Raw genomic sequence first — 144,179 nt, 5'->3', positions numbered from 1 at the left:
CAGCAATATTTGCATATATAACAAGTTTCTATTCATATCGTTTTGTTTTTTTTAAACTTTAATAGTTTTGTAAAACCAACAGTAAGGTCATATTAGGTTTATCTTTTTTATAACTTACACCTGTACAAACCTTTATTAGGCATTGTGTATTCCATCAAATTAAGGTGGCATTTCTTAAATGTGTATATGTTTTAGAACAAGATAAATATGTTAAGGTGTGAGTTCTTTTTCATGCATAGTAGATTCTATCTAATAAGGTGATTTTTAATCATGTTATTTACTTTTTCATTAATGTAATGTAATCTCATAGCATTTATTGTCGTTGTAGTTGTCAATATAAGTGTCTTACTTTTTCTTGGCGCTTATCTTGACACTTAATCATTTTAGTATATATAATTGCTAATTTTTTTGCAATATGTCTTTTCTTAGAGATGACAATCTCTAAGAGCAGTGTTCATTGAATTCATAAGTAACAACCACAAGTTTGAAAAAAATGTAGAAAGTCGTGTACACATACTCTTTGCTTTATCTCCTAACAGCGTTGGCAGCGTTTGATAATTTAACTGAGTTGCTTACCTAATTTGCATGTTTGTTTTTTTTCATTTTGTTCTTTTTGTACGACATATTTCAAACACAATGACAGAGACGAAAAATAAAAAAAGAATCATTTACCTAGTTAACCTGTTTTTGTCTTTACATACCTTTATCGAAATATCGGTTACAACTAAAGTGTATACTTCTTTTCTTATAATGATAAACTACATTATTTCATATCCTTATTGATAGTTTCCAACAAGCTATTCTTATTAGTAGAATTGCGAGTAAAGATAACCGGTTGCGTATCTCACTGTTAAATGGTCTGACTTGTGGTAGGTTTAAACGTAATGCTAAATTTTTTTAGTGTCAAACAAACAATGTGGTGAAACATATATAATAAATCATAAGCTTTTTATTGGTGTAATGAATTTTAAAATCGGAAATAAAATCGCCCTAAACTCGTGCACTGTTTTAGCATTAGAGATGTCTATTACACACGACGATAAGGGAAACAACCCGTATTTTAACACTCGATATACCTCGGTTGTTTACGTAGTTCATATAGCGTCTGTCAATGGGTGTATTAAGTCCAAAAATATAAGTATATAGTTAGTAAAAGTGTGGTGAATCAAATGCATTTACTTCCTTGTTCATTGTTCATTTAAATCATCTGTAATCTTATAAAAGGACTGCACAACATATTCAGTTAATTCTAAATATATCATATTATCTCACGAACTTTTTTATACTTCCTATTACTCAGGTTAAATAGAAACGTAGCTTACATTCAGATATTCTCCTGGTGATTTTGTCATACGAAAGGTAATCTTGTTTTATATTTTTTATAATTTTCTAAGTGAATTCGATAAGAAAACATATGAACAAAATAGACAAAAGACATTTTAAATTGATTAATATAAGGCATTACATTAAGATAAACACTGTGTACAAGTACAACTTTTCCATTTCAAACAAGCATAAAAGTGGTCGTGATAAAGCAGCCTATGACTGTATGTCAAGACGAACAAGGTTCAGTAAAATTATGTAATCTTATGTATCTTTTTTATTTTCTATAATCCGATTTTAACACAGTGTAAGACAAATATCGGTGGTCCATACACCTTACCAATTTTACAAATTGGGATGACGTATCCGATGCTCCGACCTACTTAGCTCAGGTAGTAAATATAAATTTATTGATATGATTATTGAAAACTAATCAGATGAACATAAATATTAACAAATTGATAATTCGGATATGATATCAGGTATCAGTCATAATCGGTGTGATATCGAACGTAACCATTAAGAGCACCCATAGTCATCCATAAACCATATCCAAAAAAATACAAAATTGATTTGTTCTCCTCTATGATTGTTATCAAGCTTTAACAGTTATTTTCACTACAGTGCTAATGCAAGCAAGTAAAGCAAAATTGAATGAATCATTTAGCGCGTATCGGATCTTTTCTGTTATAATGCTATTTCTATAGGTTAATTTAAAATTCGGGCCCTGTTCACCTTATTTTTATGTAAAACATCTGCTGTAATAACAGAGAACATATAAACGGATGTACACATATAATGAAAAATAATTTATTAAACAAAAACTGACACGTATGAAAAACAAAGTGAAAATTTGCTTGTATATACTAAATGTTACTTCTTTGTATTATGTCTTTTGCAATTATTGATAAATTGAGTAGCAGTCATTTAATAAACATTGCGTTTATAACATGAAACAACAGTATGTACGTTAGCCTATCGGAAAAATGTGAACTTGTACTGTTGGAAATATATTACATAAGACTCTATTTATATAAAATATCATCGGAAAATTGATGGAAAGATGTGTTCTTAAGTATCTGTATAATCATCTAGTCACTTATAATTTGCTAACTCCTCACCAATCAGGTTTTATAAGAGGTGACTCAAAAGTAAATCAATTAGTTTACCTATACAATGATATTTGTCAAGCTCTCCATCAGGGTAAAGAGTTGATGTTGTGACATCTCCAAGGCCTTTGATCGAGTATGGCATCAAGGTCCTCTCTACATGCTATCTTCATTGGATGTAAATGGACCGCTTATTCAATTGGTTTCCTCCTATATGTCTTCCTGGCGACAAAGAGTCCAGTACAGAAATGTATCCTAAGCATGGGTTTCTATTTCCGCTTGTGTACCTCAAGGTTCAATTTTTGTTCCCCTTTTGTTTCTTGTCTACATCAACGACATTGTATATGACATATCTTCTAACATAAAACATTTTGCGGATGACACGAGTTTGTATATAATCGTAGATAACCCACTTACAGCAGCAACCGGTCTTAACTAAGACTTAGATCGGATACACTTTTGGGCTTATACTTGACTTGTTTCTTTTATTCCAGAAAAAAACAAAAACAATTACTTTTTCAAGGAAATTATCTAAACCGTCTCATCCTACACTTAGTTATAACTCTATTCAATATCCCAGGTCACATCAAATAAACATCTTGGTGTTACTTTATCTCATTATGCACGATGGAAAACCCATATTCATCTATTACTTTATAAGGCCTGGAAAAAGAATCGGACTTCTCAGAAGTTTTAAATTTCTTTTATCACGAATAAGTTAAGAACGCATGCATTATTCATCCGTCCGCCCACTTTTTGAATATGCTGATGTAGTCTGGGATAACTTAACTGACGAACTAAATAAGGAAATAGAACCCGTTCTAAATGAAGCAGCTAGAATAGTCGCAGGTGCTACCAAACTGTGTAATATTAACAAACTCATCAGTGAACTTGGGTGGGAATCGTTAGAAAATAGAAGAAATAAACACAAATTAATCGTATTGTATAAAATGAAAAACCATATATCACCTTATCTTTCAAATCTTCTAACCCCCACCCAACAAAGAACATATAACCTTAGACATATTGACTATTTAACTCCAGTTCCAACCAGAACACATTTATACTCAAATATATTTCTACCTTCTACTATTCGCACCTGGAATTCTCTTCCTGAAACTCTTCAATCTAGTCAAACTTTAAACTCATTCAAGTCCAACATAACCCCGAATATCAAAAGACCACCGTCTTACTATGATACAGGCACACGTAAAGATCAAATCCTTCACACAAGATTAAGATTAGGATGTAGTTCATTGAATGAGGATCTGTTCAGAAGGTCTTCTGTGGAAAGTCCAACATGCACATGCGGAATGAGAGAAACTGTATCTCATTTCTTATTGCAATGTACCAAATACAGAAATATACGCGAAAAATTTCTCACTAATTTAAATTGTCCGTCTACATTAAATAATCTTCTTTACGGCAACGAACATCTCTCTTCTGATGAAAACAAAACCCTCTTTCAGAATGTCCAAAAATTCATTACACAATCGAAGCGCTTTTTGTAAGAATTACTATCAGTGTGAATAGACTTGGTCCTTCCGTACGCTCATATTTCCTAACATGTTAATCTTAATTATTAAACTCCGATATATTCAATCATACCTTTCCTTACATTCTTCCTTTCTTTTAGCATTTCACCATAATTTACCTTAGGTTCTCTATAGTGATAATTCAACAATCAATTATTCTCTTATTCTTTGTTGTACATCAAAGAGCTTACATCTAACTGCAACATTTGAATCTTTATCTTGAAAATTACTTTTACTGGAGAGGAATTGATATAAGTATTGTTTTACCAGTCTGAATTACATTGTTGTGCAATGTTTGTAAATGTTATATATGTACAATTTATTGAATAAATAAAGTTGTAAACTAAAATATCATGCAATAAATAATTTTTCAATAGCAAAGTCATTGACATATTATCGAAGATAATTTTAAAGAACAAAAATACATACTGTAATAATTTTGAAGGGTCATTATTGAAAAACGGCATGAGCAACAAATGAGGACATTTTGCTAATTATTGTACATATATTACAGTACAAAAACATCAAGATAAATTCTGTTGCAATTATGTCTAGGCTAGTCATATATTTTTGTCCGGTTAATTAGCCTATTAACAATCAGTGACAGGTAATTAAGACTATAATCGACAAGGTATACCATACCATATGTAATACGATAATCGCTATTGTGTTTTAAAATGTTTTGTAGTTTGTGAGCTCAATCAAGAATGGAGGAAAGGAACATAAGTGAAAAGACGGAAGAAAATACATGCAACTCTAAGGTAATATCATTATAATAATAATTTTGAAATTGTTTGTGAACCGATGCATGTTCGTTTATATATTTTACATATATGAAAGTAGCTAAAATTTGTTTCCATAAACAAAACACACCGCATGATTTGTCGTTACTAATATGCAGATAAAAGAGTTGTAATTAAATACGGTTACGTGAAATAAAATAATAACGATTTGTGTTGAAAAAAAGTTTTTGTTTCTTGTTAATTCGCTTGTTAGATTAAAACTATATACAATGGTGATCTGTTTTATTCTGTGGAAAACGTCGATAATCCACGGCATACTACAATCTGCCATGGCAAATAAGAACTTTGTATGCATATTTACAAACCTTTAGTGAAGTTATAAAAAACGAAACACATTAAGTTTTAAACTAATTAAATAATATAGCAATTAGGAATAGTTTTCATTTCTTAAAAGGCGTAAAAATACGGGTTGACTTTGCCTGGCAAAAAGAAACCGGCAGCCATTTATTGTTTACTTGAATTTTCTTACACAATTCTAGAAAATAAGAAAATAGTTATAGTTAGGTTAGTTTATATAAAGTTATTTTAATTCGACGTTTTGTAAGCTATAAGCATATCGTTCCGTTCCTGGAACCAAACAGTACTAAGCAATGACTGTAAAGGTTTTAGCTCCCAAAAACTACGGCTTGAATCGAAGCGGTCAACAATCCTCGTCCATGCCGCTATATCTAAATATAGTTGAATGGTTCGCCTTTTCAAAGCCCTTTTGTATACTGCCTTAATGAGTTTCTTGAAGTAAATAATGTATGAAAATAAAACAAAACGGTTAATACAGGTGTTCTCTTATCAAGCATACATGAAGTTGCAATAAAAACTTAATCGATGTAGCTAAAAATAAGTTTTATCGGATTAAAAGATATTTACATTGACATTAAAAGAAATTTTAAGGGTTTATCTAGAAACGTTGAAATACGGAAGGAAGATAATAGCGTTTAAATTCACTATTGGAATATCAAAACATTACATGCAGGATAAACTGGGTGTTATTCGTTATTGCAAGTACTCACGACTATTAAATTGTATGACTGCTTCATTAAACATGTCTTTCTTCAATCAAGTGCATTAGTAATTGATCATTATGTAACGTTCAGTTTTAATTTTGTACACATACCTTTAGTATGCATAATTTATCGTAATATTTGAATCTTTTTACTATTATATCATGTGCAATCTTTATCAAGTTTATGCATTCCTTTTTATGTCATGTATATTTTATGAAAGTATGTGCATTATCTGTTATGTTAGGCGCATTATTCTATATACCAAGCACATACTTCATCTTATTAGTGCACCCTGTGTGCACTCTCATTTAAGTGTGCATACCTCCATTTATTTACATGAAATGTGAATGCGGTAATATCTTTACAAATAATGCGTTTTTGAACTCACACTATTGATAAATCTTCATTTGAGCATCAGATTTATGAAATAAACCATATACAAATTTGAGTTACATGATCTTGAATGGTACATACTGTTTTGTTTCGGGTATTCTATTATTGTAACCCTGGTTTCACTACATATTAATAGATGTTTCAAATTAAATAATGACAATCTTCTTCATAACTTTGTCGGTAATTGGGGGGGGGGGGGGGGTGTATGCCCTTATTAATCATTTCTTCATAATAAGTTAAGCCGAATTAACAAGAAAGGTTTGGAAATAAGGAAAGAAAGTCAGGACAAAAGATAATACATTTACACATTATATAAACAAGTATGCAAATAATGTTGTTAGACCATATTACGATAAAATTTGCACAATATATTTACTCCTTTTATTTATTATTAATAATAATACATCAGTATTCCTGCCTATAACATTTAAGATCTAGATTACAACGCCTTTATTTTCCATGTAGTTACAATATCTGCATAATGTATGCACATTATACACATTGTCTTTAAAAGCGTCTTGTCACATTTATTCCCCTTCCTCGTATGCGCAGACCACCATATTTTTAAATCCTAAGGTCAAATGTGTTGTCTGGTTTATCTTCCCTTGCCCGTTCGAGCAAGTGCAGTACCGCAAAGAACAAACCTTCAGGACCCAAGGATTCCGCCTATATGACACTCTGCTGATTCTGATTTTATATATTCTGTTCATAATGACATGAATCTGAGGTCGCTTGTCTTTATTATCAAGCTATTTTGAATAAATTTTAAATTTAGATTGTGAATATCTTTTTTAACAATGCTAGTTTAAGTAGTAGAAGAAAAAATAGAATCTTTGCATTTCAATAATACCATTTACTTTTACAGAAATTAAAATGTACTCTAACGACATTGGTTGTCATAGCAGTTGTCAGCATGAGTGTCTTAATTCCTTTGGTAGCTCACTGTCGCCTATTAAGACAGCACACGGTCGAATCAGAATGGTGCTCTCCCTTAGACATAACAAGTCAAGGCAACCCAGACCTTCTGGGCCAACTAATAGTAAAGACTGACAAAAATACTGATCGCAACAAAATATGTGGCAAACTGAGTACCATGTTGAAGACAGTTGTTGATCTGGTAATGATTTTCAATTTTTTATCTCGTCACATAATTTTTAATTTAACAAATACCAGCATTTTTGTTTTGGCCCTTGATGTGACTGTAAGACATGTCGGAAAAATAATTTTTATCTATAATAAAACTTAATAATTGCATGTTAAGTGTTATATAAATGATGTAAATAGAAATTTAAATTATGTTACGATCATTCAAGTAAAATGTATAGTAATAAATATATAATTGACACTGTTTTTTATGTTTTACTATCATTCAATATTTTAGAATATACATGACAGCTACGACAGTGACGCTTGTCCAGGTATGTTTTTTCCCTTCAACCACCATATTTCCGAAATAAAGACAAACAAATAAAATAATTTACTAAACTTGTAATTTGTATGTAGCACCTGGACAACCGGCTGAACCGGTACAATATATTCAAATTAACGTAATTCATAATCAATGAATACATTATTATATTTGACTATAAGATTAATATACCGTTTATGAGACAATATCTTATAAGAAAATTCACTGAATTCTCTTATGAAATACAATAACATATTACCCTAAAGAAATACGTTTGAGTTTAGCCGGCTGCCCAAAGCTGAATGAGCGAAATACACTTACTTATTCAAGCACGTAAACTTCGTGCATCATAATACTTGCGACACCTATCGGAGATATATATCGGACAAAGGGAAATTAATTTTCTACTAATTCATTGCATTCAAACTTAGAAATTTACATATCATCTATGAAAATCAACAAAACACCCCAAAGGTCGCGTGTTCTCCTTTCTTCAACGAATATCATATTTAAGGTAGACCATGGGTAATGCATTACCTCCACTTTGAAGAGTATTCAAATAGGCTAAAATCACTTGTCAGCTACATTGAAATTGAGGGGCGTGGGTTCAAGCCCCAGAAGGGGCAACTTATTTTTCTTTCTTTTTTTTCTTTTTCACATTATTTATGTATCTCTCAGATCCCTTATGGAAGAAAAAAAGTGTTTGATTTAAATTATATAATTATTGTAGGTATTTATTTGCTAAATAATGTCAAATTTAATAGCAAATATGATACCAGATATTTTCAAAGTTTAATAAAATTAAAACTACACACGTAAAAGTATTTTATATTTCGCATGATCAACCAATATACTTTAAAAAAATTTTAGGCAAACTTTGAAAACAGTCCCTCATTGTGGTAAATTTTAGGGATATTTTGAAAAAGGCTTTTATATAGGGAAATGGTCAAATAAGTGTTTATAGTGGATGGGGTAGGGTAACATTTTTATACATATGAAGAACATTTTGTTTAGAAACAATCATTTTGCTCGTATAATTTGTTACCTGAATGTTATTGTTTGTTTCTTAACAAAGAGCAATAGGAAAACATTTTCCATAATGATGATATTGTAGATTTTAAAGAGTCCTCATTTCTGAAAAAAAACTTCTAATAGCAAAGTTTTAGGTCAGAAATATATCCAGAACTCATAAACCACACGGTAAATTTCCTTCAAATTGTGCATACAGGTGACATTTAAGGTATATAACTGTCCTATGTTGTCAATTTTACAGTGCCTTATAGTGCCCAATACCCATGGTTTACCTTAAGTGAAAAATATGAACCAGAGTTAGTAACGTCACTCGCCGCCATCGGAACATCTTCGGTTATTATACATAATAACCTCGGTCTTAATACGGATTGAAAGTAGTTTTAAATGTAAACAAAAATAGAGCTCAGGGTGTAAAGAATTGTATATATTTGACATCTTAAGGAAAATATAGTGTATTTTGGTGAACTTAAGATTGAACATATGTCTCACAATCATAATCAATTTATGCTCACTGACGTACACTTATAACAAAATCAGAATAAATGTAAACAGGTAGATATTTTGTACTTTCGTTTTCTACAACCTCAATAATAAGTATATAAATAATGTACTGTTTACTGTTATATATGTGAGTTAACTTCATTTAGATGGACTTTTACTCGATATATTGGTATAAATTTAGTCTTCAACTTCTAGCATTAAATTAATATGTGTTTGCATGTTTAGTTTCATTGCAAAATCATGATAAATGATATATAATACATTCAACAAAGACATATAACTTGCTCCTTAGTATATGTCATGTGTAACACTTTTGACTGAAAAAGAAAATACATGATTGTGTACATGTTTGTGGTATTTTCTAGTTTCTTCAATTTCAATTTGATATGGTAACAGTATAGTATAATCATCCTAAGAATATGGAACATGCTGCTTTTGACGTCTTGACTTTGAAATGCAGGTTTCATTACATCAGACCCATTTTCAAAATTTAATTTTGTTTAGTCCCGCCCATTGTTTTCTCGTTATTGGCACACACTTTCTTTTACCTGGGGACCATACGCCAATTTTCAGAGAATGGTACGAAAGTGTCACACTAAATGTCTAAAACATGACCACCGTATAAATACATTCGCGGTTGTTTCAAAATAATAAACGTCATTATTTTCGTTTCCTAAAGGTTGAATTGTTCAATTCCGATGGTAACTTTCCCTCCATGAACAGCCTGGAACATTTACAATGTTTGTCGATTTTGGCGTTTTTTAGCGATTACGTTGTTCTCTGTTTTGTTAATCAATAAATTTGGAGGTACAATAATGTATGTCAATCAGGAATAATGTATGTCAATCAGGGAAACATTTAAATTACAGAGCCGGAGATGCTTGGTTTATGTATCAAAGCATTCAACTGTACAACTTCAAAGAAAGTTGAATCTACCTTACATCTTGATGACGTATCCTCACATGCTAAACCAGGTATGTTATTACAGTACTATCATCACATACATGCACGTGCATTTACTAAATACACATTATCCTGTTGTTTTTTCCAACAAGTTTGCAAACGGTAAAACAGTTTTACACAGCATTCAATGGTAAGGTATTTTGTCTGTACCTTATGTTACATTCAAATGGAATATTCTGATACAAAACAGGAATAGTCGGCAGTTTCAGGATTTTTTACAAATATAATCGCTTAAAATAGCAAATGTTAAATGTTTTAACCAACATTAAATAGAATTTTTAGGCCTGATACCATACATCAATAACCGAATGTTTAGGCAACTGACATCAATAATCATTATACATCTAAATATTATTATAAGTATTACCAATATCTTTGCATTGATAAAAAAATCTGGAAGAACGGTGATAGCTCGGAGGCATTTATCGCAACAAAATTACATGAAAATTCCAGACTCGCTTCGATTGAATATGTGCATGAGGGATCATGAAAGTGTGCAACATGCGCCCTAGCACGGGCTTGGTCGCTACTCAGCGTTCAACACTTGAAAGTGCTGAAATGCTTGAATTATTTCGACGGAAACAATTCCAAAGCAAGCCACAAATGAAAAATAATAATTTCATCACTTTTCTAAAAAATAACATCTATGCTTGTCTTAATACCAATACCTGGAACATACACGTACATGTTTGTATCACAATTGTTACTCATGAAATATATTTTTTCAGTTCCTGGGAAAAATACAAAAGTATACTGGAGCTCTTTTACAGATATGATTACACATCATATGGAATTCATCCAGGAGGAAGGAGTTATCTATATCAAACAATCTGGCTATTACTTTGTGTCGTCTTTGCTTACAGTAAGAGCTAACAACATGACCACGACTGATACAGTCAATAACTCCGAGGATGCAATCCGTCACGTTGTTAACGTAATACACCACAAGGATGGGGCTGAACAAGTTCTTCTTGAACACGTCAAATTCATGTGTGAATTATCTTTCGGTCATGCAGAATGGTCAAGTAATATAGGAGCACCTTTTTACTTAAATGAGCAGGACAGAGTATACTTGGCCACATCACATCCATATAATCTTGTCAGTGGTCACAGTTATAATTATCTAAGCATTCATACCATTCTGTAAGACCAAAAAAAAGAGACAAAAACAAAACAAAAACAAAAAACAAAAATAAAAAAACAAGCTAAAAACAAAAATTAATCAAACAACAAACAATAATAAAGACAAACAAAAAGAAAGTATACAATTTGTTATATACTGGACATTACTGTTTTAAATTTTATATATATTTTTTTTTTTTGACATTATATGAGCCACGTCACGACAAAACCAACATAGTGCGACACTGCGTTTGCTACCAGCATGGATCCAGACCAGCCTGCGCATCCGCGATCAGGATCCATGCTGTTCACTTACTAACTCTATTAAAAGTAAAGAAACTGATAGCGAACAGCATGGATCCTGATCAGACTGCACGGATGCGCAGGCTGGTCTGGATCCATGCTGATCAAAAACGCACTATGTTGGTTTTGTCATGACGCGGCTCATATGTGTGATATCTAGTTAATCCTCTTTCAAAATTTTATTTCAATTAGTTTCTCTAATCGTTTTCTCGTTCAGGGCACACGCACTAATGTGTCGTGTAGCATATGCCGCTCTTCATGGAATGGTTCTAACATGACACATTGAAAGTTCCGTGATAACTGCCATATGGACACATCTGCGTATGTTTCAAAATCAAAAATTTTACCTATTCAATTTAAATGTTGAATTCTGCTTATGCCCAGGCTAGGAGGCGTAGACGATAGTTTTGTAATTACCACTACCGTCAATGTACTACATGTACGAGCTGCAACATTTTCAATTTTCTGTGTTTTGCTTTCTTTATGAATTATGTTTTTATCTATTTCTTTACCATTTTGTTTTCTTTATTTGTAATTTGTTAATGATCAAACATCATTTTTTATTAAAAGTTACTCAGAATACACTCGCTATTTGTTGGATATGCTCAACACTTAAAACAGTATCACAGCATCTTCGTAACAATGTCAAGCAAATAATTTGATGCATGTAAAATTGTGATGTTATAAACATATTTACCAAATCAAAGTTTAATTTCCATAGACATTTCTAAGACATGTGTCTCATTTAAAAGAATTATATTTATAATGGAACATACTACCGTGACGGTGAATTATATAGACACAAATCCTATGTAAAATGTAGACGTTTTCTCGAAAAAAAGGTGATTTCTGAATTACAAATGGTTATAATTAATCAACCTTGTAGATATGGTTGACATCTAATAGTCAAATTTCTATCGATGTATGTACATTACGCCAATGTTTATAAAAATCACCAAGACATCTCGATTCTTTACACTTAAATCACTACATCTGTCTGGGCAAAACCCAATTTGATAAGTTTTTTTGTTTTATTTTTTATGCTTTTTTTATGTTACTTCGAGCAAAATAAGGATTTCATATTGACCCTTTTAATTTAAATGGACAACAAAAGTTGTTTGATCTGAAATTTTGTTTAGACCTGTAAAATGAAGAACGAGGCTACATGAAGTACAACTATAGTGTTGAGATATGGAATTTGGACTAGCAAAATAAACAAAAAGATCAAATTGATGAGATTGGACCCAAAACTTGTTAATACAAGATCACCTACCATCATTGGTAATATTCTACTAGGTTTGAAATAAATATTATTTATGTAAAAGTATGTGAGCATAGAATATAAGGCAGAAATGATAAAATGACTACACAAAAATGCTCGTTAAATGTAGCAACTTGTAACATATAGTTTGCCAATCTTAAATCATGTTTGTAATCACAAGTAGATACTATCTTTTCAGGACAAAAACAACATTTAGTGATACGTTTTTAAAATATGATAAACAAGATCAACAAGGAAAGGCGGCGTTCAATGAACGCAGCCCCACACGATGAAGCAACAAGAGCCAATGGCAAGGATCCCAGGAGGACCCCAAACAAGCCTTTAAATGACTTTTAGATACTTATCCTTTTCACCCTGCAAATTTGTTTTAAATGTCGTTGTAATTGAAAATATATTTTGATGTATTGTTTAAATGCTTTAATTTTACTAAATTAAATGTAAAATCATATGTAATTTATGATTTACATTTTCGTGAAAATAAGATAAGAGTTGTATACGCTATAATAGATAATGCATACCAAATGAGAATCTTATAACCCTTTCCTTTTATGTTATAAATTATTACATTTATATATAAATGTAAACGAGACTTAAGCTTTTTTAAAAGAATTTTGTGGTTGAAATAATACCTTGTCCAATTGTAAAAGTCTTTGTCACATTAACTATTCTAATGTCAACGGCCTGTCATTAAATACGACCCCGTCTTATCAGAGTAATGTGTAGGAATTCAAAACAAATAATAATTCAGCCATTAATAATGTAAGTGTTCAATGAATCAGCGATAATTCCTTTAAATTTGTCGCTCGGCTGAGATACACCGGAGACATTTGGTTTCAAAAATACTGACCTATACCGAATGGCATGTGTTTTGTCGAAACATGTTTCGTCGAAAACAAGCCGTCAGACTTATTTAAAAAACAAACAAACAACCAAAAACATGATTGCTTGCCTGCTTGATTGATTGATTTAATGGCTGGTTTAATAACGGACTGAATGATTTGTTGCTCTTTCACGTGTAAGATTTTACTTCGGGCTCAAATATTCTATTCAAAAGATATGACCCATATACGAATTTTGGTAACATTGGTGAGCCTCATTTACTGTTTACATATAAAAGGTTTATGTACATATATCAATAATCAATTCCATTTGAATGTGGCCAATCAGCTCTTAAACGCTAGGATTGATCGATGGTAGATATTTGCTGCTATATTGTTAAAGGAAATAACAGCAGGGTTTAGCTGAGGATTGACCATACTTTCGAAAAAAATGACAGTAATATAAAAGTTAAGGTAATTATTTATTATTTTTCAAACTATATATGTCAGTTGTATATCAGTTGTTCAATACATTCACAGTGTCATATTTCCCCTACGATTATCAAATTTTAAAACATATCATCGAACTGGAACATATCAACGATTATTTATATATTCAGATACTTAATATATTACATTTTTAAATGTAATGTACATGTAAGTAAGGTCTAACTTACATTGAAGCAAAAGGTGTATCAAATTATGATTTAATTTATAGATCTAATGAGGTAACTGAATAAAAGCGTGTGCGAATTCTTTCAAATTGCACCCAAAGGTTGATCAGGTCTTCAAACAATGTGATCAGAGAAACATTCTGTGACTGTGTACGACGTTTATAAAAAAAATAAAAGGAGGTTTATTAAGGACATTCAGTACGACCAACTTGTAATTACGTATCATAGCACTGACTTGTTATTTCAACAAAACATTTTTATTCTCCTCAGTTCTAAATAAAATCTTTTTTTGAATGCATTTAAAGAATAAATCAAATGTTGCTTTCAAGGCTTATACAACATTAACTTCTATACATTTTCAATACTTTTATAATTAATGTTTGAGCAATTCCATTTTATAACATTCAACAAACAATTTGCCTTTTCAGATTTAAAATTGATAAACGTAATTGTTTTATTTTGACCAGGGTCATTCTTGTAGGAATATTTATGTGTGTGTGTGAAACTAAGATACTAATTTAATGATTGATTTAATACTAAAACCAGATTCTTTATCCGAAAAATAAATAAATATATAAAACAAATAAAATAAAAAATGGAAAATTTAACTGGACCTATATCTTTAGGTAGGAATAACGCTATATAACTCTTTGTTCGTGCATCACTATCTCCAATAGTTTCCGGACTTTTTAAATTTATTGCTCGGACTTTTATAGATGAGAATTAAGCCATTGTCTCTTGATTTGTTTTAGTAATTAATTTGGATTTTACTTGAGGCTTATTCATGCTCAAATCAATATCAAATATTATCAACCGATATTTCATTATATATACAAATGTACAGTACGTATTTCTGTTTCATACATGGCCATTCTTGCAGAAATTTAATTTAAATTGGCTTGTATCGTTTTTTCAAGGGGAATAACTGGTGTATTATTTTGACGGCCCTATACAAACGTTTGTTTTGAAGCGGCTCGGGTTATATTGCAACCGTTTACATAGTTACGTCAAATCAATTGTTAAGAATATACATAACGAATTTATAATACTGAATTTTTTTTTATAGAAAAAGTAAGATTTCTACATAAAATGACAGCCCTGTATATTTAAGAAATAATATCGGTCTTAGCGTTGTCTTAGCGTTGTTTATCGGCTTTTTAACAACGGTTTGGAGTTTTGATGCGTATGAATTGGCCACGAAAGTCGTAGGCCTAGGTGGTTAATTTTTTCGCTTCAAAATGACAAAACCGGTGTTAATTAGCCGATAAACACCACTAAGACCGATATTATTTCGATTCTAGCACGATAAAATAAGGAAGATCACTAATGTTATTTTTTCAAGCGAATTAACTTCCGGTGCCGATTTTCGTATAACGCTGTTCGATTTTCGCACCCTACTGTTGCGAAGATATAGAAATTATTAAACAAAAGAAATAATAAGAAAAAAACAAACAAACGTTATTTTATCAAGTTTTCAACAATTAAAAACTTACTTCTTAGAATGGATTGTATTGTGTTTACATCATTGCCCCATTTATCATTCTTGTATGTATGAAATAACTTCAGCTTGTTTATGAATGAGTTGTATACTTAGGATGACGTCATTACCATGCTTATGGATTGGCGCCGTTTTATCAAAATATTTATTAACTGATATGGAGCAAATATGTGGCGTTAGTGAACTATTATTTCGGTATTGTATGAGAAAAAAACATTTTAAGAACTGAAAATATAAATAAAAATGTTTTTTATTGTTGCTTTTAAAGGCTTTGTAAACTAAATAATCGAGGGTGAAAACATAACAGCCGCATAAACAAGTAGTCCCTAACCAGTGTACATTGGCAGTTTAACATCAGATTTGTATTTCTTCTTTGTCTATAGTTACAAATCAAGTGGAGTGTTAGAATAAAAATTATCAAATTGAGGGGCTGTTTTCAAAGTTTACCTACATATTTTTCAAAAATATACCGGTTGACCTTGTGAAATATTAAATACTTTTGCCATGTAGTTTTCATTTGATTAGACTTTGAAAATATCAGGTACTATATTTTTATTCGATTTAACATTATTTAGCCAAATCATATACGTTTTCCCTTCAAAAGGGATATAAGAGAAACAAAACTATTGTTAAAAGAAAAAAGGGAAGAAGTTGACCCCAGTGAACCCACGACCCACAGTTTCAATGCAGTTGACAGTACTTCTTGTCTATGTTAACACTCTTTAATGTGGAGGTAATGCATGAGAGGGATAAAAACTTAGGTAAAATAATAAAAACTATGGAATAACTTTTCAATATGGCTCCAACTTATTAAACAACGAATCTTCTTAAGAACAAAAAGCATTATTAATGTTATAATTGTTATTATAAAAATATCTTATATAACCGTTAATTTAAATGTAAGTTGCCTTTCTAACCTTACATTTATTTATAAAATAGTATTTAATTGTATCATGTTCCTTTCAGAAGATACACCTACGTGGTACGTTTTAAAATGTTGTTATTTGTTATTCCAGAATACCTATAATTAGATATCACGCAATTTGGTTGCAACATTACACAGAGTAAACAACCACCTATATTACATCTTTATAATATTAGCTCAAAGGCATTAACAGGTATGTTATTTTCATCATTTTTTTTGTTTACAAATAGTTCATCCTAAAATTAAGGCAGTTTTTATGAATGAAAACATGTGTGATTTCTTTTACATTTTAACATCAAGTACATGTAATTTTGAATGCTGGCATTAGATTTTCTATTTCCATGTTAAATACACGTTTTGTTATTATATGTTCATGAAAAAAAGTTTGTTATCCTCTTTATACATGTGGACGATGGGAGCAACATCTACATCAAGCAATCTGGCTTTTTTTGCTTACCTTAAGAGTTCAACATATAAAATCGACCTGCCATGTTAAACACTTTGTTTACGTAAGTCATCAAAGAGACGTGACCGAACGCGTTCTTGATCAACCCGTAAATTGGCATACCGCCATGCAGCCAAATGGTCGAGTAACATAGAAGCAGCCTTTTATTTGGAGGAGCATATAAGAGTATATGTTTCTACGTCACACTCGTACAATATTGATACTGCTCACATCAGTAATAATCTTAGCATGCATACTATAATGTGAAACACTGCATTCAATGAATTCGGTGTTTCTGTTAAGAACGTTATTGAAATAAACAACCTATATCAACATTTATTCAACCTTGTATTCACTTGCTTACATCCTTATATCTTGTTTATGTTTGCATAAGTTACTGCTCGACTGGAGCGTTCCTTTTTTATAGATATGATAGTATTATATCATACGTTAAACAGAGCAACCGTTTTACAGTCATCAAAGCAAACTCAAGAAATACAAATTATTTTTTTTACTGACAAACATACGTTTTAATACATACATATATGTTTGTTACTTAACCTTAAAAGTGGAAATGGTAGTAAATTACTTGTTTGTTGACATAATATGAGATGTCTGCTTCTGTTATACATTCATGATTTTAACATCTTTCTTAAATAGAGAAAAACAGAAGCCCTAAAGAAAGTTCAACACAACAGAATTGAAAATGTTGCAGGCTCAGTTTGATTGAGCCTGTTGAAGGACGGTACTGGAAAGTGCAAGTTACCGTCCACGCCCTAGAACCGACTTAATCAGAATTCAACATTAAACACGAAAATGGTGAAACTTTGAATTTAGAAACATCCGCAGATGTGTTCATACGGCGGTTATCATGGGACTTTCAATGTGACACAGTAGTGCCATTCCAAGAAAAGCGGTGTATGGTCCCCAAGTAAAAAAATGCTTTTGCCCTAAACGAGAAAACAATGGGCGGAACTAAATAAAACACTGAATTGCAATCTCACTAGATAGGCTTTCTTTTTCTTTTTCTTCTTTCTTCTTTATATATATATAATATACATATATATATACACACGTATATTTTGCCTGAAGACATTTGCTGTGTCAAATTGCATCCGATCTTTACCAGGGGACCAATTTTTATCGGAATAACGTTTCATCAAAATCAAGGAGATTGGGAGTATATGGCTACTTCTCACCCTGTTGATATTTTATTTGTTATTTTCAAGTATGTACATCTACATTTGTGGCGGGATGGCCGAGTGGTTAACGCGTCGGACTAGTTATCTAATGATCGCTAACCACATGAGTTCAAACCCCGTCAGGGACTAGTCGTTGTTTCCTTGAGCAAGAAACTTTACATACATTGCTCAGTACTGGTTGGTTCCAGGAACTGATTCGAAAGTGTGTCTATAAGCTTAACGCTTCCTACACAATCGACCTAAAATAAATTCTGTATAAACCAAGCATGTGCAAGTTGCAGATACCTTTTCAAAACATTGAGTGTTCAAATCTTAAAGTTGTTTTCATTGATGATACCATCTGCAATACTATAAAAACTAGAACTGTGTCCAAAGGACACGAATGCCCCCAATAACAACATATATATGGTATATTGTGAAAAAATCAACAAAGGACCATAATTCTGTTAAATGTGGTCGCAGCAAACATTTCTTCCTTTACTTCAATCCACACATTAAGGTTGTCCATCCCTGGATGTTTAAGCAAAATCTGCCATCCGGTTTAAGAGGAGTTGCGTTCACAAAATCTCTACACAGTATATAGTGAAAAAATCAACAAAGGACCATAATTCTGTTAAATTTGGTCGCAGCAAAAATTCCTTCCTTTACTTCCATCTACACATTAAGGTTGTTCATCCCTGGAAGTTTAAGCAAAATCTGCAATCCGGTTTAAGAGGAGTTGCGTTCAAAAAATTTCTACATAGTATATAGTGAAAAAAATCAACAAAGGGCCATAATTCTGTTAAATTTTGTCGCAGCTAAAAATTCCTTTCTTTACTACCATCTACACATTAAGGTTGTTCATTACTGGAAGTTTAAGCAAAATCTGCCTACCGGTATAAGAGGAGTTGCGTTCACAAGATTTTGTGACGTACGGATAGACGTACGGACGGACGGACAAGTGCAACGCTATATGCTCCCCACTTTGTATGTGATAGAATGTTCTTTCAAACGGGACAACAATACGATCAATATTGATCAATGTAATACACATAATCCGTTGTAATATATCTACATATCGCAGATAATTAATTGGTCTAGAGCAAAATAGTATAAAAAATATTATTTTGTTATAAACCAGAACAGACATTTTTTTAGACTTATACATAAGTATATCATCGTAATACATAAACATCAATGATAAACAGGTCACATATCTAGAACACATTACAGAAGTTTAATGATATGTACTTTAACATATATTTATATATCATACATATATGTTTAAAGTAAAGTAAAGTTATAAGTACTCTGCATCAGGTCGTTTAATTTATAAATGAATTTTGAATAACAAATGCCTCTTTCATATATTTTCACAATTTGAAAATATCGATTTTATTTTAAGAAGTCATTAAACGCTCATTAGTTGACATAAAAATGTTTAATACATTTGTATATTTCTTATTTCTTTTTAATTTGAGAATTCAATGACATATAAAAATAAAGTGGAATTAATCTTCAATATCTCTGTTGTTACAACATGAACAATAGATTTGTAAGTTGTTTTTTTTTAAATTTGTTTTTAATTATTACGGGTACCTCTGTTTGTAATCTCAAAGCATGCAATGAAATATAACAAAATAAGTGCATATTTTTTATATTTTTTTTGTAATTGGTCTTAATATTTTTCATATTCAAAGGATATTTCACATATTCAAAACAGAGTTTGTGTCAATATTTCTATATCATTCTTGTTTAAAATGGTGTATGAATCTGTATTAAAATTAACTTCACAAATAAATGCGTCAACATTTACAGAACTAGTAATCCGCAATTATCTAGAAACATATTCTAAATGTGTAGGAACTCAATTTGTATGACCGTTATTAGAGTCATTTACGCTAATTATATAAACATATATTATGATATTGTTATCACGCGATCTTCTTTAAAAAATATTTTAATACACTAACACTAACAAAAGATAGCTGCCCAACTCTCCACAAACGCCAAAATTACTAGAACTTTATTATAACCTAACTTTTGCAAAAATTCAAATTAACTCGTTCCAATTCTTCGGATTTGAATTTTTCTGGAGATTTACCTAAAATAGCCAAATCATCTGCAAACAGAAGTTATATAAGTACAAAAAACAATGTCTTCTTTATTCAACCCAGATTCAATAAAATTCTGTAAATTTAGCTCTTAATCTTCTACAAACAAAGTAAACAGTATCGGGGACATTACCTTCACTTAACGTTAACCCACAGGATTAATAGAATCTATCATTGGGTTAGATAGAGGATAGGGAAATCCCAACCCGAGGGTGATCGGTTCCATCGGGAACGAGCCTTGGCGAGTTCCCGATGAACCGATTGCCAGAGGGTCGGGATTTCCCTATCCTCTATGTAACCCAATAATTGATTATTTTTCTCACTTACCTGGGCTAAAAATATAAGAAAAAAACAATTTAAAGCGGTAACTACTTTTTATGCGCAATCACATTATTGGCCGTTTTACAGCCTCGTTTCAATACACAAAAATTCAACACGAAGAGTGCATGCAACTGTGCGTGAAAATGATTAAATATACCATTCAGATGGATTTAATTTACGATAAATCAATCACAAAGCAATATTAAAATGATTGCTGGAACATGAAAATCTACAATGAAAAGTATGAGTCCTGGATTTGTTCTATGAAAATGCGATGAAATGTGATAAATTCGAAAGTGCTATTTTTAGTAACTAAAAAATATAAAAAGATAGAAAGGACTTTCATTGCTCTTCATAGTTGAAGGACTTTTTTCACCATATTTTTTGTACACTTTAATTGGGCAGCGGCCAACAATATTTGTAGCATACATTCTTGGATGTGTCTTTCGAATACTGTGAATGTCTTCACCAGTGCGAGTTTTCGTCTGTCTTTCATTAAATTGTAAATACTAAATTATTTTGTTATATGATTAGCTACATGCTAATGCAAATCTTTATGGTATCCAATATAGATATAATAGTATTTTTTATCATTATTATTCAATTACATGATATTTTACTCTTTATAAGAGTGATTAAAATATCAGGATGTTATTAAATAAAATGCTGTTACTAGCAATGGCTTAATCCATGATTAACCTGGTAATAACTTTAAACTGTAATCTATATTTGATGTTATACATATATGTTCGTCAATAGCTAGGTACATAGCGAATATTTATCAAACATTTTCTATTCTATTATGATATATAAATATATTCCTGCTTAAAGGGATATAATATGTATATATATGAATTTTTATGATATTCTATCAATAAATAAAATATTGACTTGACCTACCAAGATCACTGTCAAAGCAAAGGGTAATATCACCTCAACATAGCCCAAAATGTAGAGTGTTGTTCAGCCATAGAGTGTTGATAAGTGCAGCTGGGGAAGAAGTACCCAACTGTCCTGAGGTGTACAGAAGTTCTATTTCGTCATCATTGATTGTGTCTGTTGCTTTTGATTTGTTTTTAAGTCTTTTTGTTTACACTTTAATATTTCACGAAGCTTTCCAAATTCATACCCATTAACTAAACTTATTCCATAATTGTGTCTTTTCAGATATCTTTCAAAACTGCTGATCATACTACGTAGCGTGACTGGTTCATATCCATCCCCATTCTTCTGGCGCACACTGACAAGGAACTGACAAAGGTACAGATTGAGCTCATTAGCAGGGATTTCATGGATTTTGCGATTTTCATTTTCACCAACAAGGTACGATTCAAGGAGATTTGATGTGATATTGTTTTTCTTCTTGTTTGTTCATTTTCATTCTCTTTAATGTAGTCCTCAATTTCAAGAGGAGGTGCAAACCTGTTACCTTGAAGGTTTTGGAAATAATTGGCAATTTAGATCCTGTTTCCTCAGTAGTAGGAGAAGTTGTTCTTGAAATCTGGTTAGGTAAAGCAGTTTTATTTATTTTTTCAGGGAGAGGTGAAGAAATGTCAGACAAAAGGTTGTTGAGTTCCGAGCTGTAAAGTGTGTCTAGGATTGAAGTTTCAAACAAGCTATCAATGTATGATTGCATTTGAAATGCCATTTTTTAATAATAAATTGACTGTACATGTCAGAATTAATCATCATTAAATCAGCAGGAAGACCTTTTACCAGTTCATGTTTTGCCAGTGTCAAAATTTTCCCATCATTGAATAGTTGTACCTTATACATAGCATAGGAACCAAGTGGATGTATTATATTAACTATTTTACCATTTCCACCATTTAAACCGCACTTTACTGTGTCACCAACACAAAAATTTACTTTTTCCATCCAATTTGTTTGGCGTTCTTTCTATCATGACAAGGGAAGTAACTCTTATTTGTTTACAGTATTAAGTTGTGCTGTATTACTTCCCTTGTGTTGGTGCGTAGGAATACGAAAAGAAGTTCTCACGTGGAGTGTGAGAGATAAGATTTTCCAACACCGCTATTTTAAGTAACGTTTACGGATTTTCCTATCTGGTTAGTGAGAAAATGAATGTAATCATTGAAAGAATCCGATAAGATGAACATGACTTAACACATGATTTGACATTGTCATACATATCACTAACAACTCTACCTGTTTTTTCCACTAACACCTGAGTTACAATTTTAACCACAACGCATTTCTATAAATACGATCAAAATCATAAAAGGTCGTATTACATCCTTAAGAAATCTTAACTAAACCCTTTTTGAATAAAGTGTATTCAATTAAAAAGTAAGATCTTAAATGTGTATTTATTTCATAACATGATTAAACCTGTTATATTTGAGGTATTTTTTCATGCAAATTGGGTGCATATTAGTTTCAAGTTGGTTTATTTACTTTAGCAGACACTGAATGTTAAAATGTTTGTAACTTTCACTTACAATAACGTTGCAGAACATATACCCGCTTAGCAAGTTTTTCATTATATGCATAGTTTTGTAACAAAAGTTTTTAAGTAGTTCCCTTCAGGAAATGATGTATCTTTCCCCTGCAGGCAGCCATAGAGCTTTCTGAATTTTTTTTAATTGATTTTGATATTTCTTTAGTAAGTTTTACTTGTCACAATTTTAAAGTTTGACAAGCTCGCGTGATATATTACCTCCTGGCTACTTGGTATTACCTATGTCCCTGTGCTTATCGTATGTCACAGGGTCATTTGTCATTATATATACATGTATATACTTTATCATTATTATATCCTATATGATATATATAGTGCATTTCTTATAAATATATTCTTCCTTATCCATCCACCCTTCATCTCATATTTACTCCCATAACCTCATAATATCATTCATCATATATCATACACTAACTATATAGTAACTGGTGACGGGCCTCATTTTTCCGCTCATGATTTACCGCCACGCATGCGCACGGCAGATTTGAATTACAGTTGTAGACGTGAGAACGAAACTTCTGACTTTCTTGTTTATTTATTTATTTTGCTGTCTCTGTGTGTTTTACAGGTAATTTACTTATATATGTGTATTGATATATATTCATTCTTCATTTTCTCATTCATCGTTTGTTTCATGATTTTGACGGTTTTGTATATTTATGAAATGCACTGAAGATTTGAATTACAGTTGTAGACGTGAGAACGAAACTTCTGACTTTCTTGTTTATTTATTTATTTTGCTGTCTCTGTGTGTTTTACAGTCTCAATCACAAGAGAGAACTATAAAAACCCTTCGACGATTATAGAAGGTAACACGTATATAAAATTTCTTTAGACGATAACTAAATGATTCAAGTATTTGATCAATATTTTAAATAATATATTATGCAACGCACTTAAATTATATTTCCCTATTTATTAGGTTAAATAGAAACGCAGTTTACATTTAAATATCCTGCTGATGATTATTCATACAAAAGGTAATCTTGTTTTATATTTTTATCATTTTATTTTGAATTAAGTATGGAAACATTTGATAAAGTGAAACATATAGGTTGTAAATACAAATAAAATAAAATGACTTTTTTTAAGAAAAAAAAATCAGTTTACTTGCGTTTACTTTTATTCGGTTTACACATAATTTATTTAAGTTTAATTGTGTAGGGAGCTATAATCTTATAAACGCACTTTCGAATTTGTTTTTAGAACCAACCAGTACTGCGAAACTACTACTTGCCCTTGACAAGAATTAAACACATGCGGCCAGCAATCATTTTTTCCGCCTTTGGGCTTGTAGACGCAACTTTTCATAAAAATTAAGTACTTTTAAGTATCCGCTCTTAGCCGAAACTAACTCTTTGGACCTTATATTCATTTTTATTTTTACAACTGATAAAAAATCTTTAAATGTTTAAGATATCGCGAATTATTGTTTTTATAATAAAAAAATAAACAAAAAAACTCTTTACAGGAAACAAATAAAGAAATACAGGTATCATGTTTCATTTAAAGCAATTTGGCACAGAAGAAAGAAGAGTGGAGTTCTTTGATTAAGTTAATTTGAACTTCAAGGGTGTTCTTACCTGTAGTTTTTGTTCATTCATTGGTACAATATTTATTTGCCTATTATATATAGAGATCATTACTGTTATTCTATCTAAATTGTTTCTGTCACAATTTTATAAAGAGTTTTAGAACCTATAGACCAAATTAAAAGAAGGTTAAAATTAAATTAAAAAGACGTTTTAGTATCTGTTATATTCACTGTTGCCAAAGGATAAACAGGAAAACTTGTCAGATGTTCCAACCTACTTAGGTATCCTTTTTGCAATATAAGTAAAAGTTTTATCTTTTCGCATCCACTGCTAATTATCAGATATCCATATCTTTGACTCAAACATTAGCACTCATGTTTTGTTTTCTGATATGAACGCAACGCTTAAAGGATTCTGCCGATATTAAGTTTTTTAAAGGGATATGCAGGCGAATTAATGACAAACATATTATAATGATCTTATGAACTCAAATCTCCTTATAATGGCATTTTTTAAAATCTTGAATTAATCCTATATATTTTGGGTTAAAAGCGTAAATATATTCTATATATGTTGAACGAAATTTAGAACCCGACAGAATCACCGAATATTTGTGTCTTGAACAAACCCTGAGAGTTACAATAACAGATATTAGTACTGTGGATATTGTATGATTGAAACAATTTTAAGTCATTTATTTGACATGTTCTTTAACGTTACCAAAGTTCATTGTGACATCTTTTGTGAAATTTTAACGCTCTAGTTAGAAAAACCATCATTTAATACTTTAAAATGAGAAAAGATTTGTTCCTGTGACTGACTATTATATTCATTTTGAGGGCATTACACATTATTGACGTAACATCGCACATAAAAGTAAACCGCAAAACTATCTTCATTGTGTATTAATATGGTAATACTGATGTATATCAATCTGAATTATTATAACATTTAGATTAAGCTGCATCCCTCTGCATCATAGTTTGTTTATAGACGTATCACTGTTAGTCATTCTTTACATTTCACCATTAAGCCATAAACAATACCCCCATATGAAATTGATATATGTGCTCATCTAGATAATAGTAATCCAGTTTCCCTTCATATGTACAATTCTTATGCAACTGAAACAAAATTGAATGAATCATTTGACGCATATCAGGGCCTATCTGTTTACAATAAGTGACACGTAATTCAGAAAATAATCGACCGGTATCTAGGTGTTTCTATGTACTGTGTTCTTAAATGTTTTGTAGGGTAAAGTGTGTGTGAAACATCAACAAGAATGGAGGAAAGGGACGTACGTGAAAAGTCAGAAGGAAATACAAACAATTATAAGGTAATATAGTTTTAATAACAATGTTGGTATTGTTGTAAACCGATTCATCTACGCTTATTTGATACACACAGGAAAGTAGGGATACATTTATTTTCATAAGAAAAATAATTGTCGTTACAAATATGCAGTTAAAGGAGTCGTAATTTAATAGGGTAATTTAAAAAGGTCATAATAAAATTATAACAAGCTATTTTTTGTTGAAAATATGAATTTGTTTCTTCTTAATTCGCTTGTTAGATTTAATTGAGAACAAATAAGATTTCACTTGATAACAAATGTTTGCTATGGTCAAAATAGTCATATACAGACTTAAAAAGACATAACTAAATACTGTTTTTACATTTTTTTTAATGTTATATTACTGTTGTTTTCTCATTTTTGTCTAGATATTTTTCTATTAATCTTACCAATGGCAATCTCTTCAGACAAAATGAAAAAAATAAGTTCAATTTGTATAATATCTATGGATTTATAAAAGGCGCATGGAAAAACGAGGCTATCTTATTTGTACGAGGTATGTGTATAAAGGCAAACATAGAGACAAATTTGTTGTCTTCACAAAATATATAAAAAAAACAAACGTAACCATGGACGTGCATCTGAATACGAATGCTCTAGTTATTACTTTCTCTGTCGCCACAATAAGTACACCTCGGATGAAATGAACCAATGAATGCACGGTGCATATCCATATCGGTACCCTCTTTGCGAAATCTGCTCAAACGGTACCCTCTTAGCACCTCTGCTAAAAACAAACCAGCGATGGATAACAATCCAGTAAAATTTCATTGTAATAAGGAAAGGAGGTATGACACGTAGAAAAGATGTATACCACGGAACACTAGAATGTTTTATTTCAGTGCTGATTCGTCATGTGCCCGTTTTTCATGTACTGCAACTTCAGAATAAGCTACAAAAAATCGACATGTATTACTTCGCCCAACACCTCGACATACTTTTCGGGCTGCAATGAACCTGTGGCTTGATTATTTATGCATCGTACATATTTAATATGTTCGTTTACATATCATCTTCGGACAAATGGCAGTATATTGTCAAAAATAAATGTAAAATTTATAAAAACACCCTACTTTCGGTTTTGCAGCGGCACGGGCTACCTCTCATCATTTAAATTTTTATATCACAGGTACCCTCTCATTTTCTAACACATAGGTACTCTCAAGGCACGACATATGCTTTTATTTGCGTAAGTCGTTAAGTATGTAGTATTTCTTACTTTTATGTAAATATCACATGCTTAACGACTATGTAAAAATGTAAGACCACAATATTATGGAGCAGAATTTGGGTATTTATTCGCAGTTTATCCTTCAATTTCTATTCATTAAATTATTGTCTATAATTATACTTTAAATTGATTTAAACAAGTTTGATTGCTACTGTTTAATTGACAGTTAAACATTTTGATACTGCAGAATGTAAGGATCAATTGTTTCTACTTCTTGTTTAAACTACGTGATTAGATATTATGTTGCATACTTCTTCCTTTTCAATTGAATAATTTAGTTTTAACTTATGATCTTGAACGTCCTTTCTTTTAAGAATACAAAGTGGGTTAACTTACATAATACTGAAATAAAATCTATACGAATGAACCTAGACGAATACGAACTGCAATTAAACGAATACGAAATTACATTTGAAATTTAAATTTATACATCTAGCCGGGAACCAATATTTCCGTACAAGTCTGACTGTGTAACCGTTGAAATATTCTCTTCAAAAAAATCCACACAATCCAGGGCAGCACTCCACAGTTAATTTCAAATTCCTGCCGTCAATGTCCTACAAGCAATACGTCTAATAATTCTGATACCAAACTACACAACCTGGAAAAAGAAAACACATTTTGTTGAGAACATATATGACATAAGATTGCAAATCTGCAAAGAAATCATCCCATCTGCAATAGGCAGGCAGTCAAAAAAGTTGCAATTCATTCCGTTGAAGCCCAAAACCTACAGTGGCCCGAGACCCAAAACAACACATTTCGTCCCTCTGGCAAAAAATACCTGCAAATATACAGGCTAAAGGAACACCGTCTCTGCTTTAGCAACTCCCTATACATGCAAATATCACAAAAGAAACTGGTGCTCAACCTTGTAGATTTTTTGCTACTGCTAAAAGTTTGTACCCCCCCCCCCCCCCCGAAAAATGACTTGTTTTTACCGTTTAAAAGCAATGTTTACAAAAACTGGCGGCATTGGCATCTATAATCAACAGCATGTGATTTCTGGCCATGTTTTCAAATTTACCAGTGATCATATTAGATGTCACAAAAACAAATTTCATGCTAAAATGCACTTTAAAGACAACCAGTCATTTAACCTTTCCCTTTTATAGACGTGTTTTTGGTGGCTTTTTGCCCCCCCCCCCCTTTGAGGCCTCAAACAGTGAAAAAAATGCCCTATTTAGGACCCCAAACACTGTTTTTCATTTGAGAAATGTTGTTAAAAAAGTGACCACTTTTCGGCGCGGCCCCCATCAAAATAGTACATCAGGGGGTTGCCAGAAGGGGGATGTGCTCCCTTTTGTTTGGGGGGTTTGAAGGGGGCGGTAGTTCCCCTGATTGCCAAGAAAATTTTGAACATTTGACAGGCTAAAAATGGCCTCAGGTCGATCTCAGGGTAACTAGTAACTAACGCTGAAAAGCCTTTTACTCTGTCTTAATTCATTGAGAAGTTGCAGCACTTTGAAATCAGTTTTGATGGAAACAAACAGCGATTTTTCGCAATTTTGAGACGTCCCCCGTTGCCATGGTAACAGAAAATTAACGATTGAGCATGCTGTTACAGAGGTTATGGTCCAGTCAACATTTGTGCCAAGTTTCATCAGTATTGAAGCATTTTTCATAGTTTCAAAGCAGTTTGAACTTGTAACAGTTGGCTTTTCAATGAAAACGGCCATTTTTCACAATATGCTCATGGGGTAAAAGGTTAAATCAAGAATATTCACTATATCTCAAAAATTCCTCCCTAGCCATTCGAAGCTGTGGATTACATTACTGTGGTGTGCTACCTATAAACTTGGATTAAATCGCCGCGTAGCATTGTATCCTAACACCTTGTGCTTACGGAAAATACCGAAGCGATACATGAGTTACCTCCCATCACTAAGATTTTCCGCTAGAATTTTAGGTCTGGTACCCAGCTAGGACACAAAAAGCAAATATTAATCAAGTGGTTTCTAGTTTTTATTTGTTCTGCTGTTCTTCTTATTGAAATGAGTCAGTATCATTTCGCTTATGGTTGTTTAAGGTTAATAATTTCATAATAAATCTCTATAACAACAATTCTTATAGCCTCTACATACAAATTTATTTTCAGTGTGAATCGAATGGGAATAAGAGTTGCACAAATACATTTGTAAGAAACAAGTTCGAGAAAACACACTTTCTTTTAAATAAGTAGAAATAGCACATGTTTAAAACAAAAAGTAATTTATTGGTATCTAATACTAAATCAAACGAATTAAGATGAAGCACTGGCTTTAGAATATTACAATTTACTATAAACATAGTAAGAAAGAATAAATAAATATTTAAGTAAAGAACTTTGATTTACTCACAGATGAATCAAATTTGTAGGAATATGATTTAAACCTAAGCAAATGAAAACAACAAGTAGTCAAATGAATAAATACCCAAATTCTGTTCCATACAATATAGTAAAACGTGCACACAATATTGTTCTTAAATATGCTCCTTTTATTTATTATCCACAATGACGTTATATCAGTATTCCATTTTCTATAAAATAAGATCTAGATGAAGACGTCTTTAAAAAGCGTTGCGTTTTTTTCCATGTAGTTACAATATCAGCATCATTTATGCACATTATACACATTGTCTTTAAAGGCGTTTTGTCACATTTATTACACTTACACGTATGGGCTGACCCCCATATTGGTAAATCCTTTGGTCAAATGTTTTGTCCGGTTAATCTTACCTTGCCCTTCCGAGCAAGTGCAGTACCGCAAAGATCAAATCTCCGGGACTCAAGGATTCCGCCTCCGTGTCGGTCCGATTTTATATATTCTGTTTATAATGACATGAACCTGAGGTCGCTTGTCTTTTTGTCGAAATATTGTGTATGAATTTTAAACTTATCTTGTACCTTTTTTTTTCACAACGCTAGTGTATGTACTAGAAAAAAAGAAGTGTTTGAACTAGAATATTGGCATATTCATAATACCATTTACTTTTACAGAAATTAAAATGTACTCTAACGATATTGGTTGCCGTAGCAATCGTCAACATGAGTGTCTTACTTCCTTTGGTCGTGCACTTGCATCTCTCACGACAAAACCGAGTCGAATCAGAATGGTGCTCTGTCTTAGACGTAACAAGTCAAGGGAACCCAGACCTTTTAGGCCAGCTTATAGTTAAGACTGACAAAAATACTGATCGTAACAAAACATGTGGCAAACTGAGTACCATGTTGAAGACAGTTGTTAATCTGGTAGTAATGATTTTCTGATTATTCTATTTCTTATCTCGTCAAATAAGATTGAATTAAACAAATACAAGCATGTTTGTTTTGGCCCTTGATGTGAATGTAAGTTTTGTCGGAAAATAAATGTTATATATAATAAAATTTAATAATTGCAGATCTAGGTGTTATATAAATGATTATGTTATGATCATACAAGTAAAAAGTATTGATATAAATATATAATTGACACTGTTATTTATGCTTAATTATTATTCAATGTTTTAGAATATACATGATAGCTACGACAGTGACGCTTGTCCAGGTATGTTCTTATCATCTATTAACATCATCAAAATTTGTTCTCCTTTCTTCAACGTATATCCTATTTAAATGAACAACAATTTGAAACAGAGTTAGCAACGTCACCCGCCTCAATCAGAACATCCTCGGCTAGTATTCATAATAAGCTCAGACTTAATACGCATTGTCAAGTAGTTCACAACCTGATTTAAGATTTACACAAAAAACAGAGCTCAGGGTGTAATGTATAGCAATTGTATTTGACAGCAAAAGAAAATATAGTCTATTTTGATCAAATATATAGTCTATTTTAGTAAACTTAACATTGAGATTATGTCTCAAAATCATAATCAATTTAAAAATGCTCAAAGATGCACAATTATAACCAAATCCGAATAAATGTAAACAGTTAGACATTTTGTACTTTCGGTTTCTACAACCATAATAAGAAGTATTACATAATGTACTATATGCAGTTATGTCTGTAAATTTACAGTGGACTTTTTAGGTGGATTTTTTGATATATTGTTATAATTTTAGTCTTCATCTCCTTGCATTAAATTAATATTTGTTAACATTTTAGTTTCTTATTAGCGTAGGTTAGACCGAAATACCGTATCCGTTCTGTGTATTCTTACTTCTTTGTTCAAGGTCTTTATCCGAAGACTGACGGAAAGGGCCGAAAATTTGCAATAGCTCCCGCCTAATGCAAGCTTTACATAAAACAAAGAACAGTATTATTTCAAACGTTTGATGTATAGGTTTGAACATGCATTGCAAAGTCATGATAAATGCTATATAATACATTCAACAAAGACATATAACACGCTCCTTAGTATGTGTCATGTGTAACACATTTGACAGAAAAAGAAAATACATGTGTACATGTTTGTTGTATTTTCTAGTTTCTTCAATTTCAATTGATGTGGTTACAGTATAGTATAATCATCCTAAGAATATGGTACATGCTGCTTGACTGTGAAATGCAGGTTTCATTACATCACCCATTTTCAAAATTTAATTTTGTTTAGTCCCGCCAATTGTTTTCTTGTTTTTGGCAAACACTTTCGTTTACCTTGAGACCATGCGCCAATGTTCATAGAATGGCACGAAAGTGTCACACTAAATGTCCAAGAATGACCACCGTATGAATACATTTGCGGTTGTTCCAAATAAAAAACTTAATTATTTTTCGTTTTCTAATTTTGAACTGTTAAATTCTACTTGGAAACATTTACATTCCAGAGCCGGAGATGCTTGCTTTAGGTATCAAAGCTTTCAACTGCACAGCTTCAAAGAAAGTTGAATCTACGTTACATCTTGATGACATATCATCACACGCTAAACCAGGTATGTTATTACTATCAACACATACATGCATTTGCATTTTACAAAAAAAACCACATTATTCTGCATTTTTTGCCATCAAGTATGTAAACGAACGGTAAAACAGTTTTACATGTACACAGCCTTCAATGGCAACATTTTTTTTGTCTGTACCTTATGTTACAATCAAATGGAATATTCTGATACAAAACAGGAATAGTCGGCATTTTCAGGATTTTTTACAAAAAAATTCGCTTAAAAATAGCAAATGTTAAATGTTTTAACCAACATAAAATAGGATTTTTAGGCCTGATACCATACAAGAATAATCGAATGTTTAGGCAACTGACATCAATAATCATTAAACATGAACAATATGATTATAAGTATTACCAATACTTTGCATTAGTAAAAAAAATCTGGAAGAACGGTGATACCTCGGAAGCATTAATCGCAACAAAATGACATGAAAATTGCAGACTCGCTTCGATTGAGTCTGTACATGAGGGATAATGAAAATGTGCAACATGCGCCCTAGCCCGGGTTTGAGCGCTATTCAGCGTTCAAGACTTGAAAGTGCTGAAATGCTGGAATTATCTCGCCGTTAACAATTCCAAAGCAAGCCAAAAATAATTAATAATAATTTGATCACTTTTCTAACAAATAACAACTATGCTTGTCTTAATACCAATACCTGGAGCATACACTTACATGTTTGTATCAACAATTGTTACTCATGAAATACATTTTTTTCAGTTCCTGGGAAAAATACAAAAGTATACTGGAGCCGTTTTACAGATATGATTATACATCATATGAAATACATCCAGGAGGAAGGAGTTATCTACATCAAACAATCTGGCTATTACTTTGTGTCGTCTTTGCTTACAGTAAGAGCTAACAGCATGACATCGACTGATACCGTCAATAACTCCGAAGTTGCAATCCGTCACGTTGTTAATGTATTACACCACAAAGATGGGGCCAAACAAGTTCTTCTTGAACACGTCAACTCCATGTGTGAATTATCCTTCGGTTATGCAGAATGGTCAAGTAATATAGGAGCACCTTTTTACTTAAATAAGCAGGACAGAGTATACGTGGCCACATCACATCCCTATAATATTGTCAGTGGTCACAGTAAAAATTATCTAAGTATTCATACCATTTTGTAAGATCAAAGACACAAAAACAACAACAAAGCAACAACAAATAACACAATAAAAACGCTAAAAAAACAACAATGTAAACAAACTAATAAACAATAAAAAAGACAAACAAACGAAAGTATACAATTTGTTATATAGGTAAAATTCCGTCTGGACATTACTGCTTTAAATTTTGATTCTTTATATTTTTTTACATTATATCTGTGATATCAAGTTAATTCCCTTTCGAAATTTTATTTCATTAAGTTTCTATAATCGTTTTCTCGTTCAGGGCACACGCACTTTTGTGTCTGTGTAGCATATGCCGCTCTTCAGGGAATGACTCTAACATGACACATTGAAAGTTCCATGATAACCGCCATATGGACACATCTGCGTATGTTTCAAAATCAAACTTTTACCTTTTCATTTCGAAGGGTTGAATTCTGCTTATGTCCAGGCTAGGAGGCGTAGACGATAGTTTGTAATTATCACTACCGTCCATGTACTACATGTACGAGCTGCAATATTTTCAATTTTCTGTGTTTTGCTTTTTTTATGAATTATGTTTTTATCTATTTCTTTACCATTTTGTTTTCTTTATTTGTAATTTGTTAATGATCAAACATCATTTTTTATTAAATGTTACTCAGAATACACTCACTATTTGTTGGATATGTTCAACACTTACAACAGTATCACATCATCTCTGTAACAATGTCAAGCAAATAATTTGATGCATGTAAAAATTGTGATGTTATAAACATATTTGCCAAATCAAAGTTTAATTTCCATAGACATTTCTAAGACATGTGTCTCATTAAAAAGAATTTTATTTATAATTGAACATACTACCGTGACGGTGAATTATATAGACACAAATCCTATATAAAATGTAGACGTTTTCTCGAAAAAAAGTGATTTCTGAATTACCAATTGTTATAATTAATAAACCTTGTAGATATGGTTGACATCTAATAGTCAAATTTCTATCGATGTATGTACATTACGCCAATGTTTATAAAATCACCAAGACATCTCGATTCTTTACACTTAAATCACTACATCTGTCTGGGCAAAACCCAATTTGATAAGTTTTTTTGTTTTATTTTTATGCTCTTTTTATGTTTCTGCAACCGGGCACAAGTCCAAAAGAAAATGTATTGTATACAACAATGCATAATGACATCATTATTTCGTATCACCAAATCTGTGTTACTTCGAGCAAAATAAGGATTTCATATTGACCCTTTTAATTTAAATGGACAACAAAAGTTGTTTAATCTTAAATTTTGTTTAGACTCGTAAAATGAAGAACGAGGCTACATGAAGTACAACTATAGTGTTGAGATATGGAATTTGGACTAGCAAAATAAACAAAAAGATCAAATTGATGAGATTGGATCCACAACTGGTTTATACAAGGAGATAACCTACCATCATTGGTAATATTCTACTAGGGGTTTGAAATAAATATCATTTATGTAAAAGTATGTGAGCATAGAATATAAGGCAGAAATGATAAATTGACTACACAAAAAAACTCTTTAAATGTAGCAGCTTGTAACATATATTTTGCCAATCTGAAATCCTGTGAGTTATCACAGGAAGATAGTTTCTTTTTAGGACAAAAACAACATTAAGTGACAGGTTTTATGCCTAAAATTACTTTTAAATATTGATCTTTTTCGCCCTGCAAATTTGATGATAATGTGGTTGTTATTCAAAAAATATTTTGATGGATTGTTTAAATGCTTTTACTAAATTAAATGAAAAGTTATAAGAAATCTATGATATAAATTTTCTTGAAAATGAGATAATAGTTGTAAACGCTATAGATAAAACATACTTATTAAGAATCTTATAACCCTTTCCTTTTATGTTAAAATTATTACATTTATATATAAATGTAAACGAGACTTAAGCATTTTGAAAAAGATTTCGTTGTTGACATAATACCATGTCTAATTGTAAAATTCTTTGGCACATTTTACTATTCTAATGTCAATGTCATTAATTACGACCCCGTTTAATCAGAGTATTGTGTAGAAATTCAAAAAATAAATTCAGCCATTAATCATGTTAGTGTTTAATGAATCAGCGATAATTCCTTTAAATTTGTCTCACGACTGAGATACACGAGAGACATTTGGTTTCAAAAATACTGACTTACTGCCAAACAGTAACCTATACCGAAAGAAATGTGCTTTGTCGAAACATGTTTCGTCGAAAACACGCCGTCAGACTTATTAAAAAAACACAAAACATGATTACTTGCTTGCTTGCTTGATTGATTGATTAATTAATTGATTGATTGATTGATTGATTTAATGGCTGGTTTGATAAAGGACTGAATGATCATGATGATTGGTTGATCCATATATTGTTTATAAAGTAATTATTAATAGTAAATACTTTTTATATGATCAAGTAGTCCTTCATGCAAGTATGAACTACACTTATTTCATTTATTAAAACACGTATACATTTATGTTCATCAAAATGTAACACACGGATTAATAAAATGAATAAGTCTTTATTTATTGAACTTGTATTAAAATTGAATTGTAAATGTTAATTTTATGTAAATTATATGCAACAGGAAATCATAACTCCCCAATACTGCAGGTTCTGTGCTGCACCTTATCACAATAACCTCACATAAAATTGCATTTTGTAAACGACATATAATGTCTTAACATTCAATACACAAATAATACGTTTAAAGTAGCAGAAAATTTTCATCAATTGCTTCCGAAAAGAAGGAATCGAAGAATCAAGGGGTTAAAAAGTCTTGGGACGATTCAAACAGTTATCGACTACAAGTGTTTTACTTGCTCTTTCACATGTAAGATTTTACTTCGGGCGCGAATATTCCTTTCAAAAGATTTCAACCATATACGAATTTTGATAACATTGTTGAGCCTCATTTACTGTTTAAATTTAAAAGGTATATGTACATATATCAGTAATCAATTCCATTTTAATGTGGCCAATAAGGTCTTAGACGCTAGGATTGATCGATAGTAGATATTTGCTGCTATATTGTTAAAGATATAACAGCAGGGTTTAGCTGAGGATTGAGCATACTTTCGAAAAAAATGACAGTAATATGAAAGTATATATATGTATCTGTATATATAAATAATCGTTGATATGTTCCAGTTCGATGATATGCTTTAAAATTTGATAATCGTCGGGGGAAATATGACACTGTGAATGTATTCAACAACTGATATACCACTAACATTAATAAATAAATACCTTGTTTGAAGTGAAAATTAAAAGAATATATATATAGATCTAATGACGTGTACTTATTGCTTTTGTGCAAATTCTTTCAATTTGCACCCAAAGGTTGATCAGGTCTTCAAACAATGTGATCAGCGAAACATACTGCGATTATGTACGACATATATAAAAAAAATGAACGGAGGTTTTTTAAGGACGTTCAGTACAACCAACTGGTAATTACGTATCATAGCGCTGACTTGTTATTTCAACAATACATCTTCATTCTTCTCAGTCCTAAATAAAATCTTTTTTTTATGCATTTAAAGAATAAATCAAATGTTGTTTTCAAGACTTATACAATATTAACTTCTATACATTTACAATACTGTTATAATTAATGTATGAACAATTCCATTTTATAACATTCAACAAACAACTTGCCGTTTCAGACAATAAAAATTGATACACGTAATTGTTTTATTTTGATTAGGGCCATTATTGTAGGAATACTTATTTGTGTGTGAAATTAGATAATAATTTAATGATTGATTTAAAACAGAAAGTAAAAATAAATTAATATATAAAATAAATAATAGAAACTGGAAAATTTAACTGGACCTATATCTTTAGGTAGGAGTAACGCTAAATACATCTTTCTTCGTGCATCACTATCTACAATAGTTTCCTGACTTTTTAAATTGATCGCTCTGTGGACTACGACTTTAAATGTGTTCTCGAACTTTTATAGATGTGCATTAAGCCATTTTTTCTTTATTTGTTTTAGTTCTTAAAATACAAAAATCAATTTGGATTTTATTTCAGGCTTATTCATGCTGAAATCAATATTAAATATTATCAACCGATATTTCATTATATATACAAATATACAGTACGTATTTTTGTTTCATACAGTGCCATACTTGCAGAAATTCAATTTAAATTGGCTTGTATCAGCTCGTGAGAGTCATTTTTATTACAAATTAAGGAAGCAATTATAGAATAATTATCCTTGTTTTGTTTTGAAAAAAAATCAAATTTTTTACCGTTTAAGTTTACAATGACCACACCCTTATCATGATATTGTTTTTCTGACATAATTAATAAAACGTAAAAAGGAGATCAAATGCAAAGCCTAAAAACATATTAACCTTTTCTCTGCTAAAATACAAAATATATAGTAATTAATATGTATGAATGATTTATTAACGGCATTATTTTATTTTATGCCTCATACCGTTTTTAATACTTGAAGTGGTACAATTAATTTGTTTTATCAGTCAAAAAGACATCTATAATATTATAGACACTTAGGACATTAAAACTTTCCTTTTGAACAAATGAAGCTGGAATATTTTTAAGTGTTATGCTTTATAAAGATCTTTTAAAGCATGAAAAGTTATTTAACTGTACTGAAAGATGTGTTACCATGTCATAACATTATCTAAGTGTAATGTCGCTCCTTTGCAACTAAACAATTATTTCAAGGATAATAACTAGTGTATTATTTTGACAAGTTATACGGCCCTATACGGTTTTGAAGCGGCTCTGGTTATATTGCAACCGTTTACGAACGGTCATATTAATTAATTGTCAATAATATACATAACGAATTTATAATACAGCAAAATTTCTTTTTGTATTTATAAAAGATAAGATTTCTACATAAAATGACAGTCCTGTACATTAAACTATATAAACACCACGATTACCCAATTAAAAGCGATGTTACAATCGTGCAGTATCTTACAAACGTGCAATCTTGCATTGTATATGTTGTGGAATAAAATATGGGGAGCCTAAAGCTTCATTTTGGATTGACATGACATTCATATTCTTAGACATTTTGTTTTTCAAGACCCCAAATATCCAATAGGGTACGTTAATATAAACATTTTTTGTAAATACTGACGTAAATAAAAATAGAAACAGAACATGTGGAAGATTGAGTATCATGTTGGACACACTTGTTGCACAGGTTATCTCATTTATTATTGTAACAAAAATAACATTTCGATAAGTGACTTTACATATTACATGTCTTGCAATATTGTATTGTATTGTCGGCGAATTTTGCTCATATGTATGACGGCAAAGTATACGGATTTTAGCGTCACTTTTGGGTACGTCCCTTTCCATGTTTAGTAGTATGAAACGTTAGAAGTTTTGGAAAGACGTATAAAGTAGACAAAACATGTTGTACATTCTTTTCCGTAGCATAGTACCATTACCGAAATGTATGTGTAATTTTATTGGTTTCCTTTACTTTTGTTGTTATACTCGGTAAGAAAGTAACGGTATAACCTTTACAACATGAATATAACTGTAGTAGTAGAACATATCATTTTCATTATTTGTCTGTCCATAAAATATTGTTTTTCTGCTATTTCAGAAAACACATAAAAGTTACGACAGTGATATGAACTCAGGTATAAATATTTCCTTGACAATTAATATAATAATGCTAGATTAGTTTGATCTTCACAATTGGTACTATAACGAACTGTAAAATTTACAACAAAAGTTAATTATATGCCTTAAAGGACACTTGTATGCATATTTAAGCACAGTTAACCGTGTGGTTTACCAGTGATGTACATTTTTTAAGAACTAAAGCTTTGTTATTGGAAGGGCTCTTTTTCAGATATGAACAAAAAAACTCTAAAGAATCTAAAATATCATCCGTATAAAAAGTTTTCCCAATTTATTATTATTATCAGCTAACAATCAACAATAGCAAAACGATTGTTTCCAGTCAAGATTAATGACATATGCACAAAAGTGTTACCCTACCCCACCCATATTAAAACATGAAGTTAGACCATTTTCGTTCTACATGGATAGCCTAATTAAAACAAATACTAAATATTATCAAATTGCGGGGCTGTTTTTAAAGTTACCCTATTTTTCAAAAGTATAATGGTTGACCTTGTGAAGTATTAAATACTTTTTCCATGTAGTTTTGATTTAAATATCAAGTACTTTATTTTTATTCGATTTAACATTATGTAGCCAATAAATACCCATATTAATGATATAATTAAAATAAGACACTTTCCCTTTCAAAAGGGATATAAGAGAAACAGAAATAATGTTAAAAGAAAAAAAGGCAGACATGAAAGGTTGACATCTCCGGGGGTTGAACCCACGACCCACAGTTTAAATGCATTTGACAGTTGTTTTAGTCTATTTGAACACTCTTTAATGCGGGGTAATGCATAAGAGTGATTTGACCTTAGGTAAAATAATATAAACTATGGAATAACTTTTCAATATGGCTCCAACTTATTAAACAACTAAACTTCTTTAGAACAAAAAGCATTATTAATGTTATACTTGTTTTTATAAAAATGTCTTATGTAACCGTTAATTTAAATGTAAGTTACCCTTCTAGCCTTACATTTATTTATAAAAAAAGTCTTTATTTGTATCATGTTCCTTTCAGAAGATACACCTACCTGGTACATTTTTTATTGTTGTTGTTTTTATTCCAGAATATCTATCATTGGAAATCACGCAATTTGGTTGCAACATTACCCAGAGTAAAGCATCTATATTACATCTTTATAATATTAGCTTAGAAGTATTTACAGGTGTGTTAATTTCATAATTATTTTGTGTTCGGAAAAAGATCATCCTTAAATTTAAGCAGTGCAAATGAAAGAAAAATGTGTGATTACTTTTTTTATGTTTTAACATCAAGATAATGAGCATACATGTTGTTTTGAATGCTGGCATTAGATTTTCTATTTCCAACGTAAATACATGTAGTTTTGTTAAATGCTGGTCATGAATAGAAATGTTATCTTCACTTTATACATTCGTTTGCTTCTTTTAGTTCCTGGAAAACAAAAATAATTCATTGGCAATCTAAACAAGGAAAAGAAAACGAGGTTTTATCTGTGGACGAAGGAAGCAACATCTACATAAAGCAATCTGGCTTTTACGATGTGTCGTCTTTGCTTAAGAGTTCAACATATAAAATTAACCTGCAATGTAAAACACTTTGTTTACGTAAGTCATCAAATAGACGGGACCGAACGCGTTCTTCTAGAAAACGTTAAGATCAACCTGTGAATTGGCATACCGAAATGCAGATGAATGATCTAGTAACAGAATTTGCTTTTAATTTGAAGAAGCATGACAACGTCACATCCGTACAATTTTGACACTGCTCACAGCAGAAATCATCGTAGCATACAAGCTATAATGTGAAACACTGCATTCATAAATTCACGTGTTTCTGCTCAAAACATTTTTGAAATATCCAACCTCTGTCAACATTTATTCAACCTTGTATTCACTTGCTTAACATTCTTATATCTTGTTTATGTTTGCATAAACTACTGCTCGATTGATGCGTTTCTTGTATAGATATAATAATATTATATCATACATTAAACAGAAAAAACGTTTGAACAGTCATCAAAGCAAACTAAAAAAACACATATTAAATTTTTACTGACAAACAAACGTTTTAATACATACATATATGTTCCTTTAAAGTGGAAATGGAAGTAAGTTGCTTGTTTGTTGACAAAATATGAGATGTCTGCTTCTGTTATACATTCATGTCTTTTATATCTTTCTAACATTAAATTGCCATCTCACTAGGCTTCCTTTTTTCTTTTTTTTTTCTTTTTTTTTATATACACATATATATTCTAACTGTGTTTCTTACACCCAATACCTAAATTACAATGTCTTTTCATAGCAGAGACACATTTACAATATTGCTTTTGCTCACTAAATTTATGCTCAAGATATCTTAAAAAATAAAACTTAGTGTTTGAAAAATATTAAACCAAAGTGATCTTATTGTATACACACATATTGTAAAAGTGACGACAACTCTTCACACCGTTTAAATTGTTTGATAAACTGAGTTGTCTACCTCAGTGGTGTAGTCAATATTATCAAAACCTTTAGAGTTCAAGTCACATCATCATACAAATTATTCCTTTATACGCTCTTGTTGAAATTAAATACCTTTATTAGTGCAGAAAGCATATCAAATTACCAATAGAATTATTTTTATACCAATCATTTGTTCATATTAAATTTAAAAATTCGTTAGTTTTTTGAATTGATTACGAAGGCAAATTAGCAATTTTTATGAAATAGTCATTCAATATCGTTCATGCATTTCTTGTATGATCCTTAAAGATTTATTTGCCCATTATTCTTAAGTTTACATTATCTTTAAAAATATAAACATTTAAGTGCAATATGTTAGTTTATGTTTCATAAGCAAGAATGGGCTTAGTTGGGTGACAAGAGGCGCTTAAATGAACATTCGGTGGCAACAAAATATAACAAAGGTTGCAATATATCAAAGTTTCAGTTTCGCTTGTAGTTTAAGCAAATATTTCTTTCTGATGTTGGTGCAGGCTATGAAATAAAAGATAGCGATTAAGACGGCCGCCGCTAATTGGATTGACCAATATCATTTTAACAAACTATATTTTTAAACAAAAGGGAAGCACAGCTCTTTAAACAGTACTGAATTGCATTTTTTGTATTTTTTTATTTTGATATACACCTAATACAAATTGCCTTGGATGAGTGTTCAGAAAGATATTAAGAAAAGGAAAAACTGTAAAAAGACGTTCTGATTGAGGAAGCGGGGTCTTTCTACAGTTTGTCCCAGCTGAAAATAAATGTTGACAAGACATCGGAAATTCTTTAGAATAATTATCAGATAGCAGTACGACATACACGTAAATTTTACTTGAACACATTTTTGCTTTGTCAAATTGCATCCGATCTTCACCAGAGGGCCAAGTGTTGTCGGAGCAACGTTTCATGAGAATCAAGGAGATATGGCTACTTCTCACCCTGTTGATATTTCATTTGATTTGTTAAGGAACTTTTATAACAAGCATGTGTAAGTTGTACATTTGAGGGAAATATTATAAAACAGTAAATATAAAAACTATGTTGATAGAATTTAATGTCAAACGTGAAAACAAACTACGAAAGAAGTATATATACATTCAAGTGTTTCTTGTCGGACAATGTAATATACATTTTAGTTCTGATCACTTTATTGATAACATGTCTCTCCGTTCTCTGAACATTCTGTGAACGTCGCCTACCTTGTTGATCTTTTTTCTTAATTCCTTTGAAATAGTTTTTCAATATTAATTTACAAAGAAATTATACAACAAACTTATTATTTATTTCTGATAATTATGAAATCGATTGTAGAATGTTAAACAAAACATTAACATCCTTTTCATTTAATTTTTGTTTCTTAGTTTGAATGCAAATGGCACACTTAATTTTCTAGGTTTCAATCAAAGTTTGCATGAATATTAAGAAGGGCATGGTGGATATTTTCGCCCATAATGTTGTTATTATCTTAAGTAATGGTATTTTGTTAATTTGTAAAGACAGTCTATACAGGATCTTTATAAAGAAATACAGCAAATTACCTTCCATTCCTGATTTGCTCTACAGAATTATTGTTTTGAAAATGTTTGACTTTAATAGTGATAACATGAACATTACATTTAATAAGGTCTTTGATCACCATTTACTTGTAAATCTTGACAATTTGAGGAAAGATTTATATTCTTTCATACATACACTTGATTCCTAAATATAATTTTTAAAGTAAAACACTTTGAATGAATTACTTAAAAGCATGACATTAAGCCATGACACTGTCATTTGTATCTCCTAAAGTTATTATTTTGCTCTACCTTAAACAATTGTATATGATTTGTATAATGATAATAATGTTCTTAGACAGATAGACCTAAGAAGTATCAATCAAGTGATTTGTGTCATACCTCTGCGGGGGATATCAGTTCTAATAGCATACCAGAGTTGATTTGCACTCTGGTAAAAATATTTGTGTTTTTATCAAATCATATTTCAATAATTTTTAAACTTCCTGTTTGATACACTTCTTATAGTATCTTAAAATCAATAAAAAGACGAGCATAGGTTTAATCCATATTCTCACTTAAAACATGTTTTCAAACATTCATTGTTGTTTGTGCAAAATGTTTGAAAAAATATAATTAAATTAAACCTTTATTAATAAAGTGAATTCCATAAAAGTTAGGTCTAAAATTTGTATATTTTATAACATAATCAAACTGGCTATATTTGAAGTTTTCATGCAAAATTGGGTACATATAATTTTCAAGTTGGTTGATTTACTTTAAAAGAAATTGAATGTACTGTGATGTAATTGAATATGATTGCCTTACTTCCTTTTCTTTGCGCTAATTTTTACAATTTTAATAGTATCAGTCTTGAACTGAGGTACTTACGTGATATTTATGGTACATGTATATTGTACTAAACATTCAAACACAATTACAAAGACGCTTATAAAATGGAACAGAAACATCTGTTTTCAGTTAGTCCGTATAATTATGTTTTGATCCGTCATGCCTTTATTGATATATCAGGTACCATAGACTGCTATATCTTGAGAAAAAAGGGTCACTATAAAACTACATTTTCCCAAATCAAAGACATAGATAACAGAGATCAGCAGTTCCAATATATTCAATTGAAATATCACAAATGTCTATCAAAAAGTGACAAATTAGGCATACTGTAGCAATTAAAACTAAATATATTAAGATTTGATCCTTTTATAGTATACACGATTTGAAGTTACCTTTTTAATCTATTGCTGAATGTTAAAATGTTTGTAACTTTCTATGCATTTCACTTAAAATAAGGTTGCAAAACATACCAACTTATCCAGTTTTTCATTATGTGTATAGTTGCGTAACAAAAGTTAAGAAGTTCTCTGAAAAAAATGATGTATCATTTCTGTAACTGTTTTTACCTGCTGCCATAGACAAATGTATAAGCTTTTTGAAAATGTATCATTTTAATGATTTTGATATCTCTTTAGTTTTACTTGTCATTTTTAATAAGTTTTACTTGTCACAAGTTTGAAGTTCAGCAAACACGCGCGATATCTTAACTGGATCGGTATTTTATCATGTCATAACATTGATTTCTGTTGATTAAGGGCATGCATGATAAATTTAGCTTTAGTCACCCCAAGCTTTATCAGACACATCATAAATACACATTTAGACCTTGAGGGAACTACTTTTTTCGGGTCATTTCCAGTCTACTGTTTACATTGGATACTACAAATACTACATATTTTGATAGGATGAAAATAATACATATTAAGAACACAACAAATTTTTGTTGCTGTTTTATTTTTATTTTGTTGTATTGCTTAACACTTTTTAATAGATTAAAACAAATTTTTTGTCTTTTTATAAAAATAAGATAAATGATAAGAGAGAATTTATAAGCTTGTCTTTGTGTAGTACAGTCATTAAAAAATGTCTGATTATTTGAGTCAGACCAAATTTGACTTAATTTGGGATCAGCTGAAAATACATGTTGAAGAAATTGATCAAGATGAATTCCTGAACAAATACAGCATAAACAATCACTGACTTTTATGATGAAATGGAACCAACACCACCCAGCCTTGTTGAAAGCAGCCTTTCTGAGAGTGCCCCTGTGTTGACAGTCTCTGGTGCTGCAAATTAACTTGTATTGCCAACTTTAAATGAACAACCTCCTGAAACAAGATCAGACTTTTGAATTTATCTGCAGGTGATATTAATAAATTTATAGAGGAGCATGATAACAAAAATACCATGAGAAAAACTTTAACTGACATAAATAAGTTCAGAAGATTTCTTGAAACAAAAGGTGAAAAAATAGAGATTCATGAGATGACTGTTGATCAACTTGATTCATATTGAGCAAACTTTATTTTGTTTATTAAGAAAGCAGATGGTACTGAATATGAACCGAGTTCTTAACGTTACATTAAAGGTAGTTTTGACCGAACAATGCAGAGAAATAATTACCCATTTTTATAATGAGAGAAAATGGCTCACACTTTTCTCTGACAATAGATAGATGCCTTAAAGGCCAAACAATACTGTCTAAAAAAGTTAGGAAAAGGTAATAAACTACGGGTTGCATCGTCACTCTCCGACAAGGAAGTCAATCAAATGTATATCAAAGGTGTACTTGGTGCCATGACACCAGCAGCATTACTCAACAATGTTTGGTGGAACAATTGCCTTCATTTTGGAATTAGAGGAACAACAGAGCAATATATAATCTCTTATTATATGAATTTACAACTTCATTCATGAAGGCAAAATGATGTCATCCTATGCGCACAGTTTCATACTTAAGAGGTCAAAATTCCTATGAATGTCTAAACACTAATAATTTGACTGTTTCCGATCAAAAAGTCCAATGGATGACCAGAGTCTATCCAAAAATTATATAAAAAAATTCCAGCAGCATTACATGTTTTAATGTTATTATTAAATTTCTTCCCGTCCATTTGTTTCTTATCTTGATTTAACATACTAATCAATTTCTCATTTAAACAAGGCAGCTAAGATTAATTCTGATTATAATAAAAAATTTCAATTTCTAAAACAATACTTAAATTAAAATATAACTCTTTCCATTTCAAATTATTTTCAGATGGGGATATATCAAACTTGGCAAAACATCAGAGGGTCTAGAATATTTTAGAATTCAATGAACGCCAAACTAAAACCAGGATTACGAAAATGCATGTGATGTAAGGAAAGTCAGACCCCGAATGTATTCAATTCCAGGTGATGATAGGGACCCCATTGAAATTTACAAAAGATATTCTGAAAATCGTCCAGCAGCATGCCTTTCTGATGAATCTCCATTTTACATTTTCCGGCAATAATCCCTATCAATAGTGACGCTAATGGTCAATGCCAGTGGCTTCTCAAAGTTGTTCTCACTTCAGTGTTGTTATATTTTCTGGTCCTTCGGGATCATTGATGCCAACACTATAAAGTGTTGAGAATTGTGTACCGCTCAAGCCGGTGCTAGGGGGCGTGAGGGATGTTGCACTTATTCATTATCCCTCATGTACAGACTCAATCAAACCGAGTCTGCAATTCTTATGTTATTTTGTTGTGATTAATGCTTCCGAGGGATCACTTTGTTTCCAGAATTTTGTACTTCACAACAGCAGGTGTCAAGTGCCGTGTGGCAGCCGTAAAAAGTTGCCCCGTACTTCACTTCAGTGTTGTTATATTTTCTGGTCCTTCGGGATCATTGATGCCAACACTATAAAGTGTTGAGAATTGTGTACCGCTCAAGCCGGTGCTAGGGGGCGTGAGGGATGTTGCACTTATTCATTATCCCTCATGTACAGACTCAATCAAACCGAGTCTGCAATTCTTATGTTATTTTGTTGTGATTAATGCTTCCGAGGGATCACTTTGTTTCCAGAATTTTGTACTTCACAACAGCAGGTGTCAAGTGCCGTGTGGCAGCCGTAAAAAGTTGCCCCGTACTTCACTTCAGTGTTGTTATATTTTCTGGTCCTTCGGGATCATTGATGCCAACACTATAAAGTGTTGAGAATTGTGTACCGCTCAAGCCGGTGCTAGGGGGCGTGAGGGATGTTGCACTTATTCATTATCCCTCATGTACAGACTCAATCAAACCGAGTCTGCAATTCTTATGTTATTTTGTTGTGATTAATGCTTCCGAGGGATCACTTTGTTTCCAGAATTTTGGTGTGAAAAAAATGGAGGCCTTCTTAAAAAAATGGCTAAAGATGCTGAATTTAACCCCGATAAGGATTAACAAACCACTCTGCAAGAAAACATCTCGTCCAAAAGTTCCAATATTGCACCAACAGATAAAATGGCAATAAGTGGGCAAAAATGTTCAATCTATTATTAATTATAGTGAAATTTCAGAAGAAAGGCAAATGATTGCTCTAACCTTTTGGCATTGGTCCGCAATCCATCCATCCACTGGACCATCAGCTACAGTTACAGTCAGATTCTCCATCGCGTTTTAAAGACCAAACTGGCACTATTACAAACAAATCATTAGAGACAATGTCAATATCTCATTCTGCAGCTTCAACGGAGACACAAATTGGCCAAATGAATCCTGGCCAAATCAGTTACCTCACCCACTCATCACAGCAGATTGCTTTATCCAGCAACAACTTAAAGTCCATAATTTATGGCGCAGTATTGCATGTCAACAACCTGAATGTTTTATTCAAGTCTGTAAATTTAAAAAATATAAACACTTGACAATGAACTGGTAGGCCTAAACTTTCAATTTCTTTTTTTCCGTATAATCAGCTGTTCAACGACATTTTCAAATCTTGTTTACTTGTGTTTTCTCATATTTTGTTCATTAATGTAACACTGATATGTCTCATGAAAATCTTGATATTGAATAAAAACACGTAATCTTATTGAGTGAGTAAATAAATCTATTTTACAAGCAAGACATTAGCCAATTTTAAGCTCGTATATATCGATTAAGCACGTTGAACGTCCGTAATTCATGCATTGGTTAATTCAAGATGACGATATTAATACCAAAATATCAAAAATATGCGAAATGAAATAAAATGAACGAAATATTTTTTTCTTGTTACTAGTTTGGAAATATTTAACTGATAAACTTTGAATCGGATATAAATTTTAAATATAAACGCCTCACTTACAATTAACTAAAACATTTGGGACTATTTCTGACCCTTGACAATAAATTCGGATATTATTGCACGCGGCCTGCACACGAGAGGTTCTGATAGGTTTTTGTATCAATTAAAATTTAAAAAATCAAACAACAATTGAAATTGAAAAAATGATAAAGAGAATACCAAGCAAGTGTCTAATATTATAAAAGTTATCAGGCTCTGCTCGAACAAAAATAGGAAAGGCTCGATAGAGCCTCTCTCTTCAATTTTTTCTTAGCCTTGTCTGATAAATTTTATAATATCAGACACTAGCATGGTATTCTCTACATCTAGTATGTCATATCGCAGATAACTATTTTACACGATAAATCAACTGATTCAAGTGCTTGATAAAGACAGTTTCAAAATCTTAATTATATATTTAAATCATCTTTATCATTATTAAAGGACTGCACAAAATATGGACTTTTTGGTGTGTTCTAAAAAATATCCAACGAACTGAAAATTATACTTCCTTATTTTACTTTGATTTAATACTTATTTATTAGGTTAAACAGAAACGAAGTTTACATTCAAATATCCTGCTGGTGATTATTTTATACAAAAAGTAATATTGCTTTCTATTTTTATCAGTTTATATTGAATTAAAAGGTAATATTTAAAAAAGTGAAACATAAAGAGTTAAACATTTCGTTTGTAGAGCGTAAAAAAAATGCCTCAACTTTATTTTTAGAAATAAATCAATTTCAGTTTACTTTACTTTGGTTTACTTTTTAATCCGTTTATAAAGAATTTATTTTTGTTTGATTGTGTAGGAAGCTATAATTATATAAAGGCACTTTCGAATTTGTTTCTGGAACCAACCAACTATTTGCCCTTGACAAGAATTAAACCCATTCGGCGAGCAATCATTTTTTCTGTCTTTGAGCTTGTAAACGCTACCTTTCATCAAAATTAAGTGCTTTAAAGTATCCGCTCTTAGCCGAAACTAACTCTTGGAACCTCATATTCTTTTTTATTTTCAAAGTAAAATAAAATCTTTTTACATGTACAACTGATAAAAAATCTTTAAATGTTAAAGATATCGGGAATTATTGTTTCTATTATCAAAAATAAACAAAAAACTTTTTTACAGGAAACAAATAAAGAAATACGGGTATCAGGTTTCATTTAAAGTAATTTGGCACATATGAATGAAGATTGGAGTTCTTTGGTTAAGTTATTTTGGACTTCCAGGGTGTTATTACCTGTAATTTTTGTTCATTCATTGGTACAATATTTATCTAATGCCTACAAATATTTACCTATATGGAGATCATTACTGTTATTTTATCTAAATTGTTTCTGTTACAAAACATTTAAAAAGTTTAAAACCTATAGACCAAATTATAAGAAAAATTAAATTAAAAGACGTTTAAGTATCTGTTATATTCACTTATCAATAATAACAGAATTGCCAAATAATAATCAGGATAACTTGTCAGATGTTCCACCCTACTTAGGTACCCTTTTTGCAATATAAGGAAATCCTTTATCTTTTGGCATCCACTGCTAATTATCAGATAATCATATCTTTGACTCAAACATAGGCACTCATGTTTTGTTTTCTGATATGAACGCTACGCTTAAAGGATTCAGCCGACAACAAGTTTTTTTAACCCTTTCCCTCATGAGCATATTGTGAAAAATGGCCGTTTTCATTGAAAAGCCTCCTGTTACAAGTTCAAACTGCTATGAAACTATGAACAATGCTTCAAAACTAATCAAACTTGGCACAAATGTTAACTGGACCATTACCTTTGTAACAACATGCTCAGTCTTAAATTTCCTGTTACCATGGCAACGAGGGGACATCTCAAAATTGCCAAAAATCACTATTTTGCCTGGATTTTTCCATCAAAATTTATTTCAAAGTGCTGCAACTTCACAAGGGATTGAGATAGAGTCAAAGGCTTTTCAGCGTTGGTTACACGTTACCTTATGATCGACCTGGGGTCATTTTGAGCCTCTCACAAGTCCAAGATTTTCTGGGCGATGAAGGGGACTACCGCCCCCTTCAAACCCCCTAAACAGAGGGGGCACGTCCCCCTTCTGGCAAGCCCCTGATGTATCTTTTGGATTGGGGACAGCGCCGAAAAAGTGCTCATTTTTTAACAACAATTCTCAAACAAAAACATGTGTTTGGGGCCCAAATATGACCATTTTTTCACTATTTGAGGCCTAAAAGAGGGGTGGGGGTCGAAAGTGCGTTGTTTCGCGTATATATGAGGTAAAGGGTTAAAGGATACTCAGGCGAATTAATGATAAACATATTAAATTGTCTTATGAACACAAATCACGCTAAAATGGCACTTTTTAAAAATCCCTGCATGAATGTCTGTATTAAATTCTTTATATTTTGGGTTTTAAGCGTAAATATACTTGTATCTATATATGTTGCACGAAATTCAGAAGTCGACAGAATCACCGAATATTTGTGTCTTGAACAAACCCTTAAAGTTACAATGACAGATACTAGAACTGTGGATATTGTATGATTGAAACAAGTCTAAGTCATTTATTTGACAGGTTGTTTAACGTATCCAAAGTTCACTGTGACAACTATTGTGAAATCTTAACGATCTTGTCTGACCAACGTTGGTCAGGTTAGAAAACCTATCATTTAATGCCTTATAATGAGAAAAAGATTTGTTCCTGTGACTGCCTAGTATAGTATTCATTTTGAGGGCATTTACATAATAATGAATGTAAAATTCAAAACGAAGATATTAAATTCTGCCTGTGTCTCCCTTTAAGGGAATAAACAATTACTAGTATGTTGATAAAAAGTAAATGTTTCATTTGTTTTTTTCATGTTCTTATTCCGTAAAATTGTAAAAAAAATACACATATAATTGAACTAGTCTTTAGTCAGGCGTGTCCTGTCAAGGAAACCTGGCACATACCAATAATTGCAATTCCCTCAAGGTTGTTTGAAGTATAGCCCCTTTTTAATTAAGTTGATCATTTGTGTTAAGATTTTTCTAGACAGTAAATTTAATTACATTGATATTGATATTTTGATAAATAATCAAAAAGAATATTTATTCAAATTACGCATGCAAATTGGTAATTCGGATATGTGATCACATTCATTATTGACGTAACATCGCACATAAAAGTAAACCGCAAAACTATCTACATTGTACATTCATTCACATGATAATATTGATGTATATCAATCTGATTAACTTTTAGATTAAGCTGCATCCCTCTGCATCATAGTTTGTTAACAGACGTTTCACTGTCAGTCATTCTTTACGTTTCACCATTAGGCCATAAAACATTACACCAGTATGAAATTGATATTATGTTCTCATATAAATAATAGTAGTCCAGTTTCAGAAGAAAAAAATCAAAACCTTTATATGTACAATACTTATGCAACTAAAACAAAATTGATTGAATCATTTAACGCATATCAGGGCCAATCTGTTTACAATAAGTGACACGTAATTCAGAAAATAATCGACCGGTATCTAGGTGTTTCTATTTACTGTGTGTTTAAATGTTTTGTAGGGTTTATTGTGTGTGTGAACACGAACAAGTATGGAGGAAAGGGGCGTACGTGAAATGTCAGAAGGAAATACATACAATTTTAAGGTAATATAGTTTAAATAATAAATAAATGTTGATATTGTTATAAACCGATATATGAACGCTTATATGATACACACGAAAAAGTAGGGTTATATTTATTTTCATTAACAAAATTAACAGCATGTTTAGTCGTTCCCAATATGCAGTTAAAAGAGCCATTATTTTATAGGGCAATTTAAATAAGATCATAGGAAAAATATAACAAGCTATTTTTGTTGAAACTATGATTTTTGTTCTTTGTAAATTCGCTTGTGAGCAAAGTCACACAAATAAGATTTCACTTCATTTCAATTGTTTGCGATGTCAAAGTATTCATATATAGACTTAAAAATGCAAAACTAAATATTGTATTTACATGTTCATGTAGTGTTATATTACTTGTTTTTCTTATTTTCTTGTCTAGATAATTTTCTTTTAATCGTACTAATGGAAGCTCTTCAGACAATATAAAAAGAGTATAATTATTTCAATTTGTATAATTTTAAACATGTTATAAAAAGCGCATCGAAAAAATCTGGCTACCGCAAAACGTACGCACGTGGACGTTTTGCGTCGCATATCGTACACATGTTGACGTTTTGCGGTGCATATCGTACTTGGTACGTTTTGCGGCGAGAGTGTGTCTTTGCGTCGCATATCGTCCATATTTTCTGTATTAAAATATATTCATTATAAACGTTACTTTTATTGGTTCTGTCACTTTCATATTGTTTCAGGTAAAGATATGACGAAATAAACATTAAAGTGCAATATTTTTGTGATCCTATATAATTCTGACTTTTTTTATTAAAAAAAGAAATATGCTTAAGCCGAGGATGTTTTTCGAATAGATTTTTTATGGAATGGAACCAAGCAGCAGCAGCAGCAGCAGCAGCAGCAGCAGCAGCAGCAGCAGCAGAGATATAAAAACGATGATATTGAAATAAATGTAATCTTATAGACATACAGAAAAGGACGGCTATACTGCGTCCGCTTTGCTGCTCTATATTTCTTTCTGTCTTATACATGAAAATATTTTCCATCAACGCCGTTTATCTTTTTTAAAGATATTTCTTGTTACTTGCTGTATTAACATATTGTCACGTGGTATGGTCTCCCTGGTTATGCTAAATTACGATGAGGAAGGTTTTCGGCGTGATAGAATCGTTAAAGGGTTAGATACCGTAATATACGGTTCTCTGGGTTGAGTCCCGTTATGGTTTCCTACACAACCGTGTATCCTCGTATCGGGTCAGTAACTAACCCTGTAACTTTTAATATATTTTCTCAAAGATGAGATTGTAATGTTTGAACATCATCAATATGTGGAAACAAATGACGATAGTATGCATTTCTGCTTGACGCGGCTCAAATATTTTGAACTACAAATCTAGTAAATGCAAGTTTCAAATTGTCATAAAATATAACTTTGAAAAATGATTTAATCTACAGGTTAGTCGGAAAGTCCGTCCCTTTACTAAAACCGCATTGTTTTATCGCCTGAAGAACAAAACATTTCGCCTATAGGTTACATAGATAATGTGTAATAGAGTATATTATAACAAACATTCTTCCGCAAAGGAAATTATGAAAAATAAGTTCAATGTGTTCTATTGATAAAAACTAAAGCATATTTTAAAATATCGTTATGTTAGCGTTTTGTTTGAATGTCATAATGTAATTTTATAATTGAACAATGTAATTTTATAATTGAACAAAGCAAAAAGGTCATGGTGGCCTTATATCGCCCACCTGCATATAAAGGCTGTGCATGACAAGGATAGATAGCATTGAATATTACAAATAAAAAGCAAGTACATTTCATGTACTTGGTCAGAATCTGGGTAACTGATATCAGTACTCAATTCTACGTCTGAAATTGTCATCAATATCCCAATATCTGTAAATGACAAATATATGGTAATTTAAGCAAAATTCAATAGTGACCTTGAGGTCAATGTCATTTCAAGGTCAATATCATAGTTGAACTATTCAAGATGTCTGTCCTGTCATAAATATAGAAATGACATCTGATCATTGATAACAAAGAAATGGCAGTTTTATCACAATTCAATAATATGACTTTAAAATATGTCTTTATTGCCCATTTGTTTTGGAAAAGTTGTTCCGGTTAGGTGGTTTCCTGCTTACATTTGTTAGTGCATGATTGAACGGGAAACCAGCTGCAATCGTGCCAATCGCAACTTTTTGGCCCTTTCCGTCACTCTTCGGTTTAATGATAATAGCCGATGTAGTTCCGATTGCAATCATGACAATTCGGGCGATTTCGTCATACTGCGGAATCAGACGAAGTAATATTACGGAAATCTAAGCTATTTTAGTTACTTCGGTAATCCCAGTTTGTTTATATAAATAGGATTTCTATTTTTACTTGATTTATCGGTTTAAACCGTAATAAATTATAAACGAAATTGTTCCGTTTCAATTCTTTTTCAAGACACAAAAGTTAGTTTCTTTTATAATTGTTTTTGTCTGTATTAGTTTTATACAATCAGGTACGTATATTAACATATATACCTGATACAATAGAGGATGGTTACGTCTCCAAAGGGTGGTCTTGCTTACCAAATCAGCATGATCGAGTTATATTTAGATCTAATGAACGCAGTGAGGTAATCTAAAAATAGCCCATGCATATCATTAACCTTACCACGTGCTGAACTACAAATAGCGCATCGTATCTGTGGTCGTGTAACATAGTTGATACATGCTATATTAATTGGTACCACGTAACGAAGTATTTTAGTGCATTTACTTGTCCATAAAGATGCTATATAAATGAAATTAGCAACTGCCAAAACGAATAATTTCTCTTGAAATGAAATGTGCACACTTGTTTCCTTTTCAGTATGATAGAATAGTTAGTATTTTTATGATTGATTGTTTTCTTTATAAGTTTTATACAATAGAGAATAGATTTCAAATCGTTTTGACCAAAAAATATTCGTTTTTACAAAAGAAACAACTAAATAAACCCTTTATGATATTCAAATACCGTAATTAAAAAAAATTGTGATAATAAATTGAAACAAAAAAAAAACAATTTTAAAGGGTTGGGATGAAGGCACAACTGTGCAAGCCTTTCCTTTTAAAAGGCAACTTTATTTTTATTATTCAAAGGCAAATAACTCTTTACATATTCAGTCGTTTTAACTCATAAATGAACTTTATCGAGACCTTATTGTTATACATATTCTGTATAAAAAAATTTAAGAATTGAGAAGAAACGAAAGCACTAACAATGTGAAATATAGTGCGTTTTTTTATGTTGTTGTTTGTTTTTTTGTTTGTTTGTTTTTTTTTTTTTTTTTTTTTTTTTTTGTTAGATTTAGCCCATAATCTAACTTTGTTGAGATTTTATGGTCATAGATATTTTGTTGAAAATTGTCAATATTGAAGAAGAAATGAAAGCGTTGGAGTGGTAACAATGTGAAATATAACAGATATTGTAATTCAAGGGCAGATAACTCTGGACATATCGCTTAGGGTATGTGGATGCTAGAGTTTGGACGGACAGACAGACAGGCGCATACTTAGGTGAGCTAAAATTAACACACAATAACACCTGATAATAACAGGTCAAAATTAACGAAAATTACATAAACTTTAAAATATGGACGTTATTCGGCAGGACCATGCCTTTTTGCCGCAAAATGTACGTCAGAACAATGTGAATGATATGCGCCGCAAAACGTCCATATACGAACGTTTTGCGGTACGGACGTTTTGCGGTGTTACAAGGCATTTGTATAAAATGCAAACATAAACACATGTTTCTTGAAACATTGGACGTGCATTTGAATACGACTCTCTATAGTTATCACTTTCTCTGTTGCCACAATATGTACACCTCAGAAAAAATATGAGCCAATGAATGAGCGTGCTCTTTTAAATCCCGACAGATAGTGTAGTTGGAGTTATTTTTAACTTCACTCCAGTTAAAACACTGTGCATGTATGACTCACACATTTTCAATAGAATTGTCTCCAAACTATGATTCAATCAAAACTTAATGAGTTGTATTTAATTTCGTCTGCCTATTTTTATACCCGATATAAGTAGATAATAAAGAAGATTTAAAAGTTAAAAGAAACTATTTGTGTTATATATAATTCTGTGCCTCTTCAAAGCTGCCAAAATAAGATTGTTTGAACATAATTATAATTTAATGTAGTTCACTGGAACGTTTTAACACGAAAGATAAAGGCGTTTAAATACAAATACATCAGCCTGAAGGAAAAACTGAATTTAATTCGTTTATGCAAGTACTCACGACTTTGAACTATATTATTGCTTCATTATGCATGTCTTTCTTCAATGAAATGTCACGATTCAAAACTTTTCATTATTAAGGTTAGCGGCCGGATAGCTTAGTCGGTAAATCAACGGTACGGTATTTCGAGGGTCCCGGGTTCGAGTCCCGGTCAGGCTGCACATTTTTCTCACCCTGTGCAATTTGTACAGCGGCTCTACCGACTGAACTATCCGACCTTCTATTGTGGTGTATTAAGATCTGGAAGAGAGATCTTAAAGGCGTGTGATGCCTCGAAAGCATTAATCACAACAATATAACATGGACATTTCAGAGACGTTATGATTGAGTCTGTGCATGATGATAAAGGAATAGTGCAACATTCTTCACGCCTCCTTCCACCGTATTGGAGCGGTATTCAATTTTCACCACTACAAGGTGTTAATCAATGGTTCCGAAGAACCAGAACAAATATAACAACACTGAAGTATAAGTACGGGGCAGTTTTTACAGCTGCCTCACGGTACTTCAAAACTGCTGTTGTGATGTTTAAAATAATTCACTAAAGTAATAAGTCGTGTTGTGTTGATTGTATAGTTAAAGGCACAACGATGAGTACCGCTCGGAACCGTAGGGAATGTTGTGCTCTTTTAGTATTCACAATGTAAAAACTCAATCTAACCGAGTTTGCGATTTTCGTGAAAATTAGCATGAGTCTAGATGCGTAATACGTGCTCTTGCCGATACTCTGTATCGCGATAAATGTTGTTTTGAGCACGTACCATCTTACATGATAAAAGTTTGAAAAGGGATATTGTGGATACAAATATGATGTAAGAAATCCAGTGTCTGATAGTCATCAAAATATATTTGTTATTCATGTATGAAAATACACGTGTAATCTTATTAAAAGTATTTAAAGAATCAATAAGCCTTAGACATCCTGATGTTAGAAGTTCGATATAATGATAATGTAATGTAATTATGATAAGCAAATAACGGCTTATTATAAAGGCTTGTATTCTGCCTAAATGAGTTTCTTGAAGTAAATAATGTATGTAAATAAAACAAAACGGTTTATACAGGTGTTCTCTTTTCAAGCATACATGAAGTTGCAATAAAAACTTAATCGATGTAGCTAGAAATAAGTTTTAACGGATTAAAAGATATCTACATTGACATTAAAAGTAATTTAAAGGCTTTATCACAGGAACGTTTCAATACGGAAGATAATAGAGTTTAAATCCACTATTGGAATATCAAAACATTACATGCAGGTTAAACTGGGTGTTATTCGTTTATGCGTGTAGTAGCAATTGATTATTTTGTAACGTTCAGTTTTAATGTCGTACACATACTGACGTTTGCCTATTTGACTACAACTCACTTTCACATACATGATTTCAAATATATCGATATTTAACGGTACATAATGTTTTCGTCTCGGGTATACTGTTTCTTTAACGCTGGTTTCCCATTACTGAATCTTTATAATAAATTAAGCCGAATTAACAAGAAAATGTTAAAAATGACAAAAGAAAGTCATGACCAAAGATGATAAATCTACTAACAATATAAACAAGTATGCACATAATGTTACAAAGATAGGCCATAATGCAATAAACGGTGATATAATATTGTTCTTAAATTTACTCCTTTCATTTATTATCAATAATGATGTTACATCAGTATTCCTTTCCTATAACATAAGATCAAGATGAAAACGCCTAAATAAAGCGTTGCAGTTTTCTTCCCATGTACACAGTTACAATTTCTGCATAGTGTATGCACAGTATACACATTGTCTTTTAAAGCGTCTTGTTATATTTATTCCCCTTCAACGTATGCGCAGAACACTATATTGGTAAATATTTCAATCAAATGTTTGGTCCGGTTTATCTTCCCTTGCCCTATCAAGGAAGTGCAGTACCGCAAAGAACAAATCAACGGGAACCGAGGAATCAACCTCCGTGCCACTCTGCTGATTCCGTTTATATATTTTTGTTAATATTAACATGAACCCGAAATCGCTTGTCTTTAATCGATAAATTTGGAATGAATTTTGAATAAGCATGCGAATGTATTTTTTTCGCAATGCTAGTATAGTAGAATAAAAAAGAAATGTTTGAACTAGATTCTTTGCATTTCTATAATACCATTTACTTTTACAGAAATTAAAATGTACTCTAACGACATTGGTTGCCATAGCAATCGTCAACATAAGTGTCTTACTTCCATTGGTCGTGCACTGGCGCCTGTTAAGACAGCACAAGGTCGAATCAGAATGGTGCTCTACCTTAGACATAACAAGTCAAGGGAACCCAGACCTTTTAGGCCAGTTTATAGTTGAGACTGACAAAACTACTGATCGTAACAAAACATGTGGCAAACTGAGTACCATGTTGCAGGCAGTTGTTAATCTGGTAATGATTTCCTAATTATTCTTTTTCTTATATCGTCAAATAAGTTTAAATTAAACAAATACAAGCATTTTTGTTTTGGCCTTTGATGTGACTGTAAGTTTTGCGGAAAAATAAATGTTATATATAATAAAATCTAATAATTGCAGATCTAGTTGTTATATAAATGATATAAATAAAAAGTTCGATTATGTTATGATCATACAAGTAAACAGTATTGATATAAATATATAATTGACACTGTTATTTATATTTTATTATCATTCACTGTTTTAGACTATACATGACAGCTACGACAGTGACGCTTGTCCAGGTATGTTCTTGTCATCTATTAACATCATCAAAACTCCACAAAGGTGACTTATTCTCCTTTCCTCAACGTATATCCTAATTAAATGATCACAAATTTGAAACAGACTTAACAACGTCACCCGCCTCAATCGGGACGTCCTCGGCTATTATTCATAATAACATTGGACTTAATAATGATTTAAAGTATTTCCACTACGTGGTTTTAGATGTAAATAAATATAGAGCTCAGGCTTTTGTATAAATTTGACATCCAAAGAAAAATATAGTTTTTTTCGGTCAAGTAAAGATTGAGCATATGTCTCACAATCATAATCAATTTAAAAATGCTCACCGATGTACAATTATTACCAAGTCCGAATAAATGTAAACAGGTAGACATTTTGTACTTTCGGTTTCAACATAATAAGAGAAGTATATAAATAATGTACTGTTCACTGTTATATCTGTAAGTTTACTTAATTAAGGTGGACTTTTACTTGATATATTGCTATAAATTCAGTCTTTAACTCCTAGCATTAAATTGATATTTGTTTGCATATTGAGGTTCTTAGCGTTAGTAAGACCGAACTACCGTATCCGTTCTGTGAATTCTTACTACTTCGTTCGAGGTACTTATCCGAAGACTGGCGGAAAGGGCCGAAAAGTTGCGCACCGCCTAATGCAAGCTTTACATGAAACAAAGAACAGTATTATTTCAAACGTTTGATGTGTAAATTTGAACTTTTATTGCCAAAATCATGATAAATGCTAAATAATACATTCAACACAGACATATAACTTGCTCCTAAGTATGTGTCATGTGTAACACATTTGACGGAAAAACAAAATATATGTGTTCATGTTTGTGGTATTTGCTAGTTTCTTCAATTTCAATTGATGTGGTAACAGTATGCTATAATCATCCTAAGAATATTGTACATGCTGTTTTTGACGTCTTGGCTGTGAAATGCAGGTTTCGTTACATCAGACCCATTTTCAAAATTTAATTATGTATAGTCACGCCCATTGTTTTCTCGTTATTGTCACACATTTTTTTATACCTGGGGACCATACGCCAATTTTCAGAGAATGGCAACAAAGTGTGACACTAAATGTCTAAAACATGACCACCGTATAAATACATTTGCGGTTGTTTCAAAATTATAAACTTTATTATATTCGTTTTCTAAATGTTGAATTGTTAAATTCTGATGGTAACTTTCCCCCCATGAACAGCCTGCATTATTTTCAATGTTTTTTTCGATTTTGGCGTTATTTAGAGATTCCGTTTTTCTCTATTGTGTTAATCAATAAAATGGAGTTTTAATAATGTATTTCAATAAGGAATAATGTATGTCAATCTGGGAAACATTTACATTCCAGAGTTCTTACTGAAACTTGCTTTAGGTATGACAGCATTCAACTGCACAGCTTCAAAGAAAGTTGAATCTTCCTTACACCTTAATGACATATTCTCACATGCTAAACCAGGTATGTTATTACAATCATTACATACATGCATTTGTATTTGATAAAACCCCATTCTTCTGTATTTTGGCCAGCAAGTATGTAAACGGTAAAACAGTTTTACACAGCATTCAATGGCAACACTTTTTGTCTGTACCTTATGTTACATTCAAATGAAATATTCTGATACAAAACAGGAATAGTCGGCAGTTTCAGGATTTTTTAAAAGCAAAAATCGCTTAAAAAGCAATTGTTTAATGTTTTAACCAACATCTAATAGGATTTTAGGCCTGATACCACACAGCAATAACCGAATGTTTAGAAAACAGACATCAATAATCATTAAACATGAAAATATGATTATAAGTATTACCAATATCTTTGCATAAATAAAAAATCTGGAAGAACGGTGATACCTCGGAAGCATTAATCGCAACAAAATGACATGAAAATTGCAGACTTGTTTCGTTTTGTCCTCATGGCAAAAATAAAAAATGTAAAATCGCCCTACCCCGGGGTTTGAGCGCTTTTTCGCTTTTAAAAGACTTTAAAGGGGCTGAAAAACTGGAAAATTTTCTCGCCCCTTAACAATTCCAAAGCAAGCCAAAATAATTTTTAAAAATTTGATACTTTTCTAAAAATTACAAAATAAGCTTGTCTTAATACAAAGCCCTTTGCTAACCCTTTCATGTTTTTTTCAACAATTGTTACTTTATGAATAATTTTTTTCAGTTTTGGGAAAAAAACAAAAATTATGGGGTGTTTTACAGATTGTTAAACATATTGAAATACATCCAAGGGAAGGGGTTATTTCATCAAAAAAATTGGCTATTACTTTGTGTCGTCTTTACTTACAGTAAGGCTAACAGCATGAATCGACTGATACCGTCAAAAACTCCGAAATTGCAAACCGTCACTTGTTAATTGTTTACACCCCAAAAAATGGGCCAAAAAACCCTTTAAAAGTCTCCATGTGTGAATTATCCCTTCCCCGGTTAAAGCGAATGGTCAAATAATTAGGAATTTTTACTTAAATAAGCAGGACAGAGTATACGTGGCCACATCACATCCCTATAATTTTGTCAGTGGTCACAGTAAAAATTATCTAAGTATTCATACCATTTTGTAAGATCAAAGGCACAAAAACAACAAGAAAACAACAACAAAAAAACACACACAACAAAAACAAACGCTAAACAATCCCAAAGAACCAAACAAATAAACAATCAAAAAGACAAACAAACGAAAGTATACAATTTGTTATATAGGTAAAATTCCGTCTGGACATTACCGTTTTTAATTTTTATTCTTTATACTTTTTTAATATTATATGTGTGGTATCAAGTTAATTTCTTTTCAAAATTTTATTCCTTTTAGTTTCTTTAATCGTTTTCTCGTTCAGGGCACAAGCACTAATGTGTCCGTGTAGCATATAACGCTCTTCATGGAAGTTCCATGATAACCGCCATATGGACACATCTGCGTATGTTTCAAAATCAAATTTTCACAAATTCATTTAAGATGTTGAATCTGCTTATGCCGAGGCTAGGGGCGTAGAAGATAGCTTGTAACTACCACTTCTGTCCATGTACTAAAAGTTCGAGCCTGTAACATTTTCATTTTTCTGCGTTTTGGTTTCTTTATGAAAATTGTTTTTCTCTGTTTTGTAACCATTTTGTGTATCTTTATTTTTTTTCTTGTTTATGCTCAATCATTTAGAATACACTCACTATGAATCGGATATGTTCAGCACATACAAGAGTTAATTATTTTTAATGTATCAGTACATCTTTGTAACAATGTCAAGCAAATAATTGGATGCACGTAAAACAATTTATGATAGATATATACATACATGTATTTACCAAGTCATAAATATTTCTAAGAAATAGCTTATTTACAAAACATATTTATCATTGAACATACCATCGTGACGGTGAATTATATAGACACGTATCATGTAACATTTCCTAGGAAAGATGCTGGCGTTGTCTTGAATAAAGGTGGTTTCTGAATTACAAATGACTATAGTCAATCAACCTTGTAGATGATAATTATTACATTCTTATCGATATACGCATCACGCCAATGTCTATATAATCACCAAGACATCTGTATTTTTACACTGATATTCCTACGACTGTCAGGAATGTTTATCTGTGATATTGACATTTTTACTTTGAAATTTGCACGAGGTTAGATGAACAAAAAAATTGTTTGATCTGATTTTCTTTTTGGACTCTTAATATGAAAACGTGGTTTAATAGTACAATTATAGTGTTGTGATATTGAAAGATTGACAAGCAAAAAAAGTAACAAACCTAAAATTGATGAGATAAGATCAAGGAATGGTTCATGCATTTGTACTTCTCATCACATAGAAATCACATTGTGCAAATGCTGGAAGTTCATTTGTTACATGCTATTAGATTTGAAATAAATATTATTCAAATGAAGTTATGTGAACTTAAAATAAAATATAAGGCAGAAATAAAAAAATGACCTTGAAAGCAATATAAAGATTGTAATTTGTCTGTAAATATTGAAGAAGAAATTAAAATTGTTAAAACCAACCGATGTGAAATAAGTTTTAACTATGTTTATCAAACTATAAATGTCAGTTGCTTACCAATTTTTCAAAACATTTGTAGTATCATATTTCTCAAGTTTTCAAATAACTTATCGAACCGAAACATATCACTGTTCAATAATATATATATTTACTTACTTAAAAATGAAAGGTTAGAAAGGTTAGAAAGGTATAAACATTTATAGTGTCATATTTCTCAAGTTTTCAAATAACTCATCGAACCGAAACATATCACTGTTCAATAATATATATATTTACTTACTTAAAAATGAAAGGTTAGAAAGGTTAGAAAGGTAACTTACGTTTAAATTAACGGTTATAAAGTTGTGAATGAATTTGTGAATCAAAAGGAAATAACTGAATGAAATCCTGTTCATATCTTTTTGGTAAATTTAAACAAAGTTTTTTTTAAAATAGGGCGATCTTAAAACCCTTGTGCTGATTTTTAAAAAAAAAGAATAAAAGACTTTTAAAATTTCGTAAAAATTCACTGTTTTTTTTTTCAACAAAAATCTGTTTTCTTCAATTATGATTGTATGTTTTGATACTTTAAAAAAGAAAATTTTGTAAATTATGTTTTTGAAAAAATTCGTTTTCATGTTTTATTACATTCAACAAAGAATTTTTTGGAGATCGTTGAATTTGAGGGTTGGTTTTTTTTGATAGATCATTTTTTGGAAAAAAAAAAATTGTTTGGGTGTCAAAAAAGAAAATTTAATTATTGATTTATTCTGCACGGGTTCTTATCCGAAAAAACAATAAAAAAAATTAAAAAAGGGGGAAAATTAATGAGATCTTTTTTTTTATAAGAAAACGCGATTACCTTTTTACGTGCATATATATGTACAGAAGTCTTTAGACTTTTTTTAATCTATCACTCTGTGGACTACGGCATTATAATGCATCCTCGAAATTCTATAGATATAAATGCAAGAAAAAGATGCATTTTGCCTTTTACCCTTTATTGTTTAAGGCTCTCCAAACACACTTATTCATCGTGTGTTTATTTGAGCAAGTCAACATAAAATTCGGATTTTTCGTTATATATATAGTACGGTTTTCTGTTTTCACAATAAAAAAGTTTGGCAGATATTATTTTTTAAATTGGCTTGAATCAGCTCGAGTATTTCAACTTTCATTAACAATAAATTTAGAAAATTAAAAGCTATTTTATTTGTGTTTTTTTTAAATTATCATAATTGTTTTCCCCAACCGTTAAAGTTATAATAAACCAACCACCTTTAATGAGTATTGTTAATCCGATGCGTTTTCTTTCAATATTTCTGATCAATAATTTAAAATAAACAGTAAAAGAGTCAAGTGAAGCGCAGGATCATATGAACTTTACTCCTGCGTGATACAAATATATAATCTACATCTGCTATAACTTATACGGCAGCAATGTATTATCTATTTATGCCTCATACCGTCTTTTTATATTTAAAGTGGTAGTTACAATTTGTTATCGCAGGCCATTAACATTGTTTTCATTCTTTTGCTCTAAGGACATTAAAATTTCTTATGCAGACAGATCGTATGAAGTGGGGTCTTACAACACTTACAGGTAATTATTTATCTGCTGCAAAAACCTTGGGTGTACCTGTCATAATTGTCTACAGATATAATTGTCGCAACGTTTTAATCTAGCTATACTATACAATTATTAAAATTTTAAAGTTTGCAGGGACTAAATTATTTCACATGGATTATATTCTGATCCATATCCAAGTTAAATTGTAGTTGATGGCTGTATACCATGTATTGTGTTTTGTAAATGAGATGGATGTTAACTAAGCTTATTTTTGGATTTGAAAATGACTTTCTTATTCTTAACCTCTTTGTTGTTCATCAAACAGCCTCCCAAACTTCTTCCAATAGCGACCGATTATATAACATGTTTCTAATTTGGTAAAGTTTGTATAGGAGAAAAAGACATATTGATCATAAAGCCTTATCAAACTATTGTGACAGCTTATGATACATGTGTATATGTCCTTACACTGATCTTTTAAATGTCTATCAGTCTTTCTTTCGCTCGTTTTTTGAACTTGTTTGGTATATTATTTTTAAAGAACTAGACAGACAAATTATTTCGGAGAAAAAGCAGAACAATTTTTCGAACTTTTTTACGCTAAATATGAAACATTTTGGTTACATTTTTAGATCAGTTTCCACAATTTAACCTTACAGAACAGTAAGGTGCATTTTTGGGCCTGATATGCCTTGCATTTGCTGAAATCTTGTACTACTGTCTTTTCTTGGGGGGGTGGGGGGGCTGGTTTATACCCTTAAGGCACAAACTAGTGTAGAAAGGAACAATGCGTTTCTTTTGTTAAATTGAAGTTATGAATCTCGACCTCCAAGTAGCTCGACAATACACGACTGACGGAATAAAAAAATAGAAACAGAACATGTGAAGAAGTATATGTATGGACAACTTGCTTCGCCACAGTAATCGCCATTATTTTGTACAAAATAAATTTTCGATTAGTGAATTTTACACATTACATATCTTGCAATATTGTATTGTATTGTCGGGGAATTGCGCTAATATGTATGACGCCTAAGTACATGGAACGAAGCGTCACTTTGGCACGATCACGTCTGTTTTGTAGTATGAAAGTAGTCTTTTTGAAAAGACGTAAAGTAGTTCAAACGTGTTGTCATTTTTTTCCATGCATAGCTACTTTTCCGATTGTATGTGTAATTGTTTCTTGACTTTTGTTGTTTATCGGTAAATATGATCGTTAACGGTATTATACTTGACGATGAAATATTAGACTCGATCAGATTTTTCTTCTTACCTCAGTTAAAATTGTCCTTCTGTTACACTTTTTGCAAAGAATCTCTTTCGCCCCAACCAAGTGTTTCCGATCAGGTAATTTCAGAGCATTAGCTTAGATAATTCAAAACATTCAACTGAATTAACCATATAAAATATCAATGATCTATTCAATGAAATGTATGAATTACTTTTACTTTCCTTTTTGTACAAATTTAATGCACGAAATATGACAATGTTTATCCATTTACGGAGATATTTGAAAATAACCAGTAATTGTGAAAAGGTAATGCCGAATCTGTGCAAGGGTTTGGTCGAAATGAGTTACATGGTTAGTAATTGGACTATGTATTTCAAAGTGAAACAAATAAAAGAAATAAATGCACAGATCATAGTATAACTAGCGTTACAAATGTGATACAATGTTTACTTGATAAGATAATACGTGAGAACGTATACCTTGGCTTATTTTGTGCTTTTCGTCGATATCAATAAGTACAAAGTAGCTCAATTGAATTAATTGTCTTGAATTCGTTATGCCGCTAGACATTCCTTGGTCTATAGCTGTTCATATTTGACTTACTCAAAGGACAACGACACAACGAATGAAAGCAGTCAGGTTTTTCATTTGAATCATACGTTTGGCTTTGGTGATACTTCTTCACGATAATTTGGTTTGAATTGTCTCAATTTTAACTATTTCAGTTAAAATTCAGTTCAGTTTTAAATCAGTTAATATTTATTGCCCTTTTTGTCATATGAAGGGTTGAGTTTGTCATACAAAAGTATACGGCGGAACGCAAATTTGATTTATGATGAGTTATTGCGTCAATCTATCGACGAACACAAAGGTCGCCTCTTGGCTTAGCGAAGGTCGTCATTCAACGATTCTTCTTAAGTAAACAAGTTCCTAGCAATACTTTTTAGCGGTTCTTAAGCTATGCATGTTCTATGTTTATTTACTTATCGATCGTGCTTTTTTGCTGACTATTTAACCATTTGTTACTGTTGCACATTTGCCGTTACTTTTGCCATAACTTCCTTTGTTATTGTAATATATTCTACGTGGTCGGGTGATTTAACTTTCAACATGGTTAATCATCCTTTAATGTTTATCTTCTCAAAACATTTCTTTCGTACAATTTATACCATGGTTAATTATATTTGTTCACAAAGACTAAATGTACTAGTTTTTTTTGACTATAATGAGACTTGCTTATTCTGTTATACAAATACTATTTTAATAAAGTAATAATCTGTACATCCTTCTGTCTAATGATAGCCTTTCTATTCTATTTGTCCTTTTTTTCTTTTGTTCTTATTATAGTTTATATAGTTTATTACTATTGTTTTTCTCTCACACCCTAATACGCTAGGTATTCTTTTCATGATGACAAAGTTCCATAACAATTTTTCTGATTGAATTTGTAAATACATATCATATAAAATTTAATGCAATTTCAATATAGAAACAAAGTCGAATCTTACACACACACACACATAATTTAAAGGTGATGACAACTCTTCACACTGTTTGAGTTGTTTGATTTATTGAGTTGTCTGCCTTATTGGTATAGTCAATACATTATCTATACATTATCTTCAGTGACGTATAACAGTTAAAGTCACCATAAATATGTTGTACCAATCATACTTTATACGCAAAAATGAAAAAAAACCACTTTGTCTGTGTCATTGATAATGTCTTGTATCTTCATTTTTGGCTTTTGTAGTTTGTTCATTGCCAACTCTTACTCCATACTTTGTTTTCTCATTTCTAAGTCTTGAACTTCAAAACAATAATAAACTGAAAATACTGAATCTCACACAAACTGGTAACAAAGTCACTGTATCCACTGCCTTGTTACAAAGTATTAAATGTATCATCATACAAATGAAGCTAAACGTCAATAAAGCTAGCTTATCGTATGAATTAGTGGTCATTATGATGGACTATTGTAATTTAGTTTTATACATTTACATATTTCCCAAATTCAAACTGTCATTTTTATTTTCAAAAAGAAAAATTGGGATATTTAACCTTATCTTTTTATCGTCCAACAAAATATAAAAATGGGTTCAACAAATTCTCATAATTTGCTCATTCATTTGAATAGTTCAACATTTTTCACTGGTAACCTTCCTAGTGTATGTGATTATGTTAAAAATTATTAGTACTTACTTACTGGCGTTCGCTCTACACGATCACGCCAGTATCCGCGATGAAGGTTGTGGTCCGCCGCAGGTCCTCAACGTCTCCGTACTGGAGTGTTGCTCCTTGGGGCCACGTTGCTCCTCGCCCCTGGTCGTGTCTTTTGCATCTTTGGAAGATATGCTCTGTAGTCTGGTCCTCTTCTCCACAGGGACATATGGGGGACGGCACCAGTTTGTACTTCCTGCACATGTGTGCATTCAGTCTGTTGTGTCCCGAGCGAAGCCTGACCATCACCACTTGTTCTGGTCGGTTTAGCATGTGGTAGGCATCTGCTTCCTGTCTTGTCTTGGTGAGAGCCTTGATGATGGTGGCTTTCTCCTTGTATGTCACCTGGTTATCTGGTTGCTCCAACTGGGCTCCTAACCTAGCCAGCTTGTCAGCCTCCTCATTTCCGGGCACTCCACAGTGAGATGGTATCCACTGAAGTGCAACATTACAGGACGACCCAAGCTTGTTCACGGCTTGCGCTAGTTCAGGGACATTGTTGTTTTGTAGGGCCTCCAGAACTGATCTTGCATCTGTGAGGAAGACTACAGGTGTGATCTCTTCTGGCGAGTTTTCTATCAAAAAGACTGCCTTCATGAGTGCCTCAGTCTCTGCTCTGTAATTGCTGCAGTGCTTCCCAGTGGCGATGTAATGGGCTGTGTTCTGGCCTGACGGGTACGTTATGTGAATACCACCGCCTCCATCCTTAACGGCTCTAGTGGCTGACCCATCTGTGTATACATGGTGTTGTGTAAACACTAAATAATCAAAAGATTGCACTGGTTCTTCAATAACGTTGTTTTATTTCTGATTACCGGAAGTCAACTCCTATAATGACGTCAATACAATAACGTATAAAATGGCGCGTCACGCTAAACGTGACGCTAATATTGGCGCAATAACTCAGTACATACATATGTACGTAACACTCCAGGGGCCACAATGTTTGTTCAAGATCATATTAAATAAAATAATAATTGTACAAACTGAAATTCAATGAAATGAAGTATTGTAACTTAGAAACTTTAAAATCAGATATATCTAGTGAATTAAATTACAAGTTCGATCAATCAATTAAATTCATAAACTGTCTCTGATAGTAAACCACCATTGCAATTAGTTTCAAATCATTGTTATTATACTCTTAATGCAATTAAACGGTAAAGTTTCACTGATTATATATAACGAATTGCAAATGTCACTTTATGTTTTAAAGGCATGCGCGAAAAATTGGTGCCGGCAATGCACGTGAATCACGTGTACTATGTTACTTAAGTTCTAGTGGGTACAGCTTGGCATTAGGTCGTGTAGTAATTCCTCGTCTGGATCTAACACGGGCTGCTCGAATATGTCCATCACCGCCAGTTGCTACATCTTCTATTATTCCTAATGACCAGCGATTCCTTGGTAAATACTCGTCATGTATTTGAACCACGTCACCAACATTGATATTGTCACCATGGTTACCAGATTTTCTGTGAAACTCTCGCAACGATGTGAGGTATTCGTGTTTCCATCTTCACCAAAAATGATCAAGCGTTGCAGTCTTAAATCTGAACAATTTACCGGCCGATTCTTGGGTTAATTCCTTTGTTGTGGGATCTCTGTCGTCTGGGTAAATAGGGGAGGTAATCCTTCGTCCGTATAGTAGATGCGATGGTGTTAATGGTTCTTCATCTTTGGTATCTGTATATGTATATGTAAGAGGGCTGTCATTGATAATGCATTCTATTTCTGTTACAAGTGTACGAAGAACTTCCATGCTTATTAATGATTTCCAAAGCACTTTTCTGATACATGTCTTAGTAATACCTATAAGTCTCTCCCACCAACCACCATACCAAGGGGCATGTTGCGGGATAAAAGTCCATGAAATATTGTGTGTTCCAAGAATCTCGTCCTTCAGGATTTTGGCAGTGGCTATATATGTAAGGGCGTTATCAGACATTATAATTTTTGGAATTGATTTTCTACTGAAGAAACGCCGTAGAGCCAAAATGAATGATTCCACAGTCGTATCTGGCACAATCTCTAAATGGATAGCTCGTGTATTTGCGCACGTAAAAAGACAAATATATGCCTTTTGTAGATCTCCATGAGGTGTTTTTACTGTCAATGCTCCAGTGAAATCTATCCCTGTCACAGTGAATGGTGGTGCTTGTTTCAATCTGTTGCTCGGTAAAGGTGGGGCGTCGGGAATACTATATGCTTTACCTGTTACCTTGCAGCACGTGACGCACGAGCGAACAATTTTCCGGACACGTTGACGAATACTTGGAATCCAGTACTTTTGACGAAGAAATGTGACAGTACTTGCTGTACCGGAATGAAGCTGAACAATATGTGCGTCCTTTATGATAAGGTCTGTAAATTGATGTTTAGACGGAAGAAGGTACGGAATCTCTTGCTTTCTTGTAACGGTGCATTATGTAATCTACCGCCGCAACGAATTAGCTTATCGTCATCCATAAAAAGATCTAGCTTTGTTACTATAGTTGGTCTTCTTGACCTGCTAGATTTGTTTTCTAACAGGTACTTTTTTCACTTCTGGGTAATTTTGTCGTTGCACGTGTATTATTAGTTGTCTGGCTGCTACATCCATCTCGTGTGTCTCTAAAGGTCCACGTATTTTCTCTGAACGTCTGCAATTGTTAACAAATCGGTTGACGTAGGCCGTAACACGTAATAGTTTCATATATGAATTATATCTCTTGAAGTCTAGAATCTCTATAATATTTGGTGTTTGTAATGAGTATCTTGAGGCTGTCAAGACAGTTGTTTCACATGTAGGATTGTCATATTCAACAAACCTGTAATCGTTCCTTGAAAATGCTCTCTCATCCGTCAGCCATGTAGGGCCATGCATCCACAATGGATTATTTTGAATTTTTTCGTAGGTAAGTCCTCTCGATAAAAGGTCTGCAGGATTCTCATGCGTCGGGCAATACTGCCATTGAAAACCATTAGACATCTCTTGTATTTCCTTTACACGATTAGAAACAAATATCGGTTGTTTTTTGGCTGAAGAAATCCAACTCAACACGATTTGACTATCGCTCCATAGATATATACTTTTACAGTCAATAGCTGACTTTATATGTTGACAAAGTCTTGCTGCAAGAAGTGCTGCACAAAGTTCTAGCTTTGGAACTGTAAGCTGCTTAATTGGGGCTACTTTACTCTTCGCCATTATGAGTATGCTTTCGTTACCGGAAACGAGATATGCGCATGCTCCATACGCTTTAATGCTTGAATCGGCGAAAAATATGCAGGCTTTCATCTTTGTGTGTTGATTTTTGGGAAATATTGTCGGTAGAATTTTATTCCGGTGGCCTTGACTAAATCTTCTCTTATCTTTATCCATTTCGTAATTATTTCTTCTGGTAAAACCTCATCCCAGTGGAAGTTTTGTTTCCATAGCAACTGTATCAACATCTTCCCTCTAACAGTAATTGGACAGAGCAATCCCAACGGATCAAAGATTGATGACGACTCTTTCAAAATTTCCCTTTTAGTTAATAATAAGTCATTACTTGGGTTTGAAATCTTTGGCAAAAACGACATTTCATCGGTTGAAGGATCCCAACGCATTCCCAGGATCTTTGTGACTGTATCCTTGTCGCCGACTTCATCGCACTGGATAATTTTACGTAATTTTGGATTGTTTGAGCTCCAGGATCTCAAATTAAAGCCAGCTTGCTGGAACAGGTGTCTGCTGTCTTTGTAGAAATCCAACAGTGAATTCTCATCTGGTGTGCTTGCAAGAATATTGTCTACATATAACGCTTCCTTGACTCGGTCTGTAATGTTACATTGATGTAAATCTAAATGTTTCATAATAACTGCGTTCAGAATGAATGGTGAGCACGTTGCTCCAAAAAGCACTGACTTGAAACGGTATATCTGAAGAGAACTATCTGGATCATTTGGATCTGATAGCCAAAAGAAACGGGTGACGTCACGGTCGTCTTGATGTAGGCTGACGTTTAAGAATGCTTTCTCAATATCAGTGCAGACAGCAAATTTGTTGTACCGGAAACGCAGTAATATTGAAGTCAAGTCGTTAAGTTGTGGTGGTATATTCATCAGACAATCATAAACTTGGAGAATTCTTAGATGATCTGCAACTGCAATCATAAACGATACGAATGGGTGTGGTTGCCGAGTCTTTTCTCACAGGATGATGGGGAATGTAGTGTACTTTTCGTCGTGGTAACATTGGGGTCGGGACTAATGTGTCGTCTATACTAGGAGATAATGGCTCTGTAACCTTCTCTATAAATCCTCTCTGTTCCTGCTCGTAAATAATATCTCCATATTTCTTTAGAAGTTCTGGGTCTTTTCTCAATCTATTTATAACATTTATAGTTCTTCGTCGGCTTATGTTCTCGTTACTTGATAGAAAGGGATGGTCATCTTTCCATGGTAATTTGGCAATGTATTGTCCATTACTGTACGTAATACTATTGTCCTGATACTCTCTTGTTTTCTCAAAGTTTAACTGTTGGTTTGGTTTCAGTTCAACTCCAATGGACTCCACCTCCCAAAATTTCTCTAAATTTACAACATGTTGTGTTTTCATAGTAATAACGTTCATCATGGATACGGGAATCGACGTAGAATTTATTAGAGTACCTGTTTTCAATGGTCCTGATAGAAGGTATCCGATTTTAGACAGTATAGCTGTAGGCCCGTCTCCTCTAATAACTTGATCTTGTATAACGTCCCAGTAATGATCAGCACCAATAAGAATCTCGATATCAAAATATTCATCTCCTGAGACTGGATGTGCGAGTTTGAGCCCTTTCAGGTAAGGAAGGTGACCAGCATGTTTGTGATAAGATTTCAGTGGCATGGAAATTTCAGGCACTATCAAAACATTTATAGGAATATTTTCTTCTGCTGTTTCTAAATACACGGTTGCTTTGCTTAAATGTCGCACGTGACGCTCTGTGTCTCCGAAACCCGACATGTATAAAGTTTCACTTCCGGTGGGCTCCAATTGTAATTTTTGGGCTAGGTGTTCACTTATAAATGAACTCTGGGAACCTTCATCAAATAGGATATTGGCGGAAATGGAGGTACTTTTTGAGGTTACCATGGAAACTGCTGTCTTAAATAATACAGGACCTGGTGTGGTAGAGTGAGCAGAATGTAATACCGAAGTGGAGTTCTTTTTCTCATTGTTGATAACAGGATATTTATCTGTAGATTTGGCTTCTTTTTCTACTCCACAAAGACTAGTATGATGTCTGCGTGAGCATATTTTACACTTGAATTTAGACTTACAGTCTGTAATCTTGTGGTTTCCCAGACAATTAAAACATAGCCTTCTTTCCTTCAATATATTCATTCTCTGTTCACGATCTTTACATTTTACACAGTCTGTACAAGAGTGCTCTCCCTTACAAAACGCACATCTATGTCTATGTTGTCGTAAATTGCCTGGTATAGATGTATTTTTTCTTTCCGGCTTTCTGGAATCAGATTTTGTTAAAAAAGTTGCTGTCGGAATTAAGTCTTGAGGGGTATTCAGCAATTTTTCAGCGTCTAAAATATTGATTTCATTCAGTATACATTTCATCAATTCACGCAAAGACCACGACTGTATCCCGTGCGCACGTGTAATGTTTGTTCTGACCTCTGGCGGTAGTTTTTGAAGGATAACCAGTGTAAGTAGTGAACCGTATGTGGTCTCATTCTGATTCAGTGAAGCTAATGCTCTGATATATGTCTCTGTTGTATCATAGAATTTTCTAACACTCTGTATAGTGTACCTGGGTGCTGGAACTTCTAGTAATGCTTTCATGTAAATTTGGATAATTCTGTCTTTTTTGACCATATCTCTCATGTAATAATGAAATAGCCTGTTCATAATTAACATTCGTTAAGGCAAATCCAGCTATTGTTTGCAAAGCGTCATTTTTAAGACACGACTTCAAGTAATTGAATTTCTGTACTCCGCTAAGTGAAACATTCGTGTGTATAGCAGACTCGTAAGAATCCCAGAATGAACACCAGTCAAGGACATTTCCGTCGAACTTCGGCAAATCTAACTTTGGTAATTTGTGATATACTGAGCTTTGAGATAAGGACGGTAAGAAATGCATCTGGGAACTATTCTCGCTGATACCTGGCGCACAAATCTCGGATGTTTCGCTTGATACGGACGCTTGAAATGGCTGAGCATTAGGGTTTAGAGCTGGGGAATTGTAGTTCAAATTTGAAATTGATACCTTCCTTAAATCATGTATCTTCTGTATCTTGGTCTTTAACATGTATATATATTCATCATGCTCAAGAATTTCTGTTTCTATTTGTTCTTCCTCTTCGTCTTCAAACGAATCAAGGATCTTTTCATGAATCTCCGTGATCGTCTGCTGTTTCTGTTTGAGGGAATCAATGATCGTCACAAGTTCCTCGTAATCGGCTGCCTTCCGCTGAATTATCTCGAATTTGTTCAGGAGTCGTGTAACTGCGCCTTTGTGACCCTTCTGTATAGAACGTAATTTTGTTGTCATAGTGTTGTCCGGTTCGCGGGACCAAAATGTTGTGTAAACACTAAATAATCAAAAGATTGCACTGGTTCTTCAATAACGTTGTTTTATTTCTGATTACCGGAAGTCAACTCTTATTATGACGTCAATACAATAACGTATAAAATGGCGCGTCACGCTAAACGTGACGCTAATATTGGCGCAATAACTCAGTACATACATATGTACGTAACACATGGGTCCATGAGTCCGAAGGATAGTCTGCGTAGATAGCCGCAAGTGTCAGACTTCTACGGATGGTCTCATATTCCTGTTTGCCCATGTCTAGTCTAGGAATAGCAAGTGCCACTTTGACTGCAGACAGGTCATTTGCTGTAGGGTTGGTGATGTCTGCTCGGCCCAAGGGAATTGTCTGAGTGTTTAGTTCAGCTGCATACTCTCTACTCAGCTTCTTTGCTTGATGTACAAAGCTGCAGCGCTTGAGGCGGTTCTTGGTGAATCCCTCAAGTCTGCTGTTCATGGGGTGGTCTGGGAGGGACTGGTACTTGTTTGCCTGGAGAAGGACCTTGGTTTGTCTTCTTTCGTGAAGTGTTTGTATTCCGGTCAGTTTCTCCATGAAGGCGATTGGTGTAGACTTGGTGGCCCCTGTGATGATACGAAGTGCCTGGTTCTGTACCTTATCCAGGGCTTGCTGGTTTGTCTTGGCTGTTGTGGACCATGTGGCTGAGCTGTACTCCATGGTGGGTCTTACTGTGCCCTGATATACAGTCTTCAGTATTTGCTCATTTGCACCCCAGGTTGTCCAAGCAAGTTTTCGCATCATCCCAAGTTTCCTTCGTGCCGTCCCTTCTACACGGCTGATGTGTGCTTTCCAAGTCTGCCGCTTGTCAAAGGTGACCCCAAGGTATGTGGCTTCGTCTTCCTCCTTCAGTGGAGTTCCAGCCAACATGACCTTCCCAGCTCTCTGCTTTGTTGCCAAGGTGAACAGTGTGGTGGACGACTTCTCTTTGTTGATCGTAACACACCAGTCTTCGGCCCATGCTGCGAGTGTGTCCATAGCTCTTTGCATTCTGTATGTGGCCGTAGAGGCGTGTTCTTCTTTGCACCATAGCACCAGGTCGTCAGCATAAAGAGCAGCATGAACTCCCTTAGGCAGTTCAGACACCAGGTCGTTGATGAAGACCAGAAAGAGTGTCGGGGATAGGACTCCACCCTGTGGGACGCCATGGCGTAGCAGGAACTTCCTACTGTTGGATTGGTTCAGGCTGACTCTGGCTCTTCTATTAAACAGATAAGAGTTGATCCATTTCAGCATGGCCCCTCCAACTCCATTCCTCATGAGCTTCACTTGTAGCCCTTCTGTCCAGACTTTGTCGAACGCTCTTTGTAGGTCAATCCATGCTGTAAGGACCACCTTTTGCTCTTGGAATGCGTCTTCGACTTCCTGCGCTAGGTATGTAGTCTGGTCTTCTGTGGAACGGAATTGCCGGAAACCAGCCTGTTCAGATGCCAGCAGGTCATTGGTCTCCAGGTACCACTTCAGGCGTGCGTTCACAATCCTCTCCATGGTCTTAACAACACAGCTGGTGAGGCTGATTGGACGGTAGCTGGCTGCCTTTTTTTGGGTCCTTCCCTTTCTTCAGTATAGGGATCATCGTTGCCTCTCTCCAAATCTGTGGTAGCTGCCCTTGTTTCCAGCTGTAGTTGTATATGTCCAGGAGTTTGCACATTGCTGTATTGCCCAGGTGTGTCAGCATCTCGTTTGTGATTCCGTCAGGACCGGGAGATTTTTGGTCTTTAGTTGCCTGAAAGCTGCCTGAACCTCATGAAGCGTCAGGCGCGAGTCCATACACTCTGATGTAACCTTAGGTGTTTTCCTGTCCCTTTGTTCTCTTCTTGCTTCCCTCAGTCGTTCACTGTTGATGGAGATGTCGCTGACATCTTTGTAGTTTTGGGCAAAGACGTTTGCTGCTTGTTTGCCCACCAACAGCTCTCCCTCCTCTTCCAAGGTAACTGAGCCTCACGCTTTGTCTTGGTCGTCGTTCAGCTGTTTTGTACCTCCACAACTTTCGGCCATCTCTCTCGAGGTTCAATGAAGCTGTCTTGTGTCTCCAGCTCTTTCTTTGGGCCTCTAGCTTGTGCCTTAGGAATTTGGCCTTGGCATGCTGTAAGTTGTGGTTTGCCTTCTGTGAGGGATTGTTTTCGGCTTCAACTCTGGCTTCAGACACCTTGGTTTGCAGCTCCTCTAACTGGTCACTCAAGTAGGGCTTGTAGTCTTTCCTCGCACCTCTAGGGATGGACTGCTGTGCTGACTTGAGGATGCATTGGTTGAAGTCCCTGACTATGTTGTTAATGACTCTGCCTTCAAATCTGATGTCTTTGCAGAGTTCATCACTCACAGACTGGAAAAGGGGCCAATCAGCCTTTTTGTAGTTCCATCTGGGTAGGCTAGATGACATAGAGACAGAGCGGTCCAGTATGATGAGGACTGGACGGTGATCACTGCCTCCAAGTTGATCAGTGACTTTCCTCTGGACATTGTCCGTGTATGTCGTCAGTACAGAAGGCAAGGTCAGGCGTTGATGTCGAGTGCCATCTTCTCGAGTAAAAAGTTGGGGGATCCTCCGGCTGATTGATGAGGTTCAGCCTGTTGTCATCCTGCCAGGTCTCCACTTCCTCTCCTCGGTTGTCCATGTGGTCATATCCCCAGCTTTGTGAGTGACTGTTGAAGTCTCCAACAACCATGAGGTTTGTTGCTTCCATTGGGATACTGTCTAGGGAAAGAGCTTTGTCATTTGGAGAGTACATATTCACAAGAGTCATTTGAAAGCCGTTCAATCTGAGGCTCAGCACTTGGAATTCCGAGTCATCCAAATGCATTTTAGTCTGGATAGCATTGATGTTGTTCCTTACTAATGTCATGATGCCTCCTTTCTTTCGCTTCGGAAGCACTGGTATCCTCTGATCTTAAAGGATTTATCTGGTTGCAGGTGTGTTTCCTGAATGCAACAGACATTGATGTCATTCTCATGAAGGAAGTGCTGAAGTTCAGTCTTTTTGTTGAAGACTTTGGTCTCCTCTTGGCATGATGGGAGGAGTGACCCCCAGTAGCTTTGGGTGGACTCTGTCGAGGCTCAAAGCCCGGCACTGTATCTCCCTGGAGGGATTCCAAAGATCCAGCACCACATCGATGAATACCATTGTTTCGTGTAGTCATAGCGTTGGTTACGTGATGCAGTGGTTTGTTAGAGAGTGCAAATGGCCCAGCATCTCCGATTTCAACACTCTAGGTTGGTTAGGGTTACCTCACCCAAAGCCCTTGCCGACCCAACGACTGACCACAAGGCAGTGGTGATTTTGAAAGGGTTGTCTCCCTTGGTTTGGTATAAGAGTTGTCCTTCTCCACCGTTCCCATCTAACTCAGGCTGTTGTGCTCAGAGACCACTGCTGGATTGCCGTTACACCAGTTATGATGGTGCTCGTCGTTCCAGCTGTCACCCAGGTTGTGACAGGCCATTTGTTAATCCACGAGGCTGTGGAGCTATTTTGACCCATAGCTGGGTTATAGGTTAGCAGGCTTCAGGGCATATCCCCACACCGGTGGGCCATGCAAGCCATGCCTTTAGGGGCCTAGATCCTCCAAGACCGAGTGGTTTAGCCTGGGGCCGCAAGGTGCCCAGTTTCCGTTTGCCACCTCGGGGAGGTCCCATAAATGGGCCACAGCGGTCTTACTGCATGAGAGGCTATAACTGGCAGGGAAGGCTTACAAGTGGCTCCCCGGTTCCCACTAGGTGGTAGCCAGCGGTGAGGCTGTAAGCTGTAAGCGAAAAACACGAAGCTACTCACTACAACAACACGCAGTTTCGCATCAAAGCAGTCATTACGGCAAACAGATTTATTAGTTATGCTCATATAAACTAGTTATTCATATGTCATTTAAGAAAATTCTGAAACTTACAATGCATTAATGTGTTAGACAGAATCCAAACAATATTGTTGAATTGGATGAAAACTGAGTTTATTGTGTATATCAAATAACAACAGTCATATTACTGACCAGCAGCTATACATAAGTTAAATGAATGTACAGAACTATTCAACTTGTAAGCTTAACAGTTCATACATACCCGATTTATGTTTTTGTTGCTGACTCTACAACAGAATCAACACAGCCAGAATTTACATTGTGGTAGGTGTGATCATGGAAACATTTTCCTTTGTTCCTGTGAAAGAAATGCACATATAATCATTTAACATTGGTTTAGATAAAATGTTTGGGTATAGTTGATTGGCTTGTGTCAATTAAGTCATTTACTCTTTTCAATGACATCTTGATGTTAAAATGTGTCTGCTAAAATAGAGAAAAACAAAATCCCTAAAGAAAGCCCAACACGTCAAAATTGTAAATTGTTGCAGGCTCGGTTTGACTGAGCCTGTTCATGGACGGTATTGGAAAGTACAAGTTACCGCCCACGCCCCCTAGCACCGGCTTGAGCATAATTCAACATTTAAACACAAAAATGGTGAAATTTTGAATTTGGAAGCAGATGTGTTCATACAGCGGTTAACATGGAACCTTCAATATGACACAGTAGTGTCCTTCCACAAAATGCGGCGTATGGTCCCCAAGTAAAAAATTCTGGAAACAAAGTGATCCCTCGGAAGCATTAATCACAACAAAATAACATAAGAATTGCAGACTCGGTTTGATTGAGTCTGTACATGAGGGATAATGAATAAGTGCAACATCCCTCATGCCCCCTAGCACCGGCTTGAGCGGTACTCAATTCTCAACACTTTATAGTGTTGGCATCAATGATCCCGAAGGACCAGAAAATATAACAACACTGAAGTGAAGTACGGGGCAACTTTTTACGGCTGCCACACAGCACTTGACACCTGCTGTTGTGAAGTACACAATTCTGGAAACAAAGTGATCCCTCGGAAAAGTAAAAGAATGCGTGTGCCCTAAACGAGAAAACAATGGGCGGAACTTATTAAAATGGAATTATGAAAGGGATCTGAGGTTATTAAAAACTCTTATTCTGCAGATTTGTATATTTATGTGACCTTTCAACACCTTCAACAAATCATGAATTATAAATGGACCATATTTCCTTTTACTAACAAATTTACAACTGTTTTGAATTGGGTCGACATTGAATTATAAACTGTATACCTCTGTTTGACTGGTATTTCAAGAAAGCCGCCAACATCTTCACTGTAAGAAAAAAATACTAGGACCATTTTCCTTCTTCCCCATTAGTGAAATGACAACTACAAATTCTGTCATTTTCATTTGCGTTCCTGTCTGCTCGTCTAAAAGGTACAATAAAATAAACTTTTTATTCCATCTAAATTCAAGTTACTATATTTGAATAAGCAAAAAGACAGCTGGCTTAGTACAGTACCATTTTACAAATGTCATTAATGACAATATTATTTATAGTTGGACACAAGTCTATAGCTAACAGCTTTCACACAACAACAGGAAATTGACACTTTTTTATGAAAACATCACATTACACAATGGTCATTTATTGTATGTAATTTTTCTTTATAAAAGCAATATATAAAAGTCACTATACTTTAAGAACAGTATATATTAACTGTTTTCTTTATAGGGATCTGGCCTAAATTCTTAAAATTGTTTATTCGTCAAAACTACTGTAGTACAGATGACTTGAATACTTATTTCCATTTTCTTTTAAATTTTCATTATATATATGTAATGGCAACGATGATCAAATTTGGAAGATAATAAACTTAATATCCGAATGAAAGGATATATCCGAAATTCGTTTATTTTCAGACACCCCTAGAAATAAAGCAATCCCCTTCGTCACTTTTTAATAAGTATACATCGTTTGCACCAGTAAAATCTTCTTATAACCCTCAATACCATTAAATTGATATAATATTAAAGAAATGACAATAAATCATTAACGATTGTCGAAGTATCAGATTACCAATTGAAATGAGCCGAAATAACTGCCTTATTTAGGTTTATATATCCTCGTAATTCTTTGGATTAAAAGAAAACTGAAACACATTGCAAGTCTGTGGCCCACCAGTACAATGGGCACATAGTAAACCATTATAATATACTTACGCGCCCTATATTTCAAATCAAAGACATAGATAACAGAGATAAGCAGTTCCTATATATCCCATTGAAATATCACACATGCCTATCAAAAAGTGACAAATAAGGCACACTATAGCAATGAGAAATGAATGAATGTAGACTTGGTGCCTTTATAGTATACACCATTTGAAAGTTAAATCTGTTATCTCTTGATGCATTCTTAAATATTTGTAGCCTTCTATGTATTTCACATAAAATAACGTTGCAGGACATACCCATTTAGCCAGCTTTTTATTAAAAACAGAGTTTTGTAACAAAAACTAAAAAGAAGTTCATTTATTTAAAAAGAAACCTTAAATGTGTTTACCTGCAGCCATAGACAAATGTATAAGCTGTCTGAAAAAAAGTATTATTTTTCTGCTTTTGATATCCGGTTAGTTCGTTTTACTTGTCACAAGTTTTTTTTTAAGTTTATCAAGTTTATAAGATATCATATTCTCTGTTCATGTCGTATATAACAAACATAAACTGATTTAAGTGACCTAATTTGCTGTGTTCTAAATATGTTATATTAAACGAACTTAAAATCAAATTTCCTTATTTATTAGGTTAAATAGAAACGTAGTAACACTAATATCCTGCTGGTGATTATTTCATACAAAAGGTAATCTTCCTTTATACTTTTGTTATTTTATATTGAATTAAATAAGGAAACATTCGATAAATTCTAAGTGAAAAATATAAATTAAATGACTTTTTTTAGAAATAAGTCAACCGTTTACTTTTTATTCGATTTTTACAGAAATTATTTGAGTTTGGTTGTTTAGGAAAACGACTTGCCATTGAAAGGGTTTAAACCAATGAGGCTTGCGATCATTTTTCCATCTTTGAGCTCGTAAACGCTACTTTTCATCAAAATTGGTACCTTTCAAGTATCCGCATTAGCCGAAACATACTCTTGGGACCTTATAACCATTTTTATTATCCCCCGCCGATGGAATCGGGAGGGGGATATTGTTTTAGCGTTGTCCGTCCTTCCGTCCGTCCATCCGTCCGTCTTAGATCTCTACAACTACTGGCTGGAATTCAATAAAACTTTATGGGAATCATCAATATCAAGAGGAGATGCGCATATCGTCAGCTTGTTCAAGTCAGAACTTTTAGCTCAGAGTTATGGCCCTTGATTAGTAATGCATTATGCATATAGAGCAAACATCTTTTCCCAACTTCTGGCTGGAATTCAAGGAAACTTGATGGGAACCTTCAATACCAAAATGAGATGCGCATATCGTCGGTTTGTTCCGGTCAGACACTTTAACTCAGAGTAGTGGCCCTTGATTAGTTATCGATATTCATATAGAGCAATAATCGTTTCCGCGCTTCTTCTCTCGAAATACTGGCTTGAATTCAACGAAACTTTATGGGAACTTTCAATACCAAGAGGATATGTGCATAACGCAGCCTTGTTCCGGTCAGACACTTTAACCTGGAGTTATGGCTCTTGATTAGTTATGCAGTATGCATATAGTGCAAACTTTACAGAACCTTCAATACCAAGGGGAGATGCACATATCATTGCTTTGTTCTGGTTAGACACTTAGTTCAGAGTTATGGTCCTTGATTAGTTAAGCAGTATGCATATGGAGCATTAATTGTTTCCACGCTACTTCTCTGCAACTACTGGCTGGACTTCAATTAAACTTTATTGGAACCATTAATACCAAGATGAGATTTGTTAATTTGTTGCCTTGTACAGACCAGACCCTTCATTACAGAGTTATGGCCCTTGATTAGTTTTGTAGTATGCATATATATCAATATTGCTATTTTTTGCAACTGCTGTATTGATTTCAATTTTTTGTTATGGAATTCATGGATACAAAAAGGCAATTAACATGTCATTGGCATATCCAGATATTACAATTTAACACCGAGTTATGGATCTGTTGCCCTGAATATTCATTATGTGCACAGTATATTACTGTTTATGCCATGATAAATATATAAATAAAGTCTTATGTCTTCAGTTGTTGTGTTAGTAACATCCAGTACTCGGCGGGGGATATGAATTCAACGAATTTGCTTGTTTAATTTAAAAAAAGAACTTTAAGTTTAATAAGTTATAAAGAGCAGTTTACAACTGATGTTGAAAGACATTGTTTACAATATTTGTATAAAATATCTATTATAGATATCAGGAATTATTGTTTTTATAATAAACAATCAACAGCAAAAACTCTTTACAGCAAACAAGTAAAGAAATACGGATATCAGGTTCCATTTATAGCAACTTGGCACATGACAGAAGAGTGAAGTTCTCTGATAAAGTTACTTTGGACATCCAGTGTTCTTTTGTTCTTTTATGTACTTTTTGTTAATTCATTGTACTGTTTGAAGTATAGCCCTTTTAAACATTATTTGTATCAAGATTGTTCTAGACAGTAAATATAATTACATTAAATTATGCTATATTGATATTTTGATAAATAATCGAAAGAACATTAATTCAAATTACACATACAAGTTGGTAATTCGGATATGTGATGACAGTCAGTTATCATTCATTATTGACGGAATATCGCACGTAAAAGTAGATTTGCTAAACTATCTTTATATTCATTCACATGGTAATATAGATGTATGAATTAAATATTTAGATCTTGATAACTTTTAGATTTAGCTGATAAAAACTAAAATATAGTTAACTTTGTATCCAGACGTTTCACTCTCAGTCATTTTTTACATTTCATCATAAAACCATATACATTACCCCCTCCCCGCCCCCCGTCCCCCAATACAGGTATAAAAATGCCTTTTCAACTAAAACAAATTTGAATGAATCAGATCCTCTCTGTTTACAATAAGTGAAACGTAATTCATGGAATACAATACTAATATCCATGTATGCCTTTGTATTGTATTTTAATTTTTTGTAGGGTACATTGTGTGTGAACAAGAAAAAGGATGGATGAACGTGGCGAACTTGAAAAGTCAGAAGAAAATACAAACAATTTTAAGGTAATTTTGAAATATATTTGAATTTATAATTTAATGTAGTCACAGGAACATTTTAACACGAAAGATAAAAGCGTTTAAATATATATTATATATATTATCCGGAAGGATAAATTGATGCAAGTTCTCGCGACTTTGGACTATATTATTGCTTCATTATGCATTTCTTTCTTCTTCAATTAAATGCATGTGACGGTTCCGAGCTGTTCACTAGTTAGAGGAGATAGTATGTGAGCGGCCGGATAGCTCAGTCGGTAAATCCACGGTATAGTATTCCGAGGGTCCCGCTTCGAGTCCCGGTCAGGCTGTACATTTTTTTTCTCACCCTGTTAAATTTGTACAGCGGCTCTGCCGACTGAGATATCCGGCCTTCTGTTGTAGTGTGAAGAGACCTGGGAGAAGGATCTTGAAGACGGATGATGCCACGGAAGCATTAATCACAACAAAATAACATGGACATTGCTTACTCGCCTTGATTAAGTCGGTACATGAACGAAAATGGAAAAGAACAGCATCCCTCATGCCTCCTAGCATTTGATTGGAGCGGTACTCAGTTTTCATCATGCAATGGTTCCGAAGAACAAGAAAAACAACTTAAGTGAAGTACGGGACATTGTTTTACACCTATCACATGGTACTCCAAAACTGCTGTTGTGATGTATAAAACACTAAAAATTAAAATAATAAGGCTTCTTGAGTTGATCGTATAGTTAAAGGCACATCATTGAGTACAGCTCATTCTGGTGCTAGGGGCTGTGAGAATTGTTGCGCTTTTTCATTATTCATCATGTACAGACTCAATCTAACCGAGTCCGTAGTTTCATGAAAATAAGCATGAATCCAGAGGCTGGCTGCTTGTCACATATATGTCCGACTCATGAAAGAAATTATATTTTCATTATCAATACATTATTTGAGACAGTTTATCAATCATTACTGCTGCAAGTTATTTAAAATACAAAGAAAATGGTGCATGTTCTTGCCGATACTTGCCGATAGTCATTAAAATATATTTGTTTATTCAAACATAACAAAAATACACGTATTAAAGCCTTATGTCTAAGGCTTATTGAATCTTTAGATACTGATGCCAGAAGTTCGATATATTGTTTTATACTATGGTCATATCTTTCATACTTACCTTGATTTGTAATGTAAAATCCACTTTCTGTTTAATTTATCTTTTTATTCTCTTGCAATCAATGTTTATTCACAGTAATATTTTGTGCGTTTCACATCATACATAGTTCAACGTACAGAGGCTGTAATGAATGCCTAATAAATGTTTGTCTATTAAGATGTCTGTTGTTTGTTTATTTTCAAACTGTTACTACTTTCTTGAACTGGAACTTTAAATGTCAGCCTCGTACTTAACACAATTGTATACAGTTTTCGCGAAATTTGTAAACATTTCTGTTTGTCAATATCCGACAAGCTAGAGCTAAAGTGTCGATTGTAATTGGTAAAGAAATCCTACAAATGTCTACGACAGACCAAAACCACTTTATTTATCATATTATTCCTTATTTTTAAATGTTTTGAACAGTACACCTGTCTTGCAGGCGGCCATTTTTAGTACTTTTTGTACGAATACTTGCATAGAAAAGCTGGATGCTGTACATTCTGATAAAGTTTTAAACTTAATTTTTTATAATGTATCATCGTTATCCTGCCAAAAAATTTTTGCATTGTTTTATTTATAAGAAACTAATAATTTTTCTTCACCCCACAGGCATTTTGTGGACCTCACCAAAAAACACACTGTGGGATGACTTTTCTACGAAAATACTTTGGTGCGTTCCTTCTACAAAATAATATGTTGGCCCAACAAAAATCATTGTAGCTTTCTTTCAACAAACAAGTGGAATGTGTGGGAACAGTGGCATATAAAAGGCCCGTCTGCTTTATTCCGGTGTCTTCCATATTCGAAATTCTCTCATGAACGTCGTATTTTGATAGTTCACTTAAATATGATACTTTAAAATGTTTGACTGAATTCTAAAAGTTGTGCATTAATTTGTTGACGTAAATTTAGTATATTTCTTCTTAGAATTAAATGAAATATACATTTTCTCAATATTGCATCTGCATAATATACTTAATATTTCTGCATTTTTATTTTATCATGGAAATTGACAGATTCGAGTCATTTTATTGGTTTCACCGTGTTTTATGACCTATTTCTATTCTTAGAATATTTATCATTTACTGAAATTTCCTTGCTGCTTAGTTATAAATTGGTTTTGAAATAATAATTATCTTGCATTAAACTTACTGACTCTATAAAGTGCAGGAACGTAACAAAAGTGATTCTGACAGGTGCACATGGAAATATGACTCTATTTGCCGATTAAAAAAAACGACTCACAAGACTCGCATACATACATACATACACACATACACGCACGCACGCACGCACGCACACACACGCGCGCGCGCATACATACATACATACATGCGTGTGTTTCTGAAAAATGACTAGGAATAACAAACAACGGCTTAATATAATTTCACTTACAATTCAGTATATCTATTAAATTATATATAATAATCAATCTTGTTCAAAACAACTTTTTCTAAATTAACGCCTTCATTTGCAATTTTTATAAGGTAACGTCTATATGAACATTATGGAATAAAGAGTCGAAATATCTTATCTAAGTGTCTTGGGTCGGGATATCGTAGGAGTATACGTTTCAAATACAATGATATTTAACGGAACATGTTTTTGTCTCAGGTAACCTGTTTCTTAAACGCTGGTTTCACTACAATATTTAAACATTACTTTATCGGTGCAAGGGGGGATTTCGTACCCTTGTAAATGATTTCTTTATAATAAATTAAGCCGAATAAACAAGAAAGGGTTTCAAAATAACGAAAGAAAGTCAGGAACAAAATATTAACAAGTATGCACATAATGCTTCAAAGTGAGAAAGGCTAATATAATATTGTTCTTAAATTTGCTTCTTTTATTTATGATCCATAATGATGTAACATCAGTATTCCTTTTCTATAACATAAGATCTATATGAAAACGGCTGTATAAAACGTTGCAGGTTTTTCCCATGAACATAGTTACCATTTCTACATAATGTATGCACAATATACACATTGTCATGAAAAGCGTCTTGTCACATTTATTCCCACTTCCACGCATTTGCGAGACCCCCAAATTGATACATCCTTCGGTCAAATGGGTTGTCCGGTTTATTTTCCCTTCCTTGCTCTTTCGAGAAAGTGCAGTACGACAAAGAACAAATCTCCGGGACCCGGGGATTCAGCCTCCGTTTCACTCTGCTGATTCCGTTTTTTATATTTTCTGTAGATATTGACATGAACCTGAAAACGTTTGTCTTTAATGTCGATATATTTGGTATGAATTTTAAATTGAGCTTGTGAATGTCTTTTTTCACAATGCTAGTGTATGTTATAGAAGGAGGAAGAGGAAAAAAATGATTGAACTCGAATATTGGCTTTCCTTAATACCATTTACTTTTACAGAAATCAAAATGTACTCTAACGACATTGGTTGCCGTAGCATTCGTCAACATGAGTGTCTTAATTCCTTTGGTCGTGCACTGGTGCCTGTTAAGACAGCACAAGGTCGAATCAGAATGGTGTTCTCCCTTAGACATAACAAGTCAAGGGAACCAAGACCTTCTGGGACAACTTATAGTAAAGACTGACAAAAATACTGATCGTACAAAAACATGTGGCAAATTGAGTACCATGTTGAAGACAGTTGTTAATCTGGTAATGATTTTCTATTTCTTATCTCGTCACATAAGTTTGAATTTAACAAATACGAGCATTTTTTTTGGCCCTTGATGTGACTGTATCTGTAAAAAAATCTGGAAATAACGTGATCCCTCGGAAGCATTAATCACAACAAAATTACAAGAGAATTGCAGGCTCGGTTTGATTGAGTCTGTACATGAGGGATAATGAATAAGTGCAACACGCCTCACATAAGTCATGTCGGAAAAATAAATGTTATCTATAACAGAATTTAATAACTGCATGTAAAGTGCTATATAAATGATGTAAATACGTTACGATCGTACAAGTAAAAGGTATTGTTATAAATATGTAATTGACACTGTTATTTATGTATTATTATCATTCAATATTTTAGAACATACATGATAGCTACGACAGTGACCTTTGTCCAGGTATGTTTTTATCATCTATTAAAACCAACAAAACTCCGCAAATGTCGCTTGTTCTCCTTTATTCAACAAATATTATATTTAAGTGAAAAAAAAAACTGAAACAGAGTAAGTAACGTCAACCGCCTCCATCGGAACACTTTTGGCTATTATACTTAATAATATCGGACTTAATACGGATTGAAAGTAGTTCTACCACGTGTTTTTAAATGTAAACAAAAACAGAGCTCAGGGTGTAATGTATAACAATTGTATATACTTGACATTTCCATTCCAGAGCCGGAGATGCTTACTTTCGGTATCAAAGCATTCAACTGCACAGCTTCAAGGAAAGTTGAATCTACTTGTTATCTCGATAACGTATCCTCACATGCTAAACCAGGTATGTTATTACTATCATCACATACATGCAAGTGCATTTACTAAATACACATTATCCTATATTATTTGCCAGCAAGTTTGTAAACAGTAAAACTGCTTTACACAGAATTTAATAGCAACATTATTTGTCTGTACCTTATGTTACATTCAAATGGAATATCCTGATACAAAACAGGAAGAGTATACAGTTTCGGGTGTTTTATTTTTAAATATCGTTTGAAAAATATCAAATGTTACATGTTTCAACAAATTTCTAATAGGATATTTGTAGACCTGATACCATACTGCAATTACCGAATGTTTAGGAAACTGACATCAATAATCATTATACCTGAAAATATAATTATAACTATTACCAAAAACATTTGCAAAAATAAAATATCTGGAAGAACGGTGATACCTCGGAAGCATTAATCACAAAAATACATGAAAATTGCAGACTCGCTTCGATTGAGTCTGTGCAAGAGGGATAATGAAAATGTGCAACATCCGCCATAGCACGGGCTTGAGCGCTACTCAACATTACAAAAAGTCAAGAATAAAGATCAACAAGGCAAAGGCAACACTTGAAAATGCTGGAATGCTGGAATTATCTCTACGGAAACAATTCTAAAGCCACAAATAATAACCTGATCACTTTTCTTAAAAATAACATCTATGCTTGTCTCAATACCAACACATGGAGCATACACTTACATGTTTGTATCAACAATTGTTACTCATGAAATATATCTTTTCAGTACCTGGGAAAACTACCAAATTATACTGGCAACCTACTACAGGTATGTTTACACATCATTTGAAATACGTGCAGGAAGAAGGAGCAATCTACATTAAGCAATCTGGCTATTACTTTGTGGCTTCTTTGTTGACAGTAAGAGCTAACAACATGACATCGACTGATACCGTCACAGGGTTCGAGGATAAAATGAGTCACTTTGTTAACGTAATACACCACAAAGATGGGCCTGAACGAGTTCTTCTTGAACACGTCAAATTCATGTGTGAATTATCCTTCGGTCATGCAGAATGGTCAAGTAACATAGGAGCACCTTTTTACTTAAATGAGCAGGAGAGAATCTACGTGGCCACATCACATCCGTATAATATTGTCAGTGGTCACAGAAATAATTATCTAAGCATTCATACCATTTTGTAAAACTAAAAAACAAAAATAACAAAAACAACCCACAAAAAACCAACAAAATAACCAAACAAACAAACAATATAAAGACAAACAAACGAAAGTATTCAATTTGTTTTAGATATATTATGGTATAGGTAAAATTCCATCCATCTAGAAATTACTGTTTTTAATTCTAATTCTTTGTAATTTTGTCTTTTGACAACATATGTGTAATATGCAAGCTAATCCACTTCAAAATTTCATTTTATTTAGTTTCTCTAATCGTTTTCTCGTTCAGGGCACACGGATTTTGTTTTTGTGTAGCAAATGCCGCCCTTCAGGGAATGACACTAGCATGACACATTGAAAGTTCCATGATAACCGCAATATGGACACATCTGCGTATGTTTCAAAATCAGAATTTTACCAGTTCATTTTAGATGTTGAATTCTGCTGATGCCGAGGCTAGGGGGCGTGAACGATAGCTTGTAGTTACCACTTCCGTCCATGTACTACATACACGAGCCTGCAACATTTTCAATTTTGCTGTGTTTTGCTTTCTTTATGAATTATGTTATTCACTATTTCGTTACCATTTTGTTGGGTCTTTTTATGTTTAACTTGTACATGCTCAATCATTATTATTGTATTAAATGTTACTCAGGATACACTCACTATTAATTGGATATGTTCAACACATACAACAGCTTCTTATTTGTATAGTATCACAGCATCTGTGTAGCAATGTCAAGCAAATAATTGGATGCATGTAAAAACTGTGATGTTATAAATATATTTACCAAATCAAAAATAAATTTCCATAGACATTTCTAAGACATGTCTCATTTAAAAAATTTCTATTTATAATTGAACATACTACCTTGACGGTTAATTATTTAGACACATATCCTATGTAAAATGTAGACGTTTTCTCGAATAAAAGTGATTTCTGAATTACAAATGGTTATAATTAATCAACCTTGTAGATATGGATGGCGTTTAATAGTTATCAAATACCTATCGATATACATATTACGCCAATGTTTATAAAATCACCAAGACATCTCGATTCTTTACATTTATATCTGGGCAAAACCGAATCTTATATTAAGTATTTTTGTTTTATTTGTTTATGCTTTTTTAAATGTTTTTGCAACCGGGTTGCACAAGTCCAAAAGAATTAGTATGCATAATGACATCATTATTCATTATTTCGCATCACCAAATCTTTGTTACTTCGAGTAAAATAAGGATTTTATATTGAGCCTTTTAATTTAAAAGGACAACAAAAGTTGTTAGATCTGCAATTTTATTTAAACTCGTAAAATGAAGAACGAGGCTAAATGAAGTACAACCATAGTGTTATGATATGGACATTTGGTCTAGCAAAATAAACACAAAGATACAATTGATGAGATTGGATCCACAACTGGTTTATACAAGGAGATCACCTACCATCATTGGTAATATTCTACAAGGTTTGAAATAAATATTATTTATGTAAAGTTATGTGAGCATAAAATAGAAAAAAAGCAGGAATGATAAAATGACTACACAAAAATGCTCTTTAAATAAAGAAACTAGTAACATATATTTTGCCAATCTCAAATCATGTTTGTAATCACAAGTAGATACTATCTTTTAAGGACAAAAACAACATTTAGTGATACGTTTTTAAAATATGATAAAAAAGATCAACAAGGAAAGGCGGCGTTCAATGAACACAGCCCCCACACGATCAACAAGAGCCAGTGGCAAGGAGCCCAAACAAGCCCTAAAATGACTTTTAAATATTTATCCTTTTCACCCTGCAAATTTGTTTTAAATGTCGTTGTAATTGAAAATATATTTTGATGTATTGTTTAAATGCTTCGATTTTACTAAATTTAATGTAAAATCACATGTAATTAAATGATTTACATTTTCGTGAAAATAAGATAAGAGTTATAAACGCTATTAATAGATAAAGCATACTTATTGAGAATCTTATAACCCTTTTCTTTTATGTTAAAATTATAACATTTATATATTAATGTAAACGAGACTTGACATAATACCTTGTCCAATTGTAAAATTCTTTGGCACATTTAACTATTCTAATGTCAACGCCCTGTCATTAATAACCACCCCGTTTCATCAGAGTATTGTGTAGAAATTCAAAAAAAAAAAATAATAAAAAATTGAGCCATTAATCATGTTAGTGTTTAATGAATCAGCGATAATTGCTTTAAATTTGTCGCACGGCTGAGATACACGAGAGACATTTGGTTTCAAAAATACTGACTTACAAACAGTAACCTATACCGAATGAAAACATGTTTCGTCGAAAACACGCCGTCAGACTTATTAAAAAAACACCAAAAAACACGATTGCTTGCTTGCTTGATTGGTTGATTGATTGATTTAATGGCTGGTTTGATAAAGGACTGAATGATTGGTTGATCCATACATTGATAATTTTATGTAAATTATATGCAACAGGAAATCATAACTCCCCAATACTGCAGGCTCTGTGCTGCACCTTATCACATTAACCTCGCATAAAATTGCATTTTGTAAAAGATATATAAGGTCTTAACATTCAATGCACAAATAACACATTCAAAGTAGCAGACAATATTTATCAATTGCTTTCGAATAGTCATTTAAGAAGGAATCGAAGAATCAAGGGGTTAAGAAGTTTACATATAAAAGGTATATGTACAATTATCAACAATCAATTTCATTTTAATGTGGCTAATCAGCTTTTAGATGCTAGGATTGATTGATGGTATAGTGTTAAAGGAATGACAGTAGGTTGTAGCTGAAGACTGAGCATACTATATAAATGACAGTAATATAAAAGTTAAGTTAATTACTTATTATTTTATCAAATCATTAATGTCACTTGTATATCAGTTTTTCAATAAATACACAGTGTCATATTTCCCCGACGATTATCAAATTTTAATACATATCATTGAACTTGAACATATAAACAATCATTTATATATACAGATATACACTTAAAATATTCTTTTTTTAAATGTAAGGTTAGTTAGGTCTAGTTTACACTGAAATTTAAGGTGTATCAAGCTATGAATGGTTATGAATGATTTTATGAATCAAATGTAGTAACTGAATGAAAGCAGTATAGAGGTACTTTTTGTGCCAGGTCTTTCAATTTGGACTCAAAGGTTTATCAGGTTTTCAAACAATATGATCATAACAAATACTCTCATTGTGCATGACATTTATAAAAACAGAGGGTAGGAATATTTAGGACGTTATTACCTATCACGGCTTGTTATTTCATCAATATCTTTCCTTCTTCTCTGTCCTTAATAACATCAAAATTTCTTGAAAGCTTTTAAGAAATAAATTTAATTTTGTTTTCAAGGCTTTTATGGTACAACATTAACTGCTTTACAATTACAATTCTGTTATGACTTATATTAGAGCAATTCAATTTTATGTCATATTTCCTTTTACTAACAACAGTTTTGAATTGGGTCGACATTGAATTATAAACTGTATACCTCTGAATGGCGGTATTTCAAGAAAGCAGCCAACATCCTTACTGTAAGAAAAAATACTAGGACCATATTCCTTCTTCTCCATTAGTGAAAGGACAACCACAAGTTCTGTCATTTTCATTTGCCTTCCTGTCTGCTCGTCTAAAAGGTACAATAAAATAAACTTTTTATTCCATCTAAATTCAAGTTACTATATTTGAATAAGCAAAAGGACAGCTGGGTCAGTACAGTACCATTTTACAAATACCATTAATTCCAATATTTTTTATAGTTGGGCACAAGTCTATAGCTAACAGCTTTTACACAACAGCAAATTGACATTATTTTATGAAAACATCACATTACAAAATGGTTATTTATTGTATGAAATCTTTCTCTAAAAAAAACAATATATAAAAGTCACTATACTTTAAGAACAATATATTTTAACTGTTTTCTTTCTGGGGATCTGACCTAGATTCTAAATATTGTTTATTCGTCAAAACTACTGTAGTACATATGACTTGAATACTTATTTCCATTTTCATTATTTCATTATTTACAAAAAGGTAATATTGCTTTATATTTTTATTATTTTATATTGAATTAAATAAGGAAACATTCGATAAATTCTAAGTGAAAAAATATAAAGATAAATAATTTTGTTTGTAGAGCGTAAATGCAAATAAAATAAATGACTTTTTTAGAAATATGTCAGTTTCTGTTTACTACCGTTTACTTTTTACTCCGTTTTATATACAGAAATTATTTTAGTTTGATTGTGTAGAAAAACGACTTGCCCCTGAAAAGGTTTTACTATGCGGCTTGCGATCATTTTTCCGTCTTTGGGCTCGTAAACGCTACTTTTTATCAAAATCGGTACCTTTCAAGTATCCGCACTTAGCCGAAACATACTCTTGGGACCTTTTAACCATTTATATTTTATTAAAAATGATCTTTAAGTATGATAAATTATAAAAAGCAGTTTACAACTGATGGTGAAAGACATTGTTTTACAATATTTGTATAAAAAATCTATCATAGATATCAGGAATTATTGTTGATATTAAAATAAACAAAAAACTCTTTACAGCAAACAACTAAAGAAATACGGGTATCAGGTTTCTTTTATAGCAACGTGGCACATGACAGAAGAGTGGAGATCTCTGGTTAAGTGTTCTTTTGTTCTTATATGTACTTTTTGTTCTTTCATTGTACTGTTTGAAGTATAGTCGTTTATTTGTATTAAGATTTTAGATTTTTCTAGAAGTAAATATAAATACATTGATATGCTATATTGATATTTTGATAAATAATCGAAAGAACATTAATTCAAATTACATATGCAAATTGGTTATTACCATTCCTTATTGACGGAATATCGCACGTAAAAGTAGATTTGCAAAACCATCTATATATTCATTGACGTTTTAATATTGATGAATGAGTTATAGATATTTAGATCTTGATAACTTTTAGATTTACCTGCATGCATATGCAAGATGAAAAACTAAAACACAGTTTGTATCCAGACGTTTCAGTCTTAGTCATTCTTTACATTTCACCATAAAACCATATACATTACCCCCCCCCCCATACAGGTATCAAATTGATATATGTGTCTTTTCAACTAAAACAAAATTGAATGAATCAGATCCTCTCTGTTTACAATAAGTGACACGTAATACATGGAATACAGAACTGATATCTAGGTTTGTCTTGTACTGTGTTTTTTAAGTGTGTTGTAGGGTACATTGTGTGTGAACAAGAAAAAGAATGGATGAAAGTGGCGTACTTGAAAATTCAGAAGGAAATACAAACACTTTTAAGGTATTATAGCTTAAATAACAATGTTGTAATTGTTGTTAACCGATGCGTGTATGCTTATATGATACAAAGTAGGGCAATATTTATTTTCATAAACAAAATTAACAGCACGTTATTTCGTTAAAAAGACATAATTTAATAGGGTAATTTACATAAGATTATATTAAGAACATTATAACAAGCTATTTTTTAAATATGTTTTTTTTTTAATTTTTAATTCGCTTGTTAGATTAAAATGGTGAACAATAATATTTAACTTGATTACAATTGTTTGCTATGGTCAAAGTATTCATATATAGACTTAAAAAGACATAACTAAGAACTGTTTTTACATTTTATTTGTTATATTACTGTTGTTTTCTCATTTTGTCTAGATTTTTTTCTATTAATCTTACATGTACCAATGACAATGTAAAGTTCAATTTGTATAATATTTATGGATTTATAAAAAGCGCATGGAAAAACGAGGCTGTCTTATTTGTACGAGGTTTGTGTATAAAAGACAAACATAGAGACCAGTTGTCTTCACAAAATAAAAAAAAACCAAAACGTAACCATGGACGTGCATCTGAATACGACTGCTCTATAGTTGTAATTTTCTCTGTCGCCACAATAAGTACACCTCAGAAAAAATAAGCCAATGTATGAGCGTGCTCTTTTCAATCCCGACAGAAAGTGTGGTAACATGAGTTGGCGTTATTTTTTAACTTCACTCTAGTTAATGCACTAAGCATGTATGGGTTTTCGATTCAAATCATACATATTTTCAATAGAAATGTTCCCAACCTTTGATACAATTGTATTGAATTTCGTCTGTCTATTTTTCATACCCGATATATACGCAATAAGTACATAATAAAGTTAAAAAAAAACTTTTTGTATTCTATACAATTATGTGCCTATCAAAGAGGCCAAAGTGAGATTGTTTGAATATAAAAATGTATGAAAAACTAGAAATGTGTCCATAGGACACGTGTGTCCCCCGCTCTCAAATGTTTTTTTTTTAATGTTTTGACCCTAGGTCAAATATTTTTGAATACTCTGACAAAACAGAAAAAATCCACAAGGGAATCCCCAGATGCACAACTTCACATGCTTAGCAACAGTCCTATAAAGTTTCCTGACTCTTAGTCAAAAACATTTTAGATATGTGTGACACAAGTCAAAAATTGTAAATTTCGATGACATCAGGTCAAAGACTTTTTCTAAGTCAATGGCAATAACTATACAAGTACTACATAAATCCACACGAAAATATCCAGGTGCAATTTTACACACGCTAATCAAAATTCCTGTTAATTTTCATGACTTCAGGTCAAATACTTTTTGCGCTACATGAGACACGATTTTAAATTACAAATTTTTACTTTACTTAGTCATGGGCCATAACTTTACAAATACTAAATAAATCCAGACAAAAATACCCTGGTGCATAACATCACATGCTGATTAACATTCCTGTAAAGTGTCATGATCGTAGGCCAAATATTTTTTAGCTACGTGCGACACAAATTGAAAATTAAAATTTGTTACTAAGTCAAGGGCAATTACTCTAACAAAACAGAATAAGTTCACAAATGAAACCCGGGTGCACACCTTTAAAATGCTGAGCAACATTCCTATAAAGTTTTATGACTCAAACACTTTTTTTTTAGCTACATGGGACCCAAAATGAGAACGGACGGACGGATAAACGGGCGGACGTATGGACGGACAAGGTAAATCTAAATCCCCCTGTAGTTAATTTGTGTACATAATTATGTTCTATTATGTTAAAGCAGCACGCCTCCAGATTCATAATAATTATCTAGAAAATTTGGAAATAATTTGAAAAAAATATTGTGAGGTGAACAAATAAAATAATTTACATATTGCAATCGGCACTTACAATCCAAGAAATGAGCAAAACGTGCTCAACAAATATACGCAGAAACTACGAAAGACCGGTGGAGGCATTTCGTTTTCATGAATTCCCGTGTTCCTCTTCATGAATTCTCGATCTCAACTTCAAGAATTCACGATTTCAAATTCATGAATTCACGATTTCAACTTCATGAAGTTGAATTGTGAATTCGTGAAGTTGAAATCGTGAATTCACTTGATCTTAAATTCATTTAATTAAAGAAAAAAAACATTAAATGTACACGTTTATACGTTTTATCTGTGTCATGTAGTGCGCGCGTGCGTGCGCGCGTGTGTGCGTGCGTGTGTGTCTGTGTGTGTGAGAGAGAGAGAGGGGAGAGAGGGGAGACTACAGCCCCCTTTCACATACATTTCAAATACATTGATATTTAAAGATATACTATGCTCAAATTTGATATCAGAAAATATTGATTATTGCTACATAGTCTCTTTATAAATATGACATAAACATGTTTTGACTTCACACAAAGTTGATATGTCATGTTTAAAACCCCACACACTATAGGTCGTCACAATATGAATATATAGTGTCGTTAAAAATGTTTTTTTAAGAAAAGTCCTGTAATAGAGAATATAACTTCCAATGCATAGTTTTATTCATTTTTTTTTCAAATAAGACATATTCAGTAAGAATTACATAAGTTTTAATAAATTTCTTGGATCAAAATATTTTACTCAAAGATGAGTATAGTATATCTTTAACAGTACAAAATTATTTGCCAAGGATATCCTGATTCTTTAGCGCTGGTTTCACTACAATATTTAACTATTATTTAATCAGTGAAGGGGAATTTCGTGCCGTTGTAATAATAAATATCGCCGAATTAACAAGAAAAAGTTTCAAAATTACGTAAGTAAGACAGAACAAAAGATAATGAATTTAAACAAGTATGCTCATAATGTAAAAAATGTTAGACCTCGACATAGTAGAACGTTCACACAATATTGTTCTTAAATATGCTCCTTTTATTTATTATCCATAATGATGTGATATCTGTATTCCTTTTTCGATAGACCTTTTAACAATACGATTTTCCATAGCAACGAATGTTGCATTTCGTGCATGCGCATTCTTCGTAGAGCAAAACGCAATAACGATGTATACAGTTTATCATACTTTAAGGCTTTAATATTTGCGATTTCATGTTATGTCACCAAATAACACACATTAATCTCGGGATGACTTAAGGCGGTAAGTACTGAAAACGTGAATTTATTTTTAACAGATCTACGAAAATGTGCGGGACTTATAATTCAATGGTCAAAAAGGGCACACACATGGCGTTTGTTTAAGGTATCATTAGACGACTTTTCCATCAATAATTTAAATTGAAACAGCGGGGTGTTATAGATAAAATTGTATTACCCCTGTATTACATAATATTACATAATTTGTATTGTACACTTTCTTTGAATAACTGGATTGGTCAGGCGGCACGTGTCAAACAGCTTGGCACGCGAACGGTTGTTCATTCAACCTGGACATTTAAATACAATGATATAGTTAATCAGTTACGCTTATTAAAATGGTAATTTATCTAACTTTTAAATACACCGATCAATGTTTATGGATTTTGAGAAGAGAAACAATGTGTGACGTGCATTAATAAAAATAACATGTATTACGAAGAAGCTGATAAAATGTGTGTTATATCTCTTCAAAACAACCCATCTTAACTTCTTATTTTTTTGGGAAAAAAAAATTATTTAAAATCTATTTATGTGACTTTAATTTTTTTCTTTTTGCATCACAGGCAAATCGAATAAAGGATATAACCAGGTATATTGAACATATTGAAAAATGCATTATCGCCTGTTCTGTTATTTTTTCAGAATGATAATTAATCTCGATTTCATGTTTTAAAATTTCTTTTGCTTTTATATGAACTATTTCAACAGCAAATAAGTTGACTTTTCATTTGCACATCTTCTTTAAAAAAATCTCCGTGCCAGGTCCGTGATCGTAAATTCTTAAACAAGTATCTTTTCCATGACTTTTTATGACATTCTTCGCCACAAAGCTATTAGTCATCTTTTCTATATTTGTTAAAAGCTATTTTATATAATTTTCTACCGTTTACCTTGAACTAACTCGGGATTGTCTATGAACTTCTACTATATTTCTATGTAGGGCGAAGCATTTTTTGCCCTACGCAGATTGCGCATGCGCGAAAAAATTCTAATTCCGGTCGATTTTTCATAGCAACGGACCGCGTCGTAAAAAGGTCTATAAAATAAGATCCAGATGAAAACGTCTTTAAAAAGCGTTGCAGTTTTTTCCATGTAGTTACAATATCTGCATCATGTATGCACATTATACACATTATCTTTAAAAGCGTTTTGTCACATTTATTCCACTTCTACGTATGCGCAGACCCCCATATTGGTAAATCCTTTGGTCAAATGTGTTGTGTCCGGTTTATCTTGTCTTGCCCTTTCGAGCAAGTGCAGTACCGCAAAGAACAAATCTCCGGAACCCAAGGACTCCGCCTCTGTGTCACTCTGCTGATTCAGATTTTATATATTCTGTTCATAATGACATGAATCTGGGGTCGCTTGTCTTTATTGCCAAAATATTTTGTATGAATTTTAAACGTCTTTTTTCACAATGCTAGACTAAGTGCATGTAAAAGAAGAAAAAAGAAATGTTTGAACTAGAATATTGGCATATCCATGATAATACCATTTACTTTTACAGAAATTAAAATGTACTCTAACGACATTGGTTGCCGTAGCAATCGTCAATATGAGTGTCTTACTTCCTTTGGTCGTTCACTTGCACCTATTAAGACAACACAAGATCGAATCAGTATGGTGCTCTCAAGGGAACCATGACCTTCTGGACCAGCTTATGGTAAAGACTAACAAAGATATGAAACAATATCGAAACAACGCATGTGGCAAACTGAGCGACATGTTGCAAAAAGTTGTTAATCTGGTATGAATTTGATCATCCTATATTTTATTTTATCATATACATAATTGAATTAAACAATAAGCAAAATTGATGTATCTGTAGGGTTAAAGCAGAAGTAAATGTTATCTATAATATATGATATACATGTATGTATTTTATGTAAGTGTCGTAAATATTTGTTTAAAACAATACAACTAAATGCTTAAAGGTTAAATATTGCAGATACATTGTACAAGTGTTATATAAATGTTTAAACAGATAGGTAGATCATGTTATGATTGTATAATAGTCATGCTATAAATACCAACATGACATTGTTCTTAAAGTTTTACAAATATTCAATATTTTAGAATAAAAGCTACAACAGTGACACTGGTCCAGGTATGTTTCTTTGCATCTATCAAAAACCATCAGAACCCTCATAAAAGTCGCCTCTTAATTAAAGCTACATGTATGAACATGTTCCTTTCATTAACGTCAATCCGTTTGAAGAGAACCAGTCTTTTTTACAAGTAACCAACTTTCTTTCCCGCCTTAGGTGAGCTTCATACACTAGTATTATTTTAAAGGGACTCCACTGAGGTTTTTTGACATGATGGGACTGAAAATATTTTTTTCCAGATAAATGTACCATTTGATGTAGGTGTAGACCACGAATCTTTGTGCAAAGTTTCTGATCATTCGCGCACTTCGTTTTTCCATAATAATTATTCAAATTGTAAAAAAATGACCCAAAATGAAAAGCGTTTAAACGCTTTTCACTCAAAATAGGCTAAGAAAAGCATAAAACTACGATTTTCGATTTATTATAAAGTAAATTTCTTAACTATCTTTGCATATATTTCTGTTTAAAGCGCCCCAGTTCATTTATGTAAGAATTTCTCAAGTTATGTTTTTAGGCTTTTAAACCTCAGTGGAGTCCCTTTAACTTGACTTATATGGCAAAATCGTGATAAATGCTAGATAACTCATTCAACATAGAAACAAAATGATGGTATGTGCATGTGTCAATAAACACATTTGAGAAGGTTTTATTATAGAAAACATATACATATAATGAACGGTTTTTAAAAATAATTCATATCAAGTTATGACTCTTTTGCAAAGAAATCTTTCCAACTGTTCCTTATTTATATTTTAAGATTCACTTGAAACTTACAAATACTTTCTGAGTTTTTCCATAAACAAGGAAAATACATGACCGCGAAGTGTTACATTGGCTATGGTGGTAGGGTTCTGGATGTTGCTGTTAACACATTGTCTTAACATTCTGAATATGCAAAGTAAAGCACCGAACACAAAAATGCCCTATTACAGGATATGTTAAAAATCTGGAAACAAAGTGATCCCTCGGAAGCATTAATCACAACAAATTTACAAGAGAATTGCAGATTCGGTTTAATTGAGTCTGTACATGAGGGATAATGAATATGTGAACCATACCTCATGCCCCCTAGCACCGGCTTTAGCGCTACTCAATTCTCAACACTTAATAGTGCTGGCATCAATGATCCCGAAGGACCAGAAAAATATAACAACACTAAAATGAAGTACGGGGCAACTTTTTACAGCTGCCACACAGCACTTGACAACTACTGTTGTGCAGTATAAAAATCTGGAAACAAAGTGATCCTTCCGAAGCATTAATCAAGAGAATTGCAGACTCGGTTTGATTGAGCCGTACATGAGAGATAATGAATAGGTGCAACATCCCTTACGCCCCCGATCACCGGCTTGAGCGGTACTTAAGCCTAGACCCAAGTGAAACCTTGACCTTTGAGTTAGGGTGGGTTGGTGCGCCTAATACAAATTATACCTACAACGATGACCTTTGAGCCAAAATTTAAATATTGATTATTGACAAATGAGTCTGAGTACTGCGCATGACTCATTATAAACATGTTGGCCAAGTAATTTCATTTTTTAAATAAGTACAAAAATAAGATAAGTAAATTCCTTTGATGAATTGAAAGGCTCAAAAGACCGAACAAAAAAGGCCAATATTACAGACCATGTAAAGGTTTTACTTGTGAGAGTGAGGTTTGACTCTTTAAAACCGGTTTCAACGAAACTCCCCATTGGTGTAACTACAACTTACCGTTCCAAGGCGGTACCCCTCTGTGTTCCTTCATGTGATGTACATTACTTGTTTGAACGTTGCCTTTGCCTTGTTGATCTTTATTCTCTTTTTGTACCTTGTAGGTAGGATTTAAATGTTGCACATGACACGTCAGCTTTTTTTAAAAGGCAGGTGAAAATGCATTATATAATTACATAAAAACAAAATAAACCACTGTACCATTTTAATCGAGTTCACTTATTAACCAATATATTGAAAGATATGATAATGCATGTTAATCAGGACAACATTTATATTCCAGAACCAGAGTTTCATGGTTTAGATATCACAACATTAAACTGCACAGTTTCAGAGAAAGTTGAATCTACGTTATATCTTTATAATGTACTCTCACATGCCAAACCAGGTATGTTTTTAAAATATAGGAATTTAAATGAAGTATCGATATTACTTTCATCAGATTTATGCATATGCTTTTACTAAATACACATTATACTGTTCTTTTTCTATCAGCAATCACCAGATATATCAAGTAAAAAAGGAATGTGCAAGTAACACAAAAGTAACGCCGAAGCTGTGCAAATCGTACTACATATAGTTAATAAACCGGCAAAAGTATTTTATCCCAAATCAATTAAAACAAATGAATTTAACCACAATTACAATGTTTTTAGGAATATATGTACATTTATAGATCTGTCCTGACTACCATTTTGACGGCGACTTTTGTGTTTCGTGGAAATCAATAAAAATTCTTACGCATATTTCTTTAAGACTTTATTTTCTAAATATATATTATAATAATCAGTATAGCTTAGACATTTGCCAAACTACTTGTGTCTTATAAATCTACATATAGGTGATCCGGTGCATTATTCCCAAATTTGGCCTTACCTCGTAAAAATATTTTCAAGCACATTTGTTCTAATAATGAAAGTTTATTATGGCTCCAATAGTTTGGCAAACGTCTGAGTTGCACTAATTATCGAAAATTATAATGCTATATACAAACGTTATTATATTTTAATATATCTCAAACACAAAGGTTGCCATTAAATCATTATTTCGCTAGTCAGGTCGTCATTCTCAAAAATAAGACTTAAAACCCACTTTCATGGAAATAGTTCGATGACGTTTAAAATATAATATCTCAGAAGCCGAATAGCTCGAAGGCACTGTTTCGATTGGCTTTCACTTTAAAATGTCAGTCAATATTCTTCCTAGTGGCCGCCAGCACCACCATAGGAATCACAGACACAAACAATGTCTATTTACACAATATGAGATAATTGCAAAAATTAAACAAGTTATACTGATGATAAACACGGTGATATGACTGCTTTTACTATATACATACGTTTGCGATAATCCGTGATGGAAATACAATTCAAAACGCAAACAAATTCTTAACAGTTCTTTATTTTTATACAAGTGGAAGTTGCAAACGGACAAATAAGACGTTCGAACGACTTTATCAATGGAAAACACAAACGTATTCCTAAAAACGAAAATCCAAAAGCGGTTTTACACAGAAATCAATAGCAAGATTTTTGTACGGTGTTCCGTTTGGACAATTGTGCCTGTTTATTTAGTTTGTACCCGCGATGCACGATGGTACGATGGTGAAAATGCGATGGTAAGATGGTGAAAAAACGATGGTATGGTGATGAAAACGCGATGGTACGATTGTGAAATGGCGATGGCGCGATAATTATTGAGAAAACGCGATGATAAACATCGTGCCATCGCGTTTTCACCATTGTGCCATCGTCTTCCGCTGGTCATGCGCAATGGTACATTTTCTTTAACAATGTATGCCTTCTCATTATAACATCGCGTTTTCACAATCGTACTATCGCGCCATCGCAATTTCACCATCGTCTCATTGCGTTTTCATCATCGTACCATCGTGTTTTCACCATCGTACCATCGTGCATCGCGGGTACAGATTAAATAAAAGTCACGATTGTCCAAACGAAACAACGTACTTTTGTCTATACCTTGTGTTTTATTTAAATTGAAAGATTTCCTGAAATAAAATATTCTTATACAAATCAAGGAGAGTCTGCAATTTTAGGAGCTTTTCAACATGTTGCTTAAAAATAGCAAATGTTTAAACCAATTCCTAATTGTATTGTTTAAACATGATGCAATACAACAAGGACCACTGACTACAGGCTATAATCTGAAAATATTAATAGTATAGCCTATACCTTTGGATAAATTTAAGTCGCAAATGTAAATTTATATTCCGACCACTTTTTTAATAAACATACACAGCATGTATATAACATCTATGTTTGTCTAAATTCCTGGGCTTATTTATTAATATTAACGATAGTTGCTCATGGGATTTATATATTTTTCAGTACCTGGGAAAAATACCAAAGTATACTGGGGCCCTATTACATATTTGATAACACATCATATGAAATATGAAGAAGGAACCATCTACATCAAGCAATCTGGCTATTATTTTGTGTTGTCTTTACTGACAGTAAGAGTACACAACATGAAATCGGTTGATACCGTTATTAACTTCGGTGACGAAACCCGTCACGTTGTTAACGTTATACAGCACACAGATGGGACTGAACGAGTTCTTCTTCAAAATGTTAAAACAACGTGTGTATTATCCTTCGACAATGGAGAATGGTCAAGTAATATAGGAGCACCTTTTTACTTAAATGAGCAGGACAGAGTATACGTGGCCACATCACATCCGTATAACATTGTCAGTGGTCACAGTAATAGTTATCTAAGCATTCATACCATTTTGTAAGACAACAACAACAATAACCTAACAAATAAACAATAAAAAAGACAAACGAACAAAAGTGTACTTTGATTTCTTGCAGATAAACTCTGGGTAAAGAAAGGTTCAATTAGGATATTATTGTTTTAAATTCTAATTATTGTTTTTGTCTTTTAACAGTATATATGTGCTATTCAAGCTTCATAACCTTTGTTCCCTTTCAAAATTTCATTTTAGTTAGTTTCTCAAATCGTTTTCCCTTTCAGAGCACACATACTTTTATACCTGCGTAGCATATGCCGCTTTTCGTGGAATGGCAATAACATGACACATTGAACATTCCATGATAACTGCCATATGAACATTTTTGCGTATGTTTCAAAATTAAAATATTACCAATTCATTTTAAATGTTGAATTGTGCTTATGCCGAGACTAGGGGTCGTAGACGGTAGCTTGCACTATGCAGTACCGTCCATGTACCATAAGCCTGCATCATTTTCAATTTCGCCGTGTTTTGCTTTTTTTTTAAGAATTCTGTTTGTTTCTATTTTATAACCATTTGTTTTCATTCTTGTCAATTTGTATGTCTTGAGTTCAGTCAATATTATAGTGTTAAATGTTACTCAGAATACATTTCTTATGAAATGGATATGTTCAACACATACAACAGCATCTTATTTTTATAGTATTACAGCATCTGTGTAACAACGTCATGCAAATAATTGGATGCATGAAAAAATGTTGATATTTACATTTCTACCAATTCAAAGTTAATTTTTCATAACTATTTTGTAAGACATGACTTATTTACAAAATTTCTATTTATGATTGAACATATCACCGTGACGATGAATTATATAGACTCATATCATGTAACATTAGATTCGTTAACTGTTGACGTGGTCTTGAATAAAAGTGATTTCTGAATTTCAAATGTTCTTTGTCAATCAACCTTGTAAATATGGATAACGTTTGATTGTTATTACGTTCCTATCGATATATGCATTAGGCAGTGTCTATACAATCATCAAGACATCTGTATTTTACACTGATATTCCTACGACTGTCAGGGTATAATCTGAGTCTAAATATATGTTAGTGTTCATCCGTGCTGCTCTACAGAAATTTGATTATTATCAGAAACTTAAAACTTGGAAACAAGGTTAGATTGAGAACAAAATTTGTTTGATCTGCTTTTTTTTTCGAACTCGTAAAATGAAAACGTGGTTTAATGAAGTACAGTCATAGTGTTATGATATGGAAAGAATGACTAGCAAAATAAAACCAGCTAAAATTGATTAGATTAGATCAAGTAAATGATCGTGCATTTGTACTGATAGATTATGGTCATCAGTAAAATTCTATTATGTTTGGAATATGTATCGGAATTCGTATTTATGTAAAGGTATGTTAACTTCAAATAAAATATAAGACAGAAATAAAACGTTACCAGAGAAAGTGCTCTATAAATGTAGCAACTTGTTAAGTTTAATTTTCCTGTCTCAAATCCATTTTATAATCCAATATAACTTCTGTCATTTAGTACAAAAAGACATTGAGTGATAGATTTTTGAACCTAAATAGTGACTTAAATATATTGACCCTTTTACACACTGCAAATTTGATATTGTCGCTGTTACTGAAACTATATTGTGATTTGTTTTCAATGTTTTACTAATTTGATATTTTATGTATGATATAAGATAAATTTTCGGATAAATCAGACAAGATATGTAAATCATGTAAACGCTATAAATGAAGCATAATTATTGAGAATTTATAACCTTTTCATTTTGTTATAAACTATAACATTTCAATAAAAGTAAACGAGACTTTATAAATAATACATTGTTCATTTATTAAAAAAAAATTGCGCATTTTATTAATATATATCACCAGTCTGTCATTGAATACATCCTTCTTAAATCAAATTATTGTGCAGAAAAAAATTTCAGAATAAAGGATTGATTGATAGAAGATATATGCTGCTAAAGTGTTAAATAAATAAAAGAACGATGTAGCTGAGGATTGGGCCATAAATTCGAAAATAATGACAGTAAAATAAAGATAAGCGAGGTTTAAAGCAATAAAATAGCTGCAAAGGGATGGTCAACTGTGCACTGCATAACTTAAGAAGAGCCGAATAAAATGCTACCTAGACGAATGTTTGTTAAAATCTACGCAGTTGTAAAAATTAAAGACACGAAATTCCAAAACGTCTGTATAAGTAGAACTCGTTTAACACTGTGGCAGGACGTGTACGCTTTCAGTTGCTTACCATTTTTCATAACATTCATAGTGTCCATATTTTCTCAAATATAGTCATCGAACCGGAACATATCACTGTTCAATAATATATATTACATTACATTTTACTTTACTTAAAAATGAAAGGTTAGAAAGGTAACTTACGTTTAAATTAACGGTAATCAAGTTGTGAATGAATTTTGTGAATCAAATGAAATAACTGAATGAAATCGTGTTCATATTCGTTTGATTGGCAATTCAAAACAAGGTTCATATCAGGTTTTTCAAATAATGCGATCTCAAACACTCCCTTGTGCATGACTTTTATAATAAAAAATGAGAATGAAAGACTATATAGAACGTTCAGTACAATTACACTGTTTTTTTATTTCAACAATAATCTGTCTTCTTCAGACTTATGATTGTACTGTATTGACTACTTTACATTTAGAAAACTATTGTAAATTACGTTTGAACAATTCAATTTCATGATTTTATAACATTCAACAAAGCAACTTGTCAAACTAAGACAATTTAATTATTGATTTTATTCTGCAACTGGGTTCTTAATCCGAAAAACGAATAAAGAAAGTACAAAAGCGGAAACTCTAATGAGATCTCTATTTTTAGGTAAGAATAACGCTGATGTACTTTTTTACGTGCATATATATGTACAGAAGTCTTCAGACTTCTTTTAATCTATCACTCTGTGGACTACGGCATTATAATGCATCCTCGAAATTCTATAGATGTTAATGCAAGAAAAAGATGCATTTTCCTTTTTACCCTTTTTTGTTTAAGGCTCTCCAAACACACTTATTTATCGTGTGTTTATTTGAGCAAGTCAACATAATTCGATTTTTCGTTATATATATAGTACGGTTTTCTGTTTCACAAAGTAAAAAATTGGCAGATATTCATTTTAAATTGGCTTGAATCAGCTCGAGATTGTCACTTTCTTTAACAAATAAATTTAGCAATTAAAGCATATTTATTTGTGTCTTTTTTAAAATTAATCATATTGTTTTCCCAACCAGTTAAGCTTATAATGACAACACCCTTATAATAATATTGTTTAACGATTGCGTTTCCTGACATAATTTAAAATAAACGTAAAAGAAGATCAAATGAAACGCCCAAAATCATATGAACCATTACTCTGCTGATACAAAATATAGTAATAAATATATGTATAACTTAATAACGGCAGCATTTTATTTTATGCCTCATACCGTTTTTAATACTTGAAGTGGTAGTTAAAAAAATTTATCAGCCATTAAAACATCTGTTTTATTCTTTGCTACCAAGGACATTAAAATTTCCTTTGCAGACAGATAGTATGAAGGTGGGGTCTTACAACATAAAGTAATTAATTTTGCTGCAAAAATTGTTACCATGTCATAATTGTCTAAGTGTAATGTCGCACGTTTTAATCATATATACTATACAATTATTAAAATTATTTAGGTTTGCAAGGCTAAAGATTTCAATGAGAATATATTCTAATCTATATCTAAAGTTAATGTAGTTGAATGCATGTATACCATGTATTGTGTTTGTTAAAAAATGGAATATGTTTAACCTAAAGCTTCATTTTGGATTGAAAATGACTTTCTTATTCTTAACCTTTTTTGTTCATCAACACCCCAAAAATCCACTAGGACACGTTAATATAAACAATGTTTCTAATTTGGTAAGTGTAAGCGTTAGAAAAAGACATACTTTTCTCGAGTATAATCATAAAGCGTTAAAATTATGTGACAACTATGTACATTGTATATGTCCTTAAATGTCTTTAAAAATGTCTTTTTTTCAAAATGTCTTTCGACTCGTTTATTTGAACATTGTTTTATAATTATTTTTAAGAAACTAGACAAAATATATTCCGGAAAAAGCAGACAAATTTTTCGAACATTTTTACGTAAATATGAAAACATTTTGTGTTACAATTTAAACATTTTAGCTCAGTTTCAAAATATTAAACATTACAGCAACAGAAGTGCATTTTTTGGAGCCTGATGTGCCTTGCATTTGCTAAAATCATTGTTCTACTGTCTTTGCTTGGGTACTGGTATACATTAAGACAAACTAGTGTAGAAACGGAATGGTGTTCTTTGTTAAAATTTAAAGTAAATGGAAATCTCGACCTCCAAAGTCAGCTCGAAATAACGACTGACGGAAATAAAACAAATAGAAACAGAACATGTGGAAGATTAAGTATCATGTTGGACACACTTGTCGCACAGGTAATCCCATTATTTTTGTAACAAAAATAACAGTTCGATTAGTGATTTTACACATTACATATCTTGCAATATTGTATTGTCGGGGAATTGCGCTAATATGTATGACGCCTAAGTATACGGAACGAAGCGTTACTTTTGAGCACATCACCGTCCATGTTTAGTAGTATGAAACGTAGTTTTGAAAAGACGTATAAAGTAGTCAAAACGTGTTGTACATTTTTTTCCATAGCATAGTACCTTTTCCGATATGTATGTGTAATTTGGTTTCCTTGACTTTTGTTGTTATACTCGGTAAATAATGATAGTAACGGTATAACCTTGACAACATGAACATATTTCAGAGATGGTAGTAGTAGAACATATCATTTTTCATTATTTTGTCTGTCTTTAAAATATTGTTTTTTCTGCTATTTCAGAAAACACATAAAAGTTACGACAGTGATATGAACCCAGGTATAACTTGCTTCCTTCACAATTAATACAATAAAATGCTAGATTAGTTTGATCCCCCTATTTGGCACCATAAGGAACTGTAAACTTTACAACATAGGTCACTTATATGCCTTAAAGGACACTTGTATGCATATTAAAGCGCAGTTTACCATGTAGTTTTCCAGTAATGTACATTTTTAAGAACTAAAGCTTGGTATTGGAAGGTTCTGTTGTTCAGAACTTAAAAAAACTAGTATCATTCAGTTAAACAGAGAATAACGTTTTTATCAGCATGTTCGAAGTCTGTACTGAAGCAGATAAACTTGAGTTTGATACAGTAATATATGTATCCTTAATTAAAGGAAGCTTTTAATGTTCCATAATGGAGGCAGATTAAAGCTTTCAGAGTTGTATCACAATATAATAGAGCCTCTGAGCTCAGATTTTTCTTTTACATCAAAGTTAGAAATTGTCTTCTCGTTACAGCACTTTGTTGCAAGAGAATGCTCTTGTCCCCCAACCAAGTGGTGTTCCGAGTCAGTGTAATGTTCCGAGAGCATTAGCTTAGATAATTTTAAAATGTGCAATGCGAGCAACTGAATTACCATATACGAACTGCAATGATCTATTCGAATGAATAGTGTGATGCTGTACTTTTCTGTTCTCTTTTGGTTCACAAATTTAATTGACACGAACCTATGACATGTTTATCTGCCCATTGTAGGGAGATATGTGTGAAAAATAGGGAACAAGTAATTTGTGAAAAGGGTAATGCCGTACTTTCTGGGCAAGGGTTTGTCGGACATGAGTTACATGGATTAGGGTAGAGTTGGAATTAATGTTTCAATGAAGAGCGAAAGTAGAGGAGAAATAAACTGCACACGATCATACAGTAACATAGCGTTACAATAGCGGATAACAATTTTACTTTATTAAGTATAATGAGCGTAGACATGGGGAGCTACTTCGGCTATATTTTTGTCTTCGCGATATCAATAAGGGTACAATAGCCTCATTAGAATTTAATTGTCGTGAATTGCGTTATGGCCGTAGACATTCGCTCGGTCTATCAAAGTGTCATTATATACTCAAATAAAAGACACAGGGACAGAGACAAAGACGTAAGCATCAGGGCGTATTATTTGGCAGTTGAGTCAGAGCGTTGCTGTGGAGTACGTTGCTCACGGAATTTTGGCGTGAAATTGTCTCAAATTTGATCTTTTCAGTTGAAATTGCATTAGTTTAAAATTCATCAAATTTTTAATCTGCCATTTTAGTCCAATATGACATGGTATGAGGTTTGTCATAAATATATCGAAGCAAATATGACGTTATGAATCGTTTATTGGTAATACTTATTGAGAAGCAACAAAATGTCGCATCATTAGGCTAGACAGGTAATTTTCTTCGTAGAAAGTAAGCAACAATTTATGCAATATTTTTACGAGTTTAAGCATACATGTATCTATGTTTATTTACTTATCGATGTGCTTTTTTAGCTGTATAATTAAACCATTTGTTACTGTTGCACAATTTGCGTTACTTTTGCATAATACCTGTGTTATTGTAATATATCTACGTGATATACAAGGTGACTTAAATTCAACATGGTAAAATCAACATCATTTTATACAATTCTCAAAACAATTTCTTTCGTACAATTTATACAATGGATTAAATGATATTGATCACAAAATAGAAGTAAATTACTCGTTTTTTGACTATATATGAGATGCTTACTTCTGTTATACAAATACGTCATTTTAATAAAAGTAATAATCTGTAACATCCTTCTGTCTAACTAGATAGCCTTTCTATTCTATTTGATCCTTTTTTCTTTTGTCTTAATATATATATTATATATTTATACTAATTGTTTTCTCACACCTAATACGCTAGAGATAATATCTTTTCATAGACTGAGACAAAGTTCCAATAACAATTTTTCTGATTGAATTTGTAAATACATATCATATAAAATTTAATGCAATGACAATATAGAAACAAAGTCGAATAATCGTATACACACACATAATTTAAAAGTGATGACAACTTTTCACAATGTTTGAGTTGTTTGATTTACTGACTTGTCTACCTTATTGGTATAGTCAATACATTATCTGTTTGTTTGTTTGTTTGTTTTATTTTACGCCTTTTTCCAACAGTATTTCAGTCATATAGGCGGGTAGTTTCCTAACCATCGTTCCTAGAGAGTTACACCAGTACTAGACTACCTTCCTAATACATTATCTATACATTATCTTCAAGGACGTATAACAAGTTAAAGTCACCATAAATATGTTGTACCAATCATACTTTATACGCTAAAATGAATGAAAAATAACTTTGTCTGTGTCATTGATAATGTCTTGTATCTTCATTCTTGGTTTTTGTAGTTTGTTCATTGTAGTTTGTTCATTGCCAAATCTTTCTCCATACTTTGTTTTCTCATTTCTAAGTCCTGAACTACAAAACATTAATATACTGAAAATACTGAATTTTCACACAAACTGGTAACAAAGTCACAGCATCCACTGCCTTGTTACATTTAAAAAAGGACGAAAACATCGAGTTCTTACAATCCATTAGGTATATTCCCCAGAGCTATGTACAGAAAGTACCGGAAAAATCGGCGTTTAGCTAGGGTTCGAATTTGTGAATTCAATGTTCATCAACACAAAATGAAGCTAAATGTCAATAAAGCTAGCTTATCATGTGAATTAGTGATCATTATAATGGTCTTTTGTTATTTAGTTTTATACATTTACATATCATACTTTCCAAATTCCAATTGTCATTTTATTTTAAAACAGAACAATTGGAATATATTAAACCTGATCTTTTTATCGTCCAGTAATATATAAAAATGGGTTCAACAAATTCTCATAATTTGCTCATTCATTTGAATAGTTCAACTTTCTTCACTGGTAATCTTCCTAATGTATGTGATTATGTTGTGCTCATAAAAACTAGTCGATGACTCTACAACAGAATCAACACAGCCAGAATTTGCATTGTGGTAGATGTGATCATGGCAAGTGAATACTTGATCTTGGCAGTATTGTCATCCATGGTTTGGTCATTTCATTTTTACATTTTTCCTGTTTGAAAAAATGCACATATAATCAGTTAACATTGGTTTAGATAAAATGTTTGGGAAAAGTTGATTGGCTTTCGTCAATTAAGTCAAAAACTCTTTTCAATGACATCTTGATAGTATATTTATTTGACCTTTCAACACCTTCAAAAAATCATGAATTATAAATGGACCATATTTCACATTTCCTTTTACTAACAAATAAACAACTGTTGTTAATTGGGTCGGCATTGAATGTTTAAACTATATACCTCTGATTGTATGGTATTTCAAGAAAGCAGCCAACATCCTCAATGCAAGAAAAATACAAGGAACATTTTCCTTCTTCCCATTAGTGAAAAGAAAACTACAAATTCTATCATTTTCATTTGCCTTCCTGTCTGTTCATCTAAAAGGTACAATAAAATGAACTTTTTGTTCCATCTAAATTCACGTTGATATATTTGAATAAGCAAAAGGACAGCTGACTCAGTACAGTGCCATTTTACAAATGTCATATGAAAATAATGAAATATTGTTTATAGTTGGACACAAGTCTATAGCTAACAGCTTTTACACACCAACAGTAAATTAACATTATTTTAGGAAAACATCACATTACAAAATGGTAATTTATTGTATGAAATAACAATATATAAAAATCACTAGACTTTTAGATAAGTATATATCAACTGTGTTCTTTCGCGGGATCTGACCTAGATTCTAAATATTGTTAATTCGTCAAAACTACCGTAGTACAGATGACTGGAATACTTAATAATATTACAATTTTCGTTTAAATGATTTTCAAATCATATATATGTAAGGGCAGCAATGATCAAATTTGGAAGATAATAAACTTAATATCCGAATGAATGGACATATCCGAAATCGTTTATTTTCAGACACCCTAGAAAAAAGCAATCCCCTTCGTCACTTTTTAATAAGTATACATCGTTTGCACTGGTAAAGTCTTCTAATAACCCTCAATACCATTAATTTGATAATATTAAAGAAATGACAATAAATCATTAACGATTGTCGGAATATCAGATGAACCAAAAGAACCGCCTTATTTAAGTTTATATATCCTCGTATTTCTTTGGATTAACAGGAAATTTAAACACACTGCAAGCCTGTGGTCCACCAGTACGATTTGTACAGAGTGAATCATTATTTTAATAGACTTACGCGCCCTATGACAAAACTACATTATTTCAAATCAAAGTCATAGATAACAAAGATAAGCAGTTCCTATATATTGCATTGAAATATCACACATGCCCATCAAGAAGTGACAAATTAGGCACACTGTAGCAATTAAAACTTAATGAATGTAGATTTGGTGCTTTTATAGTATACACTTTTTGAAAGTTAAATCTGTTATCTATTGATGTATGCTAAAATATTGGTAGCCTTCTACGAGAATGTATTTCACATAAAATAAGGTTGCAGGACATTCACATTTAGCCAGCTTTTCATTATATGCAGAGTTTTGTAACAAAAAATAATAAGTCGTTCGTTCATTTAAAAAGGAACTGTAAATGTTTTTACCTGAAGCCATAATCAAATGTATAAGCTCTCTGAAAAAGACATTATTTTACTGCTTTTGATATCTCGTTAGTTCGTTTTACTTGTCACAAGTTTTTTTTTAAGTTTATCAAGTTTATAAGATATCTTATTCTCTGTTCATATCGTAAATAAAATTCAAGTGTTTATCATTAAAGTACTTAAATTCGCTGCATTTAAATATGTTATCAAACGTACTTAAAATAAAACTTCCTTATTTATTAGGTCAAATAGAAACGTAGTTTCACTCTAGTATCCTGCTGGTGATAATTTCATACAAAAGGTAATCTTGCTTTATATTTTTATTATTTTATATTGAATTAAATAAGGAAACATTCGATAAATTCTGAGTGAAAAATATAAATTAAATGACTTTTTTTAGAAGTAAGTCAACCGTTTACTTTTAAGTCGGTTTAAGCAGAAAATATTTGGGTTTGATTGCGCAGGAAAACGACCTGCCCTTGAAAGGGTTTAAACCAATGCGGCTTACGCTTATTTTTCCTTCTTTGGGCTCGTAAACGCTACTTTTCATCAAAATGGGTACCTTTTTTTATTCACAAATATCATACTTAATAAAACATATAAACAATGAGATAATTTAACAATTTCAATTTGAGATATTCATATGTCAAAGAGTAAAAACATACATATACACATAAAAGTTAAAAAAAGCTTGAAATTATCTAGAAGTTAGTATATATCTTTTAAAAGGTGGAGTATTTTGTCAAAAAATTTAGCTTTTGCCTTTCGTCTTCTTGTATTTATAGTATTGATACATTATTTCGAATTCTGTTTTAAACAGTTTCAATATGTTAAATTCATTTGACCAATTATTACTACAAATGTAAGATTTAAAAATACTAAATCCTACAATGGTGAGTATAACATTTATGTAAAAGTATTCTTCTTGAGATATTTTTAAAACCGGAAATAAGGATGTCAAGTTTACGTATATTTCTTTGAATTCCCCACTCTTGAAAACTATATAAAATGTTCTCCAAAAATACATTTACTGTCATACAATCGATAAGTAGATGTTGATAATCTTCTATTTTATTACATTTATTACAGAGTGGATATGAGATCATTTTCCATTTGTAGCGCGTTTCTTTGCTTGTAAAGGTCTTGTTAATTACTCTAAATTTGAATTGTTTATACCGATTATCAGGAATTCTTGTAATGAATTTATATAAATCATTCCAGTTCAGTTTTCTTTGACCAATACAAATGTGTAGCGGGTTTAATGAATACTTTGTTAACTAATATTTGATATATTGTTTTAGAATCCATCAATACAAAAAGTCTGTTATTTATCTTAAGACGTTTTTCTGTTTTTATTTTTGTTTGCGAAGAGTGAAACGTTTTCATAGTTTGTTACCAAGCTAGAGGTATAGCTTTAAAGAGCTAGTTTAATTCAACGACATCGTTGCATTTATCTACTAGCTTATTTAAAATAACGTTTTAATTTATTTCACCCTGATCATTAAGTAAATCATTTAAAAAATATTAATTCGATTAAATCCATGTTTTAAAAGACAAACATTGGGTTTTAATTTAATGAATCTATTGCCCCAAATTATTTGTTTTCTCATTTGTTTAAATGTCAAATTTTGATTTCCTTATGTAAATCGCGAGTTTTTATCCATATTTTAATAAGTTCTTGATAAAATTCAGTCACAATACTACAATTTGAGACGTTTAATAGTGTATGTATTACGATAAAATATTAAAAAAATTGTCACCAAAATCTTTCAGTAGGCGTTTCGGAATTAATTTCCAGTTTGCTTCTGATTCATCAGTGAAAGCCTCTACCCATTTAAGTTTTAAACAGTTATATATGAGTCTAGGTCTAGCATGTAATGTATTGCTTATTATGTTGCACGTTTTACTTTTTCTTGTTTATTGTCCCATAAAAATTTGAATATCATTGTATTGACGACACATTCTGGCACAACTAAAGAATGAAAAAATAAGTAACTTTAAGTATCAATAACGATTTTATAATTTGAACTTTACCATACATCATTAACTTACGTTTCAACCAGTTTTTTTTTTATAAAACTTTGACATTCAGTTAGTTTTGACTTCCAATTAAGTTTAGAACACTCTTCGTTTTGTATGCCAAAATAGACTCCTAGTGCTTTAATTGGTTTATTCGGCCATGTTATATTTCCTACTTTATCAGTTCGTGATTTACTTCTTCAAATTCACATTGCTTCAGTTTTTTGCTATTGAGTTGTAACCAAGAGTATTTGCCAAATCGTTTTACCAGATTTATTGCATTCAGAATGTCTTGTTCGGATTTCAGAAAAAGGGTAGTATCATCAGCAAGTTGTGCTATTTTAATTTGTTTATTATTATTGTCGAATTTTATTCCTTCTATACTGGTTGAGTTTCTTATTTCAATGGCCATTATTTCAGCATCTAATATAAATAAAAGAGCAGATAATGGACATCCCTGTTTAATACCTCGATTTAAGTTAAATATCTCTGATTTATGTCCATTGTTAAAAATACATGATTTAATATCAACATAAAATGTTTCGACAGTTCGATTTAAAACCAAATCGGTAAAGTACATTAATTAAAATAATCCATTCTAGAGTATCAAAGGCCTTACGAAAAATTGGTACCTTTCAAGTATCCGCACTTAACCGAAACATACTATTGTGACCTTATAACCATTTTATTATCCCCGCCGATGGAATCTAGATGGGGATATTGTTTTGGCGTTGTCCGTCCTTCCATCTGTTCGTACGTCCGAATTTCGTTTCCGTACTAGTTCTCTACAACTACTGGCTGGAATTCAATGGAACTTTATGTGAATCATCAATATCAAGAGGAGATGCGCATATCGTCAGCTTGTTCAAGTTAGACCTTTTAACTCAGAATTATGGCCCTTAATTGGTAATGCATTATGAAAAAATCGTTTCCGCGCTACTTCTCTGCAACTACTGGCTGGAATTCAACAAAACATAATGGGAACTTTCAATACCAAAAGTATGTGGAGATGTGCATATCGTCGCCTTGTTCCGGTCAGACTCTTAAACGTAAAGTTATGACCCTTGATTATTTATGCAGTATGCTTATGTTGCAATAATTGTTTTCGCACTTCTTCTTTCGAACTACTGACTGGAATTCAACGAAACTTTATGGGAACTTTCTATACCAAGAGGAGATTTGCATATCGCCGCCTTGTTCCGGTCAGACACTTAAAATAGAGAAAAACAGAATCCCTAAAGAAAGTCCAACACAACAAAATTGAAACTGTTGTAGGCTCGGTTTGATTGAGCCTGTTCATGGACGGTACTGGAAATTGCAAGTTACCGTCCACGCCCCCCTAGCACCGGCTAAAGCAGAATTCAACATTTAACACGAAAAAGGTGAAATTTTGAACTTAGAAACATCCGCAGATGTTTTCATACGACGGTTATCATGGAACCTTCAATGTGACACAGTAGTGCCATTCCATGAAAAGCGGCGTATGGTCCCCAAGTAAAAGAACGCTTTTGCCCTAAACGAGAAAACAATGGGCGGAACTAAATAAAATGGAATTTTGAAAGGGGATCTGAGGTTATGAAGCCTGCATATCACAGATAAGACGTCAAAAGACAAATTTAAAAAGCAGGTAACATATCCTAAGGGTGATTATACAGAATTCAAGTAGGAATACTGGAACCACCCAAGTTGAAAATGGCCAAATAGAAGAAACTAAAAATACCACAAAACATGTATACTCAACAACCTAGAGTTATGGCTCTTGATTAGTTAAGCAGTATGCATATAGTGCAAACTTTATGGAACCTTCAATACCGAGAGGAGATGCACATATCATCGCCTTGTTCCGGTCAGATATTTAACTCAGAGTTATGGCCCTTGATTAGTTAAGCAGTATGCATATGGAGCATTAATTGTTTCCACGCTACTTCTCTGTAACTACGGGCTGGAATTCAATTAAATTTTATGGGAACCATTTATACCAAGATGAGATGTGCATAATTAGTTGCCTTGTTCAGACCAGACCCTTCATTACAGAGTCATGGCCCTTGATTAGTTATGTAGAATGCATATAGAGCAATATTGCTATTTCTCTCTGCAACTCAACAAAATTTTATGGGAACCATAGATACAAAAAGGCAATTTACATGTTATTGGCATGTCAAGGTATTACTATTTAACACAGAGTTATGGCTCTATTGTCCTGAATATTCATTATGTACAAAGAATATTACTGTTTACGCCATGATAAATATATAAATAAAGCCTTATGTCTTCAGTTGTTGTGTTAGTAATATCTAGTACTCGGCGGGAGATATAAATTCAACGAATTTGCTTGTTAAATTAAAAATGACCTTGAAGTATGAAAAGTTATAAAGAGCAGTTTACAACTGATGTTGAAAGACATTTTTTTACAATATTTGTATAAAAAATCTATAATATATAACAGGAATTATTGTTTTTATAATAAACAATCAACAACAAAAAACTCGTTACAGCAAACAAATAAAGAAATACGGATATCATGTTTCATTTATAGCAACTTGACACATGACAGAAGAGTGGAGTTCATTGATTACTTTGGACTTCAAGATGGTTCTTTTGTTCTTATATGTACTTTTTGTTTATTCATTGTACTGTTTGAAGTTAGCCGTTTTAAACATTTATTTGTATTCAGAATTTTCTAGACAGTCAATATTTTCATATTGATATGCTCTATTGATATTTTTGTAAATAATCAAAAGAACATAAATTCAAATTATACATGCAAATTGGTCATTCGGTAATGTGATGACAGTCAGTTATCAGTCATTATTGAATTAAATTCGCACCTAAAAGTAAACAGCAAAACTATCTACATTGTATATTCATTCATATGGTAATATTGATGTATGAGTTAAAAATATATAAATCTGGATAACTTTTTAGATTTAGCTGCATCCATCTGCAAGATAAAAACTTAAACATAGTTTGTTTATAGACGTTTCACTCTCAGTTACCATTAAACCATATACATAACCCCATATATAGGTTTTAATTTTTTAAATTGATATAAGTGCTCAACTAAATGATAGTAATTCATTTTCAGACGACAATTTTTCAAAACCATTAAAAGTACAATGCTTATTTAACTAAAACAAAATTGAATGAATCATTTGACGCGTATCAGATCCTCTCTGTTTACAATAATTGACACGTAATACCGGAAATATAATACTGATATCTTTTGTGTTTTTAAATGTTTTGTAGGCTGAATTGTGTGTGTGAATGCAAAAAATGGAGGAAAGTGACGTACGTGAAAAGTCAGAAGGAAATACAAACAATTTTAAGGTAAAATAGGTTTATAACAATGATGATATTGTTGTTAACCGATACATGTACGCTTATATGATAAACACAGGAAAGTAGGGATATTTTTATTTTCATAATCAAAATTAACAGCATGTTTATTCGTTCCAAATATGCAATTTAAAGATCCGTAATTGTAAAGGGTAATTTAATAAAGATCATTAGAATATTATAACAAGCTATTTTTGTTGAAACAATGATTTTTGTTCCTTGTTACTTTGCTTGTTAGATTAAAACGGTAAACAAAGTCAAACGAATGCGATTTCACCTGATTTCACCTGATTTAGTATTATATTACTGTGGTTTTCTCTTTTTCTTATCCACATAATTTTCTATAAATCTTAACAATGGCAAACTCTTCAGACAAGAAGAAAAGAGTATTATAATTTCAATTTGTATAATTTTTCTCGTATCTGATTTGTAGAGGCCATTTGTAAAAAAGGCAGAAATAAAGACACGTTTCTTTTCGTCACAAAATAAAAACCCCAAAAAAGTAACAATGGACGTGCATCTGAATACGACTGCTCTATAGTAGTTATCATGTTCTCTGTTGCCTCCCAATGAATGAGCGTGCTCTTTTTAATCCCGACAGACAGTGTAACGGGAGTTGAAGTTATTTCAACTCCACTCCAGTAACTTAATACACTGTGCATGTATGGGTCAACAATTCAACTCATATACATTTTCAATAGAATTGAACTATGATACAATCGAAACTTAATTTCGTCTGCCTACTTTTTGTACACGATATTTAAGTAGACATTAAAATTGAAAGAAACTATTTAAGTTCTTTATAATTCTGTGCCTTTTCAAAGTTGAGCTTTCAATGAGATTGAGCATAAAATGTATGGAAAAAAATCAAATTGATGTATGTACAGATATTCTATTATCAACATTCGTGAAGGTATGTGCATCTAGTTTTAATGAATTTTAAGATATTTGAATTTATAATTTAATGTAGTTTAAAGGCTTTTATCACAGGAACATTTTAACACGAAAGATAAAGGCGTTAAAATATCCATTCATTACCCGGAAGGATAAATTGAATTAAAATCGTTTATGCAAGTACTCACGACTTTGGACTATATAATTGCTTCATTATGCATTTCTTTCTTCAATTAAATGCATGTCACGGTTCATAGCTGTTCACTATTTAGAAGAGAAAGTGTGTAAGCGGCCGGATCGCTCAGTCGGTAAATCTGCGGTATAGTGTTTCGAGGGTCCCGGTTCGAGTCCCGGTCAGGCTGTACATTTTTCTCACCCTTTGAAATTTGTACAGCGGATCTACCGACTGAGCTATCCGGCCTTCTGTTGTCGTGTATAGAGATCTGGGAGAAGGATCTTGAAGACGGGTGATGCCTCGGAAGAATTAATCACAACAAAATAACATAAACATTGCATACTCGCCTTGATTGAGTCGGTACATGACGATAATTGCAAAGAACAGCATCCCTCATGCCTCCTAGCACTTGATAGGAATGGTACTAAGTTCTCACTTCTTAAAGTGTTTGGAATCAATGGTTCCGAAGAGCAAGAAAAAATATAACAACAGAAGTGAAGTAAGAGACATTGTTTTAAACCTATCACACGGTACTCCAAAACTGCTCTTGTGATGTTTAAAATCACTAAAAAGTAAAAATAATAAGGCTTGTTGAGTTGATCGTATGGTTAAAGGCAAAGCATCGTGTACAGCTCATTCTGGTGCTAGGGGCTTTGAGGAAAGTTGCGCTTTTTCGATTCATTATTCATCATGCACAGGCTAAATCTTACTGAGTCAGCAATTTTCATGTAAAAAGTATGAATCTGTAGGCGTGCTGCTATAAGTTCACATAAATAATACACATATATCCGACTCATGACAGATTTTTATTTATTATTAATGCATTTTTGAGACAATTCATCAATCAATTACTGCTGCAAGTTATCTAAAATATTTATTTAAAAGGTGTGTGCCTTCACCTAGACATCCTGATGTTAGAAGTTCGATATATTGAACATGACAAATGCACATGGAAAATTACACTTTTGCTTAGAGAAGTGTGATTCGCAAAACGACTGATAGATATTTATTTAATTCCAGATGAAAACGAATTAAACGTGATCAATGTATATTGAAATCACTGAAATTTATATTATAATATGTATACATATATACAAAATAATTTCTGTGTAATGTAGTTCGTGTGTTTCCGTTTCTAATGACTCGAAGAATGATTATGAATAATAAATAACGGCTTAATACGATTTCACTTATAATTCAGCATATCTATTCAATTATATATAGTAATCAAATTTAGTACCGTTGTTATAATAAATTTAGCCGAATTAACAAGAATACGTTTCAAAATTACGAAAGAAAGTCAGGACAAAAGATAATAAATTTAAACAAGTATGCTCATTATGTAAAAAATGTTAGACCACAATATAGTAAAACGTGTACACAATATTGTTCTTAAATATGCTCCTTTTATTTATTATATATAATGACGTTATATCAGTATTCCTTTTTCTATTAAATTAGATCTAGATGAAGACGTCTTTATAAAGCGTTGCCTTTTTTACCATGTAGTTACAATATCTGCATCATTCATGCACATTATACTCATTATCTTTAAAAGCGTTTTGTCACATTAATTACACTTACCCCCCCCCACCCCATATTGGAAAATCCTTTGGTCAAATGTTTTGTCCGGTTTATCTTACCTTGCCCTTTCGAGCAAGTGCAGTACCGCAAATAAAAAATCTCCGGGACTCATTATCTTGTGTCTTTTCACAACGCCAGTGTATGTAATAGAAAAAAAGAAGTGTTTGAACTAGAATATTGGTATATCCATGATAATACCATTTACTTTTACAGAAATTAAAATGTACTTTAACGACATTGGTTGCCGTAGCAATCGTCAACATGAGTGTCTTACTTCCTTTGGTCGTGCACTGGCATCTCTTAAGACAAAACAGAGTCGAATCAGAATGGTGCTCTGTCTCAGACGTAACAAGTCAAGGGAACCCAGACATTTTAGGCCAGCTTATAGTTAAGACTGACAAAAATACTGATCGTAACAAAACATGTGGCAAACTGAGTACAATGTTGAAGACAGTTGTTTTTCTGGTAGTAATGATTTTCTGATTATTTTTTTTTCTTATCTCGTCAAATAAGTTTGAATTAAACAAATACAAGCTTTTTTGTTTTGGCCCTTGATGTTAATGTAAGTTTTGTCGGAAAATAAATGTTATATACGACAGATTCCATTTAAAACTTGTGAAAACGTCATTTTGTCCGTCAATTTTTTTAAGCTTAAAAATTTAAACGACCTTGTAATGTATCTTCATTTACTAGGCCTAGTGAATTAGAATATTGAAAATAGTTCTTAAAAAATTGTTTAAATTCCATTATTCTGACATTTTGAGGGAAAAAACTGCAAATGTATAGCTAATCCGTCGTCAGTTTGACGGAATTTATGTCCCGGCGTTTACACCATGTTAATTACCTGGTATATTTTTTCAATTCAAAGACCAAAATCCAAGGTAAGTGCGGTTTATTATTGATATAAATACTTTTCTATAATAAAAAATAACATCTTCTGCTGTTTAGTTTGATAAATGAAAGAAATTTTATGGATTTCATTTTTGGTACGCATCGTACTGCACATCTGTCAATCGAGTGACGTTTGCAAAATGTGAAGAAACTCAAGCTTGTAAGCACGAATGTTTAATGAGGCTATCTTAGTTTGATAGATACAACTAGTCCTTGTTAAAAAATGCCACCATCGATAGTTTTTGTACGACTTTCGTACGAATTTCTAAAAAAATAATTTGCGAACATAATTTCCGTCATTTTTTTTAGTGACGTTCGACCTATCGCGCACTGTCTTAGAGGGTTACTTTCCGTTGATTCATTCTGATTGGGTTCATTGAGGTAAACACCGAAGTAAACCGAATGCTTAAACATGGCGGGCGGGTAGAAACTGAAATATTTAGGTTGGTATTTTGAAGTTTAATCGTGTCTGTCAACTTTATTTTATGTTAGCAACTAATGACGTTCTCCAAAGATGTTGTGTTCTATCGATTCCAGTCAATTTGTTGCACTGACATTTTGTATTTGAGGTCAGAAATGCATTTGATTCGCCGGCAACAGATGATCGCTTAGATAGGTTCTGTTAATTTTGAAAAACACCCATGCGCATGAATGAACGTCATTTTCTGACGGAATAACTAGTTGCGATCGTATGTTTGTGACGGATATTTTTGTTGCTTATGTCAGGATTTGACAGATATAATATTGTGAACGTCATATCATGACAGAAAAATGAGGCTAACGTCATTTCTTGTGAAGTTGCTAAAGTCATTTTGACAGACAAAAGCTTAATACACTTGTTTTATCTTGTGAGTAGGGCAACTTATTTTATGATTTGAAAGTTTTAGTGTTTTAGCTTAACACCAGAGTTAATTTTGAAACTTAATACCCCATTGTACAAAAATTGTGACCATTTATATTGTGAACATCAGCTTTTGACAGACTTTTAGTTGTGAATGTCATATCATGACAGACAAAGGAGGCGAACGTCATTTCTTTTGAAGTTGCTAAAGTCATTTTGACAGACAAAATTAAATAAACTTGTTTAATCTTGTAGATAGGGCCACTTATTTTATGATTTGAAAGTTTTAGTGTTTTGCTTAACACCAGAGTTAATTTTGAAACTTATTAACCCATTGTACAAACAATTGTTACCATTAATGTTGTGAACGTCAGCTTTTGACAGACTTTAAGTTCTGAATGTCATCCTTTTGATTTACCTTCTTGTTTAACGTCTACACTACTTGAGGTCGTCAACAAAATCTCCTATCCAGGCACGTGTCCTGTTAAAGGCGGCAAAAATCCAAACAAACTTAGAACTGTGTTTTCACAAACTAACTTAGAATTGTGTTTTCTCCCAACTTTTCAGACTCTTCTCATAGACATAGACCTGCGAAATGGAAGACTTGGTCCGTGATGACACCAACAGCCTTGGTGACAGTAAGTCACTATATTTTCTTTTTTTAACCTCCTAGTTACACATTTTGTGATAACTTACTTTATATTGAAGGATCTCTACACTATATATGGTTTAATCTCTGCTGGTTTTATCTGATTTCACACAATATTTAATTAAATTTTTTTAAATCAACCCACATCACAAGAGACCTAGAGGCTAGAGAATGATGTGACTGAGGGTCGTGACAATATCCGGGAGACAAGTCTGGTGTCCCAGCCCAAGCTTTGTTGAAACAAATAAATATTAGTAAAACAATTATAATAACAAATAGAAATCTTATCATTATCTTGATTTTTTCTTCCATTTCATAATTTAGGTACTTTTAAACTGTTTACAATTAAGACAAAAAAGACATATGGTAATGATATTGTTTTGCCTTTATTATTTATCGAACACGCTAAAATGTGCCCCTTTTGGGGAACAACACCACACCTGCCTAAATTCCTAGAATAAACACTAAATTCATAGTGGGATACAAAATTTATTCTTCATTCAGAAGCAAGAGCTCTCTAATCCAGAATTCATTTTGCTGACATATGAAGAAAGATATGTTTGGTTTTCAGGAACTCACAAGAGTAAGTCTGCCCTGTCTCGAAATAAAATGAAAACAGAAGATCCAGAAAGGTACAGAATTTATCTAGATAAACAGAAGGTGACAGCCAAACAGAGGCGTGAGGAACTGAAAAGGGAGTTACAGAAGAAAAAAGGAAATGAGCAATCTAAAGCCAAAAAAGCACATCAAAATGAGATGCAGAGACGCAGACAAAAAAGGTCGGTAAAATCTAGCATTGAATTTTAAAATTAGTACATTTCATAGAATATTTAACACTGAAATGGATCACAACACATGACAAAAATTCACTTAGCTGCGTCATATGAAAATGTAATCTAGACATATAGAACGGATTAAAAGATCGCCGAATTGCCTTTAATGATTTGATAAAATTTGGAATATCCACAAATGGGTCTATGGTGGGCGTCAAGATCACTCTGTGATCTCTTATTTCAAATTGTTTGTGTCAATGAAATCTAGGTCAATTTCGAAACTGGGTCATACTTGATCACTAGTACAAATCTTTCGAAACCATTATTAACACATGTTTAGCAATGTTAGTATTTATAAATAGCTCTTGTTTAAACTTATTCACAGGTATATGGAGAGAAAGAAAGAACAAGGGATAAGCATCCAAAGTTCAACACCTCGTACAAAGGCTAAACCTCAAACTAGGAACATTATTGAAACAAGAAGGGAGTACAATAGACAAAAGAAAAGAAAAGAAAGACAGGAAATGTCGTGGCAAAAAAAGATGTGGATTAGAAAGAAGGACAGAGAAAGAAAAAAGAAAAATAGAAAAGAAGCAGCGAAACTAAAGGAAATTTATCAACATCAACAGGAAGTCCGTTTGCGTCTAAAAAAACAGAGTACAATATAACATCAAAAGTAAGGAAAAGTATACCTAAATCACCAACAAAATTTGCGAAAGTTGTGGATAATTTGCTGTCCAAAGCATCACCAAGGAAAGTCGAAGCTCTAAAACAGCTGAAAATTTCAAAGTCAACTACAAGTGTGCAATATGCCAGAAAAGTACTAGCTATTAAACAGGTGTTGAAAAGTTCAAAGGCTTCTTCTGTCATTGTCGCTGAGCATTTAGTTAAAAGATATAGAGCAGGACATATCGCACATAAAAAAGGTTCTATCATGAAAAGAAAATCTCACGTTGATAGAAATTCAATTCAGACATTTTTTCTTCGGGAAGATATTTCCAGAGTCTTGCCAGGGAAGAGATACACAACAAAGGATGGACCTGGGTATGCGATGCAAGTATCTCTAAAAGCAGCACATTCTAAATATCTAGCTGAAAATCCAACAAAACGTGTGAGCCTTGGCAAGTCCTCTGCATTGCGGACAAAGAATGTTCGTCTATTGAGTGTTTCTGATAGGGAATTTTGTTGTTGTGTTTATTGTGTCAATGTACGTTACAAAATGCTTTGCTTGAGTAGAGCTGTTGTTGACAAGGACAAGAAAAAAACATGTAAAACTGATATTCTAGATATTGTGCTCTGCCCAAAACGTGATGGCCAAAGATATCACGACCCTGATTGCATCAATGCTAACTGTAGTGATTGCATGACTATATGGATACTTTGAATCAGTTTTATTGTACTGTCCCAGATGATAAACAATTAACATGGACAAGATGGGAGTACAGAGAGACAGAAAAAGGCAAACGCAAGAGAGTGGTTGTGACAAAGCAAGGCAACAAGCAGGCATGCTTGGAGGAGTTTGTTGAAAATGATCTTAAGAGACCAGTTCAAGCAATTAGCTATTTCCAACACATTCACACAGCACATTGGCAAATTACTCAGTTCAATCAAATCAAGAATCAACTTCCCACTTGTGACATTTTACAAGTCATGGACTTTGCAAAGAATAGAGAAATCAAATATCAAGATGAAATCAAGGAAGCATTCTATACAGCTGGCCAAATTACAATGCACCCAATCATCACATTTTACAAGGCAGACACTGGTTTAGTAAGAAATTCAAGTATAGTGATCTCAGAGGATAACGGCCATGATTATTATGCAGTTCAGCATTTTTAGGAGATAGTTGATATTGAACTTGAAGAGAAACTTGGAGGCAGCAAACCAAACAGGAAAGTCATCTTTAGCGATGGATGTAGCTGTCAGTATAAGTCAAAGGGACCGTTTGCTGAATTGGCAGATTCAAGTGATGTTATCAATCGAAATTACTATGGTTCTGAACACGGAAAAAGTGAATGTGACGCTGAAACCGGTGTTGTGAATCGGTGTATTGAAAGAGCTATTGAAGCTAATCAGACGGTTATAAATGATGCAGAAGATCTGTACCAATACTGTAAGAAAAATTTGAATCAGACTCGCCGTTTTCAAAAAGAACATTTCATTTAGTGAAATTAGGGGAAATAGACAGAGAGAGACCTGGTATAATGAAAGCACAGACTGTCAAGGACACTAGAAAAGTCCACCAAGTATTGAATCTTCAAACCAGAAACACTTTCAAGGCTCGAAATCTGTCGTGTTTTTGCATAAAGTGTGAAGCTGGCAACCCTGATTGTTTGAATTCAAAGTATGTGAACTCGTATAAAGAGACGACCCTCGTAGAACAAAGTCAAGTAAAACTCAAGCAGGTGATGAATCAAAGAAGTCTACATCAGAGAAACCAAAGGCAGGTAAAACAAGACAATCAGAAGAAAACCCAAAGCAAGGTGAAACAGTGAAACAATCAGAAGAAAAACCACAGACAGGTAAAACAAGACAATCAGAATAAAAACCAAAGAAAGGTGAAACAGTGAAACAATCAGAAGAAAAACCACAGACAGGTAAAACAAGACAATCAGAAGAAAAACCAAAGAAAGGTAAAACAGTGAAACAATCAGACGAAAAACCACAGACAGGTAAAACAAGAGGACGATCAGAAACATCAAATGCAGAAAATGAACGTCAGCAGTATTTCAGTTCATTATTAACCATAATGGAACTATCAGGATCAGAAGGATTTGCAAAACTGAAAGAAGTAAGCTCAGCCCTTCATACTGAAATAAATGAGAAGTATCCATTGGAAACAGTCGACGGTCATTTCAGTTTTGCAGACGGGAAATACACAGCCGATCAGATAGCTCTGACACTTATTCCGGAAGAAATACGCACTGGAGGGATGTTGCCAGTAAATGTTACGGCGGACGGCAACTGTTTGCCTAGAACAGGTAGCATATTGTTATTTGGCAATGAAAGCGCACAAGAAGAAATGAGAGTGAGAAAGCCATTGAACAGTGTCTGAACTCGGACTTGTACATTGATAACAATTATTTGAACAGAGGTGAAAACTTTCCAGAACAAGAATCCAAATTCCTTGATCGAACCTACACAATGTTTTTGGAGCAATATATACCTGGTAACAAAGTAACAAAAACAGACACAGAAAATATATTTGAAGAAGAGACGGTGAAAATCTGTAAAAGAGGTTCATATATGGGCATATGGCAGCTGTTTGCCTTAAGCTCTGTTCTAAAAAAGAAATTCACTTCACTGTACCCAATCATAGGTCAAAGTTCCGTGAAGCAGGTGCTGAATAGAAGCATACTTCCAAGGCAAGGTGACCACAATGAACCAAGCGTTACAGTAATGTGGACATCCACGCGAACAGATATGGTACCACAACATTGGATTCCAAACCACTTTGTGCCACTTTTACCTACCACACGACTGTCATATTTCACTGAAATGATGGGAGATTTGAGTGGCATGATTGACGGCTTCGACTTCAATGACGAAGATGCTGATCTATCCCTGGATGATTCCATGATGGACACCATTCTTACTACTCTGTAAGTTTAGGTACTTTTCGAGCCTTTTAATTTTAGGTCCACTTTTCAAAGAAATAGCAGTGTTATAAACCAGTTGTCGGTGTCGGTTAAGTTTTCTTGAGAATCCATACAGGGGAGATAAGTTTTAAATGTGGTCTTTACTTATGCTTATAAATCTTGAGAAGAAAAGTTTTGAAATGTGAAGTTCTTTTCTAAGTTTTTGTTTATGGTCTCTTTACTTCAATACTCTCATAGCTATTGCTTGTTAACTTGACATGCTTGTATAAATGTCTTAAGTAGAATAAAATTTAGTGTCTTGAAATTTGACTGGGTCAATGCTGGTCACAGATTTGATTTCTCAAAGACAACTACATGTATTTGATAACATCACGAGTATGATGTCTCATTGTACAGGTCCTCGAGCATCCCCACGCCTGATAGCACCGCCACACCTGAGGGAATTGAGGAGATAACAAAGACTGGTGAAGTTGCCAAGTGGGATGATGATACTGACTTGTCAGGACGTGAAATCCAGTCAAGGTAAAGTAAAAGTTTCAGTAACCTTTATAAATATCAATTACAATTTACTTAGATAGATACCTTCAATGACCTGCAAAATGTCAAGTACAGTCTTAGTTTTATAGAATAAATGACATTGGAAGAATCTTACTATAACATCAAATTGATTAATAGATTGAGTCCTGTATGCAATGTTTATTAATGATGCTTTATTGTAGCAACGGTACAAAAGACATTGACCCCACCTTCACGCGTGATGGCACCTCTACACCTGATGGCACCCCCACACCTGAGGACACCGGGCCCACACCTGATGGCACTCCCACACCTGAGGACACTGGGCCCACACGTGATGGCACCCCACACACCGGGCCCACACCTGATGGCATCCCCACACCTGAGGAAACACCGGGCCCACACCTGATGGCACCCCCCACACCTGAGGACACCGGGCCCACACCTGATGGCACCCCCACACCTGAGGACACAGGACCCACACTTGATGGCACCCCAACACCTGAGGACACCGGGCCCACACCTGATGGCACCCCCACACCTGAGGACACCGGGCCCACACCTGATGGCACCCCCACACCTGAGGACACTAGGCCTACACCTGATGGCACCCCCAGACCCAATCAAACTGAGGAGATAACCATTGCTGGTGTTGATGATGTTGACTTGCCAGGACGTGAAATCCTAAAAGGTAAAGTAAAAGTCTCAATAACCTTTATAAATATAAACAAGTAGAGCGCATACATGTATGCTCTCTTGGGCCTCTTGTTTCTGTTTTCAAGAGTCATTCATGCCATTTCAAGATTTTAAATACGACATCCCTTGAATATGTAGTCAGTATATTCAATTAGTTCAAATACATTAACAATTGTGTTAAAAATTATTAAACCAGGTTTAGAACAGGAGACTATGTCCTAGTTCAACATGGAAAGTGTTTATTACCTGCAGTGGTAAGTCTTGTTACAAGTAACTGGTTGTTTTATTTTCAGCTTTTGGTACTGTTTAAGTGATTTATTGTTGGACATCATGACCATTAAGATTGTTTTATATAGTTAATACTCACAGTGAATTTTTAAAGGCTGTTTCCCAATTGGAAATGAACTATTTTTCCCAAAATATAAGCTTTTTTCCCCCGAAAACTGGTAGTTTCCCAATTGAAAGAAATATATATAAACAAAATCTAACATATACATGTACCGTATATTGGTCTTTTGGATTGGAAACTGCCACATTGTGTCACTGTGAATTTTTAAAGGTTGTAAACTCCCAATTGGAAATGAACTATTTTTCCCAAAATATAAGCTTTTTCCCCCGAAAACTGGTAGTTTCCCAATTGAAAGAAATATATATAAACAAAATCTAACATATACATGTATATTGGTCTTTTGGATTAGAAACTGCCACATTGTGTCACTGTGAATTTTAACTCTAGAACAGTTGCTTTATTCAGGTTATACTTATAAGTTGTTGGTTTTTATATCGTTCCTACCATTTTGAATTTTTCAAATTTTAGACTTATTGCGCTAATTTTCCAAATTCAAACGCCACAATTGGTTTTATAATTGATGTTTTGCAAAAAAATCACTGACTCATTTCGATTTATCATTGTTTTTACATGCATGTTATCATTATTACATCTTATTGCTGCTATACATCTGATCATTTCTATATCATAATCATTTCACCAGGTTTCAATTTTATTGTTTTCAGCCAATGGCTGCATGTTTTTTCTGTTCAAAATAAAACTGTGCTTAGATATGATCGTGAAATTAGATGCAGTTTTCTCGGAAACCATCTGTTAATGCTAGAAAAAGATTTTTTGAAGTCAATATAAACAGCCAGTCAGATTGTTAGTAAACAAGCTTTTAAATGAGAGATTTTATTTCAGATTCAGATTCATGAGGCTTACTTACTCTCCTGCAGTATGTTATATATTATATTTTCAAAGGTCAGATTTTAGTGTGTCTGCACACTCTAACATGGCTCACTGTGGATGACTATTTATTTACTAGGCAAATGTTTTTCAGGTGGACAGCTGGCCATGGGTTAAGTTTTTTAGCCGTAGGCAGAAGAAAGGGATGTGGACTTTGAACGAAGTCCAACACACATTGGTTCATCAGGATATAAGATGCATACTTCAACCACCTGAAATAGTAATGTGCGGAGGTACAAGACTACTGTATCAATTCAAAGGTAAATGTCTGTGATATCCTAAGCTACATTCACAGTTTTCGCTAGAGCTTTCTGAAAGCTTAACAGTTTAGTTTATATTTCATAACTTGACTAGTTGTAAAGAAATAAGTTACTGGCATGTTTATATTGATATGGAAGTGTTATAAATGACTAGTGTAATATTATAAATATAACATGGCTTTATAACATGCCCACAAAGTCGTCTATAGTTTTTTTTAAAGAGAAAACAACATTTTTGCTTTTTCGAGAAATTTATTTTCTGATATACACATGTCAAGTGATAAGCTGCAGGCTAAAATTTATCCTCCTAACATTGTCACTCTAATAAATTTAGTTTCTGCTTTCTTTATTTTCAGATGACTATATTCAACCATAGGCACACGTCAGCCGGCAATGTTCATATAAACCAGTTGATTTTGTTGTTCACTTTTATGACCAATAAAAGTTGGAGTTAAACATGGTTGTTTCTGGATATATTCTGGATGAGACACAATTTTGTATGTCAATCATCATAGAGATCGTCTAGGCTAGAGAAATAGTGTCTTGCCTAAGGACACCCTGGCCGAGGATCGAAACCGGGACCTCCGGATTCGAAGTCCAGTGCGTTACCAACTGTGCTAATGCCGATTCCATTGCAAGACTAAAATACCTGTAACCAAGACTTGAAGATTAACAAATCGATATGAAAGTGATTTGAAATGATATGCATGTACATTCAGCAGCTATGGTGAGCCCCAAGGCCCCTTCACACTAGGGGAGCCTTGTTAACCAACCATTTCCAGTGTAAAAGCAAATAAAAGCAAAACATGATGAGATGAGATAATGGTTGGGGGGAAGTCTCAGTAACTAGTCTAAGTCCATACAAAATTTTGCTATAAATAAATATAATAAGTAGGAAGAAACTTCCGTCGATTTAGTGACCTACAATGTATGAACATTTACATCCACTGTACATAGTTCTGAGACTTCCCCAACCCAATACGGTGAAGTGTGAGAAAAAAACCGTCTACCCTAGCACTATGTTACAAAGCACCATAGCATGTGCATAGGCAGTTAATGGGTTAAGGGCAACATACATGTAGCTGATTATCAACACAAGCAGTGAATGGGTTTTTAAGTATTCTTTTATATTGTTCCGTCAAAAAATTATGTTGGCATATAATTGGTCCGTCAAAAATGATGTTTGCAAAAACATTGTTCCGTCAAAACATTATGTTAGCAACAATTTTTCCGTCAAAAAATGACAATATCAACATAAAAAAGTTGCATAAACCTGTATTTGAAATGTTCTTTGCAGAAATCATACTTACTTTTGATATAGTTTTCAATAATTTGTTACTTTAATAATTTGGTTATTAATTTAATGAAGGTAATCTCTTTAATTTTCAAACTTTTTGAAGTTGTGAACATAAAAATTTCCGTCAAATATTCAGTCAAAAAATGACATTAGCAACCTGAAATTTAAAATTCGATTTAAAAGCAAATAAAACGTGATAGATTTTTTTTTCAGTGTTTTGACACTATATTATCACAATTTTGTCATTTACTAAAAAAGAAATCCTGATTTTTTTTACACAAACTATTATTTTTCTTTGGGACCTATTCCACACTCTTAAATGGAATCTGTCATATAATAAAATTTAATAATTGCAGATCTAGGTGTTATATAAATGACTATGTTATGATCATACAAGTAAAAGGTATTGATATAAATATATGATTGACACTGTTATTTATGTTTAATTATTATTCAATGTTTTAGAATATACATGACAGCTACGACAGTGACGCTTGTCCAGGTATGTTCTTATCATCTTTTAACACAATCAAAACTTGTTCTCCTTTCTTCAACGTATATCCTATTTCAATGAACAAAAATTTGAAACAGAGTAAGCAACGTCACCCGCCTCAATCGAAACATCCTCGACTGTTATTCATAATAAGCTCAGAGTTAATACGGATTGAAAGTAGCTCTACCACGTGGTTAAGATGTACACAAATCAGGGTGTAATGTATAGCAATTGTATTTGACAGCAAAAGGAAAATATAGTCTATTTTAGTAAACTTAACATTGAGATTATGTCTCACAATCATAATCAATTTAAAAATGCTCAAGGATGTACAATTATAACAAAATCCGAATAAATGTAAACAGGTAGACATTTTGTACTTTCGGTTTCTACAACCATAAAATTAAAGTATTACATAATGTACTATGTGCAGTTATGTCTGTAAATTTAAAGTGGACTTTTTAGGTGGATTTGTTTTCGATAAATTGTTATAATTTTAGTCTTCATTTCCTTGCATTAAATTAATATTTGTTAATATGTTTAGTTTCTCATTAGCGTAGTTTAGACCGAAATACCGTATCCGTTCTTAGTATTCTTACTACTTTGTTCAAGGTCTTTATCCGAAGACTGACCGAAAGGGCCGAAAATTTGCAATAGCACCGCCTAATGCAAGCTTTACATAAACCAAGAACAGTATCATTTCAAACGTATGATGTATAGATTTGAACTTTCATTGCAAAATCATGATACATAAATGATAAATTCAACAAAGACATATAACTTGCTCCTAAGTATGTGTCATGTGTAACACTTTTGATTGAAAAAGAAAATACATGTTAACATGTTTATTGTATTTTCTAGTTCCTTCAATTTCAATTGATGTGGTTACAGAATAGTATAATCAGCCTTAGAATATGATACATGCTGCTTTTGAAGTCTTGGCTGTGAAATGCAGGTTCATTAATCACCTATTTTCAAAATTTAATTTAGTTTAGTCCCGCCCATTGTTGCACACACTTTCTTTTACCTTGAGACCATACGCCAATGTTCATAGAATGGCACGAAAGTGTCACACTAAATGTCCAAGAATGGCCACCGTATGAATACATTTGCGGTTGTTTCCAAATAAAAAAAAACTTAATTATTTTCGTTTTCTAATTGTTGAACTGTTAAATTCTACTAGAGGGGTGTGGATGGTAACTTTCCCTCCATGAACAGTCAAAAACATGTTCAATGTTTGTCGATTTTGGAATTATTTAGAGAGTCCGTTTTTCTCTACTTTGTTAATCAATAAATTGGAATTTAAATAATAAAGTTTCAATAAAAATACTTATGTCAATCTAGGAAACATTTACATTCCAGAGCCGGAGATGCTTGCTTTAGGTATCAAAGCATTCAACTTCACAGCTTCAAAGAAAGTTGAATCTATGTTACATCTTGATGACATATCCTCACATGCTAAACCAGGTATGTTATTACTATCAACACATACATGCATTTGCATTAACAAAAAACACATTATTCTGCATTTTTGCCTGCAAGTATGTTGACGACCGGTAACACAGTTTTACACAGCATTCAATGGCAATATTTTTTGGACCTTATGTTACATTCAAATGGAATATTCTGATACAAAACAGGAATAGTCGGCAGTTTTAGGGTTTTTTACAAAAACAAATCGCTTAAAAATAGCAAATGTTAAATGTTTTAACCAACATTAAATAGGAATTTTAGGCCTTATACCATACAGAAATAATCGAATGTTTAGGCAACTGACATCAATAATCATTATACATGAACATATGATTATAAGTATAACCAATACCTTTGCATAGGTAAAATAATCTGGAAGAACGGTAATACCTCGGAAGCATTAATCGCAACAAAATTACATGAAAAATGAAAACTCGCTTCGATTGAATCTGTACATGAGGGATAAGAAAATGTGCAACATGCGCACTAGCACGGGCTTGAGCGCTACTCAACGTTCAACACTTGAAAGTGCTGAAATGCTGGAATTATCTTGACGGAAACAATTCCAAAGCAAACCACAAATGAAAAAAAATAATATGATCACTTTTCTAAAAAATAACAATATGCTTGTCTTAATACGAATACCTGGAGCATACACTTACATAATTGTATCAACAATTGTTACTCATGAAATACATTTTTTTCAGTTCCTGGGAAAAATACAAAAATATACTGGAGCCATTTTACAGATATAATTATACATCATATGAAATACATCCAGGAAGAAGGAGTTATCTACATCAAACAAGCTGGCTATTACTTTGTGTCGGCTTTGCTTACAGTAAGAGCTAACAACATGACTTCGACTGATACCGTCAATAACTCCGAGGATGCAATCCGTCACGTTGTTCACGTAATACACCACAAGGATGGGGCTGAACAAGTTCTTCTTGAACACTTCAAATTCATGTGTGAATTATCCTTCGGTCATGCAGAATGGTCAAGTAATATGGGAGCACCTTTTTACTTAAATGAGCAGGACAGAGTATACATGGCCACATCACATCCATATAATATTGTCAGTGGTCACAGTAATAATTATCTAAGCATTCATACCATTTTGTAAGACCAAAGACACAAAACCAACAACATAAAACAAACACAACCAAAAAACGCTAAAAAACAACAAAGTTACCAAGCAAATAAACAATAAAAAAGAAAAACAAACGGAAGTATACAATTTGTTATATAGGTAGAATTCCGTCTGGACATTACTGTTATTAAGTTTATTCTTTATATCTTTTTTTACATTATATGTGTGATATCTAGTTAATCATCTTTCAGAATTTCATTTTTTTTTAGTTACTCCAATCGTTTTCTCGTTCAAGGCACAGCACTTTTGTTTTTGTGTAGCATATGCCGCCCTTCTGGGAATGACACTAACATGACGTATTGAAAGTTCCAAGATAACCGCCAGATAGACACATCTGCGTATGCTTCAAAATCAAAGTTTCAAATCAAATTTTCACAAATTCATTTTAGATGTTGTATCTGCTTATGCCGAGGTTAGGTGGCGTAGACGATAGCTTGTAACTACTACTTCTGTCCATGTACTAAATGTTCGAGCCTGAAACATTTTCATTTTGCTGCGTTTTGGTTTCTTTATGAAAATTGTTTTTCTCTATTTTGTTACCATTTTGTGTTTCTTTATTTTTAACTTGTTTATGCAGAATCATTTATATACACTCACTATTAATCGGATATGTTTAGCACATACAAGAATTTCTTATTTTTAATGTATCATTGCATCTTTGTAACAATGTCAAGCAAATAATTGGATGCACGTAAAACAATTTATGATAGATATATACATATTTACCAAGTCATAGATATTTCTAAGAAATAGCTCATTTACAAAAAATATTTATAATTGAACAAACCACCGTGCCGGTGAATTATATAGACACATATCATGTAACATTTCCTACGAAAAATGCTGGCGTTGTCTTAGATAAAGGTGGTTTTCAAATAACAAATGATTTTAGTCAATCAACATTGTATATGATAATTATTACATTCTTTTCGATATACGCATTACGCCAATGTCTATCCAATCACGCAGACATCTGTATTTAACACTGATATTCCTACGACTGTGAGGAATGTTTATCCGTGATATTGACCTTTTAACTTTGCAATTGGCACGATGTTAGATAAAGAACGAAATTTGTTTGATCTGATTTTCTTTTTGGACTTCTAAAATGAAAACGTGGTTTAATAAAACAATTTGAGTGTTGTGATATTGACAGATTGACAAACAAACCTAAAATTGACAAGGTAAGATCAAGTAATGGGTCATGCATTTGTACTTCACATCACATAGAAATCACATTGTGCAAATGTTGGAAGTTCATTAGTTACATGCTATAAGATTTGAAATAAATGTTATTTAAATTAAGTTATGTGAACTTAAAATAAAATATAAGGCAAAAAAATGACCAAACAAAATGCTCTAAAAATGTAGAAACTTGTAACATTTCATTTGCCATTCTTAAACACATCTAGTAATCCCATATAGCTTCTGTCATTTTTGTATATAGACATTAAGCGATAGGTTTTTGAACCAAAATAGTGACTTAAATATAGTGATTTTTTACAATGCAAATTTGATAATGTCGCTCTTACTGAATTGATTTGTTTTCAATGTTTTAACTTATTTAATATTTTATGTAAAGTATGAGAGGAATGTACAGGAAAAACAGACAAGATATGCAAACCATGTAAACTCAATAAATAAAGCATAATTATTTAGAATTCCCTTTTATGTTATAAAGTATTACATGTATACATAAAAGTAAACGAAACTTAAGCTTTTTGAAAAGGATTTCATGGTTGAAATACTACGTTGTCGACTTTTTAAAATCTTTTGCGCATTTTACTAAATGTATGTCACCATTCTGTCATTAAGTACAATCATGAAAACAGATTTGTAGTGACAATATACAGTGTTTCAATATAAAATGTCAACAGTTATATTTGCAATTTGAGTGGGAAATAATCAACTAAGCATTAATGCTTAATAGAGAGGAAAAGTTTTGAATCATTACCGAAAGACGTGTTATAACCTTATAACGACTAACACTTGTGAAACAATTTTCATAGAGGTTCTCTGCCTTAAAATGAAGACTATAATGTCACGAAATGGCACGAAACAATTGCATTGCATAATTTTGTCCCTCTTCTGCACATCGAATAGAAACATAATATTTTGGCAGAGATAGTCACTGTACACGCACCTGCTCAAAAACATATGATCGCGGTAAAGCTGCAAATGTTTGATTTTGTCGAATACTTGACATCATGTATTACGACATGATAAAATATTTGGGCCACATCAGGAACGTAAATATAATACAATATTGAATCTACGGCAGCCACAGTTGACACATTTTACGATTACATTTATTATGCTACAGTCGTTGAAAATATGTCAAGCTTTATTTATTGTCTTTTAAAAATATATTTTCTTTGTCTTTGCTATTGACTATGCTTATTTCGACTTCTCAAACATTTATTTCAGTAAAATATGACCATTCTGTTCCTCATGCGCCAACTTTATATCGCCCTGCGCTCAACATCGAACCTTTTACCCCACTGTTGTCTTTTCGCGCCACTACTTTCGAAAAATAGCGAAAAACAAATTTAAGAAATCCATCAGGAGTAGTTTATTTTGCAGAGGACAAGCTGTTGTTACGGGCAGATATTTTTTCTTATGCACTTTTTCAAAATATCGGAAGAGTGGAGCGTTTCTAGGGTTGGAAGTTCAATATTCAAGGAATTGTCGTTTACTCTCTAAGCGGAAATGTTGTCGAGAATTTAACTAATTTTCTTTTCGCAACAGCTTAGATCAATTAAAGCATTTATCAATCCTACACGGAACTACATTTATTGATTTTTGAAAATAAAATCTTAAATGGATTCGAAGACAATAACATAAACAATATTTACAATTAGCTTTTTAAGTTGGCCTTGCTCTCTATCTCGGAAATGTTGACGCCCGTACACAAAAGGTTTGAAATTAAGGTGGAGTTTGCCGGGCGTGGTAAAAGGTATATGTACATATATCAATAATCAATTTCATTTGAATGTGGCCAATCAACACTGAGACGGAATGATTGACTGATGTAGACATATGCTGCTTAAGAGTTACATAAATAACAATAGGGTGAGGATTGAGCATACTTTGGAAACAAATGACAATAAAAAATTAATATAATTTAAGACTTTCCCATGCGTTAAAGTCAGTTGAATACCGATTTTTCAATATAATTGATAGTCATATGTCACTGATCCACTATATTAAGAGGATTTTGTTTCGTTTTTCGTGAAATATGGAATTTATTTTCACGAAACATAATAAAATGCCACATATTTTCATGAGCCGGGACGGCGAGTGAAAATATGTGGCATTTTATCATGTTGAGTGAAAATATATACCATATTTCACGAAAAACAAAAAAAAACAGCCTTTTTATTTAATTTCATTATCAAAGAAAAATGGTTACGAACCCCCTTGCTTGCAGCAATTGTACAGTGCGCAGTAATATAATATTTATAGATGCGTCTTGTTTTGCACGCGATATTTGGCGCTACATTGTGGCGTCACGTAACAAACTCTTTAAACGTCTGTACAACGTTAATAACTGTATTAAATATATTGGTGTTCAGATTTATTTTCTTAGTTAGACCATTTTCTATCATTCTAGATAGTTTTCAAAACAAAATTCAACAAAAAGTTGTTTTGTATTCATCAAATTTTCAGACACAATGGCGAAAGAAGTCATTTAAAATAAATATGAGTTTTCACTCCGCTTACATTCATATTTATTTTTAAAAATTATGATATATATTTGACTGATACAGCACAATATTCCATGTATAAAATTAAATAAATACCGTTATATACTTAAGCTATTCTTTTTCATTATGTAAGACGTTTATTTTCTAACTTACATTGAAATTGTATAAAGTTGTTAATGAATTTGTGGATCAAATGAAGCTGTTGAATGAAAGCCTATACGTATTGTTTTTGTGTTGCATTTAAAAGATGACCAGGTTTTCAGACAATGCGATCCGACTTCCTTTGCAGACAGATAGTTTGAAGGTGGGGTATTTTCAAATGTTATGCTCTACAACGTAAAGTAATTTAATTTTGCTGCAAAAATTGTTACCATGTCATAATTTTCTTAGCATAATGTCGCACTTTTCGATCATAGATACTAAACAATAATTTAAATTATTTAAGTCTGCAAGGCTACATTTTAACTAAGATAATATTTTCTGATCTAATCATTTTCGAAAGTTTATATAGTTGAATGTATTTATATCATGTATTGTGTATGTTAAGGAATGAAATATGTTTAACATAAAGCTTTATTTTGGATTGAAAATGACTATTTTATTCTTAACCATTTTTTGTTCATCAACACCCTCAAAATCCAATTGGACACGTTGATATAAACAATGTTCATTTTTAACATTTGGTTATGACACAAATTTAATAATAATACAATTTGTATGATAAGGACTATTGACATATACTTTATATAAAATAAATTTCACATGTCATATAGTTCCTATCACCTGACTGAACAATGTTTTACAATTATGTTTAAGATACTAGACAAAATATATGCCGGAAAAGGCAAACGTTTTTTCGAACATTTTTACGTAAATATGAAAACATTTTGTGTTTTTGTAAAAGTTTCATACGTATGTGCCGTTAAATGACATGACGTAAAGTATGCGTAATGTTAGATTTGGTCAGTTCTTACTTTTGTAGTATGAAACGTTAGTAGTTTGAATAGACGTATAAAGCAGACACAGCCTGTTGAACTTTCTTTTTGTAGTATAGTACTCTAACCGATATGTCTGTGTTATTCATTTGCTTTTGTTGTTTCTTCTCTTTGACTTTTGCAGTTAAACACGGAAAAGAATTATAGTAATGACATACATTGGCAATATAAATATAACTAAAGACTGTTAGAAGATGAATATATTTTCGATTATTTTGTCTGTCCTTTAAATTGTTCTTTTTATTCTATTTCAGAAAAGACATAAAAGTTACGACAATGATATGAACGCAGGTATTACTTGCTTTGCTTTCTTGACAATTAGTTTTGAACGCAGACCTGAATATGTTTTGATTAAATATTGAACTGAAGTATGTATACTGTCAGTTTGTACGAATAGTATAATACTCCATTTGAAAGCGTTCCGGCGTGAATTTCATCACATCCCCCACACCCACAATCCCTCCCCAATCCCCAACCCCCAAAATAGGCAGGAAGTGTTATTTATTTCGTTATGTTAGTCTATTTGTTAGCCAACGCAGGGTAACATAATTGTGAGAAATAGTGCATGTTTATCAGTTACGTTTTAATGCAATTAAGTAAAATAATAAAATATATGGTATAACTTTTCAATATGGCTTCTACCTTTTAAACAACAACACTTCTTTAAAAGGAAAACAAAGTATTATGATAGTAAAATTGTCTTTATTTGTATTAAGGTCTTTTACATTTTGAAATTGTGTTATTTTTTATTCCAGAATATCTATCATTAAATATCACGCAATTTGGTTGCAACATTACAATATGTTTACTTTACAAGAATAACTACCTGGCTACATTTTTGACAGCGACCTTTGTGTTTCGTTGATATTCAGAAGTACAATCACTCATTTAAAATTTAACTGTCCTGCAATGCGTTATGCCGGAAACATTTCCCGTTCTACTAGTGTCATACGATACTTAAAAGAGTAGAACACAATCAGGTACTTTTTACACTGCATCAGGGTGTCTTGGGGTAATTAAACCGACCCGACTTTACATCTAGTTAAAATTTAATCAATAGAGAATTATGCACAAATATTATCAAGATTTTAGTTTTTCACTATGAACTAATCAGGAATGTTTTCCTACAGGTAAATTCACGAATGGCCAGATTCTTGCTATTACAGTCATGTTTTCAGAACATAGAGGCTTTGTCAGCGTCTTGAGAAAGAAAACAAAACTTTTTCAGATGTTGTCCTTCTAAGTGATTGCGGGTATTTAAACTATTTGGTTCAATCTATTGCTTAACTTCTTATAGAAGATGAAAACTTTAATTTGCCGATTCATTTTATAGACAAGTTAATGTGATTTTAATATATCTATTTTAAAAAGGACCACGTGCGCCGGACAGAAATACTTTGATAATATAGGTATGTGAAAGAAAAGCAGAGGATGTTTATAAATTGTATACATTTTTGTTAACTGTACGTTCTTTAAAAACTTGATCTTTGAAAAAAAAAGTTGATATCATTGAGAATTGTAACGGGAATGAATTTATGACATAGATAATTAATAACAGTTCGAGCTGTTATAAAGCTACATATTGTTTCAGGTGCCACCCTAAAAACTTTCACAGTGATAATATTTTGTTATTTCTTAAATGAACACAACTAACCTTAAGATACGTCTAGTAATTGAGTAGATCAGACTAACTTGGCCATGATTCTTGAATGTTCCTGATCTCAAGTTATAATGCTGCTTGATATTTACTATAACAGGATATATAGATTTTTACACATTTTCACATTTCTTTTTTCACAATAATTATATAGGAAAGATTTCTTAAGAAGACTAAAATTGACATTGATCCATGAATGACAGTGACATTGAAGGTAAAATTTTTGAAATGTGCTTTGTCTAGGATTGGATTATTTTTGTCATAAACTGACGAATTGTCTTTATGCATGCGCGTTATTTCCATTTAGAAAAGACAGCTAATATAAAAATGAACATAAACTTTATTTGACCACGACATTCAGTGTTCTAATAAAAAGTGTAGCATTGTCCCCGCTTAATGGCGGCTCTTTTAATTATCTTGGAATAACATTATGCTGAAATTACGTTTGTAGGTATCCATGTAGACCTCTCTTAATGACACAATTCTTGTTGACAGACGCAGCTTGAAAAATGCGCTACTAAGAGAGTCACACAAAGACACGTTTAACTATAGAGATAGATTTAGGACAGTTGAAGCCTCGCTTTCATGTCCTTCTTTCAGACAAAGCCGAAATTTTAAAGAATCATGTTTAAATGTATGTAATTGTAAAAAACAACAATTGTCACATTAATTCATCTGACATTGAAAGATAAACATACAACAATCATGTTCTGTTCAATCTAACACAATGTTGACATACATGATTGTACATTGTATAATGTATCACAAATTAATTTTCTCAATAATATGTATAATTACAAATATTCATAATTACAATTTAATAGATAAAATATTGATTTTATTGCAGTATCACACTTATTAACCAGGAAAATGTTATTTTTTACTATAACTTCATAGTTTTTAAGATATCTACCTCACACTTCAAATACATATTCCTTATCGTCAACCATATCTATTGTGACAAGGTTCATCACTCTTGAAGCACTATTTTCAGATTAATTTCTCTTTGAGCTTAGAATTTTCTTTAAGAAATATTGCAACTTCTTTACATTTTAAAGTATCTACTTCAAATATATATTTCTTATCATTATACTCATGTTGTGTGACATGGTTCATAACTCCAGCGTGACTATTTCCAGAATTATTTCCCCTTGAACTTGGAATTAATGTTTACAAATTTATTTTTAACTATATTTTCTTGTCATATGGATAAGAGTTATAAAACGCAAGCTCCTGTATTCCCAGAAAAGAATTATCCTAATTTAATTTTTGAACTTGTTCTTTGTCATAACTCACATAGTGCATGACAAGGTTTATAACTCTGGCATCTTATTTCTTTCTTTTCCATTAAAGCATTGAAATGTCTGTTTAATATCTAGTGAGAACGTCATATGCATCTTCTGTTGTGCAAAAATATAGAACGCTTGAGTGCTTTCTTGATACTGATATAGAAATATATTTATATCATAATTGATTATTCTATATAGTTTTGTCTTCTTTACTGCGCCCAGTATTTAATTAGGCGAGTTACGCTGACTCCTGTGACAGCTGTTATTTTTTTCAGTACTAATTCCAACTATCATTTTTACATGGGAGGATGGCTGATTAATTTCATACATAATTGTGAATATAAACTCATTTTTCCCTTTTTTATATTGGATATATTATATTATCCTAGTACCTTTAGTAAAATTATATTAAGCTTATCTGATAACTCTATACTTCATCTATTACTCTATTAACCCATACAATGACCATTTTTGAATTATATTGGTGAGAATGTATACATGTATTAGAGTATAAAGCTACATGAATAAGGTAATATTTATTTTTCTTTTAAATTGTATGGTTACATTAATTGAACAAATCTATATGGCTATATTTTTTTGTAATAGTGCCCCTACCAGTATTGATTTATTACATTACATTAGTATTGATATTTTTACAGTAAAAACTTTCAATTAAGACCACCATTGGTCCTGAACCAGAGTGGTCTTAAGTGCAGGATGGTCTCCATTGAAAAAAATATAATATTTATCAGTTGATTCATTACATTTATCAACTTTGTAACCAGGAAGTGAGTTAATTTATTGATAAGCAAAGAAAAGTCAAGTATAAAGTCTGGTAATACTACAAAACTTGGGTAGAGGGTGTATTGAAATGTTTGATGCAGATATGCAAGCCTATTAACTGCCTGAAATTCTTGTTTTATTTTGTTTCTATATATTGTTTTAGTCCTTTTTATTTTTGTTCCATTTGCAGAGTATTTTAATGCTAGCTGAGCAAGACTGGGCTTTATATCTAGTTTGGGTCAATATTTAAGTTGCCTTGTAATTGTGATAATTGTTTCATTGTCACGTTGAGACAAAATTCCTAT

General features: G+C 32.6%; 5 protein-coding genes and 1 pseudogene across 9 annotated transcripts; all 6 read left to right on the top strand.

Annotated features, from left to right (window-relative positions):
- Positions 1-1,290: 1,290 nt before the first annotated feature.
- Positions 1,291-11,834, top strand: LOC132754721 (uncharacterized). The gene is made up of 6 exons (XM_060745401.1): positions 1,291-1,359; positions 4,656-4,728; positions 7,030-7,281; positions 7,546-7,582; positions 9,975-10,079; positions 10,797-11,834. Exons 2-6 carry the CDS (start codon positions 4,675-4,677, stop codon positions 11,213-11,215), a joined length of 867 nt encoding a protein of 288 aa, XP_060601384.1. The 5' UTR covers positions 1,291-1,359; positions 4,656-4,674; the 3' UTR covers positions 11,216-11,834.
- Positions 11,835-25,906: 14,072 nt separating this feature from the next.
- Positions 25,907-89,921, top strand: LOC132754719 (uncharacterized). 4 transcript variants are annotated; one of them, XM_060745398.1, is made up of 5 exons: positions 25,907-26,107; positions 58,153-58,404; positions 58,678-58,714; positions 87,778-87,882; positions 88,622-89,921. In XM_060745398.1, the coding sequence occupies exons 1-5, from the start codon at positions 26,054-26,056 to the stop codon at positions 89,038-89,040; spliced, it is 867 nt and encodes a 288-aa protein (XP_060601381.1). In that variant the 5' UTR covers positions 25,907-26,053; the 3' UTR covers positions 89,041-89,921. The 4 variants fall into 4 exon arrangements, with proteins under 4 accessions (XP_060601381.1, XP_060601383.1, XP_060601380.1 ...); XM_060745397.1 differs by lacking the exons at positions 58,153-58,404; positions 58,678-58,714; positions 87,778-87,882; positions 88,622-89,921 and adding exons at positions 30,337-30,588; positions 30,847-30,883; positions 32,107-32,211; positions 32,944-33,994 and having other exon boundaries at positions 25,945-26,107; XM_060745399.1 differs by lacking the exons at positions 25,907-26,107; positions 58,153-58,404; positions 58,678-58,714 and adding exons at positions 83,197-83,334; positions 86,833-87,084; positions 87,467-87,503.
- Positions 89,922-94,179: 4,258 nt separating this feature from the next.
- Positions 94,180-104,035, top strand: LOC132754718 (uncharacterized). 2 transcript variants are annotated; one of them, XM_060745395.1, is made up of 6 exons: positions 94,191-94,331; positions 95,984-96,046; positions 98,950-99,189; positions 99,519-99,549; positions 101,550-101,654; positions 103,618-104,035. In XM_060745395.1, exons 1-6 carry the CDS (start codon positions 94,278-94,280, stop codon positions 104,028-104,030), a joined length of 906 nt encoding a protein of 301 aa, XP_060601378.1. In that variant the 5' UTR covers positions 94,191-94,277; the 3' UTR covers positions 104,031-104,035. The 2 variants fall into 2 exon arrangements, with proteins under 2 accessions (XP_060601379.1, XP_060601378.1); XM_060745396.1 differs by lacking the exon at positions 95,984-96,046 and having other exon boundaries at positions 94,180-94,331.
- Positions 104,036-122,042: 18,007 nt separating this feature from the next.
- LOC132754722 (uncharacterized) lies at positions 122,043-126,570 on the top strand (annotated as a pseudogene).
- LOC132754725 (uncharacterized) lies at positions 123,893-125,387 on the top strand. The gene is made up of 3 exons (XM_060745405.1): positions 123,893-123,935; positions 124,518-124,725; positions 125,105-125,387. Exons 1-3 carry the CDS (start codon positions 123,893-123,895, stop codon positions 125,385-125,387), a joined length of 534 nt encoding a protein of 177 aa, XP_060601388.1.
- A 1,279-nt stretch (positions 126,571-127,849) lies between the features above and the next one.
- Positions 127,850-140,410, top strand: LOC132754724 (SH3 domain-containing protein 21-like). The gene is made up of 5 exons (XM_060745404.1): positions 127,850-128,321; positions 128,715-128,840; positions 129,038-129,525; positions 134,180-134,284; positions 140,400-140,410. The coding sequence occupies exons 1-5, from the start codon at positions 127,864-127,866 to the stop codon at positions 140,408-140,410; spliced, it is 1,188 nt and encodes a 395-aa protein (XP_060601387.1). The 5' UTR covers positions 127,850-127,863.
- Positions 140,411-144,179: the final 3,769 nt, after the last annotated feature.

Source organism: Ruditapes philippinarum, unplaced genomic scaffold, assembly GCF_026571515.1.
Source record: "Ruditapes philippinarum isolate M1 unplaced genomic scaffold, ASM2657151v2 ctg3956_1_1_1_1, whole genome shotgun sequence".
Classification (NCBI taxonomy): domain Eukaryota; kingdom Metazoa; phylum Mollusca; class Bivalvia; order Venerida; family Veneridae; genus Ruditapes; species Ruditapes philippinarum.
This window is presented reverse-complemented; position numbering and strand designations above follow the sequence as displayed.

Excerpts from the sequence above, each read along its gene's own strand:
- LOC132754718 (XM_060745395.1), top strand. The coding sequence starts at position 94,278 with ATGGATGAAAGTGGCGTACTTGAAAATTCAGAAGGAAATACAAACACT. Across the intron at positions 94,332-95,983 it reads GAAATACAAACACTTTTAAG|CTACATGGGACCCAAAATGA; the intron begins GTATTATAGCTT and ends CTTTTTTTTTAG. Across the intron at positions 101,655-103,617 it reads ACTCTCACATGCCAAACCAG|TACCTGGGAAAAATACCAAA; the intron begins GTATGTTTTTAA and ends TATATTTTTCAG.
- LOC132754724 (XM_060745404.1), top strand. The coding sequence starts at position 127,864 with ATGTTTTTGGAGCAATATATACCTGGTAACAAAGTAACAAAAACAGAC. Across the intron at positions 128,322-128,714 it reads GACACCATTCTTACTACTCT|GTCCTCGAGCATCCCCACGC; the intron begins GTAAGTTTAGGT and ends CTCATTGTACAG. Across the intron at positions 128,841-129,037 it reads GGACGTGAAATCCAGTCAAG|CAACGGTACAAAAGACATTG; the intron begins GTAAAGTAAAAG and ends GCTTTATTGTAG.
- LOC132754725 (XM_060745405.1), top strand. The coding sequence starts at position 123,893 with ATGGAAGACTTGGTCCGTGATGACACCAACAGCCTTGGTGACA. Across the intron at positions 123,936-124,517 it reads CACCAACAGCCTTGGTGACA|GAACTCACAAGAGTAAGTCT; the intron begins GTAAGTCACTAT and ends TTTGGTTTTCAG. Across the intron at positions 124,726-125,104 it reads CAGAGACGCAGACAAAAAAG|GTATATGGAGAGAAAGAAAG; the intron begins GTCGGTAAAATC and ends ACTTATTCACAG.
- LOC132754721 (XM_060745401.1), top strand. The coding sequence starts at position 4,675 with ATGGAGGAAAGGAACATAAGTGAAAAGACGGAAGAAAATACATGCAAC. Across the intron at positions 4,729-7,029 it reads AAAATACATGCAACTCTAAG|AAATTAAAATGTACTCTAAC; the intron begins GTAATATCATTA and ends TTACTTTTACAG. Across the intron at positions 7,282-7,545 it reads TGAAGACAGTTGTTGATCTG|AATATACATGACAGCTACGA; the intron begins GTAATGATTTTC and ends TCAATATTTTAG.
- LOC132754719 (XM_060745398.1), top strand. The coding sequence starts at position 26,054 with ATGGAGGAAAGGGACGTACGTGAAAAGTCAGAAGGAAATACAAACAAT. Across the intron at positions 58,715-87,777 it reads CGACAGTGACGCTTGTCCAG|AGCCGGAGATGCTTACTTTC; the intron begins GTATGTTCTTGT and ends TTTCCATTCCAG. Across the intron at positions 87,883-88,621 it reads ATCCTCACATGCTAAACCAG|TACCTGGGAAAACTACCAAA; the intron begins GTATGTTATTAC and ends ATATCTTTTCAG.